Source organism: Macaca thibetana, chromosome 3 (genome assembly GCF_024542745.1).
Source record: "Macaca thibetana thibetana isolate TM-01 chromosome 3, ASM2454274v1, whole genome shotgun sequence".
Classification (NCBI taxonomy): domain Eukaryota; kingdom Metazoa; phylum Chordata; class Mammalia; order Primates; family Cercopithecidae; genus Macaca; species Macaca thibetana.
This window is the reverse complement of record NC_065580.1, coordinates 87,843,748-87,987,926: the sequence shown is the minus strand read 5'-3', so window position 1 is coordinate 87,987,926 and position 144,179 is coordinate 87,843,748. Positions and strand designations below refer to the sequence as shown.

General features: G+C 36.5%; 1 protein-coding gene and 1 long non-coding RNA gene across 2 annotated transcripts; one reads left to right on the top strand and one right to left on the bottom strand.

The window, feature by feature from the left end:
* Nucleotides 1-50,040: 50,040 nt before the first annotated feature.
* Nucleotides 50,041-97,208, bottom strand: AHR (aryl hydrocarbon receptor). Its single transcript, XM_050783107.1, has 11 exons — nucleotides 97,120-97,208; nucleotides 86,265-86,452; nucleotides 72,920-73,026; nucleotides 67,358-67,447; nucleotides 65,156-65,279; nucleotides 64,371-64,501; nucleotides 61,196-61,398; nucleotides 60,302-60,411; nucleotides 59,498-59,639; nucleotides 55,589-56,837; nucleotides 50,041-52,914 (listed from the first exon to the last, which is right to left on the bottom strand). The coding sequence occupies exons 1-11, from the start codon at nucleotides 97,182-97,184 to the stop codon at nucleotides 52,777-52,779; spliced, it is 2,547 nt and encodes an 848-aa protein (XP_050639064.1). The 5' UTR covers nucleotides 97,185-97,208; the 3' UTR covers nucleotides 50,041-52,776.
* Nucleotides 97,209-98,000: 792 nt separating this feature from the next.
* On the top strand, nucleotides 98,001-110,610 carry LOC126950008 (uncharacterized). The gene is made up of 4 exons (XR_007724027.1): nucleotides 98,001-98,135; nucleotides 98,408-98,565; nucleotides 101,150-101,257; nucleotides 110,371-110,610. It is a non-coding gene; the product is annotated as an uncharacterized LOC126950008 (long non-coding RNA).
* Nucleotides 110,611-144,179: the final 33,569 nt, after the last annotated feature.

Genomic DNA, 144,179 nt, shown 5'->3' with positions numbered 1-144,179 from the left:
TTTTGGCAACTTTCTGCACCAACCACTTCCCCCTCCTAACTCCAGTTAACCGTTCTCACATCTGAGAAAAATAAGTGGAGGATATTTCCAGGAGCCTCTGTTGCTGAGGTTGCCCACAGTCAGGTAAAAGTGGGAGAAATTGCTGAACCACTAAAAACCTGTTCCTGAGAGACAGAAGTAGAAAAAAGTTACACATATTTTTAAAAAAGAGAAGTTGAGGTGTAGGGGGGTGGTGACTCAATAAACTTCCTCTCATGATAAAATAAAGTAAAATAAAATGAAAGTGTCTGCCACTACATTCGCAGAAGCCAGGTGCAGTCTTTTTATAGCCACCTCAGGGAGAATCTTCAGGATCTCCAAGCGTTTAGATATTCCCAACTTCCACGTATTTAGCACCTGGGGTGACAGGAAGGGTGTGTGAAACTCCATTAGCAGCACCCTTTGGAAACGAAGCTGGGTGCACTCTTTCAGAACTGCTTAGCATTTCCCTTTTAAAAAGATGGGTAGAATTTAGTGAATTTTCCATATAGCTTAATTTCAATTCCATGTAAGAGCAAAATAACAAAATGGTCATACTTCTTTTATATTTGCTTTCTTCTTTTCTGAGCAGTTGGTGAGAGGTTGGTTTCTGGGAAGGTGATAATTTGGAGGCATATTTTTTTTGCTCATTTCATATTATAGATTTAATATTGGCTCTGGATCATTGAATCTATTCTTCAAACTGAGCGATTCTAGTGAGATGACTTCATTTATACATACATTGATACTTTCTTTAAAGGCTCATGTTTTGTTTAAGGTCTGTCTAAGGAGAAAATGACCCATGCTTTAAATAGAAGTATGTATGCTTCGGGAAAAAAAGTATGGTCATCACAATCTCACCATCTACTCTGCCTGCTGAGATGGATGTTGATTTAGGCATCTAGGTTTAAGCTCCTGTTTCTATGTTTCTCAAGTTTTGTTGTATAGATGTTACATAATAGATGAAAGGAAGAAAGAGTTCAAATTAGTCCACTGTGACTTGATTGCTTTGGACTGGAAAGGGCAGAGGGTCAGTAAATAGAAACAGAAGAGCTGCTTCTGTGCAGAGAGAAAGAGGACAGAAGCCAATGTGGGCTGCACTAAGAGTGAGCTTGGGTCAAACTGAGGAAAGGGAAGGCAACCGCTTTTCTGGTGAGACAATTATAGGAGTCTCAGGGAAAGAAGATTTTAAGAAGTATTTCTCTGCATCAGAAGTAGAATGTTCCTCTGGCATTTTTCAGGACACCTCATTAGAGATTTAAATTGCTTTCAGTTGCTGTTTGTGGGTATTGTACTGTCTCTTCAATTGCTGTAGGATACTGAGGTGGGCTCTAACGGAGTAGCAAAAGCTTTGCCTGTCTATGGCTCAGTCTCATTGCAGCAGGATTACATTCTCCTTAAGAAGAACTCAGGACACTTGAAAGTCACATCAACATTTTAGGCCCTGCCTGTACTGAGTTAACTAATTTCAACATAATTTGTTACTTTAGTTGTTATTATACTCACACTTATTAAGTGATTGTAATGTATAAGGAATTGTGCTAAGTGTTATGCATGAGGTAATTTGATTAATCCTTCTACAATTTCTCTGAGGTTGTTGCTATTTTTATCCCCATTTAAAGACCGAGGACACTGATACACAGATTTGACAGTCTGGCCAGTCCTATAGCAAATATGTGCCTATGCCAGGGTTCAAATGGAAGGTGCCTGAACTCTAAGATTTTAGGCTTTGACTCAAAGGATCTGCTCAGCTTATGTGCAGAACTCTTAAAAATAAAACCATAGAGACAGTTTTGAGTTTAGAGTTATAAAACTCATACTTAGATTTTTAAAAGCACGATCATGAATAATATATCCTAAAATCCTGTCTTTAAATGGACTGGACTAGTTTTTCATGGGGAAAGTGATATTACTGTCCTCTGGGGTAAGAGTGATATTTTGATCTTGTCACTAGAACTTCCTCTTAAAAAGATATGTACAGAAAGAAATTGGAAGTTGAAAATGTTTCCTTTTTCCTTAAGACGATTCCATACATCCTTCTAATTAAATGGGAAGATTTTATGTTAAAAGATTTGTTTATTCTCATCTTCTCCCAAATCTAAGAGATCCAGAAGACAATCTGGAGTCTGACACCGAGCCCCCCTGTCATTCATCATCTTTGAAAGTCACGTGTTGTGAAATGCGTATCAGTTACCCTCAAGATACAAGGTTCAAAGAGACACAAGGAGTTCTAATTTTCAGTTTCTCTTTTTGCAGCTTCAAAATTTGGGTTTTGGACACCTGCAGGTGGATTTTGAAAACAATACGTTCTTCCAGGGGGCTTAGAGAGTGAACGAATATGTGGGAAAAAAAGGGTGTTTTTCTTTTTTTTTTTTTTTTTTAAAGATCTCAAAGTAACTAGTTTTCTTTCCATTCACGAATGCATACATATATATACACACACACATGTGCACACACACACACTCCAACTTCTACTCTGCCCTCCCCACGATGATATGTAAACACATACACAAATACACACACACACACACATACACAGAGTTGACTCTTAACCAACATGGTTAGAACTGTGTGAGTCCACTTATAGGTAGGTTTTCTTCCATCTTTGCCACTCCGGAGACAGTAAGACCAACCCCTCTTCTTCTTCCTCCTCAGCCTACTCAACATGAAGACAGTGAGCATGAACACCTTTACAACGATCCACTTCCATTCAGTGATAGTAAATATATTTTCTCCTCCTTATATTCTTAATGTTTTCTTTTCTCTAGCTTACTTTATTGTAAGAATACAGTTTATAATACATATAACATACAAAATATGTGTCAATTTACTATTTACATTATTGGTAAGGAGTCAACAGTAGGCTATTGGTAGTTAAGGTTTTGAGAAGTCAAAATTTATATGTGGGGCCAGGCATGGTGGCTCATTCCTGTAATCTCAGCACTTTGGGAGGCTGAGTTGGAAGGATCACTTGAGCTCAGGAGTTCAAGACCAGCCTGGGCAACATGGGAAACCCCCTCTCTACAAAAAACAAAAATTAGCCGTGCATGGTGGTACATGTCTGGTCCCCGCTACTTGAGGGGCTAAAGTGGGAGGATGGCTTGAGCCCGGGAACTGAGGTTGCAGCAAGCCAAGATGGCACCAATGCATTCTAGCCTGGGTGACAGAATGGACACTGTCCTTAAAATAAACAAACAAAAACCAGTTATATATGGATTTTTGACTGCTTAGAGGGTTGGTCCCCCTAGCTCTCCCACCCCTATTGTTCAAGGGTCAACTGTATATTATAAATATATAATATATACATACACACTCAGTTACATATACAGTCAGATATTACAAAACATTGTTTCTTTTGTCAATATTCTTCTTAATACTCTAAAGTCTTAAGGAACGCTAGAGATAACATCCAAAATATAAACTACTTCTAGCAGTTCTGGCCGCCCAAGAATGTGAAGTTCTGGAAAGTCTCTCAATGGATGCCACAACAGGGATTAAAAACTGTACTTTGAACAACTGCCTTTCCAAAAATATTCTTACACATATTATTGACAGGATTACCCGGCAGCAAGTAATGGGATGAAACAGCGATGCAACCTGGTTTACCCAGGAAAAGCAAGAATGCCAAACGTTGCCCCAAGCACCAAATCAATAGAGAGGAAAATATGACTGACCTACATGCTATGTGCATTCCCCTACGGAAAACATATTGGGAGGAAATGAAGAATTGGATATCTAGGCTGGATGTGGTGGCTCACGCCTGTAATCCCAACACTTTGGGAGGCTGAGGCGGTTGGATCACTCGAGGTCAGGAGTTCAAGACCAGCCTGACCAACACAGTGAAATCTCATCTCTACTAAAAATACAAAATTAGCCAGGCATGGTGGCACACGCCTGTAATCCCAGCTACTTGGGAGGCTGAGGCAGGAGAATTGCTCAAGCTCAGGAGGCAGAGGTTGCAGTGAGCTGAGATTGTGCCACTGCACTCCAGCCTGGGCAACAAAAGCAAAACTCCGTTTCAAAAGAAAAGAGAATTGGATATCTAAGTATATTAAGAATATGACAGACAAGTTCAAATAATGTGTGAAAGTCGGGTACCCTAGTAATGAGGAAATTACAGTTCTTGGTGAATGGAGAAGTCCCTGGAGCCTAACCCCTAAAGTTCTTTTGTCCCACTTTCCTCTAAGTACCTTTTGACATTACTATTTGACATTTATAATGTTCAAACACAAAAATGTTTGGTTTAAGGGCTCGGGGAGGGTTTTAACATCCTGAATACAGAAAATACATGTCACATCCACGTATGCATGCACACACATTCACACGCATAGACATCTTCCAGCTTTTACTCCACCTCGCTGCCTCCACTCTATACCACTCAAGCCAGAGTATTTTCTTAAAAAACATAAATTTTATCTTGCCTATCCCATGCTCTCCATGGTTTGCAGTTTTATGCAGGAAAAAAGAAATGCTTTCCTGTGGCCTTCAAGGTCTGTCATGATTTGCCCTATTCACCTCATTAATTCATGTTATTCTACCCAACCCTTTGCCCACCATCTCCTGCGACTATGTTTCCTTGTGTTTCCTCCATAGGCCAAGCTTGTTTCTGCTTCCAGACCTTTTGTTAACCTGACATGTTTTTATGGCTGGCTTTTTTGTTTTGTTTTGTTTTTCTCATTTTTCTAGTTTTCATTTTTTCCTCAGAAACGCCATTCCTGACTATTCAATTTAAAATGAGTCTCTTGGCCAGACGTGGTGGCTCATGCCTGTAATCCCAGCACTTTGGGAGGCTGAGTGGGGTGGATCACTTGAGCCTGGGAGTTCTAGACCAGTCTGGCCAACATGGCGAAACCGCGTCTCTACCAAAAATACAAAAATTATCTGGGTGTGGTGGCGCGTGCCTGTAGTACCAGCTACTCAGGAGGCTGAGGCAGGAGAATCACTTGAACTCAGGAGGCAGAGGTTGCAGTGAGCCGAGATCACGCCACTGCACTCCAGACTGGGTGACAGAGTAAGACTCCATCTCAAAAAAAGTTAATAAAAATAAAAAATTAAAGTGAATCTCTCAATGCTATCCTCTCATGACACCTTGTTCTCCTCCTTTACAACACTTGTCCTAACTTATAAGTATGTGTTTATGTATTTACTTGCTTAAATCCAGTCTCTTATGCTAGAATACAAGTTAAAATAATGCAGGAACAGTATCTGATTTATTTTCTCTTGTTTATTCAGACTCCGGCCCATCATTTGGCACTAGGGTGTGTGTGTCACTTTAAACTCTCCACTGTTTTCACCTCTTTCCTCTAGAGGGGAGGAAACACAAACAACTTGGAAGCCATAGTGAATTTTGCAATGAAGTGAGGCAATAGGATACTCCCAGCTAATCTGTAGGTATACCCATAACGTAGAAAAATAGTTAACTAAGGAGGTACCTTCAGCAATGGAATTTTTCCAGAAGAATTATAACCCTGAATTTTGGTCAGTTTCATCATGGTGATTATATGAGATACAATGGGCATGGGCAGGGTCAGCCCAGACATTAAAACTCAGACCTTATTATTCCATAATGACCACCTGGGCTCCCAGGTTGGCTCCTCAACTCTTTCTGATCATGTGCAAGCAGAAAACATACCAGTCAAATTGGGGGTTTGTGTCCTACAGAGGAAGGAGCAGATTAGCCAAATTCATTTTTCACTAGTTCTTTTGGTGTCATATTGACCTTGCTGTTAGCTTTAGACACTCTGCAAAGTAGTCACTCTTAAAATGTCATATTTCAAAATGGTCACGCTGGTGATGGCTGCTACTTACTAGGGCACAGAAAAGAACATCTGTCACTTAATATGGCTCTGAAGAATCTTGGAGAATGTTTCCATCATTTCATGGAAAAACTTGAGTCAGATCACTTTACATATTTCAATTGTCATATTTATTCACAGAAATTACATTTTTTTTTGCAAGACTGCAAATGTCTTTGAGATTTGGGAAAATGAAAAATAACTCTTGATGTGCTGCAGATCCATTCCTCTGAATGGCTTTTCTTTCCTTAATACTGTCATCTTCTTGTCTCTCAGTTAATAGCTTCTGCTATTTGTTAACTCTCTTGCTGTTAGTAGTTCCTTAGCACTTGGTTATTTTCTTGAGGTAAGCCTAATTTTCAGACTGATGTGTAAATCTTAAAGAAACTAGTGCTTAGTTATAAAGATGTGGATACAATGGACTTATAAAGTATATAAACCTTAGAGAAATTTATATAGAATCTTTAGGCAAGATTTGGGCCACTGCTTATAAAGCTACATTTATTGATAGAAAACATTCATTATCTTTCTTTAGATCAGAAAAATTCCTGAATTATTGTTCAATATGTATATGTGTGTACATTTCAACTTTTAAAATTCAGACACATAGGTTTAAACTTTTATCTGGGTGATATGGTTTGGCTGTGTCCTCACCCAAATCTCATCTTGAACTGTAGCTCCCACAGTTCCCACATGTTGTGGGAGGGACCCAGTGGGAAGTAATTGAATCATGGGAGCAGGTCTTTCCCATGCTATTCTCATGATAGTGAATAAGTCTTACAAGATCTGATGGTTTTATAAAGAGGAGTTTCCCTGCACAAGTTCTCTTCTCTTGTCTGCTGCCACGTGAGACATGCCTCTCACCTTCTGCCATGATTGTGAGGCCTCCCAAGCCATGTGGAACTGTGAGTCAATTAAAACTTTCTTTTGTTAATTACCCAGCCTTGGGTATGTCTTTATCAGCAGCATGAAAACGTACTAATACAGTAAATTGGTACCAGTAGAGTGAGATGCTGCTGAAAAGATACCAGAAAACATGGAAGTGACTTTGGAACTGGGTAACAGGCAGAGGTTGGAACAGTTTGGAGGACTCACAAGAAGACAGGAAAATGTGGGAACGTTTGAAACTCCCTAGAGACTTGTTGAATGACTTTGACCAAAATGCTAATAATGTTATGGACAAAGGCATCCAGGCTGAGGTGGTCTCAGATGGAGATGAGGAACTTGTTGGGAACTGGAGCAAAGGTGACTCTTGTTATGATTTACGGGCATTTTCCCCCTGCCCTAGAGATCTGTGGAACTTTGAACTTGAGAGAAATGATTTAGGGTATCTGGTGGAAGAAATTTCTAAGCAGCAAAGCATTCAAGAGGTGACTTGGGTGCTATTAAAGGCATTCAGTTTTAAAAGGGAAACAGAGCATAAAGTTTGGAAAATTTGCAGCCTGACAATGTGATAGAAAAGAAAATCCCATTTTCTGAGGAGAAATTCAAGCTGGCTGCAGAAATCTGCATAAGTAACAAGAAGTTGAACGTTAATTGCCAAGACAATGGGGAAAATGTCTCAGGGCATGTCAGAAACCTTTGTGGCAGCCCCTCACCTCACAGGCCCAGAGGCCTATGAGGAAAAAATGGTTTCCTGGGTGAGGCCAGGGTCCTCATGCTGTGTGCAGCCTGGGGACTTGGTGACCTGCATCCCAGCCACTCCAGCCATGACTACAAGGGGCCAAAGTGTAGCTCAGGTCGTGACTTCAGAGGGTGCAATCCCCAAGCCTTGGCAGCTTCCGTATGGTGTTGAGCCTATGAGTGCATAGAAGTCAAGAATTTAGGTTTGGGAACCTCCATCTAGATTTCAGAAAATGTGTGGAAATGCCTGGATGTCCAGGCAGAAGAAGTTTGCTGCAGGGGTAGGGCCCTCATGAACAACCTCTTCTAGGTCAGTGCAGAAGGGAAATGTGGGGTGGGTGCCCCTACACACAGTCCCCACTGGAGTGTATGTATCCCTACCTAGTGGAGCTGTGAGAAGAGGGCCACTATCCTTCAGACCCCAGAATGGTGGATCCATGGACAGCTTGTCCTGTGCACCCGGAAAAGCCACAGATACTCAATGCCAGCCTGTGAAAGCAGCCAGGAGGGAGACTGTACCCTGCAAAGCCACAGGGATAGAGCTTCCCAAGACCATGGGAACCTACCTCTTGCATCAGCATGACCTGGAAGTGAGACATGGAGTCAAAGGAAATCGTTTTGGAGCTTTAAAATTTGACTGCCCTGCTGGATTTCAGACTTGCATGGGGTTTTTAGACCCCTCATTTTGGCCAATTTCTCTCATTTGGAATGGATGTATTTATGCAATGCCTGTATCCCCATTTCATCTAGGAAGTAACTAACTTGCTTTTGATTTTACTGGCTCATAGGCAGAAGGGACTTGCCTTGTCTCACATGAGACTTTGGACTTGGACTTTTGAGTTAATGTTGAAATGAGTTGAGACTTTGGGGGACTGTTGGGAAGGCATGATTGGTTTTGAAATGTGAGGACATGAGATTTGGGAGGGGCCAGGGGAGGAATGATATGGTTTGTCTGTGTTCCCACCCAAATCTCATCTTGAATTGTAGCTCCCACAGTTCCCACATGTTGTGGGAGGGACCTGGTGGGATGTAATTGAATCCTGGGGGCAGTTCTTTCTTGTGCTGTTCTCGTGATAGTGAATAAGTCTCACAAGATCTGATGGTTTTATAAAGGGGAGTTTCCCTGCACAAGTTCTCTTCTCTTCTCTGACATAATTGTGAGGCCTCCCCAGCCACATGGAACTATGAGTCCATTAAACCTCTCTTCTGTGAATTGCCCAGTTTTGGGTATAACTTTATCAGCAGTAGCATGAAAATGAATACACTGGGCAAACAAAATAAAAAGCAAGACACTCACTCAAATAAACTGCATTAGGAAAAACAAGCAAGCAAAAAGAAAAACCAATGGTCATTGTAGAGGATCCATAAAGTCAATCGTTTTGGATGTATTGCCAAGAAAAATTGTTACAAAACTTTTGTAATACCAAGTAAACTATACCTATAAGAAAAAAATTTAGTCAGTTGAGGAATACATCTCACAATTTGGATTTAGAACAATACTTTTTAAGTGTTAGTGATTGTTTAATTTTTACGCGAAAGGCATAAGAAACATGAGTTGGTTCTTTGAATTTACATAAAAGTAGAAAGAAAAATAGGAGTTTATTAGTGTTGGATGCTTTTGTGCTTATGTAACAAAAAAGTCTGGCTGAAATGCTTTGGCAAGTATGCAACGCATAATATAGTGTAATAACTTATGGTGTTTTGGAAGAAATATAAAGCTGCTAAGATATTGTGGTTTTGAACTTGGCATAAGAGTTGTAGAACAAAGTTGGCCCATGTACTTTTACAAGAACTTGCACAATGGATAACAGACTTTCTAAGAACTATGTATAATGAAGTGATAAGCAACTTGATGCATTGAGTCCTACTGTAACTTTTTAAGGGTCCCTATATTAAGAGTCTTAAAAGGAGATTATTTTATAGAGAAGGGTCCCTGAGACACCAATAAATGAACCTGTAGAATGTAGTTCAAGAAAGTCATATTTTATCCCAAGTTATATTCAAGAGGAATTGTAATATAGCAACATTTTAATTATATGAACATTGATACTTAGTGACTATCTCCTGTGCACTGCCTTCTACAGATACAAATATTAGTAAGACAGTCAAGACAGACCCTGTCTTTGTAGAATTTATGTCCTCATGGTCTTCCCATGTAGGCATATAGCCATAACAATTCTATAAGGAAAAATAATATAAGTGCTATCAGAGAGAAAACATTTCTGTGCTCCAGGTAGTTAATACAGTTTGAATGTTTGTCCCCTCCAAATCTCATGTTGAAATGTGATTCCCCATGTTGGAGGTAGGGCCTCGCAGGAGGTGTTTGGCTCGTGGGGGCAAATCCCTAATGAGTGGCTTGGTGCCCTCTCCATGGTAATGAGAGTTTCTCACTCTATTAGTTCACATGAGAGCTGGTTGTTAAAAAGAATCTGGCACTTCCACCTCTCTCTCTCTCTTGCTTCCTCTCTCCCCTGTGACATATCTGCTCCCCCTTCACCTTCTGCCGTGAATAAAAGCTTCCTGAGGCCGCACCAGAAGCCAAGCAGATGCCGGGGTCATGCATCTGCTTGCCCTGCAGAGTCATGGACCACGTAAACCTCTTTTCTTTATAAATTACCCAGTCTCAGGTGTTCTTTTATAATAAAGCAAAATGGACTAACACTGTAGTAGGTCAGGAGAAGGCTTTGCTAGTGTCACTTTTTAATCTCTACAGGAGAGCTAACTATTCCCATGATCACAACCAACATCGAAATCTGAAAAAAACCACCTATCCAAAGACAGAAGAATATAATGAGTATAGAATGGAGAAAATCAAATCCTCAAATATGCATATTTAAGATGCTATAACAATGAATGGAGATTCTCTCCATGGGAAGATGGAGGAGTTAAACATTTCCTCTCTGTGGTGCTCTCTTCCATATCATTTGGCTGGAGCTTTTATGGGAGTGTCCAATGTTCTGAAGCAGCATCCATTTGGGGCCCTTTGGAAACAGGGCACTTCTTAAACCTGGTATTGTAATAAAGGTATATGTTTAGTGGGTAAAGTACAAATGGCCCCATCTCTGTGCTAGAGCAGGAGGGAGCTTAGGATTTGTTACTAATCTCTATCTAGAAATCAGGAGCCTATCTTTTCTTTTTTTTCAGTGAATCCCATGAAAATAAATCCTGCAGAGGTGGTGTCATCTGCCCCTGGCAGCTCATAAAGGATTTTAGGATTTGCCATCCCAGCTGTTTCTCCCTTACAAGCTTTATAAAAGAGCTTTTGAAGTGAACCTTGAAAGTCACAAGGGACTTCAACTGGCAGAAACAGGAAAATCCGAAAAAGAGGAAATCATATGTATACACAGGTATACAGAAGAGTGGGAGAGGTTGGGGGTAGGGGTAGCAAAGAGTTCTATTTGGTTGAAAAAAGAGATAAGCACGTGTCTCAAGAGAAGCAATGCTGAAAAGAGGTTCAGGGTCATATTGAAAATCTGGACAAGAAAGTTGAAATAAATTTAGCAGGAGTTAGCATGTCTTCAGCAATTCTACTTGAATACGTGAGCAAGATGCCTTCCCTATGTGCTAGAGGAAGACAACTTTTTTTTCTTTTTCGTTTTACTTCTGTCCCTTTGAATATATACTGTAGACTCCATCCTCCCACTTTTAGAGAGAATCTCGGGGTAGATCTCATAGCTTATGCAGGTATTAAATAAGTAGTCTCCTTTTTCAGGTATTAAAAAGCTTTGTCCAGTGTAAAATTAAAACTCAAAGCTGTCATCCAACTTACAACTTATATTTTTCCTCAGGCTGGGGGTCTTGCACTGGGGAGAGGAGGAGAGGTTAGCACCTTCTCTCCCTGGGACCACCTCCTCTTTTACTTCCTAGCTGCATTTTCTGGTGGCCAAAGGAGGACAGGAAGCAGCAGTAAATGAAGGGGAGTCTTATTTGATTGGCACAGTTAACAGGAACTGGTACCCTCTAGTCATGGCAGATGACAAAGCTGACTCTCTCTTGCAGGACATTTCTGAAAGTTCCTTAGATTCTATACCTACTTGACCTCCTAGACCTCCCAATGCCTTTGCCTAGAGCCCCCTCAGCTTCAGTAGTGAATGTTTACTGTAGTCACAGCCAGAAGCCCTTTTCCTTTTCAAGAGTGTTTGTAGCCAGCTCTCTATTCAGCCTATGAAAAGCATGCATCTTGTATTCACTGTTGTTGAAGGACTGCCCTTTTTCTCTTCAGTTTGCCTTCTCAAAATGCTGCTGGACTATTTTTAGACTGTCCCCTAACTCCACACGCCAGTAGAAGCATGACAAGTTCTCCAAGTCTTCTTTCAAAGTCCCCTCACTTGATTTGAGATGAGTAAAAAGACTCCTTTCCCATTCCCCTTGGAGAAATACCTAACACATTTACTACTTGCTTCAAATGAATACCTATTATCTTGATTTTCATGCAAGAATATGTTATATCATCTGGATATGGACTATCAGTTGCACAATTTAGGATGTCCTGAATAGATAGTATTACTCCTCCATTTCGAATCTTAGATTTCTTGGCACTTAATGGTTTTAGGGGCCTCTGCTGAAATTTGACAAGAGAATAGTTCTAATTTAACATCCCATTTTGTACACAAACAACAGATCCACTGTTTATAAATGGCATTTCTAAAAGTCTACCTGTAAGTTATTTATTTGGAACACTGAGCTCGTGTCCCATAAAAACCATGTGTAATTGTCATGCGTGAGATCCAGAGAGGATCTCAAAGGCTTATGTGGATCACAGTTATTGACACTGACCATATTAAAACACAGAAATTTTTTAAACACAAGAGTACACAAGCACCTGTTCTTTTAGAGTTGGAATGAACTGTTGCAAAAGAAAGACACAAAAAGGCAATTTGTACATTATCTATCTCCACTAGAAATGGAAGAGATATTGTTAAATTAAGTTTATCCTAAAGTTGTGTCCTTACATATTCTTAGTTCAGCCTAAGGTTTTTCCATACGTAGTGAACTATCACTTAGTTATAATTCACTAAATGAATCAAAGTGGCCAATCAAAGGTAGCAACTATTCAAACTGTGTTCAAATAAGGCAAACACCGGGTTTTAACCAATTGTCTGTTTCTGTGTCTCACTTCTACTTTCTGTGTGTCACGTTCCTTTTTCTGTCCATAAATCTTCTTCACATGGCTATGCTAGAGCCTCTCTGAACCTATTCTGGTTGGGGGCTTCCCAGTTCATAATTCTTTGCTACATTAAACTCTGTTCAATGCAATTTGTCTAAGATTTTTATTTTATCAATTATGACAGTAAGTTTACCTATAATTAACAACCATAAAAAATTTAAAAAATGTTCAAAGTTAGTGATATGTGTTCACTATAATACTTGCTCACGAATACTCTAGGAACCACAATTTTTAAAACTCTTTTGGAAAACAATTTGGTGATATGCATCATAGACCTTGAAATAACATCTTTTGACCCAGTAATTCACTTGGATTATTACTTTATCTTTCAGAAAGTTTGGGGCATTAAAATGATAATGACAGTGACATTTTAAATGACAATTTAAATGTTAAGATCAGAAAATGTTTAAGTAAATTACCATATACCAACATGATAGAACATTTGGTTTCCACTGAAAAAGATATTTGAATCTTTTAGAAAGCAGTAGTATCTTTGGGACCAGCCTGCCATTTTACAAATCCCCACATATTAGCTGCATGTCCTTGGACAAATGACATAACCTCTCTGGGCCATTTCTTACATCTCTAAAGGGGGATAAAAATGCTAACCATCTCATATGGTTCCAGTGAAGACATTTAATTAACACATGAACGAAGTTAAGTAGTATCTGGTTCATATCAGCATTTAATATTAGCTCTTATTGTACAGAAGCTTATATTTGGCAAGAGCACAATGACAAAAATATGCATGAAAAACGTTGAAATTAAACATTTCACAATAGAAATAGCTGTCTTTACTTGGTGGAAAAATGGACAATCGGCTTTATATTTATAACATTTTGTAACAAGTATATGATACTTTAAAAGGGGAAATTATTGAAACAATTATTTTTAAAATGTAAGGCATATTGTCTGTCCTTAGAAGTTTCAAATTCAAATGAGGACTGATGTTTAAGAACAGCAGTAACTATCATTTAGGGCAGAATGTGTTAAGTATTACCACAAAGAAAGGAGGGAATTGATGTAGCAGAGGACAGAAAAGACACTTAACAGGGAAGGCAGCATTTGGTTGAAACCTGACTGAATTGTATTTTGAAGGTGGCATTAAGTATTTGGTAAGATTCACACTTTTAAGACTGAGAAAACAAAGGTAACAGTGGGAAAGGAACAACCACTAAGTCACCTGGATTGGTTGGAACACAGGACACCTGAAGGGACAAAACCAGAAAAACCTGTTTGGAATCCATGATGGAAGGTCTTAAATCTAAATACATGTTGACTATTTCTGAAGTCAATTGGGTCTGTTCAGATTTTGATTGCTCACCAACTATCTAAAAAAGAATAGATGAGCTTTTCACTCTTATTGAAATATTGCCTCCTAAAGATATGAAATTATAACACAAACAGTATTACTGTAACCATCTGAATAAGCTTCTCAATGAACTTGCACACTAGTAGCAAAGGCTTTCTACGATCTACCTGGACTCAGCATCTCAGTGGTACCCACACCTGGCCCTCCACCATCCATCTCCTGAATATTGCTTCTTACACATGCAATTATGTTCAAGAAACTCTTTAATATTTCTACCTGATGTTTTGATGACAACACTGATTTCCACACCCAGCTCAGATTCTAGTTCCACTTCTGCTGGGTACCATGATATCCTCCAAACCCTCTGGGCTTACTTTGTTCCAAGAAACAAACATTTGGTCTGTCATGAGCTACCTTGAGATCACTCAGTATTCTTACCGCAAAACATTTTTTTTTCTGCCTGGGATTTATTTTTTCAGAGTTAAACAGTATATTTGACTTCAGGAATCAATTGTAATATTTCTTGGTATTCTTCATATCACAATGCATTTTACCATGAGTCAATGCTCAGCTCTTATTTTTTTGAGATGGAGTCTTGCTCTGTCACCCAGGCTGGAGGGCAATGGTCCGATCTTGGCTCACTGCAACCTCCGCTTCCCAGGTTCAAGCAATTCTCCCACCTCAGGCTCCCGAATAGCTGGGATAACAGGCACCCACTATCATGCCTGGCTAATTTTTGTAGAGACGGGGTTTCACCATACTGGCCAGACTGGTCTCGAACTCCTGACCTCAGGCGATCTGCCCGCCTTGGCCTCCCAAAGTGCTGGGATTACAGGCATGAGCCATGGTACTGGCTGGCTTTTTTTTTTTTTGACCAAGTCAATGAATTACTGAGCAAAAGAATGTGGGAACACCCTATATACACAGGAAGGGCTCTCAATCTATCCCATTTTGCTTTTGCAATTCTTATGAAGTGGTTTTGCAATTTTTATGAAGAGTTTTACATATTTAACAATAATTCCCACAGTTTCTCTGGGGGATTGGTCCTAAAACCCCACCCTCCAAGGATATCAAAATCCAGGATGCTCAAATCTTTCAAATAAACAGCATGGTGTCTGCATACAGCCTACACATCCCCTCCTGTATTCTTTAAGTCATCTCTAGATTACTTATAATACTGAATACAATGTAAATGTTATGCAAATAATTGTTATATCACATTGTTTAAGGCATAATGACAAGGAAAAATGCACATATTCAGGACAGACACCACCATCCACTTTATTTTCCAAATATTTTGTATCTGTGGTTAGTTGAATCCATGAACACAGAACCCACAGATGCGGAGGGCTGACTGTACCCTAGCCAAATCAAATTAGTTTCTGGCCTAAGACGTATTTCTCCTAACATAATTTTTAGATGTTAACAAAAAATAATGAGATCTAAATTTAGAACATTACTGGACCTAAATGAATTGCATAATATTTACAGTTTAAAGCAGCTCATTTGGAGCCAAATCAGTTTCAGTTTTAGAACAAAGATGTATAACAAGAAGAGGTCTAGTTGCCAGTGAGAGGCTGCTCAGTTAAAGGCATGTCATGATGAAGGCCCTGAAGAACAATTTGAGACATACTTTTAATCACTTTCCCTCAATGCTAGCCTGACACAAGCAGGCACATGCAATATTTGCCATTTCAACTCAGTTTTCACACTAAAAGTAACACTGGCAAGGATTTTTAAACGACAATACTCAGGGATTGGCAAAGGTGTGAGAACTGATCACTGTCCTACATCAATAGGAGTGTTAATGGGTTTCAAATTTTTGCAGCGTAATTTAATGCATATTGTCAGAGGCCTTAAGAAGTATATACCCTTTAATACAGCCATCCTACTTCTAGGAATTTTTCTAAGGAAATAATCCTGGATGTGCATACCCATGTAGCTATTAAAATGTTGATTGCTATAAAATTAGCATAGTAAAAACTGGAAACCACCAAAATGTCCTGTAACTGTAGATTCATAAGAATAATTTATGGCATCATATACCTATACGCATGTAGCAACTGGATATACCCACCAAAAGATGTTTTGGGAAAATATTTACTGACAAAATAAAATGTTCATGGGTATGGTCAGTTTCAGTCAGCAGGCCAACAAATATTTCCTGAAAAAAATGTGCCTGATGCTGTTGTAGGTCCTGGAGATAACAGGTGACAGAAGTGGAGAGAAACATACTATGAACACAAACAAATGAAATACAGGTACTGCTAAGGGAAATAGAGAAGATACAATAGGGTAATGTGCTAGAGAATGACTGGGAAGATGAGCTGGGGCTTGCTTCATCTGGACTGGTCAGGGAAGGCATATCCTCAGAGCTGACATATGAATTGAGGTCTGAATTAAGAAGCCACATGAGGATCTGAGGAACATCTTAAGCAGAGGAAACAGCAGCACAAAGCCCTTAGGTTAAGGAATTTGTAATGTCTAGAAGCCTGTGTATCAGAAGGCTAACTAATCATGGTTATTTCCTGCTGGTGGGATTACAGATTACTGTGTATTTTCTTACCTGTAATATCCTTACTTTTCTATAATTGACATGGATTAATTTTTAATAAGAAATACAAGCTAATATAAGTAATAAAATATTGCTTTCATCCATGTACTTTAGATGGCAGTTTCCCAAAATGATTGCTCACAGTAACAAAGATGAGGCCTTAATCTAGAAAATCAGTAGGGCTCATTCTGCCCACTTCATGATTAAAACAGTCTATTTCATATATCATTCTTATCTTGGCCCTCTATTTTTTCTGTTTTCTTAGTGGTTAAGTTGGGAAGAAATTAATTTGACCAAGGTAAGATATTCCATGGAAGCATAAGAATAGCTTAACGTTGCATCTTTGTTACAGAAGCTAGGTGTAGTAACATTAAAGCTGTGCATAAATCAGGGCAAATTTATTTTGACTCAAAGTTACAATAAACAAGTTGGGCACAGTGGAATTTACCTGTAGTCCCAGCCTCTTGGGAGGCTAAAGCAGGAGTATTGCTTGAGCCAGCTTGGGCAACATAACAAGACTCTGTCTCTAAAAAGTTATGATAGACAAAATGCATCCCGCTTACCTAGTGTTGAAACGGGGTGAGGCAGCAATCCCTCATGTATGATTTCCAATAACACAAATCCACCTTTAGATGCAGACACGCTATATATGATCTTACAAACAGGGTTTCTAGGCACCAGCACTTACTGCAAGATTGTTAAGGGTATGTGAATAAGACATCTGCTTTCTATTGATTCTGTAGAGAGCAACTTACTGAATCATCACATTTCTTCCCACTGAAATAATAACTTTGGTCTTTGGTCTATTTTCTGATAAGATGGTAATAAATGATCCAAAGGAAAACATTCATTTGTAATCATGCTGTATAGCTATTCTCATTTATTTCTATTTAAGTTGATTTGACTTGATCTCTAAACATGCATTGTTTACCGTGGCAATGTAGAGATACGTGATTTGAACTACATGGCAGGTTAATTCACTAAAGATATAGAAGGTCTATGGAAAAGGGAGCTATTCTGCTGCGAGTAATACAAAGTTAACACACTTTGACAAAAGAAGGGAGAGGCTTTGACCTCTACTGAGCTAAATTTTATGAGCAATTGCACCATAAAATTGAAATTAAATATGTGTGGGATTTGGATTAAGTATACCTTGGGGGATATAGAAGGAGGAGGGACGGATGTTTTGGTGGGGTGGGGAGGAATCACTTTCTGCAAAATTTTGCTTTAATTTGGCTCTGCCTAAGGGATTTTTAGGATTTATCTGATCTCTGAAGTTCTATTAGACTTTACCATTTAATGAAAAGCAGAATATGTTCAGTGTTAAAAGGGGCTCACTGTGTGGAAACTTTAATTAAAATGGAAAGTTTAGAAGAACATTTATATTAAATATTTTAATCTACTCAGTTTTCTTTTAGATACTTCTATTGTAAAAAAAAAAAAGTTCTTAACCTCTCTGAAGCTGTTACAAGTTTACGGGTTAAAGTAGTTTATAAAACAGACAGTTATGGGCTTTCTATACACCAAGGGACCTCAGAAATCTTGGTAGGACAGACGATAAAGAACACCCTGTTTGCTTGGATTACACATAAATAAAATAAAAATCCATCAGACAAGCATCTTGAATAATAAATAGAAGAGACAGAGCATTTGGTATTATCTTCAAGTACTGAAGAATGATCTTTGTAGTTATTTTTATATAAAAATGGTTGCTCTTCAAAGGGCATGATAAAAATATGGTTTTCCTAAAGGAAAATCTCATGGAAATCATGTAATCATTAAATGAATTGCTGATTTGGATCTATTTTTGCAAGACTGCCAGTAAAAAGTCAGGATTCAAAAAAGAGTGGTAACTTATATACACAACTACTAATGAGAATTGAGAACATTGGAAAACATGAACAAAATAATGTTATAGGACTTTCTACCTAATTCAGCTAAAAACAGGGTCCTTGTCACATTGCCATGAAGTATGAGGCTCGCAGATACTTTGAAGGTTGAGAAAATGCAATTTATTGGGCAAAAAGGAAAAAAAAGGGAAACAGGGACCCTGCAGAGCGAGAGTCCTGCTGGTATATCCTTCCTGCCAGTATATCCTTCCTGCCTCACAGATTGAATCCCAGGTTCCTCCCAGGAAGAGGAAGGGCCAAGCTCCTCCCTGCTGCAAATGGCACAAACTTCTGTGGCTCCACCCCAACGGGCACACCTTCCAGTGCACAGGCTGGTTAGAGTTTTTCCAGGAACCCCTTTACACTTGGCTGTCTCATTAAGTGATATAAACAAACATCAAATATGAGTCCATTATTGCCGATTCTGCCTTGGATGTGACAAACACCAATCAATTGATTATTGTACGCAACTAGTAAAATAGACAACATAGGAGTAATGTTTACCATTTTTTGCCAACTGAAGGCTATGACTTTACTCAAGAAAGTAGTTCTGGACACTGTACCTTGACAATGAACAACTGACAACATTCATAGTCTTTTGACAGTAGAGCTGTAATGAAAGACATAGACAGCATTCTTTTTTAATAAGTACACAGAATATGTCTGAGAGCAGCTCATTCTGTCAGTGTCATGAGATGAGGACTCACCTTCAGGACACCCTGAAGTTGTGGACCATTTGCAATACCTTTTCCACAGTTATATATATATATATATATATATATATATTTTTTTTTTTTTTCCCAGGTTTGTCTCAAAGGTGGGGTATTTTAAATACACACACCAAATTGGATTTTTCTTTAAATGATCTAATTTAATGAGATGGTCCGTCCATTGCAAAGTTGTTCAGACTTTGGAAGATGGGAGAGTGATATTTTAAATTCTCTAAAATATATTTCAGAGATGCAGAAGAGAAGCTCAAACTCAAGATATGACATTTATTTTAAAGGCTGATGAAGCTCCAAAAGACCATTTAAACTGCAAGTTGTAATGACATTTTGGAACATTTCAATAAAACATGATAAAGTACAGACTCAAACTATTTTGTTTTCAGACTTAAAGAACTAAGTGAATAAAATTATTAGAATATAAACAAAAGCAACGAAGTTTATTAGTAAAATCAAGAAAAAATTATCGTGACATCTAGAAGAATATTGAAACAAAAATTTTTCATATACTGCAATGGGTCTCTAAATTTTAGAAGGTAATGAATGACTACAGACACTTCTACCTCTCTACTCTGGGCTGTAGTGCTCCGTTCCCGTCCTTGGAGCACCTCACAAGCAGTCTATGTCTTGTGACTTCAAGGATTCACTATGAACCATAGCATTGGTGTTGTCGAGTGAATCGACTAAAGTTTGTCTTTTTTCCCTTCATATACAATGTAAATTTAAATTTCTAAGTTCTGGTGTTAACTCCCTGTACTCCAGTAGATTCTCCTGTGTACTTCTTCGGAGGCAAGAACCACACTTGAGAGAGTAATGCTGTTAAGTGTTTTCATGCTTTAAATTCTAAGACTTTAAGATTAGGTCACTATCACTCTTCAATCCATGACTACTAGGCTGTGACCCAAATAATGTTTACTCATCTTGCTGACATTCTTTTTGTGAACTATAACCAGCTTTGCCTTAACACAATACTTAAAATTGGCCATTTAATATCTTATTAAATGGTCTCTGGGGAAAAACAATAAAGATGATTGACTATTTTGTATGTTATTTGCCTAAAGATTTAACATTTCTCCACATGTATTTAGGGACATATATTCTAACTTATACTTAATAGACATTACTAATGAAAATATACCACCCATAGAATATTCATATACCAAAAGCTGCATTAGAAGAAAGTAGTTTGGGAGAAACCTTAGGATTTACCATAAAACCCCAGAACTAAGAGCTGTGTAATAGAAAAGCACACTCTGTTAGACATGCTTCCCAGTCGTTCTCAGAACTCTGTGATCTGTGGTCACACCCAGAGCTGAGAGACCAGTTGAACTTTGTAAGTGAACTTAATATGGTCAAATAAGTTATTAATATATTTCTACAAGTTTTTCCAGCTTGTGTAGTTAATCATTAAGATAGGCAGAGGTGGACCCATAAAGGGATCTAAAGAATAAATGTGCCTTAATATTTGATAAAGAGAAGGGAAGGACCCCAATCAGGTTTCTCTGCATTATTTGGTAATCTTGGGAAAGTTACTTTCTTTTAAATTACCTTATTTAAACGGGAAAATCTGTACTCCAATGAGCTGCAGGTGCAGGACCTTGGTCCAAATATCATGCTTAAGATACACCTGAAACGTAAGTTTCTATGGAAATCCCTGATTTACCTAATAGTAATCAGATAAAAGCTTTTGTCTTAAATGCTTTTTATTGTGCATCTGAAAAGAATTTTATACCCATCACTAGGACCCTTCCTTATCACGCTGGGAGGAACAAATCTCCTTTTCTCTGAGTGTTCTAGAAAGCCTCAGGTGACAAAGTTGCTACCTATTGCAGTTGTCTGCAGATGAGGTAGAACTTGCACTCTTCCTTTAATATTTAGTAGTTTTCATTGCTCAGTGTTAAATCTGCCAGATTCAGGAGATTCATTAGTTTATGAAGCTAATCTCCCAAGTCAAGAATATTTCCTCTATCAATTGAGGCACAATAATCAGGAAATTTTAAAAGAGTCATGAAGGGAAAGAATGTTTCTTACCAATAAAATGTGTGTGCTCTCCCAAGCATGCTGTGTTATAATTCCTTTTTTAGATTTGGATAAACATCTAAAATATTCCCAGAAATATTAAAGAACAGTAAACATCAGTTTAGGAAACAAGTTTTGAACCACATGGAACCAATATAAAAACTAAAGTTACATTCATTCTGGAAATGGCAGTCAGATGAAAGGTACTGCCAGATCTTTGCAAGAGCAATATTATGAGGAAGAGAATAAAAACAATCATCTATGGGAAAACATGGGCACATGCTCACACAGCCATCTACACAGACATACTAATCCATGGCCATCCACTCGTGTTCCTCTACATACTTGTATATTTGGATACCTCTGAAAGTTCTCATTGCTAAGTTTAGCTATGTATTTTTATATGGGCCTATTTGTTTAGCTATTTTTCTATATCAACCATTTATACAAAACTCCCCACTCTGTCCAAAACATACAGACCAAAGTGGCAGAACACGGACATTCACAACAAATAGGCTAAGGGACAGTAGCCTCAAGCTCTTTTGTTTCCACCAGTTGTGTCCTGAGATTCAATTTTATTTGTCCCAAACCTCAGAATAAAAGTATTACAAATGAAGTGCAACAAGAAATTTACTGTTCCTATGAAAATTTGGTTAAAAGTATTACAATATTTTGACAATGGAAGTAATTAAGAATGTTTTTAAATTTGATGTGGGCAAGAAAATTGTTAAAGAATCGGGAGGAAAATATTAACATTCTAGGAAGATTCTGCACTCTTTAAAAGTGTCTCAGTTCTCATTCTATTTAAAAAGTGGGTACAGTAGTTGATGAATTTCAGGTGTGGGAGATACAAGAAAAACAGTGACAAGTTCTAGCAGTAGATCCATATCTAAAGACAAGGACTTGTAACAACCTGTATACCAAAAGATTAATTAAAAGATGCACATTTGTATAAGTTAAAAAAAATTTAAGATGTGTATATATGTTTTAAGGACTCCCTGCTTTAACTACATTTTTCAATTAACCAGTTGCCTGTTAGTCTGGACCTCATCATAGAAAAACTGTCCTGGCCGGGCGCGGTGGCTCAAGGCCTGTAATCCCAGCACTTTGGGAGGCCGAGATGGGCGGATCACGAGGTCAAGAGATCGAGACCATCCTGGCTAACCCGGTGAAACCCCATCTCTACTAAAAGATACAAAAAACTAGCTGGGCGAGGTAGCGGGCGCCTGTAGTCCCAGCTACTTGGGAGGCTGAGGCAGGAGAATGGCGTAAACCCGGGAGGCGGAGCTTGCAGTGAGCTGAGATCCGGTCACTGCACTCCAGCCTGGGCGACAGAGCGAGACTCCATCTCAAAAAAAAAAAAAAAAAAAAAAAAAACTGTCCTAATACAGATAACTTACCTTGGTTCCATCCTAGCAAGTGCTTAAGTCACCTTCCAAAAAGATGTACATGTTGCATAAAAGTATAAAATCAAAGCTGAGATTTTAAGGAGGAATGGAAAAAACAAGGAGAGAATAATACAGCCAGTTTTATTCAGTCATGAGATTTGGGTCAGTTTAGTTTTCTAATGCCAAAGCAGAGAGATGAATTAACCACAAGATTCATTGCATCCAAATTAAGAAAAAAATGAAAAACTGGTTGCTCTGGCAAAGCACAACTTTTCCTGATATCAAGAAAAATCTGATAAAAAGTGGGTCACTCTAGCAAAGTTGTTTGGGTACTAACTATAGCTGAAATAAGGTACATTCACGAAGTACGAAGTGTTTGAAAAACTAAAAAGAACTTCATTATACGGCAGTATTTAATCGTAAATTTCCAACATAACCTTGTACTAATAGCAGCTCATTTATTGAGCACTTACCTTATGAGGAACAGGGTTCTCGACTGATGGGGATGATCTCTTTGTCCTCATGGCATCCTCCTCACAGAGGGTAGGTGCTATTATTGGCACCATTTTAAAGGGGAGGAATCTGAGTCCCAGAGGCCAAGTAATTGGGCCAAAGTTGTAGGGCTACCAAACAGAAAACCAGCTCCAGCATGCTAAATCACTTTCCAGCACAAGGCTGAACTTTTCCCTTCTCAGGTATTTGCAGTTCATACTATTGAGCCTACTCCTTGGAAAGCTTCCCTCAGCTGCTTTTGCTTGCAATCGTTCTCATACCTGACTACACACACATTAGAATTACCTGGGAAGCTTTAAAAAACAAACAAGCCTTTTGGCTCCACCCTAAGTAGCTCTGATTCAATCCATCTGGGGAGGGACTTGGCATCAGTATTTTTTTTTAAGTCACCTTAGGTTGTTGGCCATTGAAAGTGAGGCAAGCACCTCTTTATACTTAATGATAAATGCAGATTTGCAAAATAAGTATCCTGTCAAACACATTAGTGGCTGGTGTGATTGCACAATGGCCCATGTGCTGCTGCTTGGCCTGGTCCTCTATTGGGCAGCTCTATTGAGAGTTGATACACTTGTAACACTTCACTTTGTCAGCTTTGTGGCTTCAGTCACAATTCCATGTTAACACAAAAAGTTTCATTGACATTATATTACATTAATTTGTAGTCAGCCTTGAAGACTTTTCTGATTATCTTTCCTGTGTAACAAATCATCTCAAAACCTAGTGGCATAAAACACCACCATTTCATCATGCTCACAGATTCTATGAGTCAGAAACTTGGACATTGCAAGGCAGGTGTGGTTTATCTCTACTGGGCAGTGTAGCAGTTCCAGCTGACTTGATTGTACCGGGCAGGAATTAACTGGAGGCTTCTTCATTGATAGATCTTGGCTGGGCTAGAATGACTTGAAGCCTGGCTGCAGCTGAGACTGGCAACTTCAACACCTTACACCTGGGCTCTCCACATGGCCTGGCCTCCTCCTCATACTTTCTGAGCCTCAGGATAGCTGGGCTTTCCACCTGGCAGCTTGGGGCTCTGGGAGTGAATGTTTACTCCAGCTGACATCCACAGTCTTTCCAGTTTCCTGGTCTTTTCTGTCCCTACTTTGGACAATTATTTTGCATAATTTCTGCTGAACTGTAGTGGTGGAAAACAGTCACAAATCTGTTCAAGAGGAGGAGACCAAAAGCCCCACAAGTGCTTTTTAGCCTCAAGGATAAAATCCATTATTATGTTTCCTTCAAAGTATATAATTCCTATCTTAATAACTGTTTAAATATTTATTGAATAAACTGGTACAACCAATTCATTATATAGTTTATAATGGTTTTTATACCTGTTGGAAGATAAATAGAACTGTATTTAAAGTGCACTTTGTGGCCGGGCACGGTGGCTCACGCCTGTAATCCCAGCACTTTGGGAGGCCAAGGCGGGCGGATCACTTGAGACCAGGAGTTTGAGACCAGCCTGGGAACATGGCAAAACCCCATCTCTACTGAAAATACAAAAATGAGCCAGGCATGTTGCTGCACACCCATAATCCTTGCTACTTGGGAGACTGAGGCATGAGAATCACTTGAACCCAGGAGGTGGAGGTTACAGTGAGCCGAGATAGTGCCACTGCACTCCAGCCTGTGTGACAGAATGAGACCCTGTCAAATAAATACATAAATAAATAAATAGTGCACTTTTCAGTGCATGTACTGTTACAATCTAACTGAAGTATTTTATTGTTATCCGTGCTTAAAGCACTATAGATGCATAACTATGTCTGTTTAACTTCATTCCATAGTGAGACAAAGATGCTTGGTTTCAATCATTTTTCCTTGAATATTACTGTGCAAGTTGTGCTAAAACATAATAATAAAATAAGTAAATAAATAAAAAATAAACAAAGTGCCCCTTGCTTAGCAAAGAATGCATCTAATCAGGCTCACTCAGGGTGGTTAGAGCAGGTTGCTTACGGAGAAGAGATCCACGCCACACTCTGCTTTCACACAGCTTTTCATCAATAGATAGCATTGCTTATAAATGGGGTCTGGGAAAAAATAATGGCCTCAGTCAAGCTAATCAATTTTTCTAGATAATAATCCAAAGTGAATGTTGTATGGTATTATTACTTACCAATGTCTGTGATAAGTACAGCCAAGTTTGGGGTTTTCTGGATACTTCTTTTAGTTTTCCTTTAGTTTCCAGGGAGCAAGTTATAATTACAGGACCTTTCAATGATGTTTTAAGGATTATTTTCATCTCACTGCTGCGTTTCTTGTAAAAATGGAAAGTCCCAGATTTGTACTGGCACATTGGATTAAAATTCATCAGTCGCTGCATTTTTTCCAGATCTATTTCTTAATTACTTAAACTGATTTAGGTAATTAGTTGGCTCTCTACCAATCCTTTACTAAGTTTAGTTTGAGGTTTGTTTCAGTGTTGTGATAGGATGAATAATGGCCTCTTAAAGACAGCCAAGTCCTAATTCCCAGAACCAGTGAATATGGGTACCTTGCTTTGTAAAAGAGACTTTGCACACGTGATTAAGTTATAGATCTTGAGGTGAGAGATTATTCTGGGTTACTGGGTTGGGCCAATGTAATCACAGGGTCCTTATAGGAGGGAGGCAGGAGATCAGAGTGAATAACAGCAGATAGAGGCAAGAGATTGGGATGACATGAGAATGAGGTCAAGGGCCACAGAATGCAGATGGCCTGAGAAGCTGACAGAGGCAAGAAAATGGATTCTCCCCATGTCCCAGAAGGAACCAGCCCTGCCAGCACCTTGATGGTTGCCCAGGGAGACTGACTTTGGATTTCTGACTTCCAGAACTATAAGAGAAATAATTCTCATTGTTTTAAACCATTCAGTTTTGGTAATTTGTCACAGTAGCCATAGGGAACTAATATAAACATTGATGTCATTCAAGACATACAGCTGTACATTTCATTTGATTGGTTGAACTATTGGTGTTGATATTGATTCCTACACCAAGTAGCTAAGTTTACTTCATTGCTGTCAAAATGCAAACTACTGTTGGCTTAGATTTTATTGATGACTTGAGAAAATATTATATATGTTCATCTATAAGGAAATCACTAAGTTAAAATTCAGAATTAAAAATCAGATAGAGTGGCTAGTCGTTTTACCAAAGGTTGTTTTGTTTATCAGAGGCAAATTTGCTGCATGAGTCATAAATATCATGGAGCCACACTAAAACATTTCAAAAGTGAGTCAACTTACAAAACTGCAATTTGCTTCCAAACTCTTCAAGTACATCTATCACATAAAGAAATCAAGCAAGGAAGTAAGTAATAAATGTAATAAACATAATTAATACTTAAAATTCATTCAAATACTCTTAAAAATTTTTTTAAGTGCCAAGGGCTATAAAATAGGTTTGGCATTATTAGCCAAATCCTTTTCCTTAGATTCCCCATTTGTGCCCAAATGTACTGAGTTATTCTAAAAATAAAATAAATTACGTGACAGTGCCTAGATTAGTATCTGGCACATGGTAGGTATACAATAAATATCTGCTAGGTGTGAATGGAAGGGGTGTCGGCAGCTGCATAGCAGCAGATCTTGTTCATTGGCAGGTGATGGATGCCACCCCCAGCTTAGACCTGAGAGAATGCCTTTTCCTCCCTTTCAGTAAAAAAGAGGGTAGAAAATGTCCCTTCACTCTGGCCCTGTGCCAGGGCCTCCAGTTATTAATATTAGTACAGTAAATAACTAGTGTCTGCATGACATGTTTTCAGGCTGTCACATCTTGACAATGTTAGAGAATCTGTGAACAGGAAGTCAATTTTGAAGTACTTAATATGTGTTTTACTTCAGAGTTCCCTTAAGAGCGAGATAACAGATCTAAGAACAAGTGGTTACTTTAGTAGATCATTTTTGTTCAGCATTTAGGCAAATACCTGATTGATTAATTTGCTCTTTCTTTTCGTCAGTTAAATGTTAGTAAAACATTCTCTCTCAAAAGTAATGTGGAGTATACTGTAAGCTGACTTTGACTGTGCACATGAGCTGTTCCAGAATTTAGCTACATGGCTGAGAAGCCATGAGTAAGGAATAGGAAATTTTTTTTTTTTTTTTTTTTTTTTGAGACAAGGTATGCCCTCTGTCACCCAGGCTGGAGGAGTGCAGTGGCACGATCACAACTCCACTGCAGCCTTGACCTCTGGGCCCAAGGAAACTTTCCACCTCAGTCTCCTGAGTAACTGGGACTATAGGAGTACACACTACCAATGCCAGCTAACTTTTTATTTTTTGTAGAGACAAGGTCGAGGCTGCAGTGAGTCTTGATCATGCCACTGCCTGGGTGACCGTGAGACTCTATCTCCGTGTGTGACCCCCAAATGCAGTAAAGCTCTGTTTCTGATCTGAAACTATATAAATCGATGTTTTAGGCTCATTGTCCTTTCCAACATAGTATAAATTATTTTTTGTAGAGGAGTGATTCTCAGCCAAGGGAAATTTTGTCTCCTAGGGGACATTTGACAATATTTGGAGACATTTATGGTTGTCACAACTGGGGGTGGAGTGCTACCAGCATCTAGTGGGGAGAGTCTAGAGATGCTGCTAAACAACCTTCTGTGCACAGGACAGCCGCTGCAACAATGACCCCAAACATCAATAGTGCCAAGGCTGAGAAACCCACGAATAAGCTCATGCAGGGAATGACATGGGTTAGGGAAGGGAGCTTGTTATGAGTGAAAGCTAGCAGTTGTGTTCCCTGTGAACATTTTGCTGGTTGCCTAGTTGCAATTTTGCAATGTTGATTATTACTTAAGAGGAAGTAAAGCATGCTCAAACTGAGTGGGAGATGCAGATGTAAACTTTCTTAACCATGATAAGGTTTCTCTGCTGAGGACATTTAGAAATATGATTTGTGCATTTACAGAAATATAAGACATTTAAATGATCCATCTTCTTAGTTTTACTTTATTTCTGAAGAAAACACTCACATGAAATTCTATTCTTTTGCTATTCTTAGGCATAGCAAAAGAATTCTCTGATGGGAACTCTTCACCATACCAGGAAATTTATTCACAGTGGAAAGTCCTACATATTTTCTTGCTGGAGGCTCAAGTCCACCCACACTAGGCAAGGCATTGCCTATAAATGCTCAATATTCAAAAGCGTAGGCCAGTAGTTGGGTCACCACCTGGGAGCTTGTTAACAGGCAGAATCTCAGGCCCTACCCAGACCTACAGAATCAGAGTCTGCATTGTGACAAGATCCTTCAAGGATTCCCACGCATATTCAAGATCAAGAAGTACCGAAATGGTTTTCATTCCATGGTAATAAAGCCCTAATATTTGAGATTGCGAATAAAATGGATTTTATTCTTATCAAAATATGTGGGGATTTGTTTATGACTAGCAATGCTGGATTGGGAAAGTTGGTTTACCTCTTGAGCTTCAGTACTGTCATTTGTATAAAGAAGGAGTGAAGATGAGAAGATCTCTAACTTCTTTTCTCGCATTGTAGGGAATACAATGTTTTTTTTCCAGTGTAAACACAATCCATACAGTCTGGGTTGTCCTGCTGAGGGTAAACGTAAAAACCAGAGGGTCTCTGGCCAGCAGATGCCAGAGTTGCACAGAGCTATGTTAATAAACAGTGACTGAATTCTTATGGAATTCCACCTCCAATCTCGAAACTGAGCCTACTGAAGGGGTGTGCCCCTTGGTTGGCACTTGGGCCTATTCTTTGCATTGGTATTCTCTGCCTCAATGTTTGCCTGAACATTGCATATAAATTAACCCATTATTCGGAACCAGCACAGTCTGCAGAAGTGGGCTCTGCCTGGGAGTGCCAAGGGGTAGCTCCTGGGCCATGCCCACTGCTCCTGGCCACCTCACTCGAGTGTTGAAGTAGAGGTCGTCCAGCTACATTCTAGTAACTACTGTCTGAATATAGAGAGGCTGGGTGTGGGAGTATCTTATAGGACAGCTCACAAAGATAAAACGTGATCTACAATTCAACTTATTTCAAAAACTACCTCTGGCAAGTGATTTGGGGAGATAGTACTTTTGCTTTTCTTGGTGCACTCAAGAGACTGCATTAACTTGAATGCTGTAATTATTTCACATTGCACACATATATGAAAACCTCATATTGTACTCCTTAAATATATACAATTTTTATTTGTTAATTGTACCTCAATAATTATACCCCAGAGCTGGAAAAACATATATATTTGGGTATTAGCCTACATGTGAGGATATAAAAATGTTCCATCATATATATAACCTAATATTTTAAATAAAATATTTGGTTGTCCAAAATTTACAAACACATGCAAAATAGAAGAGAGTGAGAGACTGCAAGATCACACTGGCAAGCCAAATCACAGATGCCACCACACCTCTGTTCCTATAAAGTATTGGAGGGACCTTGAAAGTTACTTTTCCTTTGAAAAAGATGGAGTAATTAAAGTAGAAAAATAAAAGTTATTTTTACTATAAACTTACTATATTTACTTACTATAAACTTACTGAACTTAATATAGTTTCCTATACTAGGGTATACGAAAAATATATGTTTACTATTGTATAGGTAGCCAGTATAAACTGCTCTATGATCTAAAGTTGTGAATAATGCCACATTTCTTTATTTCCCAAGTCAAATTAGAACTGGGCCCAGCTGCCAACCATCAGATGGCAGAAAGTCCAGATTACTTTCTCTCTCTGGTCATTCAATAATTCGGAAGGCTCACGCCTTGCCTCTGGCAGATGGTGAGGTTGGAGGCCTGGGGTTGGCTTCCAAACTGGTGGCTACTGCAGACCCCGTGCTGCTCCTCATGTCAGGCTCTGCTCACACTGGTTCACTGCCATTGCAGTTCCACATATGTTCAGCTTTTTGCCTGGCCAGAGCAGCCCTCCACTGATGGATTCACTCCATGATGAGGTTACTCCATTCCCACTGTCCCATTAGGAAGAGGTTGGACCTTAGACGTAGAACAGACTAGCCCCTTCCACCTCCTGGAAGGAGAAAGTTTCTCTTCCATACCTGGCTAAAGAGCCACAGGGGTCACTCCTCCTGCCCCTCTGTGAAGGGCACCCACAGAAGAGACACATGCAGGTTAAATTTCCAGCCAGTCAGTCTGCTTTACTGAGTATGTTAACTTTATAACACTTTCTTATATCTAATTGGAGATAGAGCTGATATCTGAGTCAACCAAGGAACTTAAAAAATGCAGATGGATCTCTGCTGGAGCAAAGCTGTGTTTTCTAAAGCTCTGTGTGTGTTTCCAATGATCTGCTGGCTTGGGAATCACTGGAGAAAAGAAAAGCGCATACTTGGGAGTGAAACAGCCCAGGATTGTGATTAAGCTCTGCTACTCATTATTCCTATGAACTTGGGCAAATAATCACCTGAGACTGTAATTATTATTATTTAATTTGTAAAATATGTTTAAAAAAGAATCTCAGTCTTCTATCATAACGGTAAAAATTATAGAGCAATCATTACTACTTGATGAATTTTTAAGCACTGTAGTGGGAGTTTGCTTTGTTACAATCTAAACTGTCTGGAGAGCAATTGGCAGTTACTTTTTGGACATTTTAAATGTACATATCCTTTGTTGCTGATATGCCAATACTAAGAATTTAATGAAACAAAATGTCTCCAAAAGTGCACAAAGATGCACAAAGATAATTATTTCTGCATTGTCAAATAGTAAAAAAATGTAAACAGCCTAAATTCTCATTAATGGGGAATAGATTGGATAATTTGTGTTGTAGGAATACATTAAATCACTATCCATATTCTTGTAAAACACCTGAATTACATATACAGTCATGCAATCAACACCTTAACAGTGAAAAAGCTACACACACACGCATGCACACACACACACACACACACACACTACATTGAAATGATTGCTTACAAATAGCATATGAAAGTATATATTAATACATCAGTCACAGGTCATTAAAAATGGCTACCTTTGAAGACTGGCTTAGGGAGATGGTACTTTCGCTTTATTTATTTATTTCTGAGGTGGAGTCTCACTTGGGAGCAGTGGTACAATCCCGGCTCACTGCAACATCTGTCTCCTGGGTTCAACCGAACCTCCCGCCTCAGCCTCCCAAGTAGCTGGGATTACAAGCATGTGCCATCACACCGGGCTAATTTTTTGTATTTTTAGTAGAGACAGGGTTTCACCACATTGGCTAGGCTGGTCTCAAACTCCTGACCTCAAGTGATCCATCTGCCTCGGCCTCCCAAAGTGCTGGGATTACAGGTATGAGCTGCTATGCCCAGCCTTGCTTTTTTATTTCAAGCATTCCTTTACTCTGAAATTTTCGCACTAGCAAGTGCTGCTTTGGTAGATTTTTTTGAACGTTTATTAAAGCTTGACTTTGTACAGTGGACACATATTATTTCTGTAAGCTGAAACAAAAAAGATGAACAATTTTTGATTACGTAATATTACCAATCCTACCACTGTTTGGTCATCAACATACTATAAACTCTTATTCACTGCATATAATTTATTGCATCAAAGGTCTCCCTTCTCTGGACTCAGCATGAATAAGTGGCTTCCTTCTAACTGCCATGTTCTGCCAGGTGATCAACTCTACAGAGTAAGCAGCCATTTACTAATTTCATGGGGGCAGTTGGAAACGAGAAAGACACAGATGTGACACAGGACTTCTCAGAAAACGACCACTTCAGTCCATTTCCTGGATTTTCTCCAACACAGCAAACTCTGTCCTTTTGGAAGTGCTCCTTCTTCTAGTAGTGGCTGTCAATTAAGGGCAATTTCCTCTCAATTCCAAGGGAACATTCAACAATGTCTGGAGACGTTTTTTGATTATTACACCTGGAGGTGGGCGTGTTACTGATATCTACAGGTGTAGAAGTCGGGAATGCTGCTGAACATCCTACAATGCACAGGACAGACTTCTCTACCCAGAAGACTTCTCTAGCACAAATAGTGCTGAGGATGAAAGCCCTTGCTCTACATAGAGATGAAAGGGGCATTCCTTTTAAGTGGTGAGGAAATGCTATGCTTGCCTCGTAAAGTCAGCTTGTACCATTCATAACTGTATTGATGGTTTGTGTCAAATTTTAAATACTCATGGATTTTTAACTAAAGCAATTAAGGAGAATTGGAGGCTCTAGATCTTTTAATGGGTATATTGCCACCATTATAAAATTAGAAAAAGAATCAGCTACTATGAACTTTATTGACAGGAATTCCAAATTGACTATGAATGTTAAATGCTCTCTCAGCATCAGCTGTATCTAGTACCACAGCTTCTAGCAGTCAGGGTTGTGACCAGAATGATTTTTCTTCCTTTCTTTACATTTTTTGGTTTGTTCTTTTTTTCAAAATCATTCTCAAAAAGTGTGTGTGTGTGTTGGGGGCAGAAGGGATGGAGAAGGATTTGAATTTGATTAGAACAAGAATATATTAAAAAAATTGTATGTAGCATGAACAGAAGATCTAAATGCAAAATAACAGCAGAAAAAATGGAGAGTAGCAGGTTAACACGAGCTAGTGAGAGGTGAAATAATAACAGAATTGTGCAGACTTGTAAGGACATAATCCATTACTCTAGTTGTGTCCTGATCTGGTTTTGAGCTTCTTGGTGTTCAAAATAAAAAGGGAATCATTTACAATTTGTTAGGGGAAAACAGGCTGTTTTCTTAGTTCTAACACTTAAGTAAAAGGCCTATGGATCTTTTCTAAGAGGTTTAACTATGTACCCTAGAGTAAATAGAGTAATATGTCTTATAAGGAAACTAAGATAAAAACAACACAACAAACCTCAGTGAAACACTTTCTGCAGATGACCCAAATGATAGGGCTGAACCACAAAGAGTTATCTGATAGTCAAGTTTGGGTGAAAGAAAATTTAAGAATATCTTTATAAGTGATATAGAGAAATAACCATATCACTTATCTTTATAAGTGATATAGAGAAATGACCATATCACTTCTAAAGATTATATACTTCAGGTGTGGAGATAACATAAAAATCTTCCACATAGTGAAAAACTAGATTGGGGGACGGGGTAGAAGAGTATAGGAAATTTTTATAAATCTGTCTGCTTAGGCAGAGAAATGTCAGATAAGTTTAACGTGGACAGATGCATCATTTGTATTCCAAGGACTACCTTAAATAAGAACTCTGGGCCACAGGGACCATACAAGAAAAGAGACTGGGATCTTTCATCATAAGTCAGGTTTTATTTAAGTATTTTTCTTGGAATGCTAGCACCATGTGATAAGCTCTGCAAATGGTTTCAGTGTCAAATGAGTTCGAAAAATATTGCATACCAAGTTCCATATTTTGGAAAATTACAACACATATTAATACATTAGAGACCTGTAGTAAAGGAATCTGATTAACTTTCATTTGCCCAGTGTTTTCCAAACTTATTTGATAATGAACTTAACATCTTGTGTGATTGATATTCTGTAAAACACACATTGAAAAACATTTTGCAGAATGTTTCTGAAGATATCAACTCAATGTGCTATCGAGATTAAAATCACCAAGAAAATGTCATAGTGAAAAATGTTACAGGAACAGTAGACATTAACTCAATGTTCTTGCATGCCCTAGTCCAGAATAGAATATTCTGATATATCTACACTTCAAACAAGTTTACAATGGAAGTATGGCCTTCTCAAAACTCCAAACGGCCGGTAAAAAATTACTATCTATTAAAAGTCAGGCATATGGATGATACTCAGAAGTGAAATGTCCTTTCTATACTATAAAATTCATTGGGTAATTTAACTTTTGAAATGAATTTTTAAATGCTGTAGTTTGCAAATTGAAGGAAAATATGGGAGTCTATTATCCAAGTCTTGTGTTACTTTCATTTAAAACTGAAATATTATAACTTTTTAAATATCCAATTTGCAATTTAAGCTTTTTCTTCAATACGTACACAAATGTAAAAGTAAATTTTGTAAGTGGCAGAGGCACACATACTTTTCCAGAAAATATGGAATTCTGGAAAAAACAGTCATCTTGAATATCCTATAATATATGGCACAAATGTCCAATGAGAGACATTTAATTTCATATCTCACTTGAATCAAGGAGAGAAACGTCCTGAAAGACTGGTCAGCCAAACGGCCAAATCATTCTAAAATCTGGTTATATTAATTTACTATACAAATGAGAGGCACTTGAGACAGAATAAGCATTAATTATCTCACATTCTAGCCTCAATTTCCTCAACCATGGGAATAATAACTCCTCAATAGATTCTACAACAGTAATCCTGCCTTATTTCTTGGAATTAGCCCATAGTTGAATACAGAAACTAAGGGAAATTGTATATCCTTGATGAATGTAGTTAAACCAGTGGTTCAACACTTATTGTATCCTCTCAAAGACCACCATATTTTTTAAAATTATACTTTAAGTTCTAGGGTACATGTGCACAACGTGCAGGTTTGTTACATAGGTATACATGTGCCATATTGGTGTGCTGTACCCATTAACTCGTCATTTACATTAGGTATATTTCCTAATACTATCCCTCCTCCCTACCCCCACCCCACAACAGGCCCCAGTGTGTGATGTTCCCCTTCCTATATCCAAGTGTTCTCATTGTTCAATTCCCACCTATGAGTGAGAACATGCAGAGTTTGGTTTTTTGTCCTTGCAATAGTTTGCTGAGAATGATAGTTTCCAGCTTCATCCATGTTGCTACAAAGGACATGAACTCATCCTTTTTTATGGCTGCATAGTATTCCATGGTGTATATGTGTCACATTTTCTTAATCCAGTCTATCATTTATGGACATTTGGGTTGGTTCCAAGTCTTTGCTATTGTGAATAGTGCCACAATAAACATACGTGTGCATGTGTCTTTATAGCAGCATGATTTGTAATCCTTTGGATATATACCCAGTAATAGGATTCCTGGGTCAAAAGGTATTTCTAGTTGTAGATCCTTTAGGAATCGCCACACTGTCTTCTACAATCATTGAACTAGTTTACAGTCCCACCAACAGTGTAAAAGTGTTCCTATTTCTCCACATCCTCTCCAGCACCTGTTGTTTCCTGACTTTTCAATGATCGCCATTCTAACTGGTGTGAGATGGTATCTCATTGTGGTTTTGATTTGCATTTCTCTGATGACCAGTGATTATGAGCATTTTGCTTCAAAGAGAATGAAATACCTAGGAATCCAACTTACAAGGGATGTGAAGGACCTCTTCAAGGAGAACTACAAACCACTGCTCAATGAAATAAAAGAAGACACAAACAAATGGAAGAACATTCAATGCTTATGGATAGGAAGAATCGATATCATGAAAATGGCCATACTGCCCCAGGTAATTTATAGATTCAATGCCATTCCTATCAAGCTACCGATGACTTTCTTCACAGAATTGGAAAAAACTACTTTAAAGTTCATATGGAACCAAAAAAGAGTCCACATTGCCAAGTCAATCCTAAGCCAAAAGAACAAAGCTGGAGGCATCATGCTACCTGACTTCAAACTATACTACAAGGCTACAGAAACCAAAACAGCATGGTACCAGTACCAAAACAGAGCTATAGACCAATGGAACAGAACAGAGCCCTCAGAAATAATGCTACACATCTACAACCATCTGATCTTTGACAAACCTGACAAAAACAAGCAATGGGGAAAGGATTCCCTATTTAATAAATGGTGCTGGGAAAACTGGCTAGCCATATGTAGAAAGCTGAAACTGGATCCTTTCCTTACACATTATACAAAAATTAATTCAAGATGGATTAAAGACTTAAATGTTAGACCTAAAACCATAAAAACCCTAGAAGAAAACCTAAGCAATACCACTCAGGACATAGGCATGGGCAAGGATTTCATGTCTAAAACACAAAAAGCAATGACAACAAAAGCCAAAATTGACAAATGGAATCTAATTAAACTAAAGAGCTTCTGCACAGCAAAAGAAACTACCATCAGAGTGAACAGGCAACCTACAGAATGGGAGAAAATTTTTGCAATCTACTCATCTGACAAAGGGCTAATATCCAGAATCTACAAAGAACTCAAACAAATTTACAAGAAAAAAAACAACCCCATCAAAAAGTGGGCAAAGGATATGAACAGACAGTTCTCAAAAGAAGATATTTATGCAGCCAACAGACAGATGAAAAAATGCTCACCATGAAATATTTTTAAACGTTTGAACTTGGAAGTCAGAAGACTTGAGTAATCCTAGCTATTTGGGAGGCTGAGGCAGGATAATCGCTTGAACTCGAGAGGTGGAGGTTTTGGTGAGCTGAGATTGCGCCCTTGCACCCCAGCCTGAGCAACAAGAGCAAAACTCCATCAAAAAAAAAAAAAAATAAATCAATCAATAAAAAAATAAAAGATATAATTAGTTATTAGCTGTGTGGTATTTAATACTATTGGAGTCACCCTTTTTCATAACAACTCACCTTCTAGTGTACTAGTCAGAATCAGTTCTGATAATGGAGGTAAAATTTCTGTGCAATAAAGTTCTGAACAAATATATGCTGCACTATATCCAGGAAAGAAGAGCTTTTGTGACAGTTTTGGGTCACTTTTCTCTTTTAATAGTCTTTTCTTATACCTTATTGGATGATAATATGATGATATAGGTATTTTTGTTTTTTTTTTCATATACAAACATCTTAAGATGTATAGCTGTAAAAAGTGTCCCCAAAATACCTTTGTTAATTTTAAATGCAGAACTAACACTTAAAGATGTGTAACTGATGTTGTTTATATAATGTCTCACCCACTGTAATACAGCCATTTTTCTTCCAGGAATCAGGCCAATCTGTAGGACTATTTGCAAAGACCAGACATTTATCAGGACCCTTTTGCAGAAACACAAGTGGGGCTGTAAGCAATGCATTTCCTGGCTTCTGACATGAGCTAAACATCTGTTCAAGGCAAGGCTGCAATGAAACTGTGAGTTGGCTATTCTTCCACATTTCTTTGCAATGCCAAGGCAAGGCTGGGGCCCAGAAGGCACGACTGTCAGCCTCGTGAAGTGGAGGTTCTTTTGCAGGTCCCAAGGCATCTGAGAGTGGAGAGGAGGGACAGGAAGTGCTGCCAGACCTTCCTGTCCTCCCCTGCAGAAGTTATCAAAGCCAGGGAGAAGCACAGAAAACAGCTCTCCTATTTTTCTCTAGCAATGGAGGAGTAAATGCATCTCTTGGCTTCGTTAAGATCTGTAACTATTGTATTAGTGTCCCATTGCTGCTGTAACAACTTACCACAACTTAGTGGCTTAAAAAACACAAATGTATTATCTTAACAGTACTAAAATCAAGGTGCTGATAGAGCTGTGTTCTTTCTGGTGGCACTAAGGGAGAATTATTAGTTTCCCTGCCCTTTCTAGCTTTTAGAGGCAGTCTGCATTCCTTGGCTTGTGACCCTTTATCTTCAAGGCCATCAACATAGCATCTTCGAATCTCTCTCTCTCTCTGACCTCTTCTTCTGTTATCACATCCCCTCCTCCACCCTCCTCTTAGAAGGACTTTTGTGATTATATTAGCACCTCCCCATCTCGATGTCCTTAACTTAATCACACATGCTAAGTACCTCTTCTGTCTACCTCAGCTATCTTAGTCATCTTCATGGCTCTTTTGAAAAACTGCCTTTTAAACATAAGATTTCTTTTTTAAAAAAAATTTATAACTTAATCATGTGTAAGACTAGGGTACTTGTATTAACCCTATGTGGATATAGTAAGTAAATGAAATAACCCAAATTAAGCAACTGGCAGAAAAACAGAGCAAAGCACATACATGATGCTTTTAGGTCTACTCTCTGAAAAAGCTCGTAATTAGCAGGTGCAAAGCCTAGATCTGTCTCGGCCACTACCTGTGTGACATGAACAGGCTACTTTACTTCTTTGGTCTTTGTTTCCTCAGCTCTAAGTGTATAACTTGGGTTTTCTCATCATCCTGTGAGAATTGGTATTAATGACTCAGTTTTAATATGACCCCACCTATGAAAGGAAGAACTTACAAGCTCCCCACAGTCTCACCCATTTATTTTTATAAAGGTATTAAGAGGATACTTCACATGGATTCACCCAGTGAACTCTCTCAAGAATTTCCAATTGGGGCCACTTTGGTTTACTCTGGTCCAGCAAGGAAAACAGATAATATGTAGGATAGGAAATAACAGATGATTTAAGACAACCGTGACTGGGAACATGAAAGAGGCCAAAAAGCAAAGAATTTCATAGACATTGGAAATAACCATAAGTTAAATGATAGCCTCTGGAAAGACAGGATTGAAACCACTATTCATAGCCATCATTCCTTTACCGAGGCACTACTTCTACACTGAGCCAATTCATCTCCTGTAAAGGCTGCAAAGTTTTATTTGCCAACATTTTATCTAACGGTACTCATGGATAGCATAGTTCACTTCCAATATTCTACGTCATTGTATTTACTTTCTGCATCCTTATTTGGATAATTTAAATCCTACCATAAAAGAATACGTGGCAGCTTACATTAAAACTTTAAAAAAAGGATGTGATATCAAGAGGGATGTAACAAATGAAGTAGGAATAGCACTAAGGCAAAAACACACATACTTTTGCCTAAATAAAGGCAGGAGGAAGCTGTTGCATATAAATAAAAAACCTGAATTCTGTGCTTCCTGGAAGTGTAAACAAGAAGTAAGCAAATTAAATTATACAGAATTTTGCCAGGAAGGACAAGTATATTTTAAGTCTGAACGCTGACTTACTTCTGCACCGATAGAATAATGGGCAGTGTAAAGAACCCTTAGGAAAAGTTTTTACTCAATGGGTAAAACTATAAATTTGCCTTGTAATTATGATGATGACAGTGATGGTGGTGGAGGTGATGTTTTTGATAGAAAAATATTTTTACTATTATGAGGTTTCCATGAAGAAGGATGAATTTTCTTAGCCTTTTGACTCATTAAAAAGGACAGGAGGCAGAGAAATACTAAGTAGAAAGGGTGGGGTCCCTGGCAAGGGTTCCTCAAGCCTGAACCCACAGCCTTAAATGAGAACTTCACGTCCTTGTTTTCCCACCCGAATATTGCCTTTTCCAAAACCACCCTGGCCTGCCCCACCCCCTACCCTGTATCCATAAAATCCCCAAGCTCCACTGGCAGGAGAGCAGAGAGGAGCAGCAGAGAAGGAAAGAAGCAGCAGCTGTATGTCAGATAAACAGCTTGGCGGCAGGACTTTAGAGAAGGGTTTGGCCGGGGTGGTGGAACTCCCGGGGAAGATTATCTTTCCACTCCATTCCCATTTTAGCTCCCCTGCCCACTGGCAGCCACTTTCTCCACTCACTAAAATCTTCCATATACACCACCCTTCAATTCATTTGTGTGACCTGATTCTTCCTGGATGTCAGACAAGAACGTGGGCACTGAGAGGGCAGGGTGTAAAAGGCTGCCACTCTGATCCTCCACTGAGCTGGTTAACACTTAGCTGTCCACAGATGGCAACTTCTAAAAGAGCACTGATATTGACACATGCCCTCTGGGGTCCTGGGGTCACAGATGCCCCCTCCCAGATGGCAGAGCTAAAAGAGCATTGTAACACACTTAGACACTGCTGCAGGGTCTGCACAGAACCTGCTTCTGCCTGAGAGGAGCAACTGGCCGGTTCCAGCATTCGTTCACCCCTGCTCCTGCACCTGCTGATCTGCATGTCCCCCCTTCCGTGAAAGGTTCAGAGCTGCGGGCTGAGTAAACGAGCCTCCCATTCACAGCTCCCATGAAGGGGTCTAGGAAAATATCCCTTCTCATCATCACTTAATTCTCCCCATGGTAGAAGGGCAAAGTGGGTGGCAGCCACTGTCCACACTCCTCAAATATGTGAAGCAAATCTATCAATGGTACCGGGCATGAAGAACTTGGTCTCTTTCTCCGTTTTTGTCTATCTAGAATTGTAGGAGTCAGTGACATGGAACGTAGGTTGGCTCTTCCCAGTTAGAGTATCCCAGAATAGTCTGTTCGTAGGTTTAGATTGGAGCTGGGGGAATGGGGTGGGCCATCCTCCTTTGGCTCTCAGGCTAAGTTGTGGTGACATGTTTAATAATGATGACATGTTTTTAAAAGCATGATGACTTTTTTCTCCTCCTTCTTTATCTGTTTATGTTTTGTCAAGTTATTTCTGAAAAGCTTCAAAATTCAAATAAAAAAGAGGGGTGCTATTTAGTTTTGAGGGCCCTTTAAATTCTCCACCAAAGTCTGTTTCTTCTTTTTTCCATAAACAGATGGTAGTCAGGCCTACTGAGGTCCAGGCTGCTGGACTATGAAAAAACAATGTACACTCAAGGAGCACAAGAGGGTACAGACCTAGTTGAATAAGGAAGAAAAGATTGGAAAAGGAGATACTAAGTTGACAGAGGTAAGGCAGTTACAAATGCTTGAAGTCTGAGGTGTGGCTGTACTTAGCTGGAACAGAAAAATAGGTTATTATAGTTGATGTGTAGAAGCTATGAGAACAAAGCAAGAAGGGCCATTGATAAGGATGATGTTAGGAGATAAAAGAAGAAAGGAACATTTTAGGAGGTTAAAAAGTGGGTGTAGTCCATGGAGGGCGAGCGAAAACAAGGTGGGGCATCACCTCTCCCAGAAAATGCAAGGGGTCCGGGAACTCCCTCCCCTCGCCAAGGGAAGCTGTGTGGGACTGTGCCATGAGGAACAGTGCACTCCGGCCCAGAGACTACACTTTTCCCATGGTCTTCACAACCCACAGATCTGGAGATTCCCCTGGGTGTCTACACCACCAGGGCCCTGGGTTTCAAGCACAAAACTGAGCGGCCTTTAGGGCAGACACTGAGCTAGCTGCAGTTGTTGTTTTTTTTTTTTGTTTTTTTGTTTTTTTTTTCCCCCATACCTCAGTGGTGCCTGGAACACCAGCAAGACAGAACCATTCACTCCCCTGGAAAGACCACTTGAAGCCAGGGAGCCAAGTGGTCTAGCTCAGTGGATCCCACCCCCATGGAGCCCAGCAAGCTAAGATCCACTGGCTTGAAATTCTCGCTGCCAGCACAGCAATCTCAAGTCGACCCAGGATGCCCAAGCTTGGTTAGGGAAGGGGTGCCCACCATTACTGAGGCTTGAGTAGGTGGTTTTCCCCTCACAGTGTAAAGAAAGCCATGGGGAAGTTCCAACTGGGTAGAGCCCTCCGCAGCTCAGCAAAGCCACTGTAGCCAGACTGCCTCTCTAGATTCCTCCTCTCTGGGCAAGGCATCTCTGAAAGAAAGGCAGCAGCCCCAGTCAGGGGCTTATAGATAAAACCCCCATCTCCAAAACCCCCATCTCCCTGGGACAGAGCACCTGGGGGAAGGCACGGCTGTGGGTGCAGCTTCAACAGACTTAAACGTTCCTGCCTGCCAGCTCTGAAGAGAGCAGCAGTTCTCCCAGCACAGCACTTGAGCTCTGCTAAGGGACAGACTGCCTCCTCAAGTGGGTCCCTGACCCCCATGCCTCCTGATGGGGAGACACCTTCCAGCAGGGGTCAACAGACACCTCACACAGGAGAGCTCTGGCTGGCATCTGGTGGGTACCCCTCTGGGGTGAAGCTTCCAGAGGAAGGAACAGGCAGCAATCTTTGCTGTTCTGCAGCCTCTGCTGGTGATACTCAGGCAAACAGGGTATGGAGTGGACCTCCAGCAAACTCCAACCGACCTCTAGCAAAGGGGTCTGACTGTTGGAAAGAAAACTAACAAACAGAAAGAAAGAGCATCAACATCATCAAAAAGGATGTACACAAAGAAACCCCATCCGAAGGCCACCAACATCAAAGATCAAAGGTAGATAAATCCATGAAGATGGGGAGAAACCAGTGCAAAAAGGCTGAAAATTCCAAAAACCAGAACACCTCTTCTACTCCAAAGGGTCACAACTCCTTGCCAGAAAGGGAACAACACTGGATGGAGAATGAGTTTGACGAATTGACAGAAGTAAGCTTCAGAAGGTGGGTAATAACAAACTCCTCTGAGCTAAAGGAGCATGTTCTAACCCAATGCAAGGAAACTAAGAACCTTGAAAAAAGACAAATTGCTAACTAGAATAACCAGTTTAGAGAAGAATATAAATGACCTGATGGAGCTGAAAAACACAACACGAAAACTTCATGAAGCATACAAGAGTATCAATAGCTGAATTGATCAAGCAGAAGAAAGGATATCAGAGATTGAAGATCAACTTAATGAAATAAAGCATGAAGACAAGAGAAAAAAGAATGAAAAGGAATGAATAAAGCCTCCAAGAAATATGTGAAAAGACCAAATCTACATTTGATTGGTGTACCTGAAAGTGACAGGGAGAATGGAACCAAGTTGGAAAACACTCTTCAGGATATTATCCAGGAGAACTTCCCCAACCTAGCAAGAAAGGCCAACATTCAAATTCAGGAAATACAGAGAGCACCATGAACATACTCCCCGAGACGAGCAACCTCAAGACACATAATCATCAGATTCACCAAAGTTGAAATGAAGGAAAGAATGTTAAGGGCAGCCAGAGAGAAAGGTTGGAATACCCACAAAGGGAAGCCTATCAGACCAACAACGGATTTCTTGATAGAAACCCTACAAGCCAGAAGAGAGTGGGGGCCAATACTCAACATTCTTAAAGAAAATAATTTTCAACACAGAATTTCACATCCAGCCAAACTAAGCTTCATAAGCAAAGGAGAAATAAAATCCTTTACAGACAAGGAAATGCTGAGAGATTTTTGTCACCACCAGGCCTGCCTTACAAGAACTCCTGAAGGAAGCACTAAAAATGGAAAGGAACAGCTGGTACCAACCACTGCAAAAATGTACCAAATTGTAAAGACCATCAACACTGTGAAGAAATTGCATTAAGTAACGAGCAAATTAACCAGCTAGCAACATAATGACAGGATCAAATTCAGACATAACAATATCAACCTTAAATGTAAATGGGCTAAATGCCCCAATTAAAAGACACAGGCTAACAAATTGGATAATGAGTCAAGACCCATCAGTGTGCTGTATTCAGGAGACCCATCTCACATGCAGACACATATGGGCTCAAAATAAAGGGATGGAGTAATATTTACCAAGCAAATGGAAAGCAAAAAAAGCAGGAGTTGCAATCCTAGTCTGATAAAACAGACTTCAAACCAACAATCAAGAGAGACAAGGGCATCTATGGGATCAATGCAACAAGAAGAACTAACTATCCTAAATATACATGCACCCAATACAGGAGCACCCAGGTTAATAAAGCAAGAGACCTACAAAGAGACCTAGATTCCCACACAATAATAGTGGGAGACTTTAACACCCCATTGTCAATATTAGATCAATGAGACAGAAAATTAACAAGGATATTCAGGACTTGAACTCAGTCCTGGACCAAGCGAACCTAATAGACATCTACAAAACTTTCCACCCCAAATCAACAGAATATACATTCTTCTCAGCACCATATCACACTTATTCTAAAATTGACCACATAATTGGAAGTAAAACACTCCTCAGCAAATGCAAAAGAACGGAAATCATAACAAACAGTCTCTCAGATCACAGTGCAATCAAATTAGAACTCCAGATTAAGAAACTTACTCATCAAAACAGCACAACTACCTGGAAACTGAACAGCCTGCTCCTGAATGACTACTGGGGAAATAATGAAATTAAGGCAGAAATAAAGAAGTTCTTTGAAACCAATGAGAACAAAGACACAACATACCAGAATAACTGGGACACAGCTAAAGCAGTGTGTAGAGGGAAATTTATAGCACTAAGTTCCTACAAGAGAAAGCACAAAAGATCTAAAATTGACACCCTAACATCACAATTAAAAGAACTAGAGAAGCAAGAGCAAACAAATTCAAAAGCTAGCAGAAGACAAGAAATAACTAAGATCAGAGCAGAACTGAAGGAGATAGAGACACAAAAAGCTCTTCTAAAAATCAATGAAGCTAGGAGCTGATTTTTTGAAAAGATCAACAAAATAGATAGACCACTAGCCAGAATAATAAAGAAGAGAAAAAATCAAATAGACACAATAAAAAATGATAAAGGGGATATCACCACTGATCCCAAAGAAACACAAACTACCATCAGAGAATACTATAAACACCTCTACACAAATAGAAAATCTAGAAGAAATGGAAAAATTTCTGGATACGTACACCCTCCCAAGACTAAACCAGGAAGAGGTTGAATCCCTGAATAGACCAATAACAAGTTCTGAAATTGAGGCAGTAATTAATAGCCTACCAACCAAAAATAGTCCAGGACCGGATGGATTCACAGCTGAATGCTACCAGAGGTACAAAGAGGAGCTGGTACCATTCCTTTTGAAATGATTCCAAACAATAGAAAAAGAGGGACTCCTCCCTAACTCATTTTATGAGGCCAGCATCATCCTGATATCAAAAGCTGGCTGAGACACAACAAAAAAAGAAAATTTCAGGCCAAGACAAGGATGCCCTCTCTCAACACTCCTATTCAACATAGTATTGGAAGTTCTGTCCAGGGCAATTGGGCAAGATAAAGAACTAAAGCATATTCAGATAGGAAAAGAGGAAGTCAAACTGTCTGTTTGCAGATGACATGATTATATATTTAGAAAACCCCATCATCTCACCCAAAATCTCCTTAAGCTGATAAGCAACTTCAGCAAAGTCTCAGGATACAAAATCAATGTGCAAAAATCACAACACAATTGGTGTATTGGAATCTATACACCAATAACAGATAAACAGAGAGCCAAATCATGAGTGAACTCCTATTCACAACTGCTTCAAAGAGAATAAAATACCTAGGAATACAACTTACAAGGGATGTGAAGAACCTCTTCAAGGAGAACTACAAACCACTGCATAAGGAAATAAGAGAGGACACAAACAAATGGAAAAACATTCCATGCTCATGGATAGGAAGAATACATATTGTGAAAATGGCCATACTGCCGAAAGTAATTTATAGATTCAATGTTATCCCCATCAAGCTACCAGTGACTGCCTTCACAGAATTAGAAAAAAACTACTTTAAATTTTCTATGGAATTAAAAATGAGCCCGCATACCCAAGACAGTCCTAAGCAAAAACCACAAAGCTGGAGGCATCATGCTACCTGACTTCAAACTATACTACAAGGCTACAGTAACCAAAACACAATGGTACTGGTACCAAAACAGATATATACACCAATGGAACCGAACAGAGGCCTCAGAAGTAATACCACACATCTACAACCATCCAATCTTTGAAAAACCTGATAAAAATAAGCAATGGGGAAACGATTCCCTATTTAATAAATGGTGTTGGGAAAACTGGCTAGCCATATGCAGAAAACTGAAAGTGGACCCCTTCCTTATACCTTACACAAAAAACTCAAGATGGATTAAAGACATAAATGTAAGACCTAAAACTATAAAAACCCTAGAAGAAAACTTAGGCAATACCATTCAGGACACAGGCATGGGCAAAGATTTCATGACTAAAACACCAAAAGCAATGGTAACAAAAGCCAAAATTGACAAATGGGATCTAATTAAAGAGCTACTACACCTACACAGCAAAAGAAACTATCATCAGAGTGAACAGGCAACGTATAGAATGGGAGAAAACTTTTGCAATCTATCCATCTGACAAAGGGCTAATATCCAGAATCTACAAAGAACTTAAACAAATTTACAAGAAAAAAACAACCCCATCAAAAAATGGGCGAAGGATATGAACAGACACTACTGAAAAGAAGACATTTATGCTGCCAACAAACATATGAAAAAAACTCATCATCACTGGTCATTAGAGAAATGCAAATCAAAATCACAATGAGATACCATCTCATGCCAGTTAGAATGGCAATCATTAAAAAGTCAGGAAACAACAGATGCTGGAGAGGATGTGGAGAAACAGGAATGCTTTTACACTGTTGGTGGGAGTGTAAATTAGTTCAACCATTGTGGAAGACAGCATGGCAATTCCTCAAGGATCTAGAACTAGAAATACCATTTGACCCAGCAATCCCATTACTGGGGGTATATACCCAAAGGATTATAAATCATTCTACTATAAAGACATATGCACACATATGTTTATTGCGGCACTGTTCACAACAGCAAAGACTTGGAACCAACCCAAATGCCCATCAATGACTGACTGGATAAAGATAATGTGGTATACTACAAGGATACAGTAACCAAAACAGCATGGTACTGGTACCAAAACAGATACACAGACCAATGGAACAGAACAGAGGCCTCAGAAGTAACACCACACATCTACAACCATCCGATCTTTGACAAACCTAACACAAATAAGCAATGGGGAAAGGATTCCCTATTTACTAAATGGTGTTGGGAAAACTGGCAGCATGGAATACTATGCAGCCATAAAAAAGGATGAGTTCATGTTCTTTGCAGGGACATGGATGAAGCTGGATGGAAACCATCATTCTCAGCAAACTAACACAAGAACAGAAAACCAAACACCGCATGTTCTCACTCATAAGTGGGAGTTGAACAACGAGAGCACATGGACACAGGGAGGGGAACATCACACACCAGTGGGGGGGCTAGGGGAGGGATACCATTAGGAGAAATATCTAATGTAGATCACAGGTCGATGGGTGCAGCACACCACCATAGCACGTGTATACCTATGTAACAAACCTGCACGTTCTGCACATGTACCCCAGAACTTAAATTAAAAAATAAGATATTCATCAAATCAGTAATGAGGACTGATGTCAATGTATAGTTTTACCTCCAACTAAGAGGTTGTGAAGATATAGGAAAATAGTAATAAGAGACATAAAGATACTTGTTATGTGGCAATAAAAAACTATTTTTATACAAAAGCAATTAAAAAATCTATTGTGGAATAATTTTAGATTTACAGAAAAGTCAAAAGGTTATAAAGTGTCTTTATTCTCTTTAGCTAGGTACCTCTAATGTCTTATCTAACCATGGTACATTGGTCAAAACTAAAAAATTAACCATGATGCGGTACTATTATAAAGAGTTCTGCAGATTCTCGGTAATGCCCTTTTTCTATGAAGGACGCCATCCAAGAGATCACATTAAATTCAGTCATCATGCCTCCTTAGCCTCCTCTGCTCTGTGACAATTATTCAGTCTCTTTCTGTGAGTGACACTTTAAAAAATCCTCTCAGAAATTTTGTGGCATGTCCCTTTATCTGGGTTTGATGTTTTCTCGTAATTAGACCGAGGCTATATGTTTTTAAGAATATCAGGAAGCTTTGAGACCTACACTTCTCAAAGCATCCTATCAGGTAAATCATGTTATATCAACATGACTTTTCATTGGTGATGTTAACCTTGATCACTTGGTTAAAGTAGTGCTTGCCAGATTTCAACAATGTAAAGTTATTTTCTTCTCTTTCTGTACTCTATTCCTTAAAAGCAAGTCATTAAGTCTAGCTCATATTTTCAGGGGAGGAGAACTAAGATCACGCATCAGAGAGCATAGTAGCTACCAATATTATTTGGGATTCTTCTATAGGAAAGATGTGCTCCTTCTTCCCCATTTATTTTTCAACCATTTTATTTATATCAGTATGGATTCATGGATATTCTTTGTGCTATAGTCTAATGCTATCATCACTTATTTAGTTGCTCACATTATTCCAGTTTTGGCTACTGGCAGCTAAGTATGTTATATAAATCACTGAATCCTCCAGCAATCCAGTGAGACAGGTACTGTTAGTCTTATTTCACAGAAAAGGAATCTTAGGTTCAGAGAAAGTAAGAAACCTTCCCAGTGACATATCTTATTTATGGCAAAGCCAGATCTATACCTAGTAGTCTGACTCCAGCGTCTATGTGTTTAGCTTAGCTATGCTATGCTGCTCTCTAAGGGAAAGAATTGCTCCACAAATGTCAATCAGAGGTAAGGCATTGAATCACTTCTTCTTAGATAGTACATACAGAAAGAGCGACAAATGGTCAAAACTAAGCCTACTGCCAGGTGGGAGGAGGAATGAGTGGTTAACAAAGGAAAGAGAAGGGATAATAGGAGCTTATAGGGCAACTAATATCATGGAAGAGAAGAAAAAAGTTCATTGAAAGTGTAATCAATTTGGTTGCAGGGCCATAGGAAATGAGCCTATGATAAGAAGTTTGGTGAACCAACACTGCCGTATAATGGAAGGATGGAAAACAAAACCAGATTTCAGGAGATCAAAACTGTTACAAAGGAAGAAGGTAAAGAAGTAATTTAATAGAGAAGGAAGTGCAGGTTCAAGTAATTTTTTTTCCAGGATGGAGGAGGATTTATTCACAGGGAATCCTACAGAAAAGGAGAGCCTCTCAGAAGGGAGTTGTCAAAGCTGTGTGCATGAGAATGAGAAAGGACAGGGGCTAACCCTGGAGTTCAGGAACCTCTCCTCCTCACATACTGTAGGTAAGTCCAAGGATAGAGGAATTGCTGAGGTGAGACCAAGGATAGAGGAATTGCTGAGGTGAAGGTACAGACAAACTTAGGATGATACCCTTAATTTTATTAGTAAAAACGGAAGCAAGGTCATCTGCAGACAGTGAAAGAAATTAGACAGATGTCATCCAGTCCTGTCAGTGGCCAACATCCCTGGGTCGGTGTTTGGTAGAGCTGGTGAAATTGGACAATCTAGAGTCATTCATGGTGACAGAAATCACCTAAGTGCAAGCAGAGATGCACTCAGGTTATCTGGATTTTTACTGGAATTTTTTCAGATCAAAGAGTTAAAACTAAATATTTTAGGTAATTCTTAAAGACTCAGGGTTAGTCTAAAATGTTCAGAATTAAGTATGATGCTAACTTATGATATGCTAGTGGAGAAAAATACCAAATTGTAAAGAAGAGATATAAATCTAATAGAAAAATAACTGTCACGAGAATGAAAACTTCTCAGAAATTTTTCTTCAATCAATTCTAATTGCAGAATTTTTCATGAATGTTCAACAGTCATGAATTTAAGGCCAAAGGCTTCCATATCATTTATACTTTTTAAACAGAAATACTAAGTTTGGGCAATGGTTTTTCTAAACTAAGCAAAAAATACAGCTAACAAGGGTTATTTCAAATTTCTTCAGAAATATTCATAAAGTATTATTAAAATGGGATTTTGGATTTTAATCTAAAATACACTACTACACTGATAACACAGGGCTTAAAAAAAGTTCATTTCAGAAGCATTTTAATTTATGAAGCTACTGAGAGTGTTTTTTATATCCAGATAAAGGTCAAACACTGGGAGCAAAATTGTCTAAGAAGTTTACGAATTATTGACTTAACATATCACTAAGCATTGTAGATTGCCCTCATCTAACATAGTTATAATACTATAGTATAAATGATAATTTCCTTTACGTGGACCAGAGAGAAGAATTTACATTAAAACATGTTATCCATATTTGTTATTTTATTATTTATTGTATACAACTTTGATAATAAGGACATTATAAATCATACTTTAAGCAAAAATCTATGCATGATATACGTAAGCAGTAACACTTTGAAGAAAAGAGCCATGAAAGCATTTACTTAAAATTTAGTAACATTGAAAAACACTGGTTTGTGCATAGTAATGATTGAAATCTTCATAATACACTAGAATACTGGTAAGTCTTCAGGTATTATAAGAAAAACCTGGTATAGGAAAAGACTAAATGAGACACATCCATATCCTTAAATGTGCACATCATCTAGAAATAAATCTCTCAATGTAGCGGTGCACTAAGCATCCTTTGTTTGGCACTTAATACAGACAAATGGGCCGGGCGCGGTGGCTCAAGCCTGTAATCCCAGCACTTTGGGAGGCCGAGATGGGCGGATCACGAGGTCAGGAGATCGAGACCATCCTGGCTAACACGGTGAAACCCCGTCTCTACTAAGAAATACAAAAAATAGCTGGGCGAGGTGGCAGCGCCTGTAGTCCCAGCTACTCGGGAGGCTGAGGCCGGAGAATGGCGTGAACCCGGGAGGCGGAGCTTGCAGTGAGCTGAGATCCGGCCACTGCACTCCAGCCTGGGCTACAGAGCGAGACTCTGTCTCAAAAAAAAAAAAAAAAAAAAAATACAGACAAATGGGTATTTGGTTTAATGTGATTTTATTATTCTTAGATACATTTTAGTTATTTTATATAGATAAAAATATACAATATTGCTTTTAAAACTTTTAATTGTATAACTGTATAACTGATTGTCATCATATTCACGATTAAAAAGCCTATTTTTCCACTAAACAGTTTATCCAGTAACATGTGGAAGAGAGTAACAAAAATGGTCTATATAAGACTTATAATAAAAGGTTTAAATGTAAAAATAGAGTATTAATCTAGACCACTGGTCTAAATCCTTAAAAGGATACCTCATGCTGGAAACAAATTATGAAATGTTTCAGACAAATTTTCAAAACTTAAATTGATTCTACAGGTTCAAAGTTTTGACTGAAAATACACAGAACTGAGAGATATTTTGTACGAAGACACTTTTATATACATTAATTTACTAAAAAAAGTAAAAGAAGTAAGAACTGTATTTTTTTTTTTTTTGAGATGGAGTCTCGGTCTATTGCCAGGCTGGAGTGCAGTGGTGTGATCTCAGCTCTACAACCTCTGTCTCCCGGGTTCAGGCTATTTTCCTGCCTCAGGCTCCTGAGTAGCTACGACTACAGGCTCACGCCACCATGCTCAGCTAATTTTTGTATTTTTAGTAGAGACAGGGTTTCACCATGTTGGTCAGGATGGTCTCGATCTCTTGACCTTGTGATCCACCCTCTTCGCCCTCCTCCCAAAGTGCTGGGATTACAGGCGTGAGCCACTGCACCTGGCCGAAAATTGTATTTTAATACATCTCAGTTTGGGATTCCATCAGATTTTAAAATAATACATGTAAAATGTGTCTAAGTTCTTCAGCTCTCATAGCTACAGGAAAGAATAGCTGAGTGTGGTGGCTGACGCCAGTAATCCCAACACTTTGGGAGGCCGAGGTGGGAGGCTCACCTGAGGTCAGGAGTTTGAGACCAGCCTGGCCAACATGGTGAAACCGTTTCTTCTAAAAATACAAAAATTAGCTGGGCATGGTGGCATATACCTGTAATCCCAGCAACTTGGGAGGCTAAGGCAGGAGAATCGCTTGAACCCAGGAGGTAGAGGTTGCAGTGAGCCAAGATTGTGCCACCGCACTCCAGTCTGGGCGGCAGAGTGAGACTCTGTCTCAAAAAAAAAAAAAAAAAAAAAAGAAGAAGAAAAGAAGAAAAGATGGTGTCATTTTTTTTTTTTTAAGCCATTTCAGGACAGTAAAGTTGGTAGAGTGATTAATTTGCCTATTGGTAAAGAAGATCAGTATATCATTAAAAACAACCTAATGTTTGAAGGTAAATGAACTGTGTGGTTGTCTTTTTCTTAATACCAACTTTAAGCAGTTGGATTCATTACTTTATTTCTTACAAAGACACACTGATAAAGTATGAAAAGCCCCAACAAATTATTTAAGTGCATATATAAGGTATGGACTTTTTAAAATGAAAAACTGCAAATATCTTACAAATAATTTTGTTCATTATATCTATACAATGCACCATTCAATTCACTCATTACAATACTTTGCACCAAACATTGCTATCTGCAATCTTAACACTCCTCAAATATGAGAAAAACAAATAGTTTCCACTGTTCTAAGAAGCGAAATTTATAAAGTCAACACAATAGATTATCAAGGTTTATAGGTCTAAAACAATTTTTAAAGACAATTTATACACATTGAAATGGGTGTTTTGCTTAATATAATTAAAAAGTTAGAAATAAAGCTTCCTGCAATTTAATAAACATGGTTGCAGTTAACAGCAGATTTTTCACATTGCAACATTCAACTATCATGGAGTCTTCAATAAAGGTAAAGAGTGGTATACTTCTTCTGAAAACACTGTTGAGAAACTTAAGTGCGATTGTCTTAATATTTTTATAATAATTAAGAATAATTTGGAAAGACATTTTACTTTTAAATTTTTTCAACATAAGGCACGTAGCAACATTTATAGTCTAGAAACAACTAAATTATGTAATAAATAATTATTTTTTCAATCATTATTTGCCCTTTACCTAAAGAAAATAGGTGAGTAGAAGAGTTAAAACATGCCTGAATTAATGAAAATGGTTGGATTTAGGAAATACAAATAATATTTGTGTGCAGAAAGATATTAATTTAAAAAAGAAAAAGAATACTTTATATAAAATATACATCCTACAGTGTTATAGGTAGAAAAAAATGTGAGGCACTTAGATGAACAGTGGAGGAGGAGAGCACTGAGATCATCTTTTTATAAAAAGCACCAAACCATTTATTTTAACATCCGAGATAAAAGCAGAGGTTAACATGATAGGAAAAACTAGTTTAGTTCTGTAACTTTGTATTTGGGAAACTAATAAGAATCCAGTAGTTCAAAACTCAAAGTATTTTATTTTTATTCTGACAGAAATAATTCAAATAAAGAATGCTTTCTAATTTAAAAGAGTCTTAGTTTCCCTGATAAAGTTTTGCATATTTTGTGGTGCTCAGAATAATGTGAAATGTAGATGGTATCTCACTACTCTGTGGCAGTACACTTTCTACCTTAATGACTATAGTATAGGTACTATTTTGATACCATTTTTAAACTTCCTTTTCTAAAAGCAAAAATTAAAATTTGGTTTGGAATAATTGTGAAGAGCATGCATCAATGCCTCCATGTGAACTTGCTGACGTCCAACAGTGACAGTTTTATTATTCCATAATCCTTCACAAACTAATTTAATCCAAAAACCAGGGTCAAAATTGGGCTTGGAATTACAGGAATCCACCGGATGTCAAATCAGGAAAAGGTCTGGCTTCTGACGGATGATGAAGTGGCTGAAGATGTGTGGTAGCCTGAGTGTTATTTATGTTATTTAATTCAGCTGGATATGTTTCATTTAAAACTCCATTCTGAAACCGAAAACAAAAATGGTGATGCAACTTATTGGAATAGATCTTCCAAGTATCTTAAGCCATTAAATGACATATTAACATGTATTTTTAAAATCTTACCCCTGAGAGTTGTAAACTTTAAGTTCCTTTACTGCTGCTAAATTTAAATCTTTCACACAGTGAAGACATACTGAGGACATATTACGTATTAGTTGCATTTATAACCTGTTTTTCCATTAATCTGACAGGAAATTTTGAACATGGTACAGATGAGTGATACAGCTGTCTCATTTCAGACTGCCTTTGGGTCAGGCAGGAATTGATGGGTCAAAGAGCACCAGTCAATAATTACAGTTAAATATTCTCTGTCATAAGTAGGTTTGCTTTGACCAGGTTTCAAGTTATAGGTGTCAATGAACTGATTATATTCAGGAATCTTACACTGGAATGCAAAACTTTTCCAAAAAAGGTAGCTTCTGATTTTCTAAATGTTTCTAAATATTCCTAAAATATTACACCACAGGTATGATTTTCATAACTGATTCCTTATTCATACTTTTAATTAATACTACTGAAAGCATAGTTCTAATTACAGAATCAAGTTACCAAAAGAAAATGCCCTTTCTTGTTTTCTTACACTGCAATGAATCTGGTTTCTATAACTGCTAGTAGAAAAAAGAAAAATAAAAAGGAACGGCATGAAGATGCACAGCTCTGTAGAGTTTTATAGATTATAGAGCCTTTATATTTTAGTTAGTGGAAGTTCTGGAAACTTTAAAACAGATTAAAATCATAGCCTTAATTGCTTCAAATAAAATCTACCTTTGTAAAGCCTACATAACAGGCTTCAGTAATCAAAATGTTAATTACTTCACAGATCCTCCAAAACATATATAAAATCTATAGTAAAAGTCATATAACCTGTCTCTTCAATGAATGGCAATACTGTAAATTCTTTAAATAAAAAGTATTACCTGTCCGGATAATGGTGAGTTTTAAATGATTTTTTCTCATTACTCATAACACAATTCATGTCAGCCACTCTCTTTAAACATACTGTACAGACAGTGTCATCCAACAGAAATATAATGTGAGTCACATACAGAACTTAAATTTTTGGCCACAGTAGATTAAATAAAATACATTACTAAAGTTAATTTTACCTGTTTCTTTTTACTTTTTTAATGTGGCTGCTGAAAAACTAATCATTTCAACATAAAATCAACAATAAAAGATGAGATATTTTACATTATTTTTTCAAGCCAAGTCTTCAAAAATCCAATGTGTATTTCACACAGCACATCTCAATTTGGACTAGCCACATTTCAAGGGCTCAACAGCTACTCAGTGGCTCAATATTGAGTGTCTTAGGCTCAATAACATCTACTCTGGAGTATATGTAGGTCTACAGAATTATTTGTTTATTCACAAAGAAACAATGAAAAGTAGTGAGGGGAAAACATTGCAAAGAACTTACGTGCTACTCATGCAACTCCTTATTCAAAATGTAATTTTACAGAATTAACTTCTGGACAATTTGCTTTACTCAAGAGTAAAATATACTTTCATAGCAATTTTCTGAGATTAACTGAATATTATTCAATTTTAATACAATTGAAAGATGTAAGGAATGAGAATAAGAAAAAATCTTCACCATCATTTTCTATTAAAAAGCTCATAAATGATTACACAAGCAAAATGTATGAAAAAAGCCAGAAAATACAATTAAAGATAAAGCTTCAGGTCATACTTTTAATTATTATACTCTAATACAGAGTAAACAGGGGCCAAGGAGCTTAATTTTAGTCAAGATATTGTTTAAAGCTAAACTTAAATATCCTTTAAAATGAACTAAATATATTCTAATGGAAAAGCATAAATGCAAACATGATATATTCCTGAGTGGCCAGAGACAGCAGCTATTAACATTATGTTAACTTTTTTTTTCAGTGATCATTTTTAAAGTGTGCTTACTGCCAGATAGATTCTGATGACACATTTAAACAACAAAAATACACCATCAAGCTTGATTTCCATGACAGAAAGCCAGCTGAGTTACCTCTTTTAAGAAAGGCAGAAAAGAAAGCCATTCTACCTTAAAGGATAAAATGAGGATAGGGGAGGTAATGTGGAGGAATAGCTCGAGAACATGGAGGTGCCTAGGACTGAATTCCAGGGATATAATTAATCTAGAGTTTCAAAGGCATTGTAAGAAAGTACACTTACATTTGAGTTTAACTCAATTTCAAACATATATAAAAAAAATAGAGCTTTGAAGAAATTATTCTTAAAAATTGCAATACTTTTTAAAGTTTGAATTTTTAAATTGCCATATTTTTAAAGAATCCAGAAAGAATAAACCAAATTATCTATTTTAAACATAATACTTCTAAAAACTAATTTCACCTGGTAATTTAGGTCATCTTATATTAAGGACACATTCATGTTGCTTCAGTCCTTCGTATCTTTCTCTCTCATGAATCAGGTGAATGATATATTAGTAACATACTAGAAAAAGTACAGGCTTGTAAAAAAAAAAAAAAAAAAAGGTAGTCACAGATATAATGAAAAATGCTGTCTCCATGAACGTTATGGAAAACAGATTAAAATCAGCTGACATAAAAAATGTGTAACATGTCTATAAGGTAAAAAGAATCACTGAAAGATTTATTCAGTTTGATAACACCCTTACCTTGTTTAAAAATGCCTGCTGGCCCGGCAGTACTGGGTTGTACTGCATCTGACCCACATGGGTGTGCTGAGGTTCTGGCTGGCACTGATACATCGACATGGCCCCAGCATAACAAGTCTGAGGAGTTACTATGGCTGACTGTGGATTTAATCCATGCTTTTGGTTTTCAGGAACTTGTAAACAAGTGACAAAATCTTCTAAACTAGAAGTAGTGGGGTATGGGGATGGTTCATAACTCCCCATAGGATAGTCCAGCTCTGTACATTTGGAATGTTGTGGTAATACAGGCTGATTACAGGAAATAAAGTTCTGTGTATAAGGCACAGGATCCATTTCAGATTTGTAGGGGAACTCTTGATTGATCCCATGTAAGTCTGAAAAGACATTATATTGTTGTGGGTCTTGCCGTGGACAACTGAAAGGCACGAATTGGTTAGCGCTCCAATTTGCAAACATGCCATTAACTTGCATATGCTTCATTTTCTGACACAGTTGTTGCTGTGGCTCCACTACTGCTTGCTTTTGGTGATGCTGTTGTTGCTGTTGCTGTTCTAACTGTAGGTGTTCCTGTACCATACAGCTTGAGTTCAGAGCCAGCGACTGTTGCTGTTGATAATCTGAAGGTATGAAGGGAGACTTACTTAAAGAATCTTGGATGTATGTCAAGATTTCATCTGTTAAGTCAATGTCTCTGAAGTCAACCTCACCGGAAAAATCATTTCTGAAAAATTTTTCATTCTGCATGTGTTTGATGTCTTCAAAATCAATGCCTAGGTTTTTCATAATGCTGTACAAGTCACTGTTTTTACTATCCTGAAAGAGCCCTAGGTGACCTCCAGCAAATGAGTTCACATCCTGAGGCTGGTCAATTTGCTCATGTTTCAGGATAGTATCATTTCCCATCGGTGCAGTATTATCTTCCCAATTTCTGCATTCATTCATAGATTCGTTAAAGAAATTGTTTTCAAAAGGTGCAGTACTTGAAGTACTTGAAGCAGGATAGAGATAAATAGACTCATCTTGTTGCATCACGGCAGCAAGGAGGGAACTAGGATTGAGAGAATCCTTGTTTAGAGTTGATTTGGTAGCAGAGTCTTTTTCGCTAGTGCCATTTTTAGTCCTTAGTGGTAAGGGATCCATTATGGCAGGAAAAGGGTTGGTTGCCTCATACAACAAAGCTTCTCCAGTGGTAAACATAAAAGGCAACTTCATATTTCGTTTTCGTAAATGCTCGCTTCCTTCCTCATCTCTAAAGTTGTGTACAAAAAAGTCTTAGAGAAAATTCTATCAAACATTTTAAAATAAAAATTATTAAAGAAAGAAAAACATCAAGCAAAATACATTATGATTGAATTCAAAAGGGGGCATATTTTATTTTCACCTCAATTATTCTCATGACTGGTGCTATAAAATTGTTTTTCAGACAAGCATATTTAAATGATTTAATTTTTTAAAAATAACTTAGTTAATTCCATGGTCACATTACAACCCTACCTGACACCATGCAAAAACAAAAACAAAAACAAAATTGTGTGGAATAAAGCTCTACACATAAAAACAGACTACGAGAATTTAGGGGCCAGGCCCGGTGGTGCATGCCTGTAATTACAGCACTTTGGGAGGCTGATGTGTGCGGACTGCTCGAGCCCAGGATTTTGAGACTAACCTGGGAAACATGGCGAGACCCCCACCTCTACAAAAAAATAAAAATTAGCTAGGCGTGGTGGCACATGCCTACAGTCTCATCTACTCGGGAGGCTGAGGCAGGAGGACTGCCTGAGCCGGGAGGTTAAGGCTGCAGTGAGCCACATTTGTGCCACTGCATTCCAGCCTAGGTGATAGAGTAAGATCCTGTCTCAAAAAAATAATAATAACAAAATAAAAAAAATTAGGAATTAGAAACTTAAGAATCTGAAACAACAAACCTCTCTAATAAAACCCAGAAGCTATAAAGACAAAGATTGGCATAATTAGTAATATGAAAGTTATTTAATATTAAAGTATTTGTATTTTTGCAATAGAATTCTTAAATAAAATATTTGTAACATATATAATTTATAATTTAACATATATATATATATATATAATTTCATATCCATAATAAAGAGCTCCAATAGTGTCTAAGAGAGAGGCAAACAACTCAACAGAAAAACAGGTAAATGACACAAATGTAATTTATAAAAGAAAAATATCCTAGAAAGATGTAAAAAGATGCCCCCTATTAGTAATAAATAAATGAAAACAACATGTCTTAGTAACAGAAGCACACAAAATAACAAATGTATAGAAATATGAACACAATTAACAAACTAGACTTCTGATATACAAAAAGAACAACATACTCCCAAATGACAGAACATGTATTCTTCACAAGATTACATGGGATATTTTACCAATGTAGACCGTGTATTAGATCATAAAATAAGCCACCACAAATTTCAAAAAAACTGAAATTCATTCAGAGAACGTTTTCTGACTATAGTGGAACTAAGTTACTAAGTCAATCACAAAAAGGCAAGTAGAAAAATCCCCAAACACCAAAAAGTACAGTAACACTGTATTTCTAAATAATTCGTGAATAAAAATAAAATAAAAAGAAAATTAGCCAGTATTTTCAATTAAATAAAAATAAGATAGCAAAAGATGAGGGTTGTAAAGTTGTACTTAAAGGGAAACTGATATATATGTTTAAGTATGTATTTTTTAAAAGTTGGATAAAATCGTAAATTATACCCAAAGAAAGTAGAAGGAAGAAAATAATAATGAGCAGACAAAATTAAAACTGAAAACAAATGTATAAAATAGAAAAAAAATCAATAAACCAAAAGTTGGATTCTAATAAAGACTAATAAAGTCTAATTTAAAAAAGGTGCCTTCTAGAAACATTGATCAAGCGAGAAGGACAAATTTGTAGAGGTACACACATACCCACGCACTCATATACATCTGTACACACATACTCATATACTTCCATGGGTACTTATATACACACATACATTCACCATGTTCATGGGTTCAAAGATTCAGTATTAAAAAGATGTTAATTCTCCCCAAATGATCTACAGTCTCAAAGTAATCTCACTCAAAATCTCAACAGATTTTCAGACAACTGTTTTCTAAAATGTATATGGAATTATAAAGGGCAAAGAAGAACCAAGGCAATCTTCACAAGCAGAACAACAAAAAAGGCGAAACAAACAAAATAAAGACACACTCAGACATAGAAATTTATAATAAAGATAGAATAACTAGGACTGTGTAATGCTAGACAAAATAGACAACTACACCAATGGAACTATTAATAGAACAACACAATCCAGACAGAGAACCAAAGACAAAATCCCCTGATCAAAATACAGTGCAGTGGGGAAAAGATGACCTTCTCAGTAAATCACCTTTTCAATGTGACTGGTCAATTGGGTATACATATAAGGGCTGGGGGGAATCAATCCTTACCTCAAGCCACAGACAAAAATCAATTCTCCAGGGTGGGAGGAAACATTTGCAATACAAATATTTGATAAAGGACTCATTTGTAACATATGTAAGAAACTCTTGAAATCACTGCTGGGTTTAGAGAACATATTCTAAATAAAGCATTGTTATATTTTTCTTTTATTTTACCAATGACACTAGCTTTTCATATGTACTTCATATGCCCAGGATAAAACCCTAGTGTTTTCTTTTACTATTCTTTCTATAGCTCTGCACATGTAGCTGCTCAATAAAATTTGTCAATTCTGTCTTCTCAATGTCTCTCACCTGTGCTCTTCTTTCTAGACAAATTACTTAAACTTTTCAGTTTTTATTTACAGACTAAATTCTGCTTGAATTATTTTTATGCTTTCACATAAGAGGACTTATGAAAACAAAACTGTTAACAAAAACAGGAAACATTCTTTTGCTTACGTTAGTGGTCTCTGAGTCGCAATGATATAATCTGGTCTTCCATTTTTATAAAGCAGGCGTGCATTAGACTGGACCCACGTCCATCGATTGTTTTTTGTAAGAAGCCGGAAAACTATCAAGCCGCTTTCTCCAGTCTTAATCACTAAAATAAAATTAAAAAATTAAATTATCAAACCCCAAATCAATATATTAAAGAATATTCCTAAAACAAAGCTCTTGTGACATAGTTCTGGATGTATTTCCTTTATCCCCAAAGATGATACATTTTAAACACACACAAAAAAAGGCATGGAAATGGTTTTTCAGAGTTTTTTTTCCACTTCAGACTAAATTTATTATTTTAAATGTTAAAGGGAAGATTATGTACCAGACAATTCTAGTAACACAGGAAAGTAGAGAGAGAGCATAAATTGGGGACAAAAAAGATTAAAAAATTATTTTTAAATAGGGAATATTTTCCTACAGGCTAATACTTTATAATTTTAAAGTAGAGTTATTAACATCATTGTTACAATATTAACATATATTTATGAATTGATAATAATGTAATTTAAAAATTCCCAAGCAAAACTTCATGGGCCAAATGGTTATTTTTTAATAACTAAACAACAATATTTCTATGAGGCAGGTGTAGACAAGTTAATGAACAAAGAGTGTAACCCTGGTTAATCATGATGATAAGTTACTAAGTAGAAGTTTATCTATATAGTTTACTTAAACACGTTATATTACATAAGAATTTGAAACATGTACTACAGTGTATTCTGTTTTTTTCTGACATGTTCGTAAGGAACTACAACTTACTCCGGATATGGGACTCAGCACAATAAAGCATATCAGCAGCATGAATAAACTGATACCCTGATCCTCTCGTGCACAGTTCTGCTTCAGTATATCCTAAAACAATTCTTCCTCTGTTTAAAATTTAAAAAGGTAAAATAAGAATGAATTATGATTTAACATAAATGAAATAACAAAGATAAATTCATTGGTTTTACGCTAGTTTCTGCAATGTTTTAGTTCACATTTAGAATTTCACATCAGTAAGTAGATATGAAATTAAACACATCTATGTAAACCGCTCTTCCTTGCTTATGATTGCAAATTTCAGTTTCAGCCTATTTTCTTTTCCTGAATAAAACCACGGAAATTAGTATGCTAAAACTGAATTGAATAGAGCAGATGTACGGGTAACAGAAAATCTTTAATATAAATCTGGAACGTTTTTATAATCTATTTTTAGGGAAGAAGGTTTTTCAAATTACCTCTCTTCATTCCCCCATTAGAAAGGAGAAAAGCACTGATATGTTTTGATACGATATAAATGCTTAATATCAGACTCTTGCTCACAATTTTCTGAAAGTTACTGAAACTTCTGGAGCTAGAAATCAAATAACATTTGTGCCATTTAAAAACGTAAAACAAACCAACATAAAAGTCATCAGAAGAACAAACCTTACTAATATATAAGAACATCATCATCTGAGACAAGTCTTGCAAAAAATTAAAAAGATGATTTGTGAGCCTGATGAAATTATTTTTACTGTAAAAGCCTACACTGAAAGAATAAAAGCTAATAGCCAATCTAATAATAAACAATATTACATACAGTCCACAATGTATGTTTTACATGCTAAGAGAGACTTACTGAAGCATAATGTACATCTGATAGAATAAAAGTGACAAAGTCTCACTTACTTGGCATCACAACCAATAGGTGTGAAGTCTAGTTTGTGTTTGGTTCTAAAGATAAAATTTTTGGTCCGGATTTCAAGTATGGATGGTGGCTGAAGTGGAGTAGCTATCGCAAACAAAGCCAACTGAGGTGGAAGTATTGATCCATCCTTCCCTTTCTTTTTCTGTCCATGAAGATACTTTAACCTCCCTTGGAAATTCATTGCCTTAAAATAATAACAACAAAAAAAGTTCATTAAAATTAAAAATATGAAAGTTCCTTTTAAAAAGGCTCCATTATGGCTGCTTCTAGGGTTCTTGATAATTCCATAAATATTCCTGAAGCTGAGAACTGTTAGTTTCTTTCATTCCTGTCTCCATGGGACACCCATTAAAACTATCCCAAAGAGTAATATGAGAAATATTCTAAAGGGATAAGTGAACCACTCCTTGTTCCTAAATGGTCATAACATGAATACCTATATAATTTTCCAAGCTTGCCATTACCCTATCATTTTCACCTCGCACAGCTCCTTGCACACCAGGCAATCAATATATCCTGAATGGTAATAAAGCCCTAAACATTCATTTTCAAGCATACATGAACTATATTGCAGCTCATAGCGTATTGCATAGTTCATAGTAATCTTTTCTATAGAGACAAAATATAATTTTATTAAAACACTAAAATGAATCATCATGAAAACATATAAAGAATGCAGAGCTCTACTGAGTAAATATATGGAATAAATTTAGAAGACAGGGAAAACAAAGGCAACTTAAACATGAACATGATATATTTAATTGGTTAAAACAGTATCAACCAGTCCAAGGGATGGTTCTGACATCAATATAATAGCAGCGCAAGGAGGAAAAGACCCTCTTGCACACAGGTATTCCACCTCAGACATACAGTCACATGTCACTTAACAAAAGGGGCATGTTCTATGAAATGTGTCCTTAGGCAATTTCGTCATCCTGTGAACATCAGAGGGTAGGTACACAAACCTAGACAGTATACCTTACTATACATCTAAGCTATACAGTATAGCCTTTTGTTTCTAGGCTACAAACCTGTACAGCATGGTATCATACTGAATACTTTAAGTAATTGTAACACGGTAAGTATTTGTGTATCTAAACATAGAAAATACACAGTAAAAATAAAGTATAAAAAATGGTATACCTGTATAAGAGTACTTATTTGTAAATAAGGCAGGCAGGACTGAAAGTTACTCTGGTTTAGTCAGTGAGTGAGTGGTGAGTGAATGTGAAGGCCTGAGACGTTACTGTACACTATTAGAGTTTATAAACACTATACACTGAGGCTACACTGAATTTATAAAAAATATTTTCCTTTAGCCCGGGCGCAGTGGCTCATGCCTGTAATCCCAGCACAACTTACTGTAACTTTTTTACTTTATAAACTTTGACACTTTTAACTGTTGACTCTTTTGTAATAACACTTAAACACAGTGTACAGCTACACAAAAATATTTTCTTTCTTTACATCCTTATACTATAAGCTTTCTCCCATTTTTTAAAATTTTTTTTTACATTTTAAACTTTTGAGTTAAAACCTAAGACATAAACCCACACATTAGCTTAGGTCTGCACCGTGTGAGGATCATTAATGTTCCTATCTTCCACCTCTACATCTTGTCCCACTGGAAGGTCTGCAGGGGCAATAACATGCATGGAGCTGTCATCTCCTGGGATCTTCTTTTGGAATATTTCCTGAAGGACATGCCTGAGCCTGCTTTACAGTTAACCTTATTCTAAAATAATGATTAAAATAAAATCATTAAAAGTATAATAAATAAAAAAATAAAGTAAAATAATGATTAACAGTAAATACATAAATATATAGTGATTTATTACTTTCAAGTATTATGTGTCATACATAATTGTATGTGCTATACTTTTTATATGACTGGCAACACAGGTTTGCTTCCATCAGCATCACCATCAACATGTGAGTAATGCTATGACATCGTTAGGTGATAGGGATTTTCTGGCTCCATTATGATCTCATGGGACTACCATCATATACGTGGTCTGTTACTGACCAAAGCATCATTATGCAGCACATGACTCTACATACTAATTGTTCATGAGCAATAATACTGAGAAAACTACCTCAAAGCACAATTCTAATTCTGAGTCAGCAAAATCCTCTTCAGAAATACATAAACCAAAATCATTGCTTGGTAATGCTTAATTTAAGATTTGATTACCTGTTTCAAATTCCTTGTTATTCACAAAAAGTATACAATATACTCTGTATTCTCTTCTCCTGTACTTGGTGACACAAACTAAGGATACAATGAGAGACAGAGAAGTCCACTCTGAGGAATCCTAGGCTGCTCCCTACAGCAAACTCCTATGCAGGTGTTCAGACTTTGCAACAAGAAACAGTGTCTCCTATCAGATGATGATTCTACAATTGCGAATATACAATCATTTTTCTATGTGGCAGTTATTTGAGACATATGGAAAGGCCATTATTTTTCTGTCTAGCAGGCATTAAATCCTCCTATTAAAAAAGGGCTACATAATTCTCTCCTATCTTAAAAATCCTAAAATAGTCAAAACACAAGGCTTCATGTTATTTCACTCAATCTTTGTTATTATAGTCTAAAGAACAGTTTTCTGAATTATAGAGGATAGTCAAAATCAGAAATAATTATTTTAAAATGCTACCTTATCAAATTATTTGGTAGATTTTTAAAGCTGAAATCAAAGATAACCAAAGAAAATTGGTTTCACTTGACTTTTTTTTTCTATAACTTAATGTTAAATCAAATTTAGGCTGAAGATGCCTCTGCTCCTTAAGTCCTTACCAAGGAAATGCAACTTCATTTACTATATAAACTAACGGAAAGCCTAACAGTAGAAGTGAACTTTTGTAACCGAATAGCTGAGTCTCAGTCACAGGTGACCAACTAATCAGATCATCTTCAAATAAGGCAAACCCCAAGCTGTAATCAATCAAGCTATTTCTGTACCTCACTTGCATTTTCCGTTCATAAATGCTCCAGCCCATGTTTTTATGTGAGCTCTCTGAACCTCTCTGGTTCCAAGGGCTGCCTGATTTGGGAACAGTTCTTTGATGAATTAAATTTTGCTAAATTAAATTTGCCTCAAGCTTTCATTTTAACCACAGTAAGAGCCAGTATCATAAGATTTTGTACCTTACCAGAAAACCAGATGAATTATCCAGCAGACACCTCAGACGACATATGAAGCACCTCTCCATAAAAGGAGAGTTTTCTGGAGGAATCTGGTCTGCGTTATAACAGACTACTGGCTGGGGGAGACCAGGGGCTTCTGTAGAAATAAAGGCAAAACAAATTTACTTTCCATTTTGCTGTAAAGTTAAGCATCTGCGTAGGTAAAATTTCTATTAGTTTCTAAACTGGAGTCTGTATTCTGAACACAAAAAAATCATTTTCAGAAGAGCTAATGACAAGAAACTAAAAGTTTATTAAATATCACTTTCATCAGATAGAACTTGTGTAATTTTTATTGAGCTATCACTGTCAACAATTTTCACATTTTCTAACGTATTTTTGTTTTCTTTAACACTTATTTCCAAAAACATTTTTTGCATTGAGAAAAGCATTTTTATACTTGTATATGCTAGCTTACTTTTTTCTTTGGTGCATTTTAAACACAATAATTTACATGCACTCAGGTATCAACCTTGTGTACCTTCCTTCCATCTTTCATGATGGTACTACTTATTTTTATAAAATACATTACTGAGTATGGCAATACTCTGTTGCCTGAAACTCATTAATGGCTCCCATTTGCCAAAATATTCCTTAGCTCATCAGGCTCACTGTGGCCTATGATTGCAGATTTATATCTTTCCATTACTTCCCTATCATGGAGTTCTATGACCTTCCAGGTTCCCAGCCTCCTTTCACAGAATCACATTTAAAAACTACCAACACAATCTTTTGTACCATCAGTTCTTACCATCAATTCCTTGTCCAGACTCTGTACACTGAGAAGGATTTAACGCCCAGTGTAGCTGACGCTGAAATTCAGCTCGGTCTTCGGTATGGATAAGTTCATACACACTCTGATGTATGACATCAGACTAAAGAAAAAAGATACAAGGAATACAACAAAAGCACTGATTAAAAAAATATGGCTTACTAAATTAATTTTAAAGCCTATTTAGATTAGTGGGTGCTTGCTAGTGGTGATGAATACAAATTGGATGATTCCTAAAGTTCCCTAGTCACCTAAGATAGAAAAAGCTAGACAGACTGGCACTACAACAGATAAGCCAAAAGTTACTTGTCATCAGTTCCCAACGTGAATGCTCTTGCTCAAATAAGTCACCTCCCCATTCCTTAAATGCAACATACTAAAATCTGTTTATGTTTCGTATCCATTTGTTAATTTTTAGATTCTTATCTCTTCCACGCAGCTTTTCCTAACCACCCAGGCCTCTTTGACTTCTCTAAGCTTAATGGTATTCTCTAGGTATTTCCTTCACTGTTCTCTAAAATTTTCTTCGTATAAAATTTTCACTCCAAGTAGATTCCACAAGAGCAAGGGATTGTGCCTTTACTATATCAAACCCACTTTCCTCCTCTTGCCTCTCACCATTTACTATAGTGCTGAGCCCTTAGTGCTTAAACCAGAGTTTTCCTTTTTTTTTAACTGCAAGTTGTGATAAAAAACACATTTCTATCTGTCACAGGTGTATGCATAGACATATACACATGGAAAAGTTTCACAAAACACTTACCATTATTACATGAGATAATACTGTGTATTCTATATTATTCCATCCTGAACAACTAAAAAACAGTTTGATGGTGATCCACTGTCTTGACTGCATACCCATGAGCGAGTCACAACTTGCAGTTTTAAAAATGGTGTCTTAATCTACCACTTGTGTCAGATATGAATGTTGTTTTAGGAAAAAAATCCATGTGTATATGGGAGAAAAAAAATGGATTGGAAAATGGCTGATCTCTTTGATTTTCTTACTGATATAAATCACAATATCAAATCATGATTAAGACAGTTATATAATTCATTTGGCTTCAAACAGGCTTTTCTATGGACATTAATATATTTTCTTTAGAATGCAACAAATCAGAAGTTTAGACTTTGTGGTAGTAGCTAGATTCCACTATTTTAGTCATCTACACTTAAATCTTCCTAGGAACCTAATCTTCTCATATTAAATCATCTTGATGCCATTACACAATTTCCAGAAGTTGCATCTGAAACACAAGTTGAAATGCACATCCCCTTTAACAAAAGCCTTCAGTGGTCTCCATTGGACATACAATATAGTTGAAGCTCTAGTCTATATAACTGTTATTAAGACCAGCAGCCTTGTGAGCTTGATAGAAGTGCAAATTCAAGAGCCCCACTGTGAACTACTGATTCAGAACATCTGGCAAATGGGTCTCAGAGATGACCAAGTTTTATCAAGGTCTTCAGGTGAGTTCTTGTGCACATTGCAATTTGAGAACCAGATATACAAGAATAGCAAGCATTCAAATGTTACAATCGGTTCTTAAACCATAAAAGATGTTATTGTCCTTCAAATATGTCAAGTATTTATAATTCCATCTATTCTTCATTCATTCAATAACATTAAACAAGCCAGTCACGTTAGTTTCCTTCAATGACTTCCAGTCTAGTGCTTATAGTACTTCTATATTCCTATGTTCTCTCGTCCATCCACCTGCTACACAATATTTAGGTCAGCTTATATACCATTTGATTTAGGATATCTTCCATAATCCACATAAATCAGAATTAAAGGTATAAATCATAGGATTTTACTTGTACTTTTTATACAGCACCTCATTCATTTCATAGTTGTCATATATACTCTGCTATCCATTGATGCCAAATAATTTTGATCTTATCCCCTAGACCCCATGTGCCTGAAAGTTTCTTATATATGAGATTCTTGATAAGCAAAAGAAGAAACACAATAACCATGAATCGCATAAAGATTTAAAGGAATTAATAGTGCAGTAAATTATTAATATTAGAAAAAATTATTAGCTACAAATACATAATGTATTCTACAGCATATATTGATACTTTATACATACAAATGGTCAACTGTGTCCAAAAGTATAACATACATGAAAAGTAAATGATATAATAATATAAATGACATAAGTAATATATACTTACCTGCTGAAACCCTAGATAATCTTGTATAGTAGAAGAAGCATAAAAGACCAAAGCATCTGTAGTGACAACTAATACAAAGCCATTCAGAGCCTACAAGGAAAGGAAGTTCTAAAATTAGTAATATGACTTAATATTGACCGTCACATAAAAGTTATTACTTTTATCTCTGAAAAATCTTCTCTTCAAAATGGTTAAAATAATTACATTTCACAAACACAGCCATAACATACACTCCTGGACTAAGAAATACCTATTCATACCTTTTGATTTGTCTATGGAAAAACAGCTAAATTTAATGCTCAATCAGAATAACTTTGGTAGAATATGGAATTCATCTTCTTCCTCATGTTTCAGATTTTCTCTTTTAAATATATTGTACATATTTTTTAAAGAACAAACTATTTAGACATTCACTATAGTCTATCACACTGCTTTTTTTGGGGGGGAAACTGGAGGCAAAGATGTTGATTAGATTCTTAAAGTGGGAACACTAAAACTCTTCTTGTACAAAGACATTTCAAGCACTGACACAAACATTTTAAGTCATAGAACATTTTAAGACTTCTATAGGAAAACACAATATATATATAATATATAATTAAAATATAATACACATGCAAAGCAAGCATACAGTGAATTTAGTCCACTAAAATTTAACGTCATTATGAACATATACTTAAATTTATCATTTTGTATGTGTTATTTCTATTTGTTCACAGCACATCCGTATGTATAACGTTTCTTTTTCTCTCTGTTTTGCCTGCTTTGGGTCCATTATTATTAGCCCATACTCTTTAGTTTGGAAGTTATAGTCTCTTTTTCTATTACTGAACAATTCAAGTCCAATATCAACTAATACCTTTATTCTCCTCTTGGATAACAATTGTATCATAGATCACTTTATTATTATCATATATTTTAATTCTACAAGCCCTCACTGTTTTCTCCTTGAGTTCAATTTGGTATTTGATCTATTCTTTACTATGTGATCATAGCTAATGTCTTCTAACACCCTCTTTTTCATGTAAGGAGAAATATAGTATGGTTTAGTTTAAGAATTGTACTGTGTAGTCAGACAGATTTGGTCTGGACTCCTGTCTCCGTCTATTACTAGCTGTGGGGCTGTGTGGCTTTGGTTAAGGTATTCACTCCTTTTTAGGCTTCAGTGTTATTTCAAAAACTGGCACTTCATCAGGTAGACATAATGACAATATCCCACCTAACTCAATGCTTAGCACAGAGCTAGCACTCAGTGTAATAAGGTACAATGCTATATGGTTGTAGAAATAAGCAAATAAATATTTATATCACGATGCTTTGAGAACTATAAAGAGCTATATAAATAATAGTGATTCATTTGTTCAACACATAATAAACTATTACATGCCCAAGGGGAAATATGTATGCTAAGTACTGGGATTTAAGAGTTAACAAGGCTTTGCCCTTGTGCTTATGATGCTCACATCTAGTCTAGTCAATATCTTCATTATCAGATGAAATAAATGAAATACAGTGGCTCTCTCTCTTTTCACTCCAATTACTTTCCACATTCAAGATTCTTGATCTGTATTATCTGACAACTGGACTACAAAGATAACAATTATTATTTAGTATTCCTTTTCCTAAATGTTTTTATGTATTTGAGTGGTTTATTTCTCCCAAAAACCCAATGAGGTAAGTGCCATGTTCCAGTTTTACAAGAGAAGAAACTGAAGTCAAGGACTATACCTTTAAAAGTAACTTGCCCAAAGTCACAGAGCCAGAAAATGGCTGATCCAGGAGATAAACTCAGTCTGGTTCCAAAGCATACCCACTTAAATAACATGATATGCTGCCTTTATGTGTTATCGATCCCAAATTGGTGCATGGTTCTGACTGTTTTGTTCTGCTTTTTTACTTTTAAGGTCAAGGGCACAAGTGCAGGTTTTTTACATAGGTAAACTTGTGTCATGAGGTTTTGTTGTACAGATTATTTCATCACCCAGGTATTAAGCCTAGTACTCATCAGTTATATTTCCTGATCCTCTCTCCCTCCTCCCACCCTGCAGCCTCTAAATGGCCCCAGTGTGTGTTGCTCCCCTCTGTGTGTCCATGTGTTCTCATCATTTAGCTCTCACTTATAAGTGAGAACATGCAGTATTTGGCTTTCTGTTCCTGTGTTAGCTTGCTAACGATAATGGCCTCCAACTCCATCCATGTCCCTTTAACCACAAGCAGGCTCTCAGGTTTTTGACTACAAATATTATATGTAATACCCGGCAATTCCCTTAGGATAAACAATGGTGATTCTACCCATAAGAACTTCAATATTTAATGATTAACACACTCAAAATTGGATATTCTTAAATTCTCTCGACAGTAACACCATATATCCGTCATTGCACTGATTTATTCTGAAAATATCTGCTTCTCAGGAAGATTATCCATTAATCACATTCATATTATTTTGTAGAACATCATACGTTTTCAAACAGTGAAACAAATTTAGTCACATTCCAATAAACTCATTGGTGTATATGCCGGAAGACAGAAGGATAATTGAAGTACAGTTATCAAATCTCTTTAGACAAATGTTAATTGTTAGAAATAAAAATCTAGAAAGAATAGATGCATATCAATTTTTATATATCTCAAATGATCTCAAGTACCAGGAGGAACAAGGTTATTACTTGTATTGATTTGTCTTAATAAATTAACAGAAGGAATTAATATACTAATTAAATAAAAGAGATCATCATTCTTTTAGTCTTAGTCACAAAGATTCACTCGACCTATCTGAAAATTATGTTGAGCTCACTTACTATTTAAGAGAAATTGCAATTAATACTGTTACATAAAATTTCAACTGCTGTCACTGAAAAAGCTGCAAGATTTTAACAAGTACAGTATTAAATAGCAAGAGATATAATTTATTTTAAACTTATGAAATAAATATGTGAAGTAAATAAAGACACAGTTATTAGCATTGTTTCATTTTTATTCCTTGTAAAATAGTAATAAATTGAAGCTAACCTAGAAAGATGTCTTAAATTTTTAATAAAATTTTTTTTTTTTGAGATGGAGTCTCGCACTGTCACCCGGGCTGGAGTGCAGTGGCGTGATCTCTGCTCACTGCAACTTCTGCCTCCTGGCTTCAAGTGATTCTCTCGGGCCTCAGCCTCCTGGGTAGCTGGGATTACAGGCACCCGCCACCACGCCCAGCTAATTTTTTGTATTTTTAGTAGAGACGGCCAGACTGGTCTTGAACTCCTGACCTCGTGATCCACCTGCCTCAGCCTCCCAAAGTGCTGGGATCACAGGCGTGAGTCACTGCCCCAGCATTTTAATAAAAAATTTTGTAACATTTTCCTTATATGCCTTTGTTAAGCAGAGGAAAATAATTCTCCTCAAAAGTTTTAGGCCATATGGTATACAGAACCTCTGGTAACATCTTCCACATTGTACGGGTAATTGGCTGGTAACTGTAGGTTGCAATATAAAGTCAGATGTCATTATGCAATTGTATATAATCAAACAGCCATTTTCACATATCTAAAATGTTTTTAGTCATCTTCTTCATAAAAAGATAACATATAAGCACAATCCTAAGAAAATCATATAGTATGTGAGTCTTCCAATTAGAGAGCAATCTACAAATGGTATTCAATATAAACAGGTAAGTTTATTTTAACTGCTTAAGGGCTACCAATTTGCAGATAATTTAAAATATATATATTCCATATAATTATAGCTTTACAGCTTTGCATTCTTATTATCGTTATTCCGTTTTCCTGACATAGGGTATGTACACAATTTGTCTAAACGTTTTGGGAAAAAAATAAAAATTATTGGTCCATAATTTAAACCAACTTGCCAAGTGTTATGGCGATCAGTCCATATTTGTCTATTTCACCTGAACTACAGGATTTCATTATGGCCTTAGTAGATAACCCAAGAGGTGTGTTTAATCATCTTAAGCAGCAATTATTAAAATGCTTTCCTATGACCTGAATACAGAGTCTTTATGTTTGGGTTTATATATACATGAAGATCCTCAGTTGGGGCTGGGGGAGGACTCATGTTTTAATAGATTTACTTTGTTTAACATAAGTTAATTTTTGCTAACAGGAATTTGAATGTGATTACGCAATTGTAATAAAAAATGCTATATTATTAGGCACATCACCATTCACCGAATGAACTAGTGGAGTTACCAAAACTTAGGGTTACTTTTTGTAACAATGGTGAAGTTAGTTTTTCTAGTCAGTTCAGTGGGTGAAACTGAAAATGATCACATAGTTGTGATAGCACACATGGCACACAACTTTATTCTATCTTTTTTCAAAAAAAAAATTATCTGAGAATTTTAAGTGAGAATCAATCATGGCATCATTTCTAAAAAAAAAAAAAAGAGTAAAAAAAGATTCAAAATGCTTTCACAGGCAAATTAGAAACTAAATTCTGAAGTATAAAAATAGGGACTACCGTTGAGAAAATCTTTAGTATGTGAATAAGTCACAAACAGTTGCTAAAATAAAATGTAAGTTATAATATATTGACAAAATGAAATTTGGGTTAAGAAGTATGTTAAACTGAGAAATGCATTTAACAATTTTTTTTTTTTAGACAGAGTCTGGCTCTGTTGCCCAGGCTGAGTCGCCCAGGCTGGAGTGCAGTGGCACAATCTCGGCTCACTGCAAGCTCTGCCTCCAGGGTTCACGGCATTCTCCTGCCTCAGCCTCCTAAGTAGCTAGGACTACAGGCACCAGCCACCACACCTGGCTAATTTTTTTTGTGTGTGTTTTTAGTGGAGATGGGGTTTCACCACCTTAGCCAGGATGGTCTTGATCTGCTGACCTCGTGATCCGCCCGCCTTGGCCTCCCAAAGTGCTGGGATTACAGGCGTGAGCCACTGTGCCCGGCCACATTTAACAATTTTAATAGAGATACATTCCATAAAAAGTATATATAAATTCAACATCTTAAATTAGAACCTTTAAAATACTCTAGGAGTTCTTTCTGTTTGAAGAAATATTAATACAACAGAAGGGGTGGACCAGTCCTCTAACTAATCTCCTTCATATACAGTCATGTATTACTTAACAGCGACATATGTGGTTAGGTGATTTTCATCATCACGCGAACATCATAGAGTATACTTACACAAACCTAGATGGTATACTCTACTATACACTTACGCTATACAATGTAACTTATTGTTCCAAGGTTACAGACCTGTACAGCATGTTACTATACGGAATACTGTAGGCAATTTTAACACATGGCAAGCATTTTTGTATCTAAACATATTTAACTAGAAAAATTACAGTAAAAAATATGGTGTAATCTTACGGGACCACTGTCTATATGTGGTCTGTTGTTAACTGAAACGTCATTATACGATGCATGACTATAATTCCATTTTTTCATGTATTAAGCATCATTCACTATTGCAGTTCAGATGAAACTGACAAAAAACATTGAGTGAAACCCAAATAAACTGGGAATTATTAAAACACTTATTAATTCATTTTCCATTTACAACTGTCCTTAGTGTAAGAAACTATATTTATGAAAATTTACCTGTAATAAGAATTCTCCTTCTTGTAAGTTCAGGCCTTCTCTGAAATTTGCTGCTCTACAGTTCTCCTGGCCTCCATTTCTTTCAGCAGGGGAGGATTTTAATGCAACTATGCAAAAAAGGGAAAAATAATGATTTTAAAAGTAAGCAAAAGTAAAGAGCTATAATAGAAAACTTCTGAACACCAAACAAAGACACCTTGAAATACTGGCATCTACTGGTATTTTTAGTAATTGGGTAATACAAGGTAAATAATAAATACTAGGTAAGTAATCCTATTGCCAGTGGGTAGTTCCTTATTCTATGCTAGTAACAAAACTGAAGGACTTAGTAGTTGTCAGCTGACAGATTGTTAAAAATTGTTGATGAGTTCACAATATGACTTTTGTCACAAAACTGAGGAGTTTCAAAACTGCACAATAGTGTTATAAACACTCCTCTCCACTCCCACCTCCTTTCTTAGGAGATTAAAGTTCTCCATAATGTAACCTATAAAAATGACTCCAACTTTTTATATATTTATCTAAATATCAGGGAACTGGTGGTGGTGAGGAGAACAAAAGCAACTATGCACCTACTGAGATGTATTTCTGATGTGTGGAATCTTCTTGTCCAGCATTTGGGTAAAAACTGTTAATTACTGTTATTATTTAATAGGTTCATGTTAAATTTATAAATTAACTCATGGAGAATTAATGTCTTTATAATCTTGAATCATTCTATACAAGAACACACATTTTTTTGCATTTAAGTCTATATTTTGTCCTGCTAGAATGTTTTAAAGTTGTCTACAAAAAAGATGTGCACAGGCATTTTTATATTTACTCCTAGGTATTACATCTTGTCGGCTGTAGAGTGGCTTCTCTATTATATCTTCTAACTGCTTGTGGATTACATATGTGAAGGAAAGTCTGATGGCATGATAGGATGCTTACTATTGGAGGTGGCATGTTATAATGCTATTTCTTCTTTTTTTTTCCCTCACTCTGTGTGTGTGTGTGTGTGTGTGTGTGTGTGTGTGTGTGTGTGTGTGTTATGTATATATTTATAGTATGGGAGGAAGCACAGCTGAATAGAAATAATAATAGCTACCACTTACTTAAACATTTTGCCAAGCACTTTCAAATATTATCTCACTTAAAAGCATGTGGATATTGGTAACTGTTAGAATTGGGCTCAAATCTTACCTTTGACATTTACTAAAAGTGGGAGTTATTTGAGCCTGTCTCCTAATATGTGAGGTGGTAATTAAAAAAAATTTTTTAAGCACATCTTGCAGGGCTGTTGTGAAGAGTAATGAGAATATATGTAAAGTTTCTGACACACAGCAGATCAATAGTAGTTCAACAAACAGTAGCTTTAATTACTAGAAATATTTCTCAGAGCTTATGGATTCCCTGGTTATAAAGTATAATCTTTTAGATACTTTCTAAAGTATCTAAAAGTATTCTGACCTTTTTTTAACCTGTGATACTTGAATAAGAGAAACCATTAAATAAAACTGACTCTGGCAGTCCTCTTAAGACATACTTCACCGTATGTTTATGTGACTAAATCATCCAGCTCAGTGAAAAAACTGGAGATTTACTAATAACTAGACTTTCTCTCAGTTTGAGCAGAGTACCACATATAAAACCTGTCTGCAGTCTTTCATGTTTGCAGTGTATTTTCTGGTAAATCATCAGTGAACATGTCACACCAGAATCTCATGCCAAGTTCTTGCCTTTGCAGAAGTTAAAACATATCTCTTTGCAAGAAACAGCCAAAAGCGCAGTCTCTGAATATAACTTCAAAAGGCCAGAGAACAGATTTCCTTAGGCCAAAAAACAGTGAGGCAAACTGACCTAACAGTTCATCAAGACCAAAGGAAATGTTTAATCTGTACAGAGAGAGAATGGTAGAAGAGAGAATGGCCTTTTCTCCCTTTCTGTTCTGTAAGTTATGTTGTTGCTTGCTTACTAATGGCCACATTTGCTTGAATGCACAAAACCATACAATGTCAGAGTCAACTATATTCTGCTACTTTTCTAAAAGCTCTGGTATGAAGCACAATTTAAGAGTTAGACCAAGCATCAGTAATACTTGCTTTTAAAAAGAAAACAACAAAACCAAACCCTTATATTATGAAATAAGCCTAAAAATGGACAATAGCAGTGTCAGATTTTATATATCTAAATTATCGCTGGAAATCTCTTAAAATTAATATTTAATCAACACAATTGGTATTACTTCCACCTAGAGTCATTGGCAGTAGAAAAACATAAATATTAAGAGATAACTACTTGATCGCTGAGAAGACGACTAAGCAATGAGAGAGACCATTCATCTCAGAGTAATTTATAATTTGTTCTTGGGCTTGCACTGAGGGTATTAGCCAATGTAATTAGACACTAGAGTCAGATCATGTCTTTAAGTAGGGCATATAAGCTGTGGAAATAACTAGAAAACAATGTCAAAAAATACTAAGTACCAGAATAGGGTTTAATTAAAGTATTACAGGAACTTGAAGTAGAGAAAAAAATAAAAAGAACAAATTCTTTCTAAACAACAATGCTTATAATTCCAAATGCTGGAAGAATGATATTTAATATGTATAACTACTACATAAGTAGGAAAAGTGACAAGTTCATTTGTGGGAATGATTACTGGAGGTTTCTACCAAAAACAAATATGTAAATATTTCTGTTGCTCTTGTGTTTAAGGTTAATCATTGGTAAATCATTTAAGTAAATATTGTGCAAAGATGAGTCCGAGAAGGGTGGACTTTTAAAATCATTTAAAAAACACTGCTGTGCTTTTTTAGGAAACTAATTTTATGCCATGGCCTCTCAGCCTAAACTATGTAATTTCTACCCCTGCATGAAGTTTTTCTTCTATTTCTTGCTCTCATGCCTACTACCTCTAACTTATTAAAATTACTAGAAGCTCTATCAACACTACTCATTTTCAGGTATATAATTCTCGCGGTGATTAGAAAGCAAGCAATGAGTAAGAAAGTGACATTGAGACACTATCTCAAGAGCTGCTTCCTACCATCGGAGTGACTTTACTTAGTAATCATATGTGATACTGGGCACACGCTGTACACCTAGCACTTTCCACATATTATATCCTATTTAATCTTCATAATAGTTCTATGAGACTGATATTGTTCTTTCAATATATTAGGAAGCTGAGACTTAGGGAGGTTGAGAAAATGTTCCCAGGGTCATAGAGATTTAAGCGGCAGAGCTTAGAAAAAAACTCAGGTAGCCAGACCTCAGTGTGTGAGCTATTAATAACCACTGCCCACTATGCTAACCATGTTTGGCCCTTAGTTTCCTCATCTTTAAATGAGGACAATGCTACCTCTTGAGACAAATTCTTGTGAAGACTAAAATAACATGTAGAATACCAGGGTAATACCTGAGATCAATCACTGACAATCAAGGACAGAGGTAACGAAGTCTATGCTGAGTTTATACACCCTCAAACCATGATGAGAAACTTACAATTAAAGTGCCCCTGAGGAGGCAACTGAGTATTTTATCAGCTTTAAGTGGAGAGCAGTAATAAGTATCTAATAGGATTGCTATGATAACTATACGACACATTTGAAAGTACAGCTGACCCTGGAACAACATGGGTTTGAACTATGCAAGTCCACTGACATGCTTCTGCCACTCCCAAGCCAGCAAGACCAACCCCTCCTCAGCCTACTCAACATGAAGACAATGAGGATGAAGACCTGTATGATGATCCATTCCACTTAATGAATAGTAAATATATTTTCTCTTCCTTATGATTTTCTTAATAACATTTTCTTTTAGCCTACTTTAAGAATACAGTATATAATACATATACAAAATACACATTAATCGGCTGCTCATGTTATTATTAATACATTGTTCATGGGTCAACTATACTTCAAAACTGTAAATTGTTACATAAATTATATGCATAATGACACTTTAAACATTACACCACTGGAATTAAATTTACGACAATCTATAGAAACAAAATGTCGTATCTGAAAATAAGTCACCAGCTGGAAAGTAGCTGCTGTACCGTAATGGGCATTTGTTAAAATCCTCCCCATCAGTGAGGATATGTACCACTTCCCAAAGTGAGAGAATCAAACTCTGAACATTCAGTAGAATGTTAAGATAGTAAACCACCAAAATATTTCCACTATTTCCTCATTGAAAAATCTATGAAGGAGTCATACAATACAAATAAGAATTTAATCTAAAAAATGATGGAATTTAGAGTGCAAATACATCACAGCATTATCAAATGGCCATACTGCAGATGACTCGTTTTATTCCCACATGCATTTAACCATATCCATGTTTCCTAATATGGTACTTTCCTTCCTTAGACATCTAAGCTCAGATTTCCACTGCTCCCTAAAAGCCAAATCCCTTCATATCACATGCTTTGAATTGGTCAAGGAAAAAAAAATTCATGAGGAATACTGAATAGTGGTAAACTGTATTTTGTATCTTGTTATTATAGTTTGCATTTAAATAGATGACAGGATAAAAGTCTTGCCAGGGAAAGCAAGACTTACAGTCCCTAACTGCTGCTATAAATTCAATATATTTCATAATATTTACCATCCTCTTTACTACTTTGGCAGGGAAAATTCAATTCCATTTCCATATTGACATAAACATAAAGGAGAGCAATGCTATGACTTATAAAATTCAACCAACCACATAAACTTTTATAAATTAGAAAGGGTTAAGTAATGCAGTATTTCTTAAATTTAAGAAACATTCCCAGTTTAGTTTAGTCTGGTATCATGGATATTTCCAAATAATATATTAAGTGTACCTAAAAGGAGCTTCTTCTACATACCTACTGGTAAAACATACATGTTTCACTCCAATACACTGCTTCTTTTGTAAAAGAAGCATTCTTTTGAGGGAAGGAGGGAAGAAACTAAAGAAAACTATGTTATATTCTAAATTCCTAGGAAACAGAGATTAGGTCTACATAGTCTAGTACCTTCTAATTATACTGATAGACTACTGCTTTTCTGCCTACAAATTTCTAATCATCATTGTAGAATGGAAGAATATTCAGTTTTTTTAAATGCAAATGTTAGTTTACATATTTATGATTGATTGCAGGTTGAGAAACTAGAGTTACTGTCTTTTTTAGCAAATCTAGGAAATTCCATTTTCCATCTCAAAAAGTCCTTAAAAGTTTGTTCTATCCAAACTCTTACATGAAAATTGACTTCCTTAGATTATACATTCTTCCAGTTACTCATTGGTCCACGCTCAGTTTTATACAATTCCTCTATAACTATATGACAAATCTCTGCATTAATGGAACCAACAAGAGCAGTTAATTGACCTTTTCAGTGGGGAATGAGTTGCACTTAGCTTTTCATATATACAAGAGTAGTATTCAAATTGCATTTTTAGTAATGTAATGTAAACACTCAGTGAGAACAGTGATTCTTAAACTTTCACAGACATTAGAATCACCTGGAAGGCTTCAAATATAATGCTTAGCCACATCTCTAGAATTTCTGATTCATTAGGTCTAGGATAGGGCTCTACAGTTTGCACAGGTAACAAATTCCCCAGTGATGCTGAGAATGAGGTGCCACTCTTTGAGAAACAGAGACTTAGAACCTCAGGATTTAGAAAATAACTCCCGTATGTTCTGGATTGAATTCCCTCATACTTCTTAAAATTATCATTCCATGCTGTTAAGCACAGTTACTATTGTGAATGTCTTCGGGAAATAACAACAATTTTACAAACACAAAAACTGAAGCACCTAACTTAAGACTAAGACATAGCGCAATAACACAAAATTTGACATGTATCCCATTATACCAAGTAGCATACAATGCCCAAATTTTGTATCCTCACCAAAGCAAGCTTTTCCAAGCATCTAGATTTGAGTATGTGCCACTTTCGATAAAAGAAAACAGTATATGTAAGTAAATTATTATGTATTATATCAAAAAGGGGAAAAACAGTTTATTAACAAATTTCCATATCTAAATCAAAAATATGAAATTAACTAAACAAAGGGATTCTCAATTGATATTAATACCAGGTCTGTAAAGGCCCTTATGCATATTATAAAAAAGAAAAGAAAATTCTCCATTAAAATAAGTGAAATATCAGGATTCTGCAGGAAATAACTACGATTTCCATAACAGTAACAATTTTAATTATAAATTTTTTTTCACAGATCTCTCATTTTTAGGATTAATTTACTACAAACCTAACACATCAGGGCAAGCAAGCATCATTATCAAACATGCTGAGAAGATGAAGACCCTGTGGAACAGTGAGGTTAAAATCTATCAAAAAACACAAGATTAGTTAATTGAACTAGCATCCACAGCTCCTGCCTGTCAGTGCTTTCATCACAAAACACAATCTCCCTCTACCATGCTGAGATAAAGAGATGAAATGTCTCCATAACACAGAAACTAGACACGATAAAAAAATCCAACTGACAACAGAACGTTCTGTAAAAATGACAATTGTGTGGGAAAATTTCAGGCTGGAAAATACCTGAAGAATTCAGTATGTACAATTCATTAAGGTTCTTTATGTCAACCAATCCCATTAGACTACTTGTCTCTGTCTTTTGTGGGTGTGTGTGAGAGTCTCACTCCTGAATGTCAGTGGCATGATCGCGGCTCAATGCAGCCTTGACATCCTGGGCTCAAGAGATCTTCCCACCTCAGCGTTACAAGTAACTGGGATACAGAAGTGCACCACCAAGCCCAGCTAATTTTTTATTTCTTGTAGAGACAAGGTCTCACTATGTTGTCCTGGCTGCTTTCGAACTCCTGGATTCAAGCAGTCCTCCTGCTTCGGCCTCTCAAAATGCTCAGATTACAGGCATGAGCCATGGAGCCCAGACATTTTGTCTTCCTCTTAATCTCCCACTACTAACAACTGAATGGTTTTTTAGCCTCTATGGACAAACAAGGAACAGAAATCACCTTCTCTAGTGTTACTATTTTTCTGTACACACTTTCATTTCATGTTTACGCTTTCATGTACAGTTTTCTCTCTGGCTCTCCAATTTAAGAACACATCAAATGAAGGTATCTTGAAGTCAACTCATTATCACCTTAGCATATTTTCATACTCCACAGATTTCACTTTTTACCACCCCTGCTCATCCTTAAAACATCTTATCTTTCATACTTTTTCTCTTATTCTACATGCTCTCCCCCTGGAATATTTTATTCACTTTCATGGCTTAAAATGTTATTCTGACGATATAATGACTCTAAAATCTAAATATCCAGCCATGAGCAAATAAACGAATTTGAGTTACTCATTAAAATTCATTGATCAAAAAGTCAAAAGGCTGTCAAAGAGCAAGATTTAAAAATAATCCATAAATATTACTAACTAAATATTTCTTCACAGACTTTAATGTAATAATATATGTGAATACATTTTCTAAACCACTATAACATGAAGGTGTACGTTTCCATTAACCAGAGCACAAACCCTCACGAAATATCCTAAGATTTAACTACAGAAATTTAAATGTCTGTATTTGAAAATTTTCTAAAAAAGGAAAATTGCTGAAAGTTGGTGATTTTAATGTTAGCCCAATGGTAGTCTCCCTAAAAAGAAAAAAATTCATGACTAACTAGACCTGTTCATGGCCAAATAAGCAAGGATTCTAGAGTCATGCAGGACTAGGTAATGATCAAAGAGAAACCCATTAAATCAGTAAATTTAAAAGAGACAGGAAAGCAGCAAAATACATAATAAATGATGCAATGAGTTTAGATTGTTTGAATCTCAGATATTTGTCACTGTGTTCTTCAAAATACTTGTCAAAGCAAACAAAAGCAGAGATAAAAGTATCGTATATAAAGTTCTATCATATTAGGTTTATTCATATAATCCAAAAAATCTTACACTTTAAATTGGGGTATCTGAGGAAAAGAGAGATTAAATTCCTGAACCAAAGAGGTCACAATATTAAATAGAGCCAGGATTTGTATATTCATTCAATAAGAACGCACTATTATTCTTTGTATTTATAATTATTGTATAAAGTCTCTAAATTAAAATTGTAAAAGAACCGAGATTTATATAGTTTTACCTATGAAAGTTATTATGAATATTGTAATTAAGAGTTTCATGTTCTAAAAATGTGAATTAGGAAAAAAGACAACAGTTAAATCACCATGTAAGATGGATAATGCCATGGGCAAATCAAATTCAACAAATACTTTATTTGGTGATTTCAAATGTGCTAAACTGTTATGCAAGCAAACCTATTTCGGATAGTACTAGAATTAAGAAATAACATGTGCTATGATACTATGATACTGAAACTGGTAAATTACTTGACATAACGCGAATTTTAAAATTATAGCAAAGCAGATGAAATTACAGAATTCTCATGAATGAAAAAGCAGACATACAAATCTATTAGATTTTATAAAACATTCATTTTTACTGCTTGTTCAAGCTTATTCTTTGCATATACACATGTACATATACTTGTTTTTCAAGAATAATGTTCCGGTCCAGAGAGATACCAAAACAACTGAAATTTGGAGAAATGCACAAGCTGAAGATGAATAAACACAATAGCTCTCTTTCGAAAACCTAATGAACTGGGAATGAACTGTTAAAGCATCTGCAAAAGGAAGACCAAGAACAGAGCACTTGTAATTTTTAATTTAAAATAAAGTCAAGAAAGATCCATGATAAACAATGGGGTCAAATAAATGTTAGATCATCACATAATATAACTATCATCCTCTCTTCCCACAGCATTTTTAGGCTTAATGAGTGTAAAATATTTTAACATGTAAATAATTCTACATTTTTATAAAATGATGATTATTTTAAGCATGTATAATGATTCAAGACTTAGATTTTCCCTAACATTACCTTGTTTTGAAAATAACTAGAAGAATACTATTCCCTATGACAGCTGCAAATGCAAGACTTTGAAACCAGATACTCAGATCCCTAAGCTCCATTTTGTCAGGCTCATTAGGTGTTTGCATGTAAACAGAAAAGAGAGAGCAGTCATTCCCAGATTCTTAATTTTGGGGTAGCTGTATAAAAACAGAATAATTTGACCAAAATATTTACATAATAATGGGCCTTTCAAAAAAAATAGTAAGGAAATCTCATTAAAAATTGTATTAAATATATGTTGAAATTAAGAATGAAACATTACGATGCTGATTAGATTGGTCAACAAACCCAGTGTACACTGTTTAACAATTCTGAGAGACATAATATGGGAGGAAACAATCCTTTCTCTTCACATCAACCAGTTTCAAAGATTAGATTGTAACCACCTAAATCCTAGTCTCTATTAATAAACTACTATTGATTGTAATCATTAAGTTATTTAAATTTTTAAAATACCCTCCATCTCAGAGATAATATATTTAAATTTAATGCTTAAATCATGTCAAATAAACTATTTTCAACTTTATAATAACTGAAAAATTACTAAGCCTTGTTCAAGTATTTTTAAATTATATTTTAAAATGTTTTAATTAATTAGAAATGGATAAATATTAATATAGTACTTAAAACTTCAGTGTTGCTTTTCAGACAGCAGCAGCAGTACAGTCATGGTTCCAAACTTTAAGAAGATCCATCCAAGTTGGATTATTTAAACTTGCAATAAATAGATGTATTTTCTTGGAAAAATATCTATTGTTACAGTAAAACTTGAGTTTCCTTTCTAACCAGATTGTATGATTACTCGTTTATATTGTTCTTTCCGCAGGAATTTACACACCCCCTGTTTGCATCCTGTTATTCACTTTGAGCTTCCCTTCGCTTCGCTATACTGTTTCCCTAATAGTGGGAGAGTGGGTCCAACTGCACACAAAAATCCTAATCATTGTTAGCCTGTTTCAAGTCTCTTCGTTTGCATCTACCATTTTTTCAGTTAATACGGGTTACCCTTATAATTTCATTCTCTGTGTGCTCTGAAATGTTGCATTGCCTTTCCAGACCACTGGTAGTCTGGAGGAAATTTGGGCATTAAAAAAAAAACCTGATAATTTTCATTTTCCATCTAACTGTATGTTTCTGCATCAAACAATCTAAGAAACTGCTTAGGCTGAATGTACACCACTAAAATCCAAGCAAAAATATTTACAGACTTCTTTAAATTTTATATGTTTGCATTTGTCATTCTGAAGGCAAAGAAAAAAAATTAACTTGTTTAGGGCATAATCAAGGCTAGGCTAAATCACTGCCTCAGACTCCGTAACATGCTTGTTAAAATACTGATTCTTGGGTTTTACATAGAACTTACTTGTTATCAGCAGGGGCATGCCTTCGAATTTGCATTTTACAAAACTTTCTAGGTAATTCTTATGCGCAATGCAGTTTGAAAAGAAACGTTAAAGATAACGTAGTTGATGAAGGAATCATGCAAATAGGTAATAAGATCCTACTGTCAAATACACTCAACCAGAATAAAAAATAGACAAACTCATTAATGAAGAACTGAGAAAAAGTTTTTAACAATTTCATGATGAACCCTGTGTTAAACTATGGCATTCTTTATAAGATAGACTCTGAGATCTCCTTTACTGGAGGCATTGACTAATAGGACACATAGCCAATCATGTATGTGTTTGTGTGTATATATACATGAACACACATACATAATACAGACATTAAATATAGAAATATATCTGTTTATGTGTGTTCATACACACATTTGTATGTATCTGCCTAGATACACACATACTACTTCTAAACAGAAGAAAAACCTACACATTTTTTTTCTTTTTAACATATATAATTTGATTCCCCATTATAAAGGAACAAGAAATGGAAAGGTAAAATGACTCAAGTCAATAAACCTTTATCAGAGTCAGGGAATAATGCCTCCTTGGCTTCTAGACTCCAGAGTCTCTAAGGGTGGCAACCACGTCTTATACATCATAGAACGCCACCACATGGTCAAGCACTAAGCACAGCATGTGAGTAAATGCTAGGGATTAGGACAGCATTCCGTGAAGCTGGGAGGAGGCCTGAAGTTACAATCTACAGCAGTGGCTCCTAAACTTCAACATGCATCTAGCCCTACCACCAAGGGTCCTACACCTTAGATTACATAGGTCTACGGTTGGACCCAATAATTAGCATTTCTAGCAAGTTCCCAAGTGATGCTGTTGCTGCCTGTCTGGGTACTACACTTTTAAGAACCACAGATCTAGGAAAAAATCCTTAGTGCTTTGCTATGCAACGGTTGCCAGAGAAAAATATAGGTATTATTTGGTCAGGAAAAACAACATAAGGAATCTAGAAACCTGAGTTCTAGTTCCAACTATATCAGCTAAATGACTACAGCTAATAAACACATACTTACAGACACATCACTGAATACTTCATAACTCTTCTCCCAAGATGAAGGGTTTGGTATAGAGGCAACTGAAAATTCAAACGCTTTTTATATAGGTCAGAGAAAATTTGTGTACTATGAAACTTTGAAATACATAATCTTTCCTGAAATCACTATCCTCAAATCTGTATATTGCCCAGACCACAACTGTTAAACTAAATAGCTTTTGTCCAAAAGAAAGAACACACAGACAGGCAGGCAGGCAAGCAAGCAAATAAATAAAAAGATGCTCAGACTAAACACATCACATTATGTAAACATAAATCTAAAGGGAAATTAACTGTTGCAGTATTCTAAACACAAATTACCAATTCAAATATCAATAAACATGTTGTCTAGGCACTTCCTAGTGACCCAGAATAGCAGGATCAGCATAATCTCGAAGCTTGTTAGACAAGCAAAATCTAGGGACACACCTAAAGCTACTGAACAAGAATCTGCATCTTAAGATTCCTATGTGATTTGTAAGCACATTAATATATGAGAAGCACTAACTGACATAGCCCACTGAGATTTTACCATTAACTTGCTATGGTTAGTAAAATTATACAACATTTTAAAAAGACCATTTCCTTAAAAAAATCTATTTCTGCCTTCTAGACAGATAAAAGAGAAATCATAAATAAATTTTACATGAGAAAATACACTGAAACATCATTTGCAAACAAAAACTTCCATTGCAATTTAAAGCTAACAAATATCATCCAGCCACCTAGGTCAAAATCCTAACCTTTACTGCTGAGGAAACTGAGCTATAGGGATGCTACCTAGTTTGGTTAATGACAGTTTTCAGTGACACAACAGATAATGAATGAAATTCTATTGACTCTTTCAAATATTCTTTCTAGTGAAAAACATGTTTTAATTATATATCTTGCAGTCAGTCTACAATTAATGTAAAAGATTAGAAATAGGCCAGGTACAGTGGCTTACACCTGTAATCCCAGCACTTTGGGAGGCTGAGATGGGCAGATCACCTGAGGTCAGGAGTTTGAGAGCAGCCCGGCCAACAGAGCGAACCCCCGTCTCTAATAAAAATACAAAAAATTAGCCGGGCGTGGTGGTGGGTGCCTGTAAACCCAGCTACTCGGGAGGCTGAGGCAGGAGAATCGCTTGAACCCGGGAGTTGGAGGTTGCAGTGAGCCAAGATCGTGCCATTGCACTCCAGCCTGGGCAACAAGAGTGAAAGTCCACCTCAGAAAAAAAAAAAAAAAAAGATTAGAAACATACATAACTTTGGAGGGATAAATAAAATGAGATATCTATGAAAACACAGAAAATCTAGCAAGATGGTGTTTTATCCTTTTTTTATTTCTATTTTTAAAAGACAGACTTTTAAATATTGAAGTAGAAGGGAAACTGGAATTGGACATAATCAATTTGAGCGTAACTTCTAAATACATGATTTTCAAAGAATGATACCATGCATCATTTCAGTGGTTGCATCTGTTGGGTGAATAGAACTGGAAAATTGATTTTAAGACTCATAAATCTGGCAGCCGGGCACGGCTCACGCCTGTAATTCCAGCACTTTGGGAGGCCAGAGCGGGCAGATCACGAAGTCAGGAAATCGAGACCATCCTGGCTAAAATGGTGAAACCCCATCTCTACTAAAAATACAAAAAATTAGCTGGGCGTGGTGGTGGGCACCTGTAGTTCCAGCTACTTGGGAGGCTGAGGCAGGAGAATGTGTGTGAACCTGGGAGGCAGAGCTTGCAGCGAGCTGAGATCACACCACTGCACTCCAGCCTGGGCAACAGAGTGAGACTCTCTCTCAAAATAAATAAATAAATAAATAAATAAAGACTTCTAAATCTGGCTTTGCCACTGAAGTTTTACTATACAGCAATAAATTTTCCAAATATAGCTAATTTTTATAGTTATTAACACAGAAACAGCTATATTTAATACAAGTATTTTTTATAAGTTATCATAGACAAATTAAACCTTCTGTCTTACCATCAAAGAAGCTCTTGGCTCTCAGGTAACTGACACTGAGCCTAAGAACTGAAAGTTTGTCCAACTTATTAATTACATCTTGTGGGAAAGGCAGCAGGCTAGCCAAACGGTCCAACTCTGTATTAAGTCGGTCTCTATGCCGCTTGGAAGGATTTGACTTGATTCCTTCAGCCGGGATTGGCTTTACTCTGAAAAACAAACAAAATATCATTAAAAATCCTTTAAAAAATATAAAGCAAAAATTTGTATTGCATTATAACATTTCAAATATTTCTCTAACACAACAAACTTTTAAAGTCTACTTAAAGTTTACATAAGTCTTTCTAAAATCTTCCTTTCGCATCTTAAGAAAAACAAGGGAATGGGTTAAATTCTTCCTAATATTTCATTAAAAAGCTTATGAACTCATCATAGGAAAATGTTTGCTTATACTTCATGCATTTGTAGTATAGTGATTCCCAATTAACAGATCTACTGGGATTTGTTTCCCCCTCTCAAATGCATTAGCCATTGTTTGGTAAAAAAAAAAAAAAAAAAAAAAAAGAGATATTTGTGATGAATTATATGAAAACCATACTCCTTTTGCTATCTTCCACAGGAAGCATCTCAGCATCATTGATGTTGTCAATAAACAGGGACAACCCTAAATAAAGTATGTATCTTCATATCACCAGCTTCCTGTATTTATTTACTTTCAACTCATTAGAGATAATGTCCCAAAGCCCCTCTGGCACCTGCAGATGGTCCTCTAGCCATCTAATGTGGTCCTCAAATATTAAAAGAAGAATAAATTTGACTTTTGCTATTTACATTTCTTGTTGGCAAATATTAGAGGTTAATGGTGATTACTGGCAATTTTTGCTTTTACATGTAGACAATAATTCTACTTAATTATTAGCTTTCATAGCTTGTGTCTCAATTAGAAAATTCAATGAAACCCTAAACAATTTAGCATGATATTCACCTGAGAAGAAAGACACTCATGGGTCAAAGAGGAACATGAGTTCAGAAATGAGAAGTGGAACAACTTCACACAAAGACCCTAGCCAGGATTTCACAGCAGACATTAATCACTTAAAGTGAATTTAAGGATCATCAGATACCCATGCTGAATTGGAAAACCAAATTAATTTATACCTTATACCTCTATACCTTCCTGTTAGCCAGAAAAGTCATTATCCAGCATTTTCTTATGACAAAGACATTTTTGACAATTCAAATGGAATTATATCAGCTTTTAGAAAGGAGAAATTGGCCTGGGCATAGTGCTATTAATATGACCCAATCGAAACATTTCTAGATAATTTCTTTTCAATGATGTATGTGGAGAAGTAATACTTTAGGCAGAAAGAAGATGAAAAGTAAATATTTCTACAAAAAAGGTAATACATCGGTAAAATGATGTGCGCGTGTGTGTGTGTGTGTGTGTGTGTGTGTGTGTGTATGTATTGACAGATACCATCTCCAGATTGTTTGTACAACTGTGTATATAATAGAAATTTGTGATGGTTCCCCTAGCTATCTTCCCCTAACGATACTGCATTTATAAACAAATTTCGAGTCACACCTAATTACTGCATTTCTCCACTTAACCAACTGAATTTCAAACTTTGCCTATAATGCTTGTGTACCTCATTGTGTAATTCTCTACTGGTTAATTAATAACTGCTAACAAGTATTTATTTATATCCATCACATCCTGGACAGCCCAGGTAAACACTTTTCTCCTAAATATTCAAAAAGTGCTATGGGAGCTAAGCAGAAGCAGGAACTGCTTGAAAAAAGATTTTACAGAAAAGGTGGTATCTGAGATGGATCTTGAGGGAGGGACAGGATTTCAGGAGGAGGCATAACTAAGCATTGGTGAACTGTGAGAATTCCCCCATCTGAAGGCAGAAACACAGGGAGAAAGAGAGAAATGAAGAAAGGTGGTTGGGGCCACATTCTTTCAACAAATATTGAACACCTATCAAGTGCCCAGTACAGAACACTTACAGGTGAACAAAATATACAAAAGCTCCTGTTGTTATGGAGCTTACATCCTAGGTGGAGGATGGAGAAATAAACAAATAAACAAATAAACATACAACTTTTAGGGCGGGTGAGTGCTAAGAAGAAAAATAAAGCAAAGTAAGAAACTAAGGGGTGACAGAGGTGATGCTGGTTTGGACAGCCTAGGAATGTCTCTCTGATGAGATGTTTCAGCACAGACATGAGTAAAACAAAGTGAGCCATGTGGGTGTCTGATGCAAAAATGTTCAAGATAGAGGAGATAGCAAAGTAACAGTAGAAAATCGGACTTAGGCATCTGTTCTTAAGTGTTGAGCTGGGATTTACAAGATTAGCCTGTGTTTTACCAAGTTGACTCTGGTGATAGAGAATACAGAAAGCAGGGCAGGGTTCGCTGAAGTTAGGATTCTGGGATGCCAGAAACTTCTTTCTAAAACATAAATCTGACTATGTCACTCCTCTGATTAAAATCCTTCAGTAGCTCTGAACTGTCCATGTTCCTTAGCTTGGCACGCAAAATCCTTCATGATCTTTCTAGCTTCATCTACCCCTCTGGCTTCATTTATTCTAGTCAAAGCCATTTTTGTCTATTCTACCCCAGAGCTAAGAAATTACTTACAGTTACAACATGTGGTTTGGTGCTTTCATACAACCTCCTTGTTATGTTCCATCCGGTTCAAGTCCCCGCTCAAGTACATCACTTTCATGAAGTCCTCCCTGACCAACCTCACAATGGATTAGCAACTCTGCCCCATTTGACTTCTTATACAAATGCCTTATACAATGCTTCCATTAAGGAATATTCCATAAAAACAATTTCACATAAATAGAAAATGTGTATATAATCCAGTCCTGCACTCTTGGTAGCTTTCCAGTAATGATTATGAAACACTGGAGAGAAGAAAGTAACACAAACACTGAAACAAGGCAAGATGCTATGATATAGGGAAAACCAGTAGTAACATAAAGGTATCCCTTCATGTGGTACTGCTGCCTATCTTGTGCTGGCTCTTTACAATATTCAACCTCACACTAGCTTCTGAGGCTTGCTTTTCATAATGCAAAATTGTCTACATTTCTAATGTATTACTACGTGTCTTATAAAGTATTTAATATGAGAGCAAATTTCCATTGTCAAGTAACCTAATTGCTTATGCTTGTTTGCCTAACACCCTTATTTCTACATAAGCTTGAATCATTTTTGTATCCTTAATGCCTAGCATAGTGCTTGACACAGAGTGGATTCTCAATTAATGTTTGCTGACCAAAAGTGCCAAGAAAAGAAATGATTACAACCTGACCAAAGGCAGTGACAGTGAGGTTAGGAAAGGACTGGCTTGAAGAGAGATTTAAGCCAGACTCAAATGTTCACTGAACTAAACTAACTCGGTATAGGAAGTAAGGAAGAGGAAACCATTGAGTGAGGAGAGGTTGCAAATGGTTCTGCGATTTGTAGCTTGGAAAAACAACTACATTTCCTAATGAGAGCTGTACCAGAAAAGGAAAAAGTGACTTGAGGATAGACCTCAGTAATACCAACACTTAGGTATAGGGCTATGGAAGAGGTGTAGACACAGAGGAGAAATGATAGACAGGAAAAGAACCAGGGTAGAATATTTTGGAGGTCATAGAAGAAAGTCAAATACACAGAGGAATTAAGGTCAGGGCTGAGAAGTACCCAGTGAACTTAACAATTCAAATGTACTGGATTTGAAGCTTTTAAAATGCCAGATTGTTAAAGCTAACAAAGGTAATGCATTTGACCCACTTTTTCACTGATTTTGTGAGAAATGTACAGATTTTGTGAAAATATTTAATATCTATCCATACATCTTGAACATATACAGAACAATTAAAAATAGAAAGTAATCTTACATTAACTACACTTGACTTGGATTATGCTAATATTTTTACTTTTGTATTGTCTTCGAATCAATACCAAAGGACACTGCTAACCATTATTTAAGGAAAAGGCTGTTTGAAATATAAATAAACATCCCTGTAAGATTGGACTTGGGAGCTCTAGAGTTCAAATATCTCCTGAAATAGACCGTATGATGTTGGTCAGGCAAAGGAGCAACTTATTATTTTTTGAAACCTTTACCTCAAAAATCTTGTCCCAATCTGTAACCAAAATTGTTATGAAATCAAGACTCTAGCTGACTGCATGCCACGCTTCTGTTTAGAAGCCCTGCAAGCCTTAACTGATGGCGGTAACAGACCCAACAGTATGCCCAATGCCAGTTTGAATGCTATCTTGAAAGTCTTTTAAGATCTCCATCAAAAATGTCTATAAGGTTCATCATTTGTAGCCAGTGTTTGAAGTAAAGCTGAAAAAATTAAACAAGTTTAATCATAAATATAACTGTTTTATATAATATTTGTTATAAAACCTCAAAATGACATGCAAAGATATGGTTTCAGTAATCCTATGAGATTAAAATGACATTTTTTAACAAGAGATTACCTCTTACAGTACTGAGTTTGCTCTATCGGATTTTTCCTCAGGGTGATTTAATCTACTCTTACTGCTTTGGTCTACTTACCCATAACTTGTTTATCTTTATTTCCAGTACCTGTACCTGACTGCCCTTCCATTCACATTCCCCAGGAGTTGGGCACCCACTTCTCAGCACTAACTATGGTGTTACTCTCCATCCAACAGCTAGGAAATCTGAAGTATTCCTCAATAAAATCCCCCTACCATACTACCTACACCCAATAAAGCCCAACTCTTAACCCCATTCATTCTTCATTTCCTTCCCCCAGCTTCAGTGCATCCGTATTTATCTCTGAATATAAATTTCAAATATTTACAATCATAAACTACATACTTAATGTAATGGAGGGGACACATAGCACAAATAGATCCCAACTTCACTATTAGGCTGAACACAGCTGGATATTTTATTTCCCTATATGAGTCAAAAACATCTACAAAAACTTCTGAGAATTCTGGCTGGAAGCCACTTTTAATGAGTCAGAAGTCGTCTGCCACCCTCCTGCTGCTGCCCTATAATTGTGATGAGTTCTTTCCTTTCCCTTTTGTTTGCTATACCTGAGGAGAGATGATGAAATATAAACAGCATAGTTTCTAGCACAAGACATTAGCAGGGAAAATCAGGAAAATGAAATATGGCCTAGAAACCACTATAAGTTCCATAATCCTGAAAAACTCATTGTTTCCCTTTCCCCCTTCTTCTATGCAAATACACGTTTTTATTTCCCCTTAAACCCACATAAAATGTATCTACCTTACCAGAATCACTAAAACATTCCAAAAAAATTTTAAGTGGTAGTTAATTGTTAAATTAGCACATCTCAAATATGTACTATGTGCATGGTACTATACTGGGAAGCTCTCGTAGCTTCAAAGCCAAATATTAGTCTTATCTTTAAAGACATTCTTTTTCCTACTAGGAGGAAATATATTTTATAACATGGCAAAATCAAGCATAATATATTGCTCAGTAACACAGGTGCTGTAAAAGAGTTCATGGAGATGTGGCATCTAAATCAGGTCTTAAATACAGGCAAGACACTTCTGTTTCCGTGACGGTAGAATACCTAGCTTTCTGCAATTACCCTTCTCTTCCAGAAAATCACACCAAAACAAGAAAAGCAGGAGCCAGAAACACAAACTGTGACTCCAATGAACCTAAGAGACAGCTAAACGCAGACGCAAATAAACAGGAAGATGGTAGAAAAGAAATCAATAATAGCATAGAACAGGAAGGAAAATGTAATCACAGTATATTACTTAGCTCAACAGTAAACACCATACAGTCAAAAATAATACAACGCTAATGTGTATGTAATCTAAAATTGTGATAAAACATATTGGGAGGATGGGGGAAGGTGAAAAAGGTTAAGGAGAGACAAGAGAGGGCTAAAATCCCTAACTACCACAGTAAGACATCAAAAGATAAGGTCTAACATGCTATAGTTAAGATGTGCCACATATATAATTGACTTTTGAAGTCTGCCAGTGTTATTTAATAGGAATACATTTTAAAACAATATTTCAATAGAAAGAAGTAAGAAGAACAAACTAAAAGACGACTGAAAAATGTAAGACAAAACAAACGAATATGTAAAGGACAACCTAAGTAGAAAATCTGCTAATGTAAGTGCTTCTCCTATACACAACCATGATCCCAACATATAACTTTAATTACCAACCACACTTTTGCCTATGAAAGTGACAATAATACTTTTTAAGCAAAAATGCAAGGATATAGTCACATCCCCAGATTGATGATGGGAATGTAATTAGCAAATTTTTCTTAATCTGACACTACCTCTTGGAGTGTACAATTTGGTTCAACCTTAAAACAACACATACTTTACTAAAATTCCGTTACAGGAATTTTGTCCTTAAAAAATGAATTTGCATAAAAATTTACATGTCCCAAGGGTATTCTCTGAAATATTAAAGTATTAAATGGTTGGGCATAAAATTTCCTCCCAAAACAAAAACAGTTAAATAAATTACAGAATATTAGCACAACAGAGTATTATGCCGTCTTTAAAAACAAACAACATTTCAAAGGGGAAGGGTGGCAGGCAGCAAATCTGTAAGACAGGAGAAAAGACTCTAAGATGAAAGGACGTAAAACACAAGTATGCAGATAAGCAAGTACAAATTATGTATGGGAAATCACAATTTATTTCAGCTGTAACACTATCCGAGCAGAAACAGTGAAAATCCCTAGGATATGGCTGTACTGCATGCATCACTGAATCTGTTCACCTGGATAGTACGAACGCAAGTCAGTAAGAACACAAGCTTTGAAGCCAAAAGACCTGGGATCCAATATCCAAACTCTTTTTCATTACCTGAGCAACTCTGAATTTGAATCTCAGTTCCCTATGTATAAACTTAAATCCTACTACCTTTCTTTGGTACTATTAGAAAAATGAAGAAAATGATGTAAAGAACTGGGCACGCTTTTATCAGAATAAGTGCTAATAAACAGTCATTTTTTGTTATGTTAAGCCACTAGCAAAATAGCAATTTTAAAAGAAGCGTGGAAGTAGAAAGGTACTGTTGTAAAAGATTTGTATGGTATTTACTTCTAAGTAACTGTCTTAATTAAATACATGAGTAAGCACGTACTATGTAAATTTATTCACCAGTGAAGTAGCACATTTCAGCTGTAGCCGTAATTGAGAACATAATCATATACTGCCTCTTACTGTTTCACGGGAGAATTGATTGTTCTGTGATAATGTAAGCTAAAAGAATAGAATTTATGTTTCTGTTTCATTTATATCTTTAGCAGTCTTCACAGTTTATATATATTTTTTGTTCCGTTTTAGTTGTGAGAGTAGCAGTACAGGTGCTGACTGTCCTGCTTTATTGGTTGAGAAACTTGCCCAGATCTATAACAGTGAAGAAACTAGACCTCATTTTTTAGTTTAGATCCAGTGCTTTCAATTTATACCTGCTTCCTCTTTTTGCCATTTAGTGTCATCTATAACTAAATACTTTCACTTACTTCATTTCATAGTCCTAACAAGCAAGTGTCCATAACTACTATGTGTATGCTACCTAAATCAAGCTATTTGAAAGAAAAATGATGGAGAAATAATTGTGTAAATGAAAATACCCATTCTTTTATTTTAGATGCTATTTTAAAAACAGCACCATAAATGTATATAAAACATTTAATGAATATTATGTAAGTAATACAATTCAGTATTACATGTATGAAATTCATGACATTTAAAAAGAATGAATAGCAAGACAGAAAATGCTTTTATATATTATTATTAATACGTTAATAGAAGTAAAAGTTTTTATCAGTATGCATTTTAAAGAAGGATCAGCTAAGGCTCAGAAGTGACTTTCAGTTCTGACACTTCATGATGGCTTAATCACCACTACAGCTGGTATCATTTTAAAGTGTAGATCCCCTTTTCTCAACACCTATTATTTGCCAACATACAGTGCTAACTTTCTATGTATAGGTAAGCTGAAATCCATTACAACTTATTCTTTATGATTAAAACCTTAAAAATACAAAAATATATCCAAAATTATCACTAGGGAAAAACATTCTATTTAATTCTATAATGGCCTTTTTGACTATCTTCATGAGACAAAATAAACAAACACTTTCGTTTCCAAAGAGAATAAAATAAACACAGTATTTGTTCTCTTTTTCTGAATAGGGTTACTAAGTATGGGGCAACAGTCTAAGGAAAGTTAAAGTAGATTCTATAATGAAGGTTATCTTTGATATTTTCTTCTTTAAAGTAGGAACATGAATTAGATGTAAAGTTGCTTCAGAGCCTTTAATTTCCCAACTTTCATTACTCCCAAAAGAAAGGAAACATTTATTGAGAGTCTACTATGTTCAAGATATTTCAGTGGGATTAAATTGAACACATTTAAAATGTATTTCCTACTAATAAAGATAATTTTCAACGTGAGAGCCGCCACTAGGGGGGGTTGATTTTTCTTAATAAATTCATCTCAAGACTGAAAGAGCTTCAGGTTAAAATTGTCAACTACTTTAGTCCAAAATTTTATGGAATATATATATATAATATATATCTGTAATATAAAATAAACATATACCATAAAATTTATATTTAAATAGTTGTCTTTTTAAACAGTCCTGTAATTATGCTACAGCATATTTTATCTGTAAATAACATAAAATGGCTCTCATTTAAGAGGTCAAAGTTAAGTAGGTCTGGATAGCATTTTCAGCTCAAAACAAGATCTATTTTCCCCAATGTTGGCAGGTTTTAGGGCTCATTAGGTCACAGACTAGTAGTTTAATTTTAAAACTCAAATTTAATATCAAGTTTAATGACTTCATTTCTAAAATAAACTTTGATTTACTGCATTATAAAGTTAACAATTTTTCATTCAGGTAAAAACAATTTATATAAACACTTTCACTTGATAAAGAAAATACCAGCACTAGCCTTTTCTTACAGAGGAAGCTGGTGATATTTAAGGCATTTGTATGATTAGAAGCAATATATGGTGCTCAGTAGAGATCTGATAAACATCTATGCTAACAAAACAAAATGTGGGTGAATGGGAAAAATACTTTTGTTATATTGTAAGAAATTAATACAAGCATATTAAAGACTAAGAAAGTATATTAGGATAATCTAATAAAAAGTACATTTTACGCAAAGTAACTAAAATCCATAAATGTTAAACTGTATAATGAATACAAAATTATGGCATTTGTTTTTGTTTACAAAGCCACCCAGGTCCTTTTATAACACCCTAACTGAAACCCAGTATCTTAAAAACACATCAGGGAAAGCTTCCTGTTTTCTCACTATACACATAAAACCTATGACGTCCCTATTATATATGATGCTAAGTATATTATTGCATTAATAAACACATAGAACAGACATTTGTGATGCCTCCCAACTTTAACCATGAAGGACAATGTCAAATAAGACAAACATACTTTAATATAAGAAATCATTCTACAAAATTAAAAGTATTATAAACCGATGTCTCAAACTGCCAAGGTAGAAAACTGCTGGTTTGACAACATTCCCTTAAAACACACTCTACCATAAAACTTCCATATTTTAATCAGTCTATTTACAGATTATTATCCTCTGTTAATGCCAATTCACAAGTCTAGTTCTGAAGAACTATGATAACTGAAATTCTGAAAGGAAACTAAAATTTTAGAATGAAACTTTAAACCAATAACTGGTTTTAAATGTAAATCTTAAAGTGTTATTTTTCTGGTTCCCATTAGTGACAGCTGGAGTCTAAGCAAAATGCACACTTCTGATTTGGTCTGAGAGGACGTTTAAGAGTTCTTAAAATTGTTTACGAAAACTTGAAAAACATGCAGGTAAAGTAACTCAGAGATAAAACTAGAAATAAAAAAATTGGAACAAACACATGAATACAACCACCACACAACAGGAAAAGTTTCCAGCACGGATACTTTTTTCTGACACAAAAGAAAATAAAGTATTTGCCATCTCACACAAATATTCCACCAAAATCAACTGACAACGACAAAAGCAAGTTTGTACGCACTCAATTAGAACAAAACTTTGAAGGGGAAAATAATTAGAGGTAAATGTTAAGAATGAAAACCCCTCTCAAATGCAGTTCTAAATCTTTTATGTTACAGACTCTAAAGCCACCCCAAAAGTGATAAGCAAGCTTCCGAAAAAGATGTCTGAAGAATACAAATCCTCCACCGTATCCTGTCCGTTGCATCCACTCCCACCTGCTACCACGTCTATCCACTTTACCGATATGGTCACGATGAGCGCTACAAAACTGCTGCCAAATAAGTAAATAAGAGCGCAACAGAAAGCCAGTAGGTGGGGACCAAAAAGTACCTTTAGAGGCACTCAGCCCCTTAGTAAAAGTCAGCACGTGTTTAGCTCTTTAAAACATCTCGCCCTACCAAACTCTACCAAGAATGAGAATTAAGACTGTCCTCTAACCTAACGCATGCGGATATTAAAAGTGGAAGGAGATTTCAAGACAGGTTTATACTAACTAATCCATTAGCCCAAGGCAGATCAGAGCTGTCAACAAATCAGGACCAAATCAGAGAGAACAAAGTTACAAATGTGAGAGGGTGTGTATGCACCGGTGCGGGGGAAGAGGATGGGTGGAAGGACAATTTTTAAAATGCAATCATTGAAAACGCGAGAATTCAAGTCCTCGGTCTCCCGACCGGCCTCCAAACCTCGATTCCACGGGCAGTGCCGGGAATGAACCTAATCCCCAGGATCGCAGGGATTTGGGGGCGGGGTGGGGCTGCCTCCCGCACCCGCGTGCCTGTGCGCCCAGCCCCCGCGATGAGGACGCGCTCGGGACACTCACGTTTTCTGCACCGGCTTCCGCCGCTTGCGACTGGCGTAGGTGATGTTGGCGCTGCTGCTGTTCATGGTGCCCAGCCGACGGCGGCGGCTACTCCCCGGGCACTGGCGGCCGGGTCCCCGGGACCTGGTGTCTGCCGGGACGACGGCGGCGGCAGGCGCCGGGTTCCGCGAAGCCGCGCCCGCTCCACCTGCGTCCTCTCCAGACAGTGGCGTGGGCGCTGCGCCTCCGCGCCTCGGCTACCGCAGGCTCCCGCAGCCCGCGCCAGTCCAGGTGAGCTGCCCGGGCCTGGCGCCGAAAGGGGGGGCAAGGGGCGGAGACCCGCGAGCGAGGCGGCGCAGGTGCCGTCTACACCGGCGGAGGCGGCGCGGCAATACCCGCAGGTGAGGCGGCCCGGGCAGAGGAGGAGCCTGGGCCGTCTATTTAGAATCCTGGCCTGGGTCGCTCACGGTGCCGCCGCGCTCCGTGACCGTAGCCGCGGCCCCTTGGGTGAGGGAGGCGCCGCCGCGTTGCTCCCGGGACTTCCCAAATCCTGGGTGCTTCCCGCCTGCGGAGCTCGGGGGCCAGCCACCAGTCCCGGCTGCTCCTAGCTTACGTTCGGCTACACAGCTGCCCCTGGTCTGAGCTGGCGGTCCGGGGCACGCTCTCGGAACAGAGCGTCGAGGGGACTCCCCAGCCGCTGCCTCCCGCCGCCGCGCGCACCGGCTGAATAGCACAAGCACCCCCGACCCCTCACCGGCCCCGCCCCGCCCAGATCCAGCGTAGCCCCGCCCCGTCCTGCTTGCCCCCGCCCATCTGGATTCCATTCCATCTTCCTTGAGGGCCCCACCCTCATCCCGGCACGTGATGACGTAGGACGTAACGACGCCCCCCCGCCGGTAGCCATCTTCGTGCATAGGCAAACTCATTGTAGCTAGACTATACAAAGTATATCAAGATATGCCAAATATAGAGCTTAACTTCGCCTGTTTGAGAGACGGTGGTTCAGCTGACTTGTGGCTAAGAATTACAATTAACTGGTAGACAACCAATGGGACTATATATTTTCCTAGTTGGGGAGGCTTCAGAAGGCCAGATTTCAGTTGAGACTTGAAGGCTAGGCGTTTTCTTGACCTTTTTTGGGGTGGGGGGAAGTCTTTACAATAGACAGGAAAATAGATAATAAGGGGACTATTATGTGTTGTGTCATGGAGGACAATGTGGAAAAATATTGGGAGTAGTTAACAGTATTGAATGCTGTTGAGAAATTCAAATTAGAGGAGAACTGAAAATGTCATTCTTGTCTTCTCAGTGTGTAGTCATTGATAATTTTCGTGAATGCTGTGTTGGTGGGGTAATGGGCCTGCAAATAACATTGAAGTGGGTACAGGATTGCTGGAGATGATGAAATGGCATCCTCAAGCAGACAATTCTTCCAAGTTTAACTGTGGATGAGAGACACATCAGATGGTATGTAGGGGGAGTGAAGGGTTAAATGAGGGTTTTCTAGTTTTGTTTTGGTTTAGTTCTTTAATGGGTGATACTGAGCAGCTTAGAGGGGTGGAGATAAACTATGTAGGGAACCTGAGGGAACAGTTAAGGAGTGATAGATATTAAGATAGCGAAAGCAGGAGGGAATGAGTGCCAAAGCATAAATGGGAGATTAGGACTAATAGTTTAGATACTAACAGAAACAGCACTTCCAGTACTTTGCTGTTCAGAGTACTCCACAGCTTCTTATGAGAGTTATAAGAAATGCAGACTCTTTGGGTGTCCATATTAAATCAGACCCCGAAGTTCACAAGAACTCCCAGGTGATTCAAATGTACATAAAGTTGGAGGAGCAGTTCTCTACCATAGCTGGAGGAAAGAAGGATGGTGGGTGAAATGTAGTAGGCTACTAAATTTTGGATCAGAAAGATGAAGGAGATGGAACAAAGGGTATTCTAGCATGAGCTACAAAAGAACAACTGTGTTTTGTGGTTGATGATCTTTGTTTAATTTTAGAAGAGCATAAAGTAAAAGTGATCTGGGAAGTGACAACAGGGAAGTAGGTGGACATCCACTCTATATCCTGGATGTGTGATAAGAGAAAATAATTAGGCAGTATTTGGGAGAGCTTATAGGAAAGTGATAGCCTCAGTAAGCCAGCTTTCAGTTTAAGGAAAAAGATGGAGCAAATTCCCAAAGAAGACAGTGTACACTGGGAAAGTTTGATGTTTATGAATTAGCAATTGCAGAGGCAAAATCAACCATCTCTATTTTCCCTTCTCTTTCATTTCTTCATTTCTCTATGCTTACTCAAAACGTGTAAATGTAAAAGAGTAATTTCTTCCTAGCTAGGAACTTGAAGGGTGAAAATTTTATATCAAAACATAATATATTGATTCTGTAGCTTATAACTCCTCTTCATAAAAGAGATGTACTAAATGCAATGAACCAATCTTAATTTAGAGATTTAAAAATATCCTACCCTTTTTAAAGTTGTTGGCTATTAGGTACAGTCATTTTCCACCTTATTTTGACTTTCATACCCTTATTTTTTACGTTTAACTTTAGGGTTATTTTCATTATCCAGAAGTCATATGCTGTATTATGTTACACAGTCTTAGTTAAGTAACAGATATTTGCATAATTAAGATTAAAATTGAATATCAATAAAATTCCCAGAATTCATTTTGATAGTAACTGAACTTACCTTAACAGTTTTGCTAGTATGTGAATAAAACTTGTATAGTGTAATGCCATTTAAAAAAAATGAGCTGCCATGATCTAGAAACTTCCTGTACTGGCACTGTGGAACATGGTTCTCAAAATATGGTTTGTGGCCATCTGCTAAGATTTAAAAATTTTTTTGTGAGCAGTTTTTTTTTTTTTTTTTGTAGTTACATGATTTTTTTTCTCATAACAATTAATTTGGCTATAAGAGTCAGTGAACATTTGATTACCTTATCCAAAGAACATCCTTTTAATCAATTGGGTTGATCTTACTTTCTGAGGTTTCAGATGCAGCTGTATGTGTATGGGTTTCTTTCTCCTGAGAAATAGTATGAGAAAAATGTTTTAGGAATGCTATTATAAATATCAGCTGTTCTTGAATAAAGGAAAATAATCAAAATGAATGCTCAACCTATTCTATCACAGTTCATTTCACTAAGCAAGATTTTGGCCCCATATAATATACCAGACACTGTGGGTTATGGTAGCGATATCAGACATGTTCTTTCCTCTTAGAGCTTCCATTCTAACGAGAGAGACAAGAATTAATCAGATAGTTACACAAATGAATGTATAATTACAACTGGAACAAGTACTGTGAAATGAATACTCTGAGATTGTATAATAGGTGGATTTGACTTGGTAAGGGGAGGTTACTATGAGGGAGCTTGAACTGAGTTTTGAGGCATGGGTAGGCATTTTATAGGTGAGCTGGGGAGGAAGGGGTATTTCATGCAGACTGAACATGTATCACTTTTTAATCTCCTCTTCAATGCTGCAGCTCCTTACTTCAGGCCCTCAGAATTATCTATTTCACTCATACTCTGCTTTTACAGTTTACAGCATACATTGTAGCTATATGAAGTATTTTACAGAGGGTAGTCTATACTTCCTAAACTATGTACTGAGGCACCCCAGGAGCACCACAACAAACTTAGAGGGGCACTATCATGGAATATTTTAAATTTTCAAGGCCAACACAGTGACATCAGTTGGACACCATGCAAACCACTTTCTTGAGGTAGTTCAGAACTTCTACACATTAAATTGTACTTTATTCCTTTTGACAACATCATCATATCTTTGTGAGGCTGTGTTCTTGTAAATTGCTGTAATAAAACACAAGGACTATGGGAAAATTACTGTAGAACAGGAATGAGGGTAGTGGATTCCAAGTTTATTCCAAGATTTGAGAAGTTATAAAGTGCTCAACAGATGTGCACATCCCATTAAGAATGAAAAATGTTAATGTATATTACTTTTTAAATAGCTACTAAGTTGTTAGGATAGACAAACATAAGTTTGGATTTAACTGTTTAATAAATGGAACTGTTAGGTGTTTCTTTTAGCTTGCAACACCATGAAAAAATTACTGAGACACTACGAATGCTGTGAACTGAGAAAGTTTGGGACCTTTGGCATAACTAAATCCTGCATTTAACAGGTGAGAAACTTCAGGCCCAGAGAGATCAAGTGCCGTGCTAATCATAGCCTAGAATCTGGGTCTTGTGACTTCTACTCCAGTCTAAAATGTATAACTTATCTCACTTTGAACTGTTCTGATTCATTTATTAAAAATAATCAGTTTACACATTGCTTGCTTTTACTCTTAACACCAAAGAACAGACATAGACATCTAAATGCTTAATGTCTTCTTCAGTTGCTTGGATACAACAGTGTCATAGAAGCCACAGAGAAGTAATTAATAGATAATGCTAATCTTAATTCCGACAAAGAAACTACAATATAGGAATAATTTGTTATTAGTCAGAATTTTTTTAATTCACTTATGGATAATGCTTTGTTGTAAAAAACATTTAGGTTTTTAACATGTGAAAGTACATTATTAAAATGTTAACATGCAGTAAGTTTGGATTTCAATTTTTTTTCTTTCCGGCCCTTTAATTCTCACTAATTTAAAATTTGATTATGGGGAAAGTTATAAAAAAAGCTTTGTGTTTCACGTGCTAAGATTCATGTCTAATTTATTAAACATTTTATTAAAATATATATGTATAAATATCATTTTTACTAAAATCCATTTAACTTTGGAGATAAATATATTTGGAATCTATATAACAATACATACTTTCTGCATTTTAAATCACGATATAGAAGAAACTGAAATTAAGATAAAATACATTTATTTAACAGAAAATTATTAACTTGATAAGAATAGCTTAAGGAAAAATAACTTATTGTAAAACGCTGACCTAAAATATATAATTTAGATTTGCTAAACTTCAAAAGGCGATTATTCTTATTCATATTAAGAAACAAAATGTATTCTTTACTGAAAATGTTTAACAAATTTAATTAATACGTGGACAGTGGTTCTCAACATTTGTTGTGTATTGTAGTCACTTGAGAACTGTAAAAATTACTGATCCTTGGCTCCACCACAAAAATTTTTATTTAATTTATCTAGGTTGTGTCCTGGAATCGGGATTTTACGGGTGATAGAGGTATTGTGGCTATGTAACAGAAGATCCTTATTCTCAGGAAATACATGCTGCAGCATTCATATATATATATACATACACATACACACACACACATACACACAATTGTGAAAGGTATACAAACATTTGTGGTATTCTTTCAACTTTGCCATGTGTTGAAAAATTGCACAATAGAAAGAAAATATGTGCAAAAATAAATAGCCATGTACTTCCAAGTTAAAAAATTGAGAGAAAAAATATCTGAAGCCTGATAAGTGTTTCCATGGGAGGTCAGGACGGAGACATATTAGGCACCTAACTTTTACGTAAGATGAAGCTTTAGACCTTGCTCTAAATCTTGATATTACAGGAACCAGATGGAAGATAAATTTAAAAAGATTCAAAGTTTCTGCACTTCTCCAGTTTAAAAACAAAGTTAGAATCCCAAATCTCCATTGTACAGCCTCTGTGGACTGAAGAATATGTGTAGTTAGTTGTGCATTTCAAGAATTTAGCTGATTTATACTAACCACGAATTATTCATTTTGCTGTATTCACCAGTTATTTTACTAAGATGGTAATAGTTTCTAATGCCTTACTAATACCTTTTTGCTTGTTCTTATGCATCCACTTTCCTGTATATAATCGCTGACTTTTCTGAGACTTTCTAATGTATCAGTAGACAGGACTTATGTCTATAAGACTTACATGCTAAAATAATAGATTTTTTAAAAAAAACTTTTGGAACAAATGTTAACTTGTACTGCAAGTTAAATCTTTTCACATTAATACTATGCAAAACAGCTGCTATAAGTAATATTCTTAGGACTCTCCTCACTCAGATCCTATACCAAGCATCAGAAATACCTGCCATTACCTGATTGGTAAGTTGATGAAGGAGATCTGGTTACATAATTATTCAAGGGGATATAGCTGAGGGTGGAGTGTCCTGTAAAACAGAATGGTCTCCACCCTTCTCTCCTAAAGCAAGCTGTAGGAATTTTCCTTGTAAAACTTTAAACTTTAGTTGAGTGGTCTTCCTGTCTGAATGTAGATGGAGCTCCCATCTGCCTTCACAGAAGCAAGGGCTTCTGATGAAAATGAGTAGGAAGGATTCAATTTATTCCCAGATCTTGGACAAATCTCTTACATTCTTTTAATCCTGGCTTTTGGTTGAATTCATTCTGGTAATCTGAGTCTTTAAATAAAGAATTACATAAAGCAAATATGTTTCAGAGAAAAGCATGTGAATCGAATTATTATTTTGGGATACATTGGTATTTAAAGAAATACCAAGTAGATTATAATGTAAACAATCCCTATCTAAACTCTTCAGAAACTAGGGTTTTCAAATATTCATTACATATTTGTGTTGCATTTTTCCATATTATTATTTAAACACATTTTGTGAGTGGTCATATTTATGCCAGCTTTTTGTATAATTCTTTGAAGCAAATCTCCTCTATTAAAAGAAAGTCAACATACATCTGTATTAGTAAAAACACCAATCTGTATCCTGCTAGAGTGCTTTGATTGTATATGTAAAGCAAATGAATGATATAAAATGCAAACTTTGATTTTTTTTAGTTACTCTTGAACAGTTCAGACAAATGTTAATTTCAGTAAGAACTGCATTAACAAGATGATGAGAAAAATGGAGGTCAGTATAGGGTAATTCAATCCCCCAGACCACTTTGTTTTAATTAATATTTGCCTATTTTAGGATACAAAAAGGTTGACATTCTGATATAATTTTCTCAAATCTTTATAAACATGCCCTACATGAAATATTAATAAAAGAAATAGCCTCACATACAACAGTTTATGCTTAAAAAGTTTGTTCATACTGAAGGTATTAGCCAATTATGAAGTAGGTCGTGGTTTTAGGCACACACTCAGTCCTTCTAAAAGAAATGTCATTATCAGTCGAGCTAAAGGTGATTTTTTTCAATAATAATAAATAGTACTTAATAGCTGTAGCTTAATAGCCCTTTTCTTACCTTTTAGTATCTGCTCAACAAGATGAGGAAAATACATCAGTACACAAAGTGAAATACACTTCTCAAAACTGAGCACTTTATGTCATTACATCTTTAGGGTCGGGTCTCTAAGTGGCAATTTAAGTTTTATTTGGAAACTATACTGCTCAATAGATGACTAGAATAATAATGGTTAATTTGGTAATAAACAATAGCATTGAGCCAGTAATTTCTGAGTTCTATATTACTATATGTTATGCTCAGAAAAAATAGATGGTAAATATCTGTCACCATGAAATTAACACTTAATTTTTCATATTTTTTCTGCACATCCTTTTAATTAATAGTCAAAAAATAAGAAAACAAAAACAGAAAAGGAGTGTCAAATGTTGTTATTTTCCAATTAGCTCTTACTAGAGTCATGTACACCTCATTATTTTACCTAAAGAATAATGAAAAGCAATATCTTTGACATTGAAATATATGTCCAACATAAGTCTGTTTAAAAAGCAAGTGTTTAAAAAAGAATGTACACACACACACAAACATATATATATATATAAAATAATATATATAATTATGTATATATAAAGTCATTATAAAGGTGCCTTCAGCTTCTGTAGTTTACAACTTATGGTCTTTGGTAATTTCTTTTTGTTTGTTTTTGTTTTGTTTTGTTTTTTGAGATGTAATCTCAGTCTATCACTCAGGCTGGAGTGCAGTGGCACAATCTCGGCTCACTGCAACCTCCGCCTCCCGGGTTCAAGTGATTCTCCAGCCTCAGTCTTCCGAGTAGCTGGGACTACAGGCACACGCCACCACACCCAGCTAATTTTTGTAATTTTAGTAGAGACGGAGTTTCACCGTATTGGTCAGGCTGATCCCGAACTCCTGACCTCAGGTGATCCACCTGCCTCAGCCCCACAAAGCGCAGGGACTACAGGCGTGAACCACCATGCCCAGCCTGGTCATTTCTTATAGGATACTAAATATATGGGATTACTGAGATAGGGATGTATTTTTTAAGTTCTACTCTCTAGCCCACTTACCAAATAATACTGCTGACTTTAATGTGAAAGATCCTTCAACAAAAAAGAATATGCTATCACAATTTTTAATTATTTTTGTTTCTAATTTGAATGAATTTAGAAGTTAAACTGAACTTATTATTTTAGTTTCCTATGTAAAAAGCAAAGGAAAAAGCCTTATTGTGCGATCTGTCTCTCTAATATACCCCTCAACATTTTTATGTGTGTATATTATATATAGAGGTGTTTGTGCGTGTACACACAGAGATAGAGTGCATAATGACTTTCAGGAGTGAAAACAGTCTTTTACAAAAGATGGGTTCCAATGACAAATAAAAATGTTCAGAAAAAATCTCAGGATCAATTGTTTTCTCTAGCAAGCACCCCAAACTTCTCTCGAGGTTAATCACAGCCTTCACTGCTTTCTATGCTGAACACAATAGTTGTCTTTGATTTAAAAATATGTCAACTCTTACAAAGTTAATGTTCTGTATCTGATTAATATGTGGAGATAAATAATCTGTGAAACTGATGTAATCTAACCTACACAAGACTCAGAAACTTCTTTATTTGATCCTTAAAAACCACATACATTGTTTATTTTATATATATATATATATATATTTTTTTTTTTTTTTTTTTTTTTTTTGAGGCGGAGTCTCACTTTGTTGCCCAGGCTGGAGTGCAATGGCGCCATCTCGGCTCACTGCAAGCTCCGCCTCCCAGGTTCACGCCATTCTCCTGCCTCAGCCTCCAAGTAGCTGGGACTACCGGCGCGCACCACCACGCCTGGCTAATTTTTTGTATTTTTAGTAGAGACAGGGTTTCACCATGTTAGCCAGGATGGTCTCGATCTCCTGACCTCGTGATCCGCCCGCCTCAGCCTCCCAAAGTGCTGGGATTACAGGCGTGAGCCACCGCGCCTGGCCTATTATATAGTTTTTTTTATATGCTCTTAGCACAAAACTACTAGATCCTCTTGATCTAACAACTTTTGGACAATAATTATTTCCTTGTTTAAAGAACACAATCAAATCTCTTCTAACTATAATAATGATATCTACCTTTTATTTATATGAATTTAATCACCTCTTTAATTTTAACACAGTATTGTTGCTTAAGTCTAATCAGAAGTGTTAGGTAGTAATTTATATTTTTCTCTTATGGTATATGTTAGGAATTTTTGTACTTAGGTCAATGTATGTGCATTTTAAAATATGTTCCCCAAATTACTTTAAAGTGCATTTGAAATGAAAGTGATGATTTAATTGAATATTAATGAGATATTACTGAGGCATTTTTTCATTTTGTCCAAATATTTTATTTGCACAGTTCCTGTTTTTAATTTTAATATTAAAGTACAAATCTGGGAATATTTGCTTCAGAGAGCTTTCATTCTACTTTTCTTTTATGTGTAATTAGAATTCAAGAGGATTTAACATCCGAAATCTTCCCTTTTTTAATGTTTTTCTGTATATAGTCAACAGAAAACAAAATAAAGATAAGGTGCAAATATTGCCGTATTGGTAGGTTTTACCCCAAAGAAGAAAAAAACACTAATGCAGTCTCTAATAATGTCCTTTCCCCCATTTTAATAAGAAGGTTTGTGTTGTTCTGACATTAAATGGATTAAGCAGCAAGCCTGCTGAGAAAAATACTCAAAGGTATTAAACCCTAGCAGTGTTGGTTTAACTGTAATTACTGTAAAATAAGATTAAGTCTGAGTTTGGAAGAAGAACTAGGTTTGACATAAGACTAAAAGGTAACGATGTTCACAGATGCCTGAATTAATGCTTCAGTGAAAAATATAATTAGCACAAGATTTGAAAATATGTCTCCTTTGGCAAATGTCTTCAGAGAGTAATCAGTGCTGTAGACTGATGTAGTGGAAAGAGCACTGGGCAAGTGGCCAAAATCTTTGAATTCAAGTTTGTTGCTCTAGCACTCACAAGTTCTGTGACCTTGGATAAGAAATTTGTAAAACCTTTGAATCTCAGTATGGTGGATATGGCCAACTGGCAACCATTTGCACTTTTTCATACTGTGTATTTCTATACTACAGCAGCTGGAAAGCTAAAAACTGCATTCTCCCAGATTCCTGTGCCATTAAACTTCTAAATGTAAATAAGTTTCATCCAATTAGATGCACTTGTTGAAATTCGGAGGCAAAAGTCAAGTGGAGGTCATCTTCCTGCTGCGTCCATTGTTTTCTGCTAATAAGTGAGATGTGAAAACATGATTTTTCTGTGATGGGTTCCAGCATCCGAGTTCTAGGGTCTGAGAGGCTGTAGGGGTGTGAGCAGTAGTGGCTCCCTGATCTCTTAATTATAGCTACAGTGGTATGATTTTGAAGTCAATAAATTTTGTAGTGACTTCTGGAGTCCCCACTTTTCTGATTGAAGCAAAGGTCATTTTTCTCTAATAAGTCAGTTCTACAGTGTTCTGGAAACATTTCTGAATTCCCAGCCTAGAGCCTTTCTCTCTAGTCTTTTCAAAGATTTAGTAAGCATGTTATTCCCTGTTTTAAATCCCTGTTTACTTAAAATACCTGAAACTTACTCTGTTTCCTGTACTAAAACCTAACTGACACACGTTCGAATTTCATTCATACCTTACGAAGTCTTTGAGAGGATTAAACCATATTAAGCATATTTAATATTGCTTCCTCTTTTGAAAGATAGGTATTCATGATATGAAAAGCCACCATCAAAATTGTCTCATGGCATTCTCTTGTCATTAATTTTGCTCAGCTAATATAGTCTAAACACAGTTTGTGAAGTATTAGTTCTCCTGGGCAAATAATGCAGAAGAAACAATTGCATATTCAGTTGGTATCTAGATTTTATAAATCTCCAGTTCCAAGAATGTCTGTGAGTTTTATGATACCTTTCCTATAAATGAATAGTTTTCACTTCAATTTACATTTTACTAGTATTTTTACTTTTTTTGCAGTGGTCATAATTAGAAGCACTATGGCTAATTCTGTAAGTGGAAGTGGAGTGACACAATGCCATGTCTGGCAAGATTTGAGCAGATTTGGAAAAATGTTGCTCTGTCCTTTGATCTTATACTTTCTAAAGGAATAAAATAATTCTCCTCCCCCTTTTCAATGAATTCCTTTTTAGAAATATGTGTTGTTGTATCTATGGAGTCAAGAGACTTTTTCACCTTTAAACTAGCCCACATATTCAGCCCCTATTAAGGCACCAGTGTGCTTCATATCAGTTATTTCCTGACTTGATTCGTTGCCCTCCTGTTTCAGCCTGGCTTTTGGATCTTGTCTCCATTTCTGTCTATGGCTTCTTCTTTGGCTTTTTGATTTGTAATCAGTCTTTTATTCTGCTTCTCCTAAAAGGGCTCATTCCACTGATATTTTTTTCCTTGAGACTTTCTTAGGGGGGTGTGTGTGTGTGTGTGTGTGTGTGTGTGTGTCTGTGTGTCTGTGTCTCCTAAGAAAGTTCCCTAAAATATTTATGTGTATATATACTTTAGTTTTCATCCCTCAGGACTTAAATTCACTTGAACCTTGACTACGAAAACACCCTTCAGTTTTTCCTCAACAGGTGAACTCAGAAAACAGGAGAATTACACTAAGTACTCATTACTTTGCTAGATAATTTTATATATTGGACAGAATAAACTACATCAAAGTTTCCAGTGCTCTGTGCATGAAAGCTTATTCATTTACTTCCACATGTATAAAATTACATCATATGATGGAATAAAGTTTTCATCTGTCATTTGTTTTTATTTATTTTTGAGACAGGGTCTTGCTCTGTCACCTGGGTTAGAGTGCAGTGGCACAGCTACAGCTCACTGTGGTCCATGAGCTCTGTCACTGAGAAAACTTGGAAGTGACCAAATAAATAATATAAAATAATATGAAAGTAATTTTTAAGATGTTTAACCTCAACAGTACAATATTGAAGTATATAAATTCAAGTTAACTATATAAATTTAGTTCGGTTCAATGCACATTGGTTAAGCACTTAAGATTTCACCAGCCTATTCTTCAATTACATGAGAAACATGGCTTATTGATTAAATGTCATAAACAATACAAGATATAAGTTATTGTGAAGAACATATGGCACCAACAAGTACTTCACAAGATGGATCTTATAGAATGGGTACAATTTAAGTAAGTGATGAGTAGGTTTTATAATTAAACATGATAAAGTGAGAAGTATGAGTCTGACATTGAGGAAATGAAGAAAATTAGTCTGATTGAAGTGGAAGGTATGTGTTAGGGAATGGGGAAAATACAACTAGATAAGCAAAGTTAGGTTAGTTGATGGGGTATCTTAGGATTGATACTTAAAATTGATTTGATGAACAAGGAGAAATTATGGGTTCTTGAGAAGGAAACTTGTGTGTATTTAGAAAAGCGTTTTCAGAACAGTTTGTGGGTAGTATTTAAGATGGGATGGGGAAATTGGAGGTAAATCTAAAAATCAGGAACTATTTCATTAAGGTTAGAATTAATAAAGAAATGATAGGTGGAGAATGCGCAACATAGTGAGACTCTATCTCTATGAAAAATAAATAGCTGGGTTTGGTGGTGCATTCCTGTAGTCCAAGCTACTTGGGAAACTAAGGTGGAAGGATCACTTTATTTTGTGTTTTCCGCTGACCATATACAGAAAAACATTTAAAAATGATTTGGTTTTCTGTTCTTGTGATAGTTTGCTGAGAATGATGGTTTCCATGGTCTCACTCATAGGTGGGAATTGAACAATGAGAACACTTGGACACAGGAAGGGGAACATCACACACCGGGGCCTGTTGTGGGGTTGGGTGAGAGGGGAGGGATAGCATTAGGAGATATACCTAATGTAAATGACAAGTTAATGGGTGCAGCACACCAACATGGCACATGTATACATATGTAACAAACCTGCATGTTGTGCACATGTACCTTAGAACATAAAGTATAATCTAAAAAAAAAGGATTTGGGATGTCAAATCCTCTTGAATTTTAATTACACATAAAACAAAAGTAGAATGAAAGCTCTATGAAGAAAACATTCTTAGATATGTACATTAATATTAAAAATATGAACTATGCAAATAAAATATATTTTTTCTTTTTTTCCCTTCTTTTCCCAGTGTTGTGAACTACATGTCATGGGATAACCAAAATTAAACCTGAAATCTCAGAAGAAACAAATTGTTTGAAGAAATTGGATGTGATTTTTTACAATTTTTCATTCAACTAAAACTTTGTGAACTGTTTCGTGGTTTTGGTCTTCTCTAAATTTTAATCTTTGGCATTTACTTCCAAAGTATCCCCCACTAAACTTCATAACATTTATTGTATCTCTTCGTCATTAAACTTTGATGAATTTACAGAGTGTCTTTTAATATTATGTTCTTGAGAAAGCTAAGTTCCCAAAAAATCCCACCACCTCAGGAACAGAATTTTCTAAAATTGTTGTACCTACCTAACTTACCTATTTTTGTCTAGAGTCAACTTGTCCTCAAAACAAAATTAATATTGTATTCCCCTTTGGACAAGGACACATTAAACATTTAGTGCAGCATGCACATTTTTCAGGGATGTAGAATCATAAACAGTTATTTATATACACTTCTTATGACATAGAGTGACTTCTACAATGTGCTGTGCTATTTAAAGGTATATGTTCACCACTACATATTGTACCTGTGAAAACATTATAGGTTAGCTTTGATAATTTAAAATATTTTTGCTACAGCCAGTAGCTCTATTAATGATGATATGAAACTCTTGACATCTTTGTTATTGTGATTACATTGTATTTTTTCATATCAATTATGTGATATAGTAACCAACATATTAGTCATAATAATAATTTGGTAAGGAGTTCACACAGTTATTGGATGGAGTGCTGTGTCCATCCCTAGGTGTTTGTTATTGTAGTGATACTTATAAGAAGCACATCTTGGTGTACCTACATTAGCGCAAATTTCACTTGTCAGGAAAATGTGGATAAAGTGGTCCTTTTGATTCATTAGCCCTATACAAAGTATTTTGAAAACAATATTTTAACAGACTTGTATCCTCTTTCCATATCTCATATAAACTGTAATTATTTTTGTTTCCCCCAAATGAATGAAAGCCATCTTTACCATTCAATCCTTTAAAAAAATAATAAGAATTAGTATTTATCGAATACAGGTCCTGTGCACTTTACATACTTTCTTTAATTTAGTCTTACAACAATGCTATGTAAAAAAGTACTTTTTTAAAAACTGAAAATTTACGTAGCATAACATTTATCACTTTAGTGTTCAGTTCAGTGGTTTTCAGTATATTCACAAGATTATGAAGCTATCAGTACTAATTCCAGAATATTTTCATCATCCCAAAAAGCTGCTCCATATTCATTAGCAGTCACTACCCATTCCTCCTTCTGCCAGCTATTAGAAAATGTTGATCTATTTTCTGCTTCTATGGATTTGTATATTCTGGAAATTTCATATAAATAGGCTCATACAAGGCTGGATGGGGTGGCTCATGCCTGTAATCCCAGCACTTTGGGAGGCCAAGGTGGGCAGATCACTTGAGGTCAGGAAGAAACCCTGCCTCTACTAAAAATACAAACATTAGCAGGGCATGGTGGCGGGCACCTGTAATCCCAGCTACTCGGGAAGCTGAAGCAGGGGAATCGCTTGAACCTGGGAGGCAGAGGTTGCAGTGAGCCAAGATTGCACCACTGCACTCCAGCCTGGGTGACAAAGGGAGACTCCATCTCAAAAAAAAGGCAGGGGTGGGAGGCTTACACAATATATGGTCTTTTTGATTAGCTTCATTCACTTACCATAATGTTTTTGGTTCATCTATGTTATAGCATTTTTAATGCCTGAATAATATTTCATTGTGCAGATATACCACATTTGTCTATTCCTTTCATCAGTTAATGGGCAATTGGGTTGTTTCTATTTGGGGCTATTTTGAATAATGCTGCTATGAATATTTGTATACAAGTTTTTATGAGAACATATGTTTTCATTTCTCTTAAGTGTATATCTAGAAAAATTACTGTATTATATGATAACTATATGTTTAACTTTTTGAACTGCCGCACTGTTTTCCAAGTGGCTGTACCTTTTTATGTTCCCATCAGCAACATATGAAAGTCCAAATTTTTCTACATCTTTGCCAGCATTTGTTATTGTTGTTCTTTTTATTGTAGCCACCTTAGTGGGGATAAAGTGATATTTCATTCTGGTTTTGATTTCCATAATATGAGCATGTTTTCCTGTGTTTATTGGACATTTTTTATTGTCTTAGCTCATTTTTAAATTCGGTTATTTTATTGTTGAGTTGTAGGAGTTATTTATATATTCTGGATACTAGACTCTTAGATACAGGATTTGAAAATATTTTCTCCCATTGTGTGGGTTTTTTTTTAATACTCGAGAGTGTAATTCTTTATATCGACAGTGTTCTTTGATGCACAAAAGTTTTTATTTTGATAAAGTCCAATTTATGTAATTTCTGTAATTGCTTATGCTTTTTATCACTGCTTGTACTTTTATCATTGTTTGTCCAATTTGTCTAATTTTTTAAAATCATCGCTTGTTCTTTCACCAATTTTATGTCCTATTTAAGAGACCATTGTCAAATCTGAGTTTATAAAAATTTATCTCTATACTGTCTTTTAAGAGTTTTGTCAAAGTTCTTGTTATTACATTTAGATATTTCATCCACTTTGTGTTAATTTTTGTAAATTTTGTGAGGTAAGGGTACAACTTCATTATTTTTCATCTGGATATCCAGTTGTCCCAGCACTTTTGCTGAAAAGACTGTTGTTTCTCCCATTGAATTACGTTGGTACCCCTCTCCAACATTAATCATTGCCATCTTCTTCTTGAACAGACTGTCATGGGTTTTCTCATACCTCTTCCAAGTATTTTTTTTTTTTTTTTTTTAATTATTATGACTTTTCTGAAATCTCATTTCTTACACAAATATTCTTTTACCAAGCAAGCAAGTTAGAAAATATCATCTTATTCATAGCCCCATATAATAGTTTCCCCTCTATATATGTGTCAGTTGGTCAAACATTTGAAGAGTTAAAGTCAAACTTCTAGAAAACAATGTAAAATGTATACATAAAAATCTAAAAGCTATCCATATTTTGTGGAGCATTTATGTAATATTACTTAAATGATATTTATGTATACAGAAAATGGCCATATCAAAGATATGTTATATTGAGGTTTTCTGTCCTATAAAGATGCTCAACATCAAAGGCAGATAAAGCTTGAATACTATTCACTATACAAACACTTACTGAATACCCTGCCATATGTTCCAGGCAATGCACTATCATCACTGGTGCTAGAGAAACATAACATAGCTCCTCTCCCCAAGAGATTTATCTGGGAATGGAGAAAGATCAGTAAACAAATGATTACATTCAAGCCCTGTGGTAAGGGCATAAATGTTATAGGAGAACAGGGAGGCACATTCACTAATTTTGCCTCAGTGAATTACTTAGAAGGTGACACTCATTTGAATAGGTTATGAAAATAAAATAATTATCCTAAGAAGACAAGAGGGACAAATGAATTTCCAGCCTACAGGATGACAAAGACTATGGACTTGGTTATTGAGGCCACTGGTAATTGTAGAGGATTTTTAAGTACTAGGTGATCCTGTGCTTACCATAGTGTAAATGTTATTGCAATGACCTGCTTCCAACCATGAACCATTAAAAGAAGTACATACTGATAAAAACTTGGACCCTAGAGACAGACAAAATCAATTCAAATTTGGTCTTCCCAACTAAATTATTACGTAATTTTAAGCAGGTTATATAATTTCTCTAAACCTCAGTTTCCTTATCTGTAAATCTCACAGATTTGTTGGGAGAATTAAATGGGATGCGATTTTTAAGGTAAAATCTGTAGCACAATTCCTAGAGCATACTATATGCTCAGTAAAAGATAAAAACATCTTTGAGGCAGACTGCTTTGTCTTTCCAGTGTGAAATCCAATGAATTGTCCTCCAGTCATTATTTTGGAATGACGTAATGAGGTTAAGGGGTCAGTCCAGTAGCATTAAGAAATACAGATCTAGAGCTTAAGAGCGATTCTGAGTGTGGTAGCTGTTGTCCATAATCAGGATATCATCTAAATGGGAAATGAAGCTCTCACAGTTGTAGAGATTGAACACATAGCAAATAATAAAAGAAAAATATTGTTGAAGAGGGAATATTGAACAGAAAGCAACTTTTAATGGAGCAGTCTTTCATGGGTTTTTTGATGCACATACCTTTGTAAAAAATATTAAAACTATACTATTCCCAAGGAAAATATACATATATTTTACATGTTTATATGTAGTGTTAAGGGTTCATGGACACCATAAACTCATCCTAAGAATCTCTGATTTAAGAAATGAGAAAATAATGAATTAAAAAAAAAAAAAAAAAAAAAAAAAACGAGCCTTGGAAGGAGAAGGAAAAAAAGTCTATACTGCAACATATATAAACTTAGGTTATTTCTGTGGTGAATGTTTAAGAACCTAGGATCATTGCTGGTGATGTGGAATAGGAAATCAAGGACAATAATTGTTCATAGTTTGGATGGAGATTCTTATTTATCCATAAATCTGAGTTCAAACTAATTATCTGGCAGCCTTACATCAGGCAAGGAAAATCCTCTTGCAGTATTGACAATTTTATGGTCAAATATTTCATGGATTTCCTCCAAGTATACCAGTCAAATACTGGGAGTAGACATTAGACAAAGCATATTGTTATTCATATTGTCTTTCAAATACATGTTTCTCATCACCATTGAAATGGCAATTCCAAAGAATACTCAGGGAATGATTTTTTTTCTAATTCTCAGAAGTTTGTAAGAAAATCCTATAATTAGTTATAGCATTATATATAGTGGTAGAAAAATCTTCCTGAAATGTACAAATTTCTTTCTTTCTGATTTAAAAATGTTTTCTATATTTTATAACCTCAATGTTTTTGCTTCTTTTTAAAAGACATACAAAGAAAGGATATAGAGCTTTAGAGTTATATTTCTATCTAGTTCCTATTGATGCAGTAAGGTTATTCTTATTGACTTATTGGATTATTCTTATCTCTTTGAGCCAGAATGCTTTGGAATTAACCAGTTCAATCTTTTAAGAGAAGTACCAAATTACTCATCTTACTTTAACTAATAGTAAAGTCATCATGGGGACTAAAGGTGAATCTGATATTTGTTCTACACTTTATAAACATCTAAAACTAATTAGTCTAGGGAGATTAATTGGGGTGAGGAATAGGCTAGAGGCAGGTTTGTGTGTGTGTTCTTGTATATTTCAATAATTGTACAATCACCTATTATGAACCTATTGTGTCCTGGGAAATATGTTAGATATTAAAAAAACAAAGACGAATTAGATACTTCCCTTTTCTACAAAAACTCAATCTAGTTGAGGAGTCAGCATACAGATAATTGCAATGCAGAGGATAAAGGGTTTAGCTTCCTTGGAGTTTGGGGGATTGGATGATGTCTTGGAAATGTCAAAGAAAAAGTGACACCTGAGAGAAAATTTGAAAGATGAAATGTAAATATACCTGAAAAATATGAATGGGGAAGATAATTCAGGTAAAGGGAATAGCATTTTCAAAGGCGTGATGGCATAATTCCACATGGTATGTTCTTTGAATGACAAGTATTGTTATGGTATAAAAAGTGGAAGAGAAGATAAATGGGTGCCAAGTATGCTGCCTTTCATGAACAAATTCCTGTGAGTGTGTAGGTAGCCACTTGAAAGCCATGGTTGAATCATGAGATTTCTGAAGCTATATCCTTATTCCATGTGAAAGCTTGGTTGTGATTAATTTGTGGTATCTGTCTTTAGCTTGTGGTTGAGAAGAAGCAGAAATTATTTTTTATCATCTTTATTGTAGGGGATTCATTGGCAGATGAAAATGAAAAAATAGGCTGGAAGCAAACTGTGGGAAGACATCTTAGTGTCTGTGAGGTCCATGGATTTTCATTGAGTAGTTTTCAATGAGTGTTTTGTTATACAAACGATATTTGGTAAAATAACTCATAAAAATGTGGAAATGAAGGGGAAAAGGTAAAACCAGTAGGGAGGTTATTATAATACAAAAATAAAGGCCTGAACTAAAGGAGTACAGATGAAGAAGGAGAGAATAGGATTGATTTGACAAGTATTTTGTGGGTAAAATAAATAGTCTTTGATACTCAACTGATATGGAAGGTAAAGTTTTCTAAGATACCTCCCATGTTTCCTTGTCAATGATTGGGCAGATAATGATGCCATTAAGAGAGAGGGAATTCAGAAGTATATGTATATATATGGGGGAGTGAGTTCGGTTTTGGACATACTGAGTACAAATTGTCTGCTGAACCTGACAATAAAGGTATCCAAGAGGTATTTAGAAAATGACTCTAAAGGCTAAGGAGAGAAAGAAAAGCCAGAGATATACTTGGAGTGATCAACATATCACTGGTAATTAATTGTAATTTGCACAGCAGATGCACTAAAGAGGCCAACGGGTCATCCAGACAAGTATTTACCTCATGAGAGTCAACTGTGCGCATCTCTTCCCAACATTGTGATTGGTTATGTCATGTTGATAACCTGAAATTGGACATAGTATGTACATTTACACCCCTGAAGTCTCAGGTACTACAAACTAAACCTTCCCATCTCTCATTCTCCAGCACTGTTAAGCATTTACCAACTAGTCTAATATGGAAAACAGGTGAACATGGAACTGGTTTGTTTGACTCAGGGATGAGAGATACCCAGGTCCTGATCACTTGTCTTTAACTTTCCTTAGGGAGTACTAATTTGGGAGTCATTGTTCTAAACAAAGTGAAGTATAACTGTCCTGTTTTCTCTTTTACCCTTGTGAACGAGGAAACTCAGGGTTAAAGTCTATGTCTTCTTATATATTTCTGTGTCGTAGGATCTTTTAATAAAGATTTTCTCCTTTTACTTTTGTATATCATTAGCCCATCTGTGCTTACAGTGCAAACTGCCTCAAATCTGTTAAGTTGATTACATGTACATTAATAACTCAGCCTCTCAATTTGATGAAAATAGACTTTCCTTTACCATTTACCCAACAATTTAAGGCTTTCCCCAGTCCTCTGCTGCAGCTTTCCATTAAGTACATGCTCAGCAGGAACTAGGGAATGATGTAGGGCAAACAAACCTCTCTACATCTTTAATAGTCACAGGTGGATTCTGGCATCAGAAATGAAAATATAATGGATGTAATAAATGAAATAGATGATAATAATAAATAGATCAAATAAATGAGAATATAACATATAATTTAAATGCAAAATTATTTGTAGATTCTGAATTTGTGGAATAAATTTATGGATTCTGAATTTGTGGAATAAAATGAATATCTAGGGAATTGTGTGCCTTTTAAAAAAATACATTATGAGAAAAATATTTGCACATTCCAGTTTATACCCAAAACCAACAGATGACACATATAATCCAAAGCTAATGAAACTGATGACAGATACATCTATTTAAGACTATGGATTGTGGCTCCCAGACAGCTGGAGAATGCTTTACTGGAACAGTTGCTAAATACAGTACTGTATTTAGCATATTATATGTCCCATATTGACATTACAACAATTGGCAAAACTATGTACATCATGAAGCATGAGCTAAGAAAACTAACCATGGTAATTTCCCAAAGCTAGATTTGTAAAGGGCACGTAAGTGATGTTTGATAAAATAAATACTAACCTGCAAAGTCAACTGTGTGACAATAAACCTTGGAACTTTCCAATTCTCTTTAAATTGATATATACATTCGCAACAGGCACTGATCTGTAAAGTGAAAAAAAAAAAGAATATAAAAAGTTAATCTCTTCAGCCTTAAGAATATTCAACTCTACAATTTTTTGTTAAAAACCAAACATTTGCTAGACACCATATTAAGGTTCAAGGTTTATAAGGGAAACAATACATCAAGATAATATATATACCTTCCATGAGAAGAAGAATAAAAAAGCAAGAATGCCAGAATTTAATTTAGCATTATTATTCATTCTATACCTATTGTGATGCTCTTAGGACATATCTAAAGACCAGTGGTCTCTCTCTTACCTTTAACTCTTCTCTCTAAATGCTGTGGTTATTCAAGCCTTTGTTAAAGGACAGGTGCTAAATTCTGCCTATTTTAGGAAGTAGTAGACTAGTCCAGGTGTGCTTGAAGCACCATTTATTATTTCCTGGCTTTCTGCTTCTGGGATATGGCAAACACTAAAATATTGTCAACCAATCAAAATTCAAGGACTAAAATTCATGACCCTCAAGTATCCCAAATTAGATTTATCATGATTCTTGATTCATCATACATTTCATCATTGGTTCATGAGACTCACTGGAAGTTCTTCCTCAGGTGAAACCCTACAGTCCCCAGCAAATTAGGGAGACTGATCACCCTGAGTCATATCCTCAAATCCTTCATTTTTAAAAATTTAAGCTTAGAGGCCAGGTGCGGTCGCTCACGCCTGTAATTCCAGCACTTGGGAGGCCGAGATGGGGGATCACCTGAGGTTGGGAGTTCAAGACCAGCCTGACCAACAGGAGAAACCCCATCTCTACTAAAAATACAAAATTAGCCAGGCATGCTGGCGTATGCCTGTAATTTCAGCTACTCAGGAGGCTGACTCAGAAGACTCACTTGAACCCAGGAGGCAGAGGTTGTGGTGAGCCCAGGTCACGCCATTGCACTCCAGCCTGGGCAACAAGAGCAAAACTCTGTCTCAAAAAAAAAAAAAATTATGCTTAGAGTCTATAGCTTAATTTCATCCCTAATATTACCATTTCATCCCTAATATTACTGGGTTCTCAATACATGTCACATTCTCTTCTTTTCTTTGTCTTTTTTGTTTCCTTATTCTGGAGAATCAGATCTTGCTATATTGTCCAGGCAAGTCTCAAACTCCTGGGCTCCAGCTATCTTCCTACCTCTCCCTCCCTAAGAGCTAATACAGGCATGAGGCACCACACCTGGCACATGTCACATTCTCTTCTAACACTTCAGGTAGATACTATTGTTAACCCCACTTTACTAAATAAAGAAACTGAGCACTGAGATTCTAAGTAACTAGCCACAGGTTTCACAGTTAGGGTAGATTCCAGAGTCCACATTTTAAAGCACTTTGACTGGGGCCTGGAAACAAATAAAACATCAGTGTATTCATTAATGTGTCTGCTTGTTTTCACTGGCAAAACAAACGTGTATGTTGTGGCTGGCATTGTTAGATTGAAATAGAGTAGTATATTTCTAATGTTAACAGAGTTTTAGTGTAGCTATCATTTTAAATAATATGACCATGTTTAAACTGTCATTAATTGAATAATGTAGCCCATTGCAAAATTGTAATAAATAGTATGATTTTTTCAGCTACCTTATAGAGCAAAGAAGTAGAAGCTTATTGGAAACATGTATTCTAGGCTTTAAGATTAATGCTTATAATTTTTGGATTGGGGCTTTAGAAGAAAGTATAATATTTTCATGATATTAGGACTAGTTCTAATTTTATAGCTTGCATCTCGTTTGCCTTTGCCCTGCTAAAGATCATTATCTTTTTTTTCTTTAAATGTACTTACATCTATGTTGAGACCATTTGTCATCCTGTACTTCTTCCTGTGATGGTTTATTTAATGCCCCTCTGTTTCAGTAGACTGTATGCTCCTCAGGGAAAGGATCCTATTTGTTGTGCTCAGCATTTTATTATCAGTGCCTGACACAGGGTCTGGTATATAGTGGGCACCCAATAAATATTTGTTAAATAAAATAATGCCTGAGGAACTGAATTAATGGACAAACATATAGAAGTTTTAAAAGCATTGAGTCAGAAGTGAAAACATATAGCTGCCAGGAATTTAAAAAACAGAATTTAAAGTTTTAGAAGTATAAGTTAATGCAATAAAATGATTTGGAATGTAAAATTAATGTTATTTTATTATTGCAGTTAACATTTATTGGGTACTTACTATGTGACAAATTCTGCGTTAAATGCATTTAAAAAATTTTAATCCTAATAAAAATAATCTATGAAGCAGCTGCTATTATTGGCCACAATTTTAGGTATGAGGAAATGAGCCTTTGAGAGATTAAGCAACTTTATTATGATCTCACTGCCAACAAGTAGTGGAACTGAGATAGTAATGCTAATACCACGTGCTTCTACAGAACTCTGTACTTCCCTCATTATACTCCTCAAACTTCTTCGTAATTGTTTGTCCAGTATCTGTCTTCCCCACTCTATGAAGGCACAGTCTGGGTCTATTAGATTTAACATTTTATTCTCAGAACCAAACAAAATACCTGGTATCCAATGGTAGTAGCTCAAGAATATTTGTCAAACAATATTTGCCAAATGAAGACAGAGAATAAATAAGCTTATGAAACAACAGGACTTAAAAATTATGTAGAAAAATGAAAGATTGCTAACATTCTTCAAGGGTTACAACATAGATGCCTATTCCCTGAGATGATTACCCACAGTTGGCTTTTAAAGAGACTGCAGCTAGAAAGCACACAGAATGATACATGTCTTTGGCACAGAAGCCAGCCTCTCCAAGTGCAGCAGCCAAGGGCTCTATCTTGTTGGAAGCTGTGCTGCATGAAGGGAAGTAACTCTTTGGCAAAATCTAGAAATGACAACTAGAGATTTTGAATTAATACTTCATAAGAGTGAGGATGACATTGGCACGAGGACATTATTAAATAAACTGTCACTGCAGTGGGACGTTTCTCTCCACCTTCTTTATTCTCCGTGGAACTGCTCTCAACCCAAATAAGAACGAACAAAAGACATAGTGCAGCTGCTATAGGCTGTACCGATACCACCCTTTTGTAACAGAGCACAGCCTTGGGCACATGATGCTTAATTTAGAGAGAATTCAAGTTAGAAGCAGATGAAAACTAACAGTTATATCAGATGGAACTGCTTAATATATTCAGGAACACTTAATATACTCAATCAAGTGAAAGTTGGCACTGCAAGTTTTTTGTACAGATCACTTATGAGTAGGTTTATCTGGAGGAAGACAAACCAGGGCATGATGGTGAGTGGATGGATGGATGGATGGATGGGTGGGTGAATGGATGCAGGTAATGACAACAGATATAGAAATGAAGGCATTTACCAAGAAAACAAAGAATAAATAATACAGTTGAATACTCCTTTCTTCAGATCATTTTAAAGTAGGAGTAAAGATGACTATATGTTTGACATATAAAAAAAGAGAAATTTCTAGTGTTAGTTTTTTAAAATGGTATATTGGAGAGGAGCACAATTTAGTCAGTATGACCATGACTTTGGCTTTAGACATAAGTTAGCATATGGCAAAGATCTAAGAGAATGGTGGAGTTATAAGATTAGAATGTTCATAAGTGATCAGGAATAAAGACCAAGATTTGGGGATCATTAACATTGACATGGTCATTGAAGCCATCAGCATAGATAAATTTGCCAGGAGAAGAGAGCAATAAGACCAGTAAGCTTTAGAAATACCCACAGAAAAGAGACAAGAGGATAAGTTATAATTAGAGGAGTGGTCAGTGTTGGTTGGAAAGTTTGTTGTTCAGGATGATAAAAGCCAAATTATGGAAGAGTTTCAAGAAGGGCATTAGTTAAACTTATGTAATATGACCAAGGAATCAAAAGGGAGAATATTAAGAAAAGACATTTGAATTCATCTAAAAGGAAAGTCCCTGACATGCAGAATATTGGCATATGGAAAGCAGCCAAAAAGCAGATTAAACAGTGAGAAAGTTAAAGGAGGTGGTAAGCATACACCACTTATTTTAAGGACTTTGGGTATAAAAGGAAGGAAAGAAGTATAATGGTGGGAAATGTTAGGGGCATTAGGTTAACAAAATAAAAGGATATTGATATAATAAAGAAGAATCTAATCTTCTTGAGTTCTAACCTACTCCCTCATAGTAAATTAGTAGCCGTGGGAGGCTCAGAAACTCTGTGAGGGCACTAGAGTATTGTTCCCTGCATTGTAGTTGTGATGCCTCACAAAGCATAGAGGCTGTTAATCATAGCTTTAGGAAAACCACTTCCTGTCACCTTGGAGAGACTCTCTAGGAAATAAAGATACCATTATATGAGACAGAAGTGGCAGTGTCTGCTTTTCTAGAAGGAATACATATTTAAAGATAACTGTCAAATCAGTTTGCAGAAAGTTAATCTGCTCTTATCAGATTTTAAGACACTGGGCCATTCCTGTTCATCTTTATGTCTCGATTTCTTCATTTGAAAAATGAGTTTAGAGTTTATGTTAGTCTATTCTATGTTGCTATAAAGGAGTACCTGAGGCTAATGTATAAAGAAAAGAGGATTATTTTCCTTATAGTTCTACCTACTGTATTAGAAGCATGGCACCAGCATCTGCATCTGGTACAGGCCTCAGATTACCTCCACTCATTGTGGAAGGTGAAGGGGAGCCTGAGCTCAAGAAATCACATGGTGAGAGAGGAAACAAGAGAAGAAGGGAGGTACCATGCTCTTTTTAACAAGCAACTCTCCAAGAACTAAGAAGTGAGAACTAAGAACTAAGAACTCTCTAAGAACTAAGAAAGTGAGAATTTATTCACCCCTGAGGGACGGCATTAATCTATTCATGACCCAAACACCTCCTACCAGGCCCCACCTCCCAACACCACCACACTGGAGATCAAATTTCAACAAGAGATTTTGGGGAGACAAACAAACCATATCCAAACTACAGCAGAATTGATAACCCATAAGGAAACTTTTAGCTTTCAAAATCTGTGTTCTCTGATTCATTCCTTCTCAGACGGTACTACCTGTAAAGAAAGAAAGGGTAACTGTAATATAAAATGCAATTATACAATTAAGAATGAACAAAGGCAACTTCTTTCTTCTTTTTATCTTCTTTTTTCTCTCCATTTTCCTTCATTTTTTTTACCCTTTAGTTTAAAACTAATGCATCTTGAAAACTTTTTCATGGATCTTATGAATTATGAATGCTAATACTTCATGGATCTTATGAATGCTAAAGGTGTGAAAATTTCTACAAAATAGTCATTGACTTTTTCTATACTTTACCTATTATGTAGCTCCCAGGATCCTTGTAAATAGTATTATTATTAGAAATAGCATAAGAAAAGTAGTAATAAGACCTATCATAATAGTGCTAATTCCTTTGACCTAATTACTTTTTGAAAACAGAATGCATATTATTGAGATGGATTCTTTCATCTGTAGGCTTCTTTAAAATTCATTTGTGAGGGTGTGAGAATTCTATCCTCCATAGCCCTGTATCATGTAAACCTTTAATGATGCATGTTGTAATTGTTAGGACCTAAAATACAGAATGTTTTCATTCTATTCAGCACACATTTTTTGAGGGGATATTATTGTGAGATTTGGGATACCAAAATGAAGACAAGGCATTTACCTACAGGAGGAGCTAAGTATCTAGCTGGGAAGGGGAATGGCCATATTTATAATAACTATAATCCAGAAGCTAATTTACAACTTAAAATGTGCTTTCACCATCATTCTCCTTTGACCTTGACTGTTGCTCTGTAAAGTATATATGCTTCCTAGTTTCCTATTTATAGATGATGAAATCAAGGAAGAGAGAGGGAAAGTGACTTGTACCAAGTCAAAGTTGGTGAATGATGGACTAAACCCCGAATTTCCCATTAAAAATATCACGTTTGTTCTATTTTGTATGGAGGCAGCAGGATGCAAGAAATGTTTAGACACTTGCAGTTAGAGTATATTGGAGGTGAAGTTGTTAGTGGCAGTGGGGGGCACATTGTAAATAGGAGGTAAGGCTGGAAAGCAAAGTAGGAACCACACACTAGAGAATCTCAACCACGAGAGTTTACATGATATTATTTATGGGCCAGTTGATAATTGAAGGATGTTGAGCAGGGGAAAGATCAGATCACATTTGTGTTTTCTGAAAAGAGTACCGATGGCTAGAGATGGGCTGGTGAGAAGAGTAAGAGACTGAGATCCAGGGTATAGCTCTTACTGTCTGATCTAAGAGGGTGACAAGCATGAGCAGCACAGAGGCAGAAGGCTTGGAAAGGAAAGGGATAATGTTAGATGTGGTTTCTTTAACCCAGTTTTGGATTTATTGGATTGTTATGAGGTCTAGATTCAGGCCACATGTCATAGTGTCTACTTCTCAGTCTGTAAAGAAAATATTTAATCTTTCAAAAAAATCATTTCTGGTTATAAATCTACTTGGCAATTCCAAGTAATTAACTTGTTCAGCAAGCTTTAGTAATACCACATTCCTGATTTTTCTTTCTGACAATATTTTTAAGCTCTCTCTGTACCAGGTCAGGATATGAAATCAGCCTGTTAGTTTGATTTCTTTAATTTCTGTCTCATCATAGTTTGCTGCATCCTTCAAAACAGAAGTAATAAGAGTGATATCAGGATGATGGTGGAGTAGGAGATACCAGCTTTTGTTCCCCCACAGAAACAACAGACAGCTATTCACAAATGAAAATAGCCCTAGAAGGGCTTAATAGTACAAATAAAAACCTGCAGGAACATAGTGAAGTAAAAAACAGATAATAATAGCACAGAAAGGATTGCTGGAGAGAGCAGTATACCTGAGACATCTGAAGATGGCTAGTAACAAAGAAAAGCAGGGACTACCAATGTCAGCCATGCATCAGGTGCCACTGCAGTCCACAGTGGCCTGCTCTTCAGAGGACCTAGAAGCTTTTGCCATTAAAGACCTCAGGAGCCCCTGCCACAGCCATGGATTCCCCATAGCTTTGGCAATGGAGGTTCCCTTAGTGTTTATCTGCGTGGATCACAGTGGCCTGCTCCACAGAGGATGCCTTAGCTTTTGCCACTAAGGTAACCAATAACCATTCACACTGTGCACCTCCCAGGAGAGGAAGCTGCTTCCCCAGTCTTCTAGCCAAGAGGGAGCCACTCTTCTGCTACTCTAGGATTGGGGCTATCACTGCCCTACCAACCCCATGCATACCCTGAACCCTAGAGCTGTGGCCATTGTGTGCATACCCTCATTACAGAACCTAACTCTATGGCTGTATCACACATGTACATGTTTCACACACCAAAGCCACTGCTGCTGTGGGCCAGCTGGCACCCCAGACGTTAGAGCTACTGTTTCTCTATACCCTGGCTCCATGGCTTCTCTCTGAGTTCCTGCATCATAGACATCACAGCCACTGCTAGAGCAGGTATGTGCATAGGTATATTGTTCCATACCTTGAAACAACAGTCTGCAGTCCGCTTGCATATCCAGATTGGATCCAGACAAGGATCCATGGAGCTGGGATGCTCCAGATCCCAGCTCCATGGCCACACTGAGCACCTATTCCTAGGGACACCAGAGCCACTGCCATATTAGGTTTATTTGTACCCAAGACCTTTGAGCTGTGATTGCTCTGTGCCTGCCAACTCTCTGGACCCCAGCTCTGTGGCAGCGTTATGAGCACATGTGCCAAGGACAGCAAGTCACTGCCACAGCAGGAGCATCCACATTCTGAACTCTAGAGCTGCTGTAGTTCTGCACATGCCTGTTTTCTTGACCCTAGCTCCCTAGCTGCTCATAACACCCAAGCCTCACACAGTATTACCAGTGCTGCTGCAGGGGCCCTGGAAACCCATGCCACCAACTATCACAGACTCTGGAGCTGCAGTTCCTACATGCATGCCTACATTCTTCTCAAGTGCCCACAGAACATTCTCCAGGATAAATCATACGTTAGGCTACAAAACAAGTCTTAACAAATTTGTGAAAATTGAATTACATCAAGTATCTTTTCTGACTGCAGTGGTTTGAAAGTAGAAATCAATAATAGGAGAAAAACTGGAAAATGTACAATTATGTGGAATTTAAACAACAAACTACCAAACAATCAATTGGTCAAAGAAGATCAAAAGGGAAAATATTTAAAAATTTCTGAATGAATGAAAATGGAAATACAACATACCAAAGCTATGGTATGCATCGAAAGCATTTTTAAGATGATATTTGTAGCAATAAATACCTACATGAAGACAAATAAATACCTCAAATATTCTAATTTTACACCCATGGAACTACAAAAAGAAGAACAAACTAAACCTAAAGTTAACTGAGGGAAGGATATAATGAATATCAGAGCAGAAGTAAATGAAATAGAGACTAGAAAAACAATAGAAAGATCAACAAAACAGTTGGTTTTTTGAAAATAAAAAATTCAAAAACCTTTAGATGAATTAAAAAAGAGAAAAGAATAAAAGAAATAAAAGAAAATAAAAAATGAAAAAGGAGACAGACAACTGATACCACAGAAATACAAAGGATCATAAGTGACTACTATGAACAATTATGTCAACAAATTGGATAACCTAGAAGCAGTGGATAAATATTTAGAAATGTACTACCTATGAAGATTGAATCATGACAAAATAGAAAATCTGAACATACCAATAACAAGTAAGGACACTGAATAAGTAAGCAATATGACCCAAAAAGGAAAGTCTAGGAACAGATGGTTTCACTGTAGAATTCTACCAAACATCTAAGAAAAAAATTTTTAAAAAATAATTTCAACTTCTGTATTAGATTCAGGCAGTACATGTGCAAGTTTGTTATATCTACCAAATATTTAAAAAAGAATTAATACCAAGTCTTCTGAAACTATTACAAAAAATTGCAGATGAATAAACACTTTCAAACTCATTTTATGATGCCAGCCTTACCCTAATAACAAGACCAGACAAGGACACTATCAGAAATTATTAGTTCAATATTCTTTATGAACTTTGAAGCACAAATCCTTAGAAAAATACTAGTGAACTGAATTTAACAGTACATTGAAAGGATCATACAGCATGACCAGTGGAATTTACCCCTGGGATGCAAGGATGGTTCAATATATGCAGATTAATAAGTGTAGCACACCACATTAACAAACTGAAGGATAAAAATAATATAATTACATTTATAGATGCAAAAAAAGCATTGTATAGAATTCAACATTTTTTCATGGTAAAAACACTCAACAAATTAGGTATAAAAGGAATATAACAAGGCCATACATGACAAGTCCACAGCTAACATCATACTTAATGGTAAAACGCTGACAGCATTTCTCCTAAAATCAGGAACCTGAGACAAGGGTGCCTCCTCTCACTACTTTCTGTTCAGTATAGTACTGGAAGTCCTACTAGAGCAATCCAGCAAGAAAAACAAATAAAAGATATTCAAAGAGAAAATGAAAAATCAGAATTATCTCTGTTTGAAAATTACATGACCTTATATAGAGAAAACCTTGAAGACTCCACCCCCCAAATTTAAAACTAATAAACTAATTCAGTAAAGTTGCAGGATACAAAATCAACATACAAAATTAGTTGCATTTCTATATGCTAACAATGAACTATGTGAAAATAACAGAACATTTACAATAGCATCAAAAAATAAAATACTCAGGAATATATTTAACCTAGGATGTGAAAGTTCTGTATGCTGAAAATTATAAAATATTGATGACAGATATTAAAGAAGACACAAAATGGAAATATATTCTGCATTCCTGGGTTGGAAGAATTAATATTGTTAAAATGTCCATACTACCCAAAGGTATCTACAGATCCAGTACAATCCCTATTAAAACCTAATGGCATTTTTCACAGAAACAGAAAAAACAATTCTGAAAGTCACATGGAACCACAAATATCTCTGAGGAGCTAAAGCAATCTTGAGAAAGAAGCAGAAGGTTGGAGGCATCACATTTCCTGATTCCGAATTACGTGACAAACCTATAGTAACCAAAATAGTGTGATACTGACATAAAAACAGACACAAACCAATGGAATGGAATAGTGAGCTCAGAAATAAACCCTTGCATATATGGTCAATTAATTTTCAATAAATGTCAGGGAAACTGTATATCCACATGCAAAAAGAAAAATTGGACCCTTATCTTATACCATACACAAAAATAACCTCAAAATGGACTAAAGACTTAAATATAATACTGAAAACCATAAAACTCCTAGAAGAAAGTAGAAGGAAACAGCTCCTTGACATTGGTCTTGGCAATTATTTTTTTGGATTTGACAACGAAAACACAGGCAACAAAAGCAAAAATAACCAACTGGGACTACATCAAAATAAAAAGTTTCTGCATAGACAAGTAAACAATCAACAAAATAAAAGGATAACCAACAGAATCATTGGAAATATTTGCTATCCATATATGCAATTAGGGGTTAATATCCAAAATATATTGGCAACTAATACAACTCAGTAGCAAAAATCCAAATAACCCAAAATGGGCAAAGGACCTCAATAGACATTTTTTCCAAAGAAGGCATACAAATGGCCAAAGGACCAAAAAAGACATAAAAATGAGCAAAGGACCGCAACAGACTTTTTTTTTTCCAAAGAAGACATACAAATGGCTAATAGATACTATATATGCAAGTGTGCTCAACATCACTAATCGTCAAGAAAATCATAGAATACAAATGCAAATCAAAACCACAATGAGATATCACCTCATCCCTGATAAGTGTTGATAAGGATGTGGGAAAAGTGAACCCTGGTATACTGTTAATAGGAATATAAATTGGTATAGCCATTATGGGAAACAGTATGGAGGTTCCTCAAAAAATTAGGAAAGAATTGCTGTATAATCCAGCAATCCCACTGTGGGTATATATCCAAGGGAAATAAAACCACTATCTTCAAGAAACATCTGCAAGCCCCTTCACCACAGCATTATTCAGTTAGACTTTTTCCGAATCTTGGCTATTGTGACCAGAGACCAACAACAAAGCAAATGTCTCCCAAATGAAAGATAATTCAGAGGGACAGCTTTCATCTTTCTTTGCTTCAGAGAATGCGACCTAAGAGAGTAGTGTCATTAGTATTAAAAACTTATTTTGTTTGGTATTTGTGGGGTTGGGGCAGGGATAGTTGGTATACTAGTTTTCTATTGCTGTAGTATCAAATTCCAAAAATATAATGGCTTAAGCAAGACATATTTATTATCTAATAATTCTATAGGTTAGAAGTCCAACACAAGTTTCACTGGGCTAAAATTAAAGTGTCAGCAGAGTTGCATTTCTTTTTGGAGGCTCCAGGGGAAGATGCATTTTCTTGCCTTTTCCAGCTTTTAAAGCTGCTCACATTCTTTAGTTCATGGTCCCCTTCATCCATCATTAAAGTCAGCAATAGTCATATCCTAGTCCATTGTTGCTACTACAGCAAAATACTGGGTATTTTGTAAATTATAAATAATTGATTTTTTTTCTCACAGTTCTGGAGGTTGGAAAGTCCTAAATTAAGATGCCAGCAGATTTAGCATCTGGTGAGGACTTGCATCTTCTGCTTCCAAGACAGCACCTTCTTCCTGTATTCTCACATGACAGAAGAGATTGAAGGACTATGCAGCTCTCTGAAGCCTCTTTTATAAGGACATTAATCCCATTTATCTTGGAGACAGAGCCCTGGTGTTGTAATCACTTCCCCAAAGGCCGTACATCTTAAGACCATCACAATGAAGATCAAGTTTCAAAATGAATTTTGAAGGGACACAAACATATAACCCATAACAGTTGGGTTGAATCCTTCTCAAGTTGCATCTTTCTGGCCATTCTTCTGTTGTCACGTCTCTCTTTCTGGCCAGAAAGTCAGGGAAGTTTCTCTGCTTTTAAAGATTGGGCTCATGCAGATAATCCAATATAATCTCCCTGTTTTCAAGTCAGATGATAAACAACTTTAATTCTACTTGCAACCTTAATAACCTTTTGCCATGTAACATAATATAGTCATATAGTGACAAGTTCCTGGGATTAGGTCATGAACATCTTTGGGAGGTCAACAACCATGAGAAATAGGTGTTATAGTGAAAAGCTAGACAAAAAAGGCGAGAAGAAAGTTGATCAACATTAAAAAAAAAAAAAAAAAGAGAGAGCAAAGAATTTTCTTCCAAATGAGAGCATGATTATTTATTTTTCAGTATTTTGTCTAAGTACACTTCAGGAAGAAGTAATATATATTAACTCTCCACAGTTCACAGGTGCTTTTGCATGTTTGATGTCTCAGTCCAGACTGGGTTGTTCCTATCTCAATGCCCTGCCTGTAAAAGAGAATAAAGGTTAGCCTTGGAAAGTTGTGGGCCAAGTTACCAGTAATACTTAGACTTGGGTGGATACAGGCCTCTCCCAGCATTATGCATGGTAGACTGTTCCCCAAAGTTACCTCAGCTGTTTAGGTTGAAGATCTTCATACTCCTTGTTGTTTCACGGGTATGAAGTGTAGAGCATAGGCTATGAGGACTTGGCTGTGGTGGACCAATTCTATGGGCATGGATTGCTGTTTTCTGCAGGCAGATGGTTTCAAAATATGATGACAGTTATGCCTGAGGAACTAGGGGGCTGTAGAATCCCTCTGGTGGAGCACTAGAGTTGTAAGGGATGAAGCTGACCTCAATCTTGGACATTGGCAGACTGGCTGGGGCTGGGTCCTCTGAAGCTCTGCTTGTTATCTTGGGTGCTGGTTTGCTATGAAAGGGATTCTACCACCTCATGTTTGGCAGGCCTAAACTCAGAATGTTCCAGCTGGGCTAACACAATCTGGGTATAGATGAAACAGGACTAAAGCAAGCTGTAGTGCTGGGAAGGGTCCTGGAGATCCCTGAGCATTCACCAATTAGTTACTTAACTGGAAGTTCTTCTATTTCCAGGAAAATGAATAGGGCAAATAAAGCAGATATTATACCAACCAATATAGAATTGTTTATGAATTAACAACTGGACATACCAGTTGTATTACAGCCTTGATTTTGGCTCAAGCAAAGCATTGGGGATTTTTTCTTTCCAAATCCCCAAACCCAAAGAACACTCTTACTCTCCTTTTCCTATTTACAGGAAAAGGAATAGGGCAAATATGGCAGCAGCAGCTATTATACCAACCAGTATAGAATTGCTTATAATTTAACAACTGAACATATCAGCTGTCATACAGCCTTGATTTTGGCTCAAACAAAGCAGTGGACATTTTTTTCTTTCCAAATCTCAAAAGGCAGAGCATTTTTACTCTCCTCTTCCTAGGAAAATCGAACTTTCCATACTATATTTCCCATTTTGATGCTGCCCTTGATGATTCTAAAAGGATTTCCTGTTCTTATCCCATGAAAAATCAGCATTTTTCTCATTAAAGATAAAATATATATCTTTACTCTTTGGCAAGGTATGCCCTCTATATCATGCTCATCAAGATGTTTCATGAGAGGTGTACTGGGTTCAAAATGTGTTTACCAAGTTGAGTCCAAACTCTTCTAAAGATCAGAGCCCCCAAAGAGTAGCATGGGGTGAAACTGATATCCAGTTTTTTAAAACTTTCATATGAATTGCTATGATGATCACTAGCAGATTTATTCATCCTCAATTGACTGATATTCCCAAAGACACTCTCCCAAATTTAAAATCTCCAATTCTCTTCAATTTTCCTATAAAACAAAAAACCCTGATAACAGTAACATATGTAGGACCATTCAGAGCTATTATATCTACTGGTTGACAAAATAGGAGAACATTGTGAGGAACAGTGACAAAATCCTAGAAGCTGTAGAAATACCTAGGAAATGGATTGAGGAAAAGAAGTGTTGGATGAAAATATCAGAGGTACATACAAGATGGCTTTCTCCTGAGTCCCTTGAAGTCAGTATTCATTCAATACATTTTTGTTTTGTTTTGGTTTTGGTTTTTGGCTTCTTTTGAGACGGAGTCTCATTCTGTCATCCAGGCTGGAGTGCAATGGCATGATCTCGGCTCACTGCAACCTCCATCTCCTGGGTTCAAGTGATTCTCCTGCCTCAGCCTCCCAAGTAGCTGGGATTACAGGAGCCCACCACCATGCCTGGCTAATTTTTTATTTTTAGTAGAGATAGGGTTTCACCATGTTGGCCAGTTTGCTCTCAAACTCCTGACCTCAGGTGATCTGCCCACCTTAGCCTCCCAAGGTGCTGGGATTACAGGTGTGAGCCATTACACCTGGCCAATTCAATAGATTTTTATGAAGCTACTAAGTCAGACATCATAGTGTATGCTAGAAATACAAATAGGACAGCAGAGATTATTTTAGAGATACGAGGTTTACTGATGAGCAGTTGGTGATACAAGTGATGATTTAAAAAAAATAGTGGGAATGGAAAGGTTTAGCAGAGGAAATGACTAGTCAAGATTTTGTGGGCTTAAGTATATAATGTTTGTATTTGCACAGAACCATTTTACACCCACATCCTCTTTCTAATGATGCATAATCTTATGCCAAAGCTGAGCATCAATCATTAAGATTGAAATGTCTAGACTAGACCGATATTCTCAAGGTTCTTGGCAGAATGACTCACTTGGGTATGAAACCACATACACACACATAAAACAATCACACTATGGAGTCCAGGGTGATAGTCTGGTATTTCTTGACATTTACAACCTTAGAAATGAGTAACTGCTGAATGGCGAGTTGCTATACATGGTAATCTGATAGAACAGTAGGGAAAATGTACAATAATTAAAATGGATTTATGTCTATAACTTCTAGCTTAAATATCCTTTCCCACTGATATGACTGGTACTTAGAGTCAAAACTGTGCCAACTACTTTTTTATTTGATGAAATCACATAATTGAATTTTTGAGCCACCTTCTCATAAGCTATCCATATACACTCTCAAATTTTTCCTTTTGACAAAAATATATTTATATTTCCATTGTTTAAAAACAACTGGTATAGAATCAACTCTACTATAAAGAGTTTCGAAAAAAAATGAAACATGCATTCTGTAAATGTTCATAGGGCTTGTTTCACAATGAAAAATTCAATAGGTAAATATAATCAAACAAGATCAGGAAAATAAAATTCTCTTTCACCTTGCAGATAATTCTGAGCAGTGTTCTACAAAGAGGTACAGTGTGGATTGTAAATGGTAGAACCAGCATCTTGGAAGGCAAATATTTGGATTAAAATCAGCATTGTGAACCGAACTGGTCATAAAGAAAATAAAATAACACAATGGAGTTCCAAGAGGGTATTTAAATGCTAGTATATTTGATTCAAAACTTTTACAAACCCAATTAGCTTTTCTTTTTAAGATCCAGAAATTACTATGAACTGCTTAATAATTAAAAGTAAACATATTTTTATAACATTAGAAAACTAAGGGTTGTAACATTAATTACCAAGAGAGAATCTACAAACATGGAAAAATTAATGAAAAGAAAGGGCATTAGAAGTTCAGAAATCAAACAAACTTCAGTTTTCTCTTAAGGAAAATTTCATAGAGCACAGGAGGATAATCTATATATTTTTCCAATTAGAGAAAGAATAGAGTTCTAGGGGGATAGGTATACTATATGGACGTAATATTTTGAGAAATGTAATGTGCTTATGTTTTTTATGTTTCTTTGTGAATATTTTTTCCCATAGTCAGACTTGGGAATTTAGTAGAAATTAGGTGAATTTCAACAAAAACACAGAGAAGGAAAGATATTCTCAAAGCCAGTGCACAGACAGTGAAAACTACGTATCTGAGAGGATTTTCTAAATTCCCTTATTTTCCCCTTTAAAACTTCTAGAAGCTGGCCTAGCAAGATTAATCATAGAGTTTTGTGGAAAAAAGGTTCTAGTCAAAAAGGAAGAAGGAAAATCTTGTCCGGTTGGTCCCAAGAGTTGAATGGAAGAGAAAGGGAATGGCAGATTGAGGAAGCCGAAGAGACACTTGTGTCTAGATCTCCTCTTTCCAGGCTGAAGTCCTCATGGGAGAAGATGTGTGACATGGAATGAGATGCCCCCAAAGACTCTCATATTTGGCTGGCCCAACAGAGCAGATCAACTTGGTGGTGGAGAGTAGACTGAAAGAAGGCCTGAGTGTGGCTTCCTCCTGTAATCTGCCTCCTGCATGTCAGAGATCGGGCTCACAAGTGCTTGTGTGCCCTGAGGGAGACAGGTGGAAGTAAATTGAGAGTCAGGCTGGTCTAGGGAACTCTCAAGTCAGGGTTCAGGGGCTGTGTAGCTAAATGGTTGTGAGGCTTAAGGAGGGGCTGAATCAACAGGAAGACAACTGTGTCCTGACCAAGTCCAGAATGTCCACACCCTGCGTTCCCCCAGCTTACACTTTCTCAGCAGGTGCCAGAACACTGCACAGATGCTCCCCTGCCACTTGGCCCATACAACAGACCAGGGCACCACTGGTTTGTGCTGCTGCACAGCACAAACAGATAACGGCTGAAGAAGAGGGCCTCTAAGATACTGCTCATTTTACCAGGGACTAATACTCTAATGGATTTAGTTTTTCCAATGGGACTATATTTTAGATTTTTTCCTTTTTTGTTGTCTCTACCCTGTAGGTGTACGTAATGGAGACAATCTGACTGGTACAGAGAAATGAAGAGACAACATTTTCTTTCCAAATCTGAGTGGAGATGTGAGTAAATTTGTAACTCTATTACAGACGTTTTGTCATTATTCACATCTTCAGAGGTTTCTAATCTTTTTCTAAAGACCCAGATTATCTTTGCCCACTTCCCTAATAAGAATCTCTTTTCCAGGATCCCATGACACACTTCCCTTTGTCGTTTTTCTCTCTCTCCAGAATGTCTTGTTTTGCATGTTTTTATCCTCAGATCTTTAAACCTAGCCACATCTAAGGTTCAATATTTGGCGCACACATTAATTCTTTCTGTTTGGCATTTTCTTACCTGAGAAATAATTTGATACACACCCATACTATTTTACAGATAATTGTGTCATAACCAGCTTATTATATTGCTTATAATTTTGCATTGGACAAGTGTTTTGCCTTTGTCCTTAAGTGAGTTCATGTATGAATGGTTGATCTATACTAACTATACCTAACTGTTTCAAGAACACTGACTGTCATCAGAAGGACATGGCTCAATGCTCTATATACAGTAAGTTTTAACATAACTAGCATTGACTGTATATATTCTATATGATTGATAAATACAAAGGGGAAGAGAGCATGATCCTGTTCTCAAGAAACCTTCAGTTCAGCAAAGGGAACAGACCCAGCCAGGCAGAGGTTAAGTGCTATAATAGAGTATAAAAAGAAGGAAACACTTATTTTTATGTGATGAGGAAGACTCTCATAAGAAAATGGCAAATAAGTTGGGCCTTGCAGGATGAACAAACTTTGGAAAAGATACTGAGCAGAGAGAACCATATGTGCAAAGGCATCTCTAAAAATCTTTTTCCTTCTGTTTTTATCAATAATGAACTGTAATGTTAAATCAATCCATTTAATTATAATATAAATGTATCAGCATTGTATACCAACACATGGGATATGACATTTGTAGTAAAAATACAACTCCAATTCCAAGCTTAAGGAACATTTCCACTATTATAGCATTTTTTTCATTGAGATGAAATTCACATACAATTAATCATTTAAAGTGTACAATTCAATGGCATCAGTATATTCACAATGTTGTACAACCACTACCCATCTTTCTCATTTTGAAACTGTCACAGCATTTAAGAAGAAAGACCAAAATTATCTGAATAATCATATACTCATACAATTTAAACTCTTATTATTGTTTTGTTTCCCCCAGTATTAATTGTTCTATGCTAGAGAAAGTACAAATGTTATTTATCAGAAACTGTCTAAATTAATTTGTAGTTTCAGGACTCTATACCTTCCAATTGTTTCAACCAATTCAATCAAAATTCAATTTTCAGTTTTTAATAACTTTTTTAGACAGTATGTCCATAAAGTTTAGGTTACTAGATGCACATTAAGAATTCTTATCCATGGCATCCTGGTGCAATGGAATATTATTCAGCCTCAAAAAGAAAGGAAATTCTGACATATGGCTACAACACGGATGAAACTTGAGGATAATATGCTAAGTGAAACAAGACAGCCACAAAAGGAAAAATATTGTCTGATTCCACTTATATGAAGTACCTAGACTAGTCAAATTCATGAGACAGATGTCTCAGCATCACCTGATAATGCTGTTGGCCGTTCTCCCTTCCTTGAACGCTTTCCACCCTAGCCTTAACACCATGTCCTGTTTTTGTCCTCTATTTTCCCTTCTCTTCAGGGACTTCCCTTCTACCTATCCCATAAACATTGGTGTGCCCAGGACTTTTCTTCCTCGTGTCTCCTTATTTTTCCACATACATAGCTACTTCTAGCACCAATATCCTTTGACAGAAATCTGCATCTTTAGCCCAGGTTTCTCTCCTAAACCATGGCATGTACAAGTTCAGTGCTTCCTGGACATCTCTACTTGAAAGTCCTACAAACACCTCACATTCAAACACTGAATCTGAACTACTCTTCTCTTTTTCCACGTCTTCTTTTCTATCTTACAGTTTAAGTCAGGAATTAGAAGTTATTATAAATGAGCTAAAGATGAGAAAGTCCATAGAAGTTACTCATACCTGACAAAATAAGTTTTTTATGAGCATGCATTGTTACTGCCATTAACAAACCAAAAAATAGCCTTAGCAAACTCATATTTCTCAGCTCTCAATTTCACATGCAGATAAAATAAGACCTTACAATTTCATTTGACATTCTGTCTGCAAGTTCCAGATTAGGATAATTGATTCATATGGTTTTCTAAGTACTAACCATTTTGCATTTCAATGAGACTCTGATAAAAAATAATTTGATCAATATGGTCTATGCATAATCTTTGTCTGTGTGTTGACAGTAAACTGAAGTCATGGTTGAGTGCTGACACATAGACATTGGTAGAAATTTTAAATATACATTAGCCCCAGGAAAATGTTTTTATGCCTGAATTTTAAGTAGCAGAATTTTATGTTTGGAAGTTATTTTGCTTAACAGAAGTAGCACCAAATATATTCAGGAGAAGTGGTGACTCTTGACTATGCTGACAGTATTGAACATTTGTCATGACTACCTTGTTTTATATGACTTTTTTCCTCCATATATTAGGCAATGTTTACAAGGAGGTGAACAGTGCACCAGCAGATGTTTTGACTCGTAGAAAGCATGACTTGATTCTGTAAGGTCTTGAGTAAAAGTTTTAAACGATGAGTTGAACTTTGGACTGTGAAACATGCATGAATTGTTCGGAATCTTGGTCCTAAATGTCTCATTGCACAGCCTGGGTTGGCACTGCAAAGGTATGGTCAGATTTATAAACAACTCAAGACAGATCATTGGCAAATCAATGTTGAAGTTTCACATTATTATATTTTCATTTTGTTTTGCATTTGTGTTTTGAAAGCTGCCTTTAGTCTTTGAACTTATCTGCTCTGGTTATGAACAGCGGATATGTTCAGCATGAAATGTTGAAAAAGTTCTCACCAAACAAGTGCAGCAGTTTTATTCAGAATTTGCTGAAGGGCATAACACTGTAAAACAGAAAATGAACCACTCATTTGCTGTCATCAAAAATGAGGAAATGGCTCTAGGCAGTAGCCAAAGAGTTCTTTTGAACTTGAGAAGTTCACTGATTTGGCAGGAGGAGGATCTTGTTTGTCTTGCTTGTTCTGAAAAACTATTTATCCTCAAATAATTCCAGTAAGATACAAGGAGAAAATCATCAATCTCATTTTTTCCAAATATCTCCTTATGACATTATTATATTTAATATGACTTCCAAAATATGGCCTTGGATTTTAATAGAGATCTTGATATATGCTGTGTCTTTCCACTTAAAATAGATTATTCCTTTAACCTAATACTGCAAATAAAAAAATACATAATAATTTCATAATAAAATCAAACTGAGAAAAATGAATGCGTTGTTATGGAATGCTAACTAGGCTATTGAGGAACAAAAAATTAGCATTTTAATTTTTTTATTACACTGAAATATTTATGTAATGTAAGCCTTTATGCTAATGTGCTTTGTAATTTGATAAACTATTAATCATCTCTACCCCCACCTAGTTCAAGTCATCATTATCTCATACTCTGGTAATTTCAATAGCACCATAATTTATCTCTCTGCCACCCTGAGATCTGATCTCTACCCAGCCTAGAGCAATTTTTTTTCTTTTTTTTTTGAGACAGAGTCTGGCTCTGTCACCCAGGCTGGAGTGCAGTGGCGCAATCTCCACTCACTGCAAGCTCTGCCTCCCAGGTTCAGGCTATTCTCCTGCCTCAGCCTCCCGAGTAGCTGGGACTACAGGCACCCGCCACCATGCCTGGCTAATTTCTTGTATTTTTAGTAGAGACAGGGTTTCACTGTGTTAGCCAGGATGGTCTCGATCTCCTGACCTCGTGATCCGCCCGCCTCGGCCTCCCAAAGTGCTGGGATTACAGGTGTGAGCCACCGCGCCCGGCCCCAATTATTTTTAAAACACATTTCAGATCTTGAATCTGTTCCCTAAAACTGCTAGTGGTTTTGCATCTCACTCACTCTTTAAACGGACTACACTGTGAGATGTGACCCATGGCCACCAAACTGCCACAGCTTCCCTCCTAATGCTGCTTTAGCTGCTCTCATTTCCTTGCTGTTCTGTGAACACCTCAGATCCAGAATCCCATCAGGGTCTTAGTCCTTATTCTACCCTCTTCTGGAATATCTAGATAGCCATATCTTCTGTCACATTTTTGCCAAAATAAATATCTCTTTCTTGGTGCCCCTTCCAGCACCAATGCATCTAAAATAGCAACTCTCTCTTTCTCCCAACCATCTTCAGTCTCTAACCCTCCATTCTGCTTTTTCCTTCACAGGAATTCTTATCCCTCATGTTCCCTATACTTATTTGTGGATTTTTTATTTGTTTTGTTTTTGGTCCATTTCTTTCCAGTAGAAAGTAAGATATGTGAGGACAGGGACTTTGCTTTTTTGCTGTTGTATCCCAGTACCTAAAATACTTCCTGGCCCATAGTAGGTGCTCAATATATATTTCTGGTATGAATAAATACAAGAATGAGAATGAAGCTAAAATTATCCGTAAAAGAACTGGTTTCTACTAAAATTAATCTCATCAAGTTAATATATATCTCTGATACTTCATTAGTAATGTCAATTTTGATCAATCAATTCCTAGTTTTCCATTTACTTTCAGATATGAGTAGATTGCCAGAGAAAAGAAGGTACCAAGGCACAACTGAACATATTTATGAGCATAAGAATTCTATTAGATTTGCAGTTTTTCATTATTTATTCAGTATCATTACATGAATTTTGGCAAATGTATAGGTTCATATAAAATAGGATACAGAAAAGTTCTGCCACCCCAAAAATCCTTCTCATGCTATCCCCTTAGAGTCATGTTTCTCCCTTCTTCCTTCCCTGAAAACCACTGATCTGTTCTCCATCACCCTATTTTACATTTGAGAATGTCATATAATATAATCATATATTATATAACCTTTCGAACTGGCTTTTTCTACTCAGTATAATGCCTTGAGAGTTAACCATGTTGTTGAATGTCCATTCCTTTTTATTGGTGAATAGTATTCCATTGTATGTGTGAATAACTCTTTGTCCATTCACCAAGTGAAGGACATATTGGCTGATTCCAGTTTTGGCAATTATAAAAACAGTTGCTATAAATATTCATATACATGTTTTCATGTGACTATAAGTTTTCAGTTCTTGAGGGTAAATACTATGAGTGGGATTGCTGAGTCATATGGCAATGCACGTTTAACTTCGTAAGAAACTTACAAATTCTTTTCCAAAGTGACAGCATCACTTTGTACTCACACCAGCAATGTATGGGCTGCTCCACGTCCTCACCAACACTTGATATAGTCAGCAATTTTTATTTTAGCCATTTTAATGTGTGTGGTGATAACTCATCTTGGTTTTAATTTATATTTTCCCAACGGCTAATTCATATGAATTTCAATTCGTATCTTCCACCATACATGAAAATTAACTTTAAATAGATCATAGACCTAAATGTTAAATTGAAAATTGTAAAAGTTCCTGAAGACAACATGGGAGAAAATCTTTGTGATCCTGGGTTAGGCAGAGATGTATTAGCTGTAGTACCAAAACTATACTCCACAAAATAAAAATATAATAAATTGGACTTCCTCAAACTTAAAAAGTCTACTCTTCTAAAGGCACTATTAAAAGAATGAAAAGACAAGAAGTGGGGAAGAAGAAGGGAAACCAGCAAAAGAACCCAAATGAGTGAAGAGTGTGATAGGAGAAACCAAGGAGAATGTGGTGTCTTGGGAGCCAACTAAAGAAATAGTGTCAAGGAGGAAGGAGTGATCCACAGGGTCATAGCTTCAGTTGAGGAGTGATTCTTTTATTTTGAATCAGGGAATAAACAGAGACAAATGTCTCCAGATGCTGCCAGCTCTGATCACAGTTGTCTTCCTAGTCATGACTCAGCCATTCCATCAAGGTAGGAGGTACCATACCAGTTTGGCCCTATATCTGGTGAGATAAACTTAAACTTGGTGCCATTGACTTCATATGTGGTGTATGAGGGATTGAATTTAGGTTCCTATGCACTTATATTTCAGTCACTATTATACTTCCATTCATTCATCCATTCATTCATTCATTATTTATTGAGGGCCTTCTCTGGGACCAACATTGAGCGTACACTAGTGATTTAAAATAGGCCTAGTTTCTGAGTGAATATGGAATGTAGGGAATGGAGACGATGACAAACATTAATCAAATAGTCACACTGGGTGAAACAATTATGGTTCTCTCTACTGCATAATAAGAATGAAAAGTTCATTACTGCTCCTCTAGTCATAATATTATGGAAACTGTATCTGGAATTAATCTGTTGTCATCAATGTCATGTTTTTATCAATTAGCACCTCATACTGTGAATGTGATCTGGGTGTGAACAGACTGTGTGTTTGAATCCATCTTTCTAAGATTTTTTTAATGTCATTTCACAAATTGAAGTTGCCATCCACCTTAATTCCATTCTCAGACACCAAATATATCTTCCCTTTGTATTTGATTCTCATTTAGAATAAATAAGCCAAATGTAAATGTAAAAACCAGCAAAAAATTAATTATGAATAACTGGGATGAATCAGAAACATAAGTGGAATTTGTGTAATACAAATGTGTACAGGTTTTGCCAGCTCTGGGAAACTGCATGATAGACTGGATTAAGAAAATGTGGCACATATACACCATGGAATACTATGCAGCCATAAAAAAGGATGAGTTCATGTCCTTTGCAAGGACATGGATGAAGCTAGAAACCATCATTCTCAGCAAACTATCACAAGGGCAGAAAATCAAGCACCGCATGTTCTCACTCATAGGTGGGAATTGAACAATGAGATCACTTAGACACAAGGTGGGGAACATCACACACCGGGCCTGTGGAGGGGTGGAGGGCTGGGGGAGGGATAGCATTAGGAGATATACCTAATGTAAATGATGAGTTGATGGGTGCAGCAAACCAACAAGGCACTTGTATACCTATGTATCAAACCTGCACGTTGTACACATGTACCCTAGAACTTAAAGTATAAAAAAAAGTACTGAAAAAACAACAACAACAACAACAACATTGGCAATAGAGATGGAAAATAAAGATGCTTTTGAACAAAAATAAGTATATTTGTAGTACATTCTATTTCTGCAAATGTGTCTCCATAGAGACACATATTTATTGCTAGACATGGCATGTTTTTGCTATAAGCATTTTTCACAGAGACAATAACAGTTAAAAGCAGAGATTCTGAAGCTAAAATGCTTGGGCTCCCAGTTTGTCTGACTACCAGTTGTGCTAACTTGAGCAAATTGTTTAATCTCTCTGTGCCTCAGTTTTTCTATTTGTATAGAATACATATTTGTGCTTACTTTAAAAGTTATGAAGTTTAAATGTTAATATATATATAGTATGTGTGTGTATGTGTGTGTGTGTGTGTGTGTGAGAGAGAGAGAGAGAAAGTGTGTGTGTGTACATGAGTGAGCACTCCTAGGCTATAGGCTCTGGAGTTAGATAATTTGAGTGAATCCTGATGTCACTATTACTATCTGTATGACCTTGGGTAGTCTAATTAACCTCTCTATACCGATTTGCAAAACAGGACTCATAATGACAGTATTCATTCCTCCTAGAATGGCCATGAAATAGCACATGTAAACCAATTAGCATGTACAACGAATATTAGCTCCCATTTTATGACTGGTAGTGATGTGTTTCCAAGTATATAGATGAAATTTAGATCTTTTTCTTGTGACCATGTAAATGGAACGTAATCATTATTTACTTTGTATTCAGCAGATGAAATGAGAGAAAGGATAAAAGGGAGGGGGCAGGGAGGAAAAATATACAGGAAGGAAAAATATAGTAATGTAAGTTTGCCTAATTCTAGCAATTCTAGATGAATTTGGCAACTCAGATAATTTCCCGGAGATAATACCTTAAATTCAATAAGAACATAGAACATGCATATTGACTGACTTTTAAGGTTACCAGAGTAAGTGAATGGCTTGTCATCAATTGATTTTCTATCTCTTAATCAAATTAGGGGATAAACTAGTCTTTGCTATACATAAAACTAATTTATCATTGAAGAGATAATAAATACATCAGCACTTTGGATCAGGTGGCCGTTGGTAACAAATGCATACCAACAGAATATCTAGATAATTGAGCTGGATTAGTGAGCTAATAGCCATAAGTATGTAGGTGAAAAAAAATGTACCTTTTTTATGCTCTGGGATGAGTTTGTAAGATAAATGTATCGGGCTGAGAAGCCAATGCAGCTTACAAACTAGCTGGCAAGCAGCCATAGCCAAAGAGCAAAGACCAGGCCCATTGAGCATTTACAGGACTGGGTTACAAGTAGCTACAGGCTTGGTCAGGAATGGTGGCTCACACCTGTAGTCCCAGCACTTTGGGAGTCTGAGGCAGGAAGACCACTTTAAGCCAGGAGTTTGAGACCAGTCTGGGCAATAAGGGAAGACCCCATCTCTACTAAATTTTTTTTTTTTAATTAGCTGGGTGTGGTGGCATGCAGCTGTAGTCCCTGCTACTCACTTGGGAAACTGAGGTGGGAGGATCACTTGAGCCTGGAAAGTTAAGGATGCAGTGAGCTATGACTGTGCCACTGCACTCCATCCTGGACAATACAGCAAGACCCTGTGTCTAAACAAACACACAACAGCCAAATAGCTACAGGCGCCGTGTTTAATAACCATAAGAATCAAAAGATAATCTACTGTATAAAGAACATGGAAAGGTATAAAAATAGGCACATAGACCAGTGGAAGAGAATAGAGAACCCAGAAATAAAGCCAAATACTTACAGCCAACTGATCTTCGACAAAACAAAACAAAAAAAGTAAAGTGGGGAAAGGACACCCTATTCAAATGTTCAAATTGTGTGGTATAATTGGCAAGCCATATGTAGAAGAATGAAACTGGATCCTTATCTATCTCCGTATACAAAAATCAACTCAAGGTGGATCAAAGACTTAAATCTAAGACCTGAAACCATAAAGATTCTAGAAGATAACATTGAAAAAACTCTTCTAGACATTGGCTTAGGCAAAGAGTTCATGACCAAGAACCCAAAAGCAAACACAAGAAAAACAAAGATAAATGGATGGGACTTAATTAAACTAAAATGCTTCTGCATGGCAAAAGAAATAATCAGCAAAGTAAACAGACAACCCACAGGGTGGGAGAAAATTTTCACAAACTATGCATCAGACAAAGGATTACTATCCAGGATCTACAAGGAACTCAAACCAAGTAACAAGATAAAAACAATCCCATAAAGAAGTGGGCTAAGGACATGAATATACAATTCTCAAAAGAAGTTCCACAGCAGCCTTTCTCCTCAAAACAAGGTGAATTTAACCATTATAAGAGGATGTGATTGTGCCTAAGATAGTTTGCTTTCACACTAAAAATTAACCTGGAGATAAAAAAAAAAGATCATGTTCTT

Bases quoted from the DNA above. Each gene is read 5' to 3' on its own strand.
- AHR (XM_050783107.1), bottom strand. From the start codon at position 97,184: ATGAACAGCAGCAGCGCCAACATCACCTACGCCAGTCGCAAGCGGCGG. The intron at 73,027-86,264 runs GTAAGACAGAAG...TTTTTTGCATAG, and splicing joins AGCCAAGAGCTTCTTTGATG to TTGCATTAAAATCCTCCCCT. The intron at 60,412-61,195 runs GTAAGTGAGACT...AATTTTAAACAG, and splicing joins CCTATTGGTTGTGATGCCAA to AGGAAGAATTGTTTTAGGAT.